At 45.7% G+C, this 144179-nt stretch overlaps 3 protein-coding genes across 3 annotated transcripts; 2 read left to right on the forward strand and 1 right to left on the reverse strand.

The window, feature by feature from the left end:
* Positions 1-263: 263 nt before the first annotated feature.
* kbtbd4 (kelch repeat and BTB (POZ) domain containing 4) lies at positions 264-24560 on the reverse strand. Its single transcript, XM_070899652.1, has 4 exons — positions 24450-24560; positions 13611-14237; positions 4115-4221; positions 264-1756 (listed from the first exon to the last, which is right to left on the reverse strand). The coding sequence occupies exons 2-4, from the start codon at positions 14212-14214 to the stop codon at positions 899-901; spliced, it is 1569 nt and encodes a 522-aa protein (XP_070755753.1). The 5' UTR covers positions 14215-14237; positions 24450-24560; the 3' UTR covers positions 264-898.
* Positions 24561-24580: 20 nt separating this feature from the next.
* On the forward strand, positions 24581-48337 carry ndufs3 (NADH:ubiquinone oxidoreductase core subunit S3). The gene is made up of 7 exons (XM_070899653.1): positions 24581-24673; positions 34619-34681; positions 37297-37394; positions 39659-39808; positions 40456-40581; positions 47677-47796; positions 48043-48337. The coding sequence occupies exons 1-7, from the start codon at positions 24613-24615 to the stop codon at positions 48208-48210; spliced, it is 786 nt and encodes a 261-aa protein (XP_070755754.1). The 5' UTR covers positions 24581-24612; the 3' UTR covers positions 48211-48337.
* Positions 48338-68350: 20013 nt separating this feature from the next.
* Positions 68351-111592, forward strand: ehf (ets homologous factor). The gene is made up of 8 exons (XM_070898750.1): positions 68351-68542; positions 70709-70890; positions 96755-96873; positions 97293-97526; positions 99869-99919; positions 101510-101587; positions 110514-110709; positions 111508-111592. Exons 1-8 carry the CDS (start codon positions 68351-68353, stop codon positions 111590-111592), a joined length of 1137 nt encoding a protein of 378 aa, XP_070754851.1.
* The last annotated feature ends 32587 nt before the right edge of the window (positions 111593-144179 follow it).

Below are 144179 nucleotides of genomic sequence, written 5' to 3' on the forward strand. Positions count from 1 at the left end.
CCCAACTCTTGCAATGGTGGTGATAAATAGATTAACAACTCATCTACTGAGAGAGAGTAATTCATTTACTTAAGTCCCTGGTAGAAATTGGAAACATGCCGTGTGGGTCTTATGGATGCAAACCAGCAGACAGTTACTCAAATGTCACAGTGTACTAATACCCCGTTGCACTGTTCCACAAGGCCACTTTCTGCAACATATGTCAATGAAATCATATTGTAGACAATTTCCTCTGTATATTGTGTAATAAAATCAGAAACCTATTTACAAAGAATGAGTTTATTATACATATAAGGGGGCACAGAGGAAACCTTCCCTGATTCGGTTTAAAACAATAATGCATTTGTTAAAGCACATGTTGTGGAAGAAATACATTATTTCTTTGTGGTTAATCTCTTTTCATAAAAGGAACTGACAATGTTATGATAAAAGTAATGTTGCCGCCTATGTTGAAAAATATTTTGAACATAATACTGTCACCCTTTTTGTAGAATTACGTAGCTTTTCTTTACTTGTCCTTCCTAGTTCTGTCTCAGTTTCAAATAAAGTTGGGCTAAAATAGTTTGAGAGGCAGTATTTATTAAATTAGGTTTAGGTCAGTTAATGCCACATCAAATCAAAACACAAGTACCCTGTACTGAAGTTTTCTATCAACTGCAGTAGTTTAAAAAAATAATAATTCTGCTGTGGCCGATGAACTAAATACTGCAGTTAAATCTTTTATTGGTCTGTTATATGCAGTAAATGTTTGATCACTGTCAGCTTTTGGAAAAATAGATGATACAATTATGGGTTGACAGTGAATTAAATTGTGACATTGAACCACTACAAACTTTCACAATGCAAAACTGTCCTGCAATCATTTTACTGCAAGTTTAATTTCAGTATTCAGTTTGAATCATGCCAAAATAAACTGCCAATTAGTCAGCAGTATCTCAATTCCACTGATCACTGAGACCACAGATGTGGCTGGGTTCAGTTTTAATGTATTGGCATCACCCTTTTTACACTTGTCTCTGAAAACATAGATACACCCATTGCAACTAGCAATCTTCCAGAAGGAGGGTACACGACTCCAAACCTCTGGGAAGCGCAGTCTGGTAAAGCTGTCAAGCAGTGGATTGTAACATACCAAAGAGTCCCCCTCGGCTACAATAAAAATCAGGTCCTTGTGAATAGCGGCATGCATACGGCCTGCAAAGGGGAGGAGGTACGACTTTAATTGGCATGTTCTGGAGTGTGTGTCAAAACACTGGATGAGACGAGATGGTTTGGTAAAGAAGTCCAGGTCATTCTCCTCCCCACCCAGAAGATAGATAGTTCCATTAAGGTTAACACCAGCAGCACAAGATACTGCAGTGTCCAGCTGATTGGTTTCAACCCACACATTATCACAGACTACATAATAAATGATAGCGCTGGATAGCGTATCCTGTAGTGTTTTCCCACCCAGTGAATAAATGGCATCCTCACTTGGGACAGATACCAGCGTGTGCTGAAGGCGATCTCTTGGCAGCGATGCACACTGTTCCCAGTCCATTGTTTCCATGTTACACTTCCACATCCGGCGTGGGATGGGGCCACCGACAACATACAGGTCACTGCCATGCTTGCATGCAGCCGTGATCTGCTGGCGCAATCTATTTTGCCCACTGACACTGATGGCATCATCATCACAGTGCAAAGAAACTGCCAGGGAGTGCGTCCGCGTGTCTTCCTTTCCAATCAGATAAATATGAACAATCTCACCAATTTCCTGTTTGAGACATAAAAAATTACAATACTGATAAACTGGCAGGATTTCTTTACATGCCAATCTTAAATATCAATACAATTACTTGCATAGCTGTGTTATTATTGGGCTGACGACAATAGCCTTTCTTTAGACAGGATGACTTGAGTGCTTAGTATGACTTGTTAAATCATTTCTCTCTTTCTCACTAGAAGCACTTTTTATTCAGAGGTGAGTGGAAACAAAAAATGTCTCCTACCTTTGGTCACCTTGTGTACAAGAAAGACCAGCAAACCCACTATATCAGTAATCGATGCAGCAAAACAATTGTCCCATCTCTTCTACACAATAAAGTCAAATGCAGTGTCCTCCAAAAACCCGAGTTAATTATTTTCAATTTCTGACAATAGCAGTTTTGGTTTGTTAATAAAATACATTTGAAACATTCAAATTTAACCGCAGAAGGGATGAATAGTAGGCAAAAATTATTTGTATTTTCAAACTGTTGGAGGATTATCATTTGTTGGTCCCGATCATGAAAATAATACAAGGATTTTGATGTGTTAAATTTGGAACAATTGGCCTAATGCATTTAGTAGTAATTGTGGTAATGCAATGCAGTAGCCTCTCACTAAATCATTGGTGTCAAAGTACAAGTTACATTTGATCATGATCAAACCCTAAGTTTTAGGGTACCAGCAGTTTATGTTTTCGGAATTGACAGCTATGCTGGTATCATCACTTACCCAAGCCATACACCTCACTCAATGTAGCTCTATTGCAGTAGATGCTTTGCACCTCCTCCAGCCTAGATTTTACAGTGCATATGGTAAATCATGCTTCAGTGCTCTATTTGTTTCTATGATTTACCTAGGTGATGATTCCGAATAATCCTTCAACAACTGAACCTGATAAATACATTTTTGCAGAGGGGGAAAAAAATCCAAATTCAATGTTTCTACCTGCAAACGTTAAAAAAACTGTCATTTTTAAAACGTGTTCTCAGGATGTAGGTGGCATTGGCATGGTTGAATTTACTGCCCATCCCTAGTTACCATGAGGTGGTGAGCCTTGTCCTTATGGTGATGGTGCTCCCAAAATGGTGTGAATAGGGAATTCCAGAATATTGACCCAACAATAATGAAAGAACAAAATAAGTGTCCAAATCATGGTGTATGACTTGGAGGGAAATCTGGAGGTGATGGTGTTCTTACAACATTGCTGCTCCTGTCCTCAATGGTAGAGCTGACTGGGGAGGGAAATGTTGTCAAAGTAACCTTAGTGAGTTACTGTAATGCATTGTAAAGATTATATAAACTGCAGATATAGTGCACTGGTAATGGGAGTGGCAGGATCACCGATCAGTAAACTGCTCTAATCTGGATGGTGTTTGGCTTTGAGTATTGTTGCAGTTGCAGCTGCACCCATCTAAGAAAGTAGTGAGTATTCCATCATACTCCCGATTTGAACCTTATAGATAGCGGAGAGACTTTGGGGGTCAGGAGGTGAACCACTCATCGTTGAGTAACCAATCTCTGACCTGCTCTTATAGCCATTGTGTTGACACGGCTGGACCAATTAGGCTTCTGGTCAATGGTGATTCCCCCCTTCCTAAGATAGAGGGGATTTGGCGATGGTTGTGACAGTGAAGGAAGATGGTTGGGCTTTCTGTTGTTCAAGATTCTTATGCAAGATAGTCATCACCCGGCCACAACATTCATACATGGATAAATCATATTTTGGGCTTCAGGGCATCAATGCAGGAGTTCGTCAGGGAAGCGTCCTCAGCCCAACCATTGACAACCTTCCCTCCATCATAAAGGTCAGGAGTAGGGCTATTCACTAATGATTCCGCAGTGTTCAGCCCTCCATTTACAACTCTTCTGTGCCACTTGTCTGCCCAAGCCTGAATACTATCCAGGTCTTACTATAGACTGGCATGGACAGTTCCATTATCGGAAGAGTTGTAAATGGAGGGCTGAACACTGGAATTATTAGTGAACAGTCCTACTCCTGACTTTATGATGGAGGAAGGTCACCAATGAAGCAGTTGCAGATGGTTGGGCTGAGGACGCTTCCCTGACGAACTCTTGCAGTGATGCCCTGAAGCCCAAAATATGATTTATCGATATATGAATGTTGTATTAAGAACTCTGCAAATCTACTGACCCAACATTCATCCCTATAATTTAAGTCATCTGACCAATGCATCTCATTGTGCAACAGTTTGGATTAATGCATTTCCATTAAGGGGACAAGCTAAACTTTGCAAATAGCAATATTCTATAGGGATCCTTCTTCTGTTTCACACTAGTGGGAAACTTTAGTTTCAGAGAATGTATTGGTTTACCATTTACACTGGCTAGTTTTGAGGTACAGTACCTTTAGACTGGATGTCAGGTTCTCAGAGTATTGTGCTCGCTCTTCCTTGTTATGGTCTATCCAAGTTTCTATGGCTTTGGCGGGCTTCTGAGAACTGGGAACACCATCTACAGTATCATGAAAAAAAAAGGTTCTTGTTTTAGTTTCCTAGCATTGTATGGCAAGAATCCAGACTGGGGCTGATTTTTGGCTCGCTATCGCCCCGTTTATGCCTGTGAAAAGTCGCACCAACTTATACTGGAGGTCTTCATGTTCCAATTTTTGGGTGGACCTTGATTTAGGCTTAATTCAAATATTGAAATAGGAGTCAGATGATGCAGTTAAGACCTCAGAGATTTTCATGTCAATCAGCGTCCCATTGCTGCCTCTTTAACCCACCAACAAATCATGGGCAGCATAGGCCAGCAGGCGACCATTTCCAGCACTACTTAAAGGGATCATTAGCTGCAGTAGGTGAACGCTGGAAGAAATTCTGGTATCATTATTCCTTGATTATTTTAAAGAGTTTTGAACATTAAGTGCACTGACCCTCCTGATCTTTCCAGCTCTCTTTTAAGATGCTGCTGCAGGCGTATGATCCGTGTCTGCCTCGGGGGATTTCCTGCCCTCCTAAAGGGGAAGCTACCTAGAAGCAGAGAGATTAGCGCTGGCAGCCCGCCTATTCAATGCTAACTAGGGCTGAGTACAAAGATCGGTTGGGTCTACCGCCGACATCATCGCTTGCCTAATTACACTGGAGAAAAAAATCATCCCCACTGTCTCTCTTATACACCCGTCTGGGAAATAGGTCCATGGAAGAAAGTTATGGATCTTACCTCAATGTGAATGACCAGTGGTTCCTTTAACTGACATTTTGAACTGATGGTTATTTCATTACACTAATGTTGATTACTCTCAACAATTTAGTATATTTTCTTGGTGAGAACTAAATTTAAGATAGTGCAAATAATCACCAGTTCAAAGTACCAGTTATAGTAAGGATTATTCACACTGTAAGGTCCATTACATTCTTTCATGGAATCCATGGTGAGTCCATTTCTCTGATGGAGGTATGAGGGAGACAGTGTCTGGATTCTTAAAAGATAATTGCTCTCAATTTAGTAACAATAGTTATAATTACCATTGCTATCGAGAGAAGTTGAGTTCTGAATTCAACCTTAAAATTCTCTTAACAGGTATTTATGGGTTACAAACATTTATAATAGAAATATTACTCCGCATTAAGAATCCCAAAGGGCTTTGCTTTGTTTCTAAAAGAATGTATTTGTAGGAATAGAGTGTTTCTTTTCAACTCACTATATGAACTAAATTGGTTAGATTTTCCCCTGTCTAATTGAAGCAAAATCCTACTTGAAACTACCTTAACTGGTTTTGTTTACTGGGCTTCACCCTGGTTTATCTCCACATCATATCATGGTGATTAACCATCTGGCTTTACTGTACTGAAGTTTAGCTGTGCATAGATGGAAATTAAAAACCTATGGGGTGAAATTTCTTCAACAAAAAAAAAATGCTAATTTTTTCCATAATAAGTGACCCACTACTAAAATGATATTCTCAAGATATTCCACTTTTCAAAGTTAAGTGCTCATGTTAGCAGACCATTAATTGCAGACAAAAAAAGAAATGTTCCCATTTTTATTATTTTATCAAAAACTCTCTTGTAATCTTCGAGATGCGGATTGTGAGCATATTTTATATAAATGAAAGACTTCCCAACAAAACATTCATTGTTTTCTACATATGATAATGTTAAATTATTTACACAGTATATAGATGCTATGATGGTATATCAGGGGACCATACTGATCCATTCAAAGTTTAACTAGTTCACAGAATGAGTTTAAGGCCTTAAAGAGGGGACAGAGTAGATTTACCAGAATGATACCAGGGATGAGGGACTATAGTTATGTGGAGAGCCTAGTAAAGCTGGGAATGTTCTCCTTCGAGCAGAAAGGGTTAAGGGAAGATTTAATAGAGGTGTTCAAAATTATCAATGGTTTTGATAGAGTAAATAAAGAGAAACTGTTTCCATTGGGAGGAGTGGTTGGTAACCAGAGGACACAGATTTAAGATAATTGGCAAAAGAACCAGAGATGACATGAGGAGAATTTTTTAAAAGTAGCAAGTTGTTATTGGTGGGAGTAGTTTCTTGACCCCCAAACAGTAGTTGTAATGTAGGGCAGAGTATAAATCAGGAAATTAGTGCATGTAACAAGGGTACTATGGTAATCATAGGGGACTTTAATTTACATATAGACTGGACAAAACAAATTTGCAGTAATAATGTGGAGGACTAATTCATGGAATGTATACAAGATAGTTTTCTAGATCAGTATGTTGTGAAACCAACAAGGGAGCATGCTATTTTAGATGTAGTATTGTGCAATGAGAAAGGGTTAATTAATAACCTTGTAGTAAAGGGGCCCTTAGGGAAGAGTGACCATAATATGATAGAATTTTATATTGAAAGTGATTTAATTAAATCCGAAACTAGGGTCTTAAATCTAAACAAAGCTAACTACGTAGGTATGAGGGGGCGAGTTGGCTATGGTAGATTGGGAAACTACATTAAAAGGTATGATGGTAGGCGAGCAATGGCTAGCATTTAAAGAATTAATACATAATTTAAAACAAATATACATTCCTTTAAGGCACAAAAACCCCCACAGGTAAAGTGGTCCAACTGTGGCTTACAAGAGAAGTTAAAGGTAGTATTAGATCAAAGGATGAGGCTTATAATGTTGCCAAAAAGAGAAGTAAGCCTGAGGATTAGGAGGATTTTAGAATTCAGCAAAGGAGGACCAAGAAATTGATAAAGAAAGGAGAAATAGAATGAGAGTTAACTGGCAGGAGACATAAAAACAGACTGTAAAAGCTTCTATAAGTATGTAAAAAGGAAAAGATTAGTGAAAGTAAATGTGGGTCCTTTTACAAGCTGAGACAGGAGCAATTATAATGCAGAATAAGGAAATGGCAGAGAAATTAAACAAATACTTTGTGTAAGTCTTCATGGAAGAAGACACAAAATACCTCCTGGAAATAGTGGAGAACCAAGGGTCTAGCGAGAATGAGGAACTGAAAGAAATAAGTATTAGTAAAAAAAATAGTACTGGAGAAATTATTGGGACTGAAATCTGATAAATCCCCTGGACCTCATGGCCTACATCTTAAGAGTTTTGAAAGAGGTGGCTATAGAGATAGTGGATGCATTAGTTGTCATCTTCCAAAATTCCATAGATTCTAGAAAGGTTCCCATGGATTGAAAGGTAGCTAATTTAACCCTGCTGTTTAAGAAGAGGGCGAGAGAAAACGGGGAACTACAGACCAATTAGCCTGACATCAGTAGTAGAGAAAATGCTAGAATCTATTATTAAGGATGTGTTAAGAGAACACTTAGAAAATTATAATAGGATTGGGCAGAGTCAACATGGATTTATGAAAGGGAAATCAAGATTGACAAATCTGTTGGGGTTTTTTGAGTTTGTAACTAGCACAATAGATAAGGGAGAACCAGAGGATATGGTGTATTTTGATTTTCAGAAGGCATTCTATAAGGTGCCACAAAGAGGTTATTAAACAAAATTAGGGTTGATGAGTTTGGGGGCAATATACTCTTCTTCTTAGGCAGTCCCCCGGAGTCGAGGATGACTTGCTTCCACATTAAAGTAAGTTCTAAGGTGATTGATGAGGCCAATGTAAGATCTACAGACTCTGTGGGGCAGATGGTGGTTGGAGGGACGGGTGGGTGGGGTGCTTGATTTGTCGTACGCTCCTTCCGTTGTTTGTACTTGGCTTCCGCGTGCTCCCGGCAAAGACACTCGAAGTGTTCGGAGTCTTCCCGAATGCTTCTCCTCCACTTTGAGCGGTCTTGGGTCAGGGATTCCCAAGAGTCCATTGGGATGTTACATTTTTTTCAAGGAAGCTTTGAGGGTGTCCTTGAAGCGTTTTCTCCGCCCTCCTTGGACTCGGAGTAGAGTGCTTGTTTCGGGAGTCTAGTATCGGGCATGCAGACAATGTGGCCTGTCCATCGGAGCTGACTGAGCGTGGTCAATGCCTCGATGCTGGGGATGTTGGCCTGAGAGAGAACACAGACGTTGGTGCACTTATCCTACCAGTGAATTTGCAGGATTTTGCGGAGGCAGCATTGGTGGTACTTCTCCAGTGTTTTGAGGTGCCTACTGTACATAGTCCATATCTGTGAAGTGGTATCACTACTGCTCTGTAGACCATGAGCTTGGTGCCGGGTTTGAGATGCTGGTCTTCGAACACTCTTCTCCTCAGGCGACCGAAGGCTGCACTGGCACACTGAAGGCGGTATTGGACTTCGTCATTTATGTCTATCCTTGCTGATAGTCGGCTCCCAAGATAAGGGAAGTGGTCCATATTGTCCAAGGACTCGTCATGGATCTTGATAATTGGGGAGCAGTACTGTGTAGTGGGAGCAGGTTGGTAGAGAACCTTTGTCTTACGAATGTTTAATGTAAGGCCCAAACTCTCGTACGCAATTGTGAAGGTGTCGACTATGGTTTGGAGTTCGGCCTCCGAGTGTGCACAAACACAAGCATCGTCTGCATACTGTAATTCAATGACAGAGATGGAACAATTTCCCGCATGACCTGTAGATTAACTCCACTCCAGCAGGGAGCTTGTTTCAAGGTGAAATGAAGCATTGCAGCGAGGAAGATTGAGAAGAGCGTTGGTGCAATGACGCAGCCCTGCATGACCCTGGTCTGCACTTGTATTCGGTCTGTGGTTGATCCGTTGGTAAGAATCACAGCTTGCGTGTCATCATGAAGCAGGCGGAGGATAGTGACAAATTTTTGAGGACAGCCGAGTTTGAGGACACTCTATAATCCCTTACAGATGACAGAGTCGAAGGCCTTTGTGAGGTTAAAGAAAGCCATATACAGAGATTGATGCTGCTCCCTACACTTTTCTTGGATTTGTCACGTGGTGAAGTTCATGTCCACTGTGTTCCTTAGTGGGCGCAATCTGCATTGCGACTCGGAATATACAATCATGAATTGAGGATTGGTTAACAGATAGAAAACAGAGAGTAGGAATAAACGGGTCATTTTCGGGTTGGCAGACTGTAACTGGTGGGGTTCCGCAAAGATCAGTGCTTGGGCCTCAGCTATTGACAATCTATATCAATGATTTGGATGAGGGGACCAAATGTAATATATCCAAGTTTGCTGATGATACAAAGCTAGGTGGGAATTTAAGTTGTGAGGAGGAGGCAAAGAGACTTCAAGGGGATATAGACAGGCTAAGTGAGTGGGCAAGAACACAGCAAAGAAACAGTAGCAACTCTGTTAGTCGGAGCAGAAACCAGGAAATAGTGGGGGCTTGTAAAAAGGGAACAGCAATAATCATGGGTGATTTTAACCTCCATATTGATTGGACAAATCAAATTGGTCAGGGTAGCCTTGAGGAGGAGTTCATAGAGTGCATAAGGGACGGGTTCCTTGAGCAGTATGTAACGGAACTAACCAGGCGGCAGGCTATCCTAGATCTGGTCCTGTGTAATGAGACAGGATTAATAAACAATCTCTTAGTAAAGGCTCCTCTTGGAATGAGTGATCATAGCATAAGTGAGTTTCAAATTCAGATGGAGGGTGAGAAAGTTGGATCTCTAATCAGCATACTAAACTTAAATAAAGGAGACCATGAAGATATGAAGGCAGAGTTGGCTAAAGTAGACTGGGAAAACAGATTGAAGTGTGGGACGGTTGATGAACAGTGGTGTACATTTAAAAAGAGATAATCCACAACTCTCAAGAAAAATATATTCTAGTAAGGAGGAAAGAGTGCAAGAGAAAAGAAAGCCATCCATGGCTAACTAAAGAAATAAAGGACGGTATCTGATTAAAAACAAGGGCATACAAAGTGGCCAAAACTAGTGGGAGGACAGAAGATTGGGAAGCTTTTAAAAGCCAGCAAAGAATGACTAAAAAAATGATTAAGAAAGGGAAGATAGACTATGAAAGTAAACTAGCACAAAATATAAAAACAGATAGTAAAAGTTTCTATAGGTATATAAGAAGAAAGAGTGGCTAAAGTAAATGTTGGACTCTTAGAGGACGAGACCGGGGAATTAGTAATGGGGAACATGGAGATGGCAGAAACTCTAAACAAGTATTTTGTATCAGTTTTTATGGTAGAGGACACTAACAATATTCCAACAGTGGATAGTCAAAGGGCTGTAGTGGGGGAGGAACTTAACATAATCACAATCACTAAGGAGGCGGTGCTTAGTAAGATAATGGGACTAAAGGAAGATAAATCCCCTGGACCTGATGGCTTGCATTCTAGGGTCTTAAAAGAAGTAGCGGCAGGGATTGTGGATGCATTGGTTGTAATTTACCAAAATTCCCTGGATTCTGGGGAGGTCCCAGCAGATTGAAAAACTGAAAATGTAACGCCCCTATTCAAAAAAGGAGGCAGACAAAAAGCAGGTAACTATAGACCAGTTAGCCTAACATCTGTGGTTGGGAAAATGTTGGAGTCCATTATTAAAGAAGCAGTAACAGGACATTTAGAAAAGCAAAATTTGGTCAGGCAAAGTCAGCATGGATTTATGATGGGGAAGTCACATTTGACAAATTTGCTGGAATTCTTTGAGGATGTAACGAACAGGGTGGATAAAGGGGAACCAATGGATGTGGTGTATTTGGATTTCCAGAAGGCATTTGACAAGGTGCCACACAAAAGGTTACTGCACACGATAAAAGTTCATGCTGTTGGGGGTAATATATTAGCAAGGATAGAAGATTGGCTGACAAACAGAGAGTCGGGATAAATGGTTCATTCTCGGGTTGGCAATCGGTAACGAGTGGGATGCCACAGGGATTAGTGCTGGGACCCCAACAATTTACAATCTATATTAACGACTTGGAAGAGGGGACTGAGTGTAACGTAGCCAAGTTTGCTGACGATACAAAGATGGGAGGAAGGGTAAAGTGTGAGAAGGACATAGATAGGCTAAGTGAATGGACAAGAATTTGGCAGATGGAGTATAATGTTGGAAAATGCCACCATGCACTTTACTGAGGTCATGCACTTTGGCAGAAAAAAAATCAAAGAACAAGTTATTATTTAAATGGAGAAAGATTGCAAAGTGCAGGGTATTAGTGAAGCCACACCTGGAATACTGCGTGCAGTTTTGGTTTCCATATTTACGAAAGGATATACTTGCTTTGGAGGCAGTTCAGAGAAGGTTCACTAGGTTGATTCCAGAGATGAGGGGGTTGACTTATGAGGAAAGGTTGAGTAGGTTGGGGCTCTACTCATTGGAATTCAGAAGAATGAGAGGTGATCTTGTAGAAACGTGTAAGATTACAAGGGGGCTGGACAAGGTGGATGCAGAGAGGATGTTTCACTGATGGGGGAGACTAGAACTAGAGGGCATGATCTTGGGATAGGGGGCCGCCCATTTAGAACTGAGAAGAGGAGAAATTTCTTCTCTGAGGGTTATGAATCTGTGGAATTCGCTGTCTCAGAAAGCTGTGGAGGCTGGGACATTAAATAAATTTGATAGAAATAGACAGTTTCTTAAACAATAAGAGGATAAGGGGTTATGGGGAGCGGGCAGGGAAGTGGAACTGAGTCCATGATCAGATCAGCCATGATCTTATTGAATGGCGGAGCAGGCTCGAGGGGCTTTATGGCTTACCCCTGCTCCTATTTCTTACGTTCTTATGTTCAAATGGAATATAATGTAGAGAAATGTGAAGTTATCCACTTTGGTAGGAAAAATAGAAAAGCAGAGTATGTTTTAAAAAGGTGAGGACTTGGGAAATACTGGTGTTCAGAGGGACTTGGGTGTTCTTGTACACGAATCACAAAGTTAACATGCAGGTACAGCAATCAATTAAGAAAGCAAAAGCCTTTGTTACAAGAGGATTTGAGTACAAGAGTAATGTCTTACAGCAATTATATAGGGCCCTGGTGAGACCACACTTGGAGTATTGTGTACAGTTTTGGTCTCCTTACCTAAGGAAGGATATACTTGCTATAGAGGGAGTGCAACGAATGCTCACCAGACTGATTCCTGGGATGGGGGGATTGTCCTATGAGGAGAGATTGCGTAGACTAGGCCGATATTCTCTAGAGTTTAGAAGAATGAGTGGTGATCTCATTGAAACATACAAAATTCTTACAGGGCTTGACAGGGGAGATGCAGGGAGGATATTTCCTCTGGCTGAGGAATTTAGAACCAGGGGTCACAGTCTTAGAATAAAGGATCGGCCATTTAGGACTGAGATGAGGAGAAATGTTTTCACTCAGAGGGTGATGAATCTTTGGAATTCTCTATCCCAGAGGACCGTGGATGCTCAGTCATTGAGTCTATTCAAGAGATTGATAGATGTTTGAATATTAAGAGAATCAAGACATAGTGCAGGAAAGTGGAGTTGAGGTAGAAGATGAGCCATAATCTTAATGAATGGCGGAGCAGGCTCAAGGGGCCGAATGGCCTACTCCTGCGTCTATTTCTTATATTGTGTCATGATCTGGAATGTAATGCCTGAAAGAATGGTGGAAGCAGATTCAATAGTGACTTTTAAAAGGGAATGGGATATATACTTGAAACGTAAACAGTTGCACGGCCAAGGAGAAAGAGTGGGGAAGCGGGACTAATTTGATAGCTCTTTCAAAGAGCCAGCCCAGGCATGATGGGCTGAATGACTACCTTCTGCGCTGTCTGATTCTATTAACAATTTATTGGAATATATAAAATGTGTCTTACTTTCTTTTGATGCGCTTTCTTCTTCTACTATGTGTGTCTCTTCTTTCCCAAAAAGGCGTATTATTGTTTTATAGTTAACGTCATCCAATCAGTCAAAACAGCGGTGGGCGCTAAGTTTTAGCGCCGCTGCAAAATCATTGGCGAAAATTCTGCCTGGGCGCAAAATCTTATGTGCCTCATTTCATGCCCCCCAAAAAAATCATTTTTGCGTCCCGCCGAGGTGCTAAATGGGACGCAAATGAGCCGAAAATCCAGCCCAAAGGATCCATTAAAGTTATAATATTCCTTTTTGAGGAGTTGATCCTCTCAGAGAGATATGAGTTATAAGTACAGCTCTAGCACTAGAGTTCCCACTTGAATGGGAATTTTGTAACAGACATCAAAGGGAGTACGCCTTTGCATTTTTGCAGCTGCCCTTCAATTTAAAATGGGACACTTTTGATTTGCACTTTCTCCATGACCAATACTGCCAGGAAGGGGTGGATATAACGTTTAACCGCTACAGGAGAAAGAGGAATAAATATTTTTTGAAGTATCAGAGGTCATTAATTCTTTTAGAAATTCTACAGGATTATCTCCTACATTAAGCAGTTCCTTCCAACGGTAAATCTGTCTTAGATACCACAAGGACCCTTGTACAGTTCACTTACAAGTAATCTCATTCCAGAAGTTCCCTTATTGGATAGAATTAAAAATGTGTTTTGTCCCCTCCATCAAAAAAAATCAAGAAAGATAAACACGTACCTTTAATGATGTCTGTGAATAATCTTACAGGTAGTTTCACAAAATCTTCAGTCTTGTGAAGCTGTGATAGGTGTGTTTTTGCACATTGTTTTGCTGCCGTGTACAGTTTCTGGTCACTGTGCTGATCCGCTAACCACATGACCTGTAAACAGTTCCTGATGTCAACTGTCCGAGCCAGAAACCGAGAGCACTCTTCAAAAAGTGAGGTCAACTGGTACATATCCGCCACCTCATATGTCTCCTGCAGATCCTCCACTCTCAATTTTACAGTCCCCCGGTAGATATATTCCACAAGGAGCTGGAAAACACTTGCATTCACATCTTTGAGTTCTATAACATCATTATGAGCTTCCTTTAAATTAGAGGTGAACATGGAACGAAAGAAGCAGCTCTGAGCAGAAAGCACTAGCCGGTGAAGCTGGAATTCTTTACCTTCCACGGAGATGGTAACGTCTGCAAACAGCCTGTCTTCAAGGCACAGATCCATAATGCTCTGAGCAACACGTACAGAGTGTAACCTGTCCGTGAAGGTGTAGCTCATGAAGTAACTCTCTTCTGTTGGACCTGCAATGGTTGCACCTCCAGCACCGCCACTTGGCTCCATATCGCAACTGATCAAATCAGAACCTATGAGAACAATTTCATTTAAAAAATGTCACTTACAATTTTTGATGTATTTTTGTTATTATATATTGAGAAACATCACTGTTACTAGATCAGTAGAAATATAAAGTTAGTAGTCCCTTTTGCTAATGTGTAGCTATCCAACAAAAAACACAAAATCATGAACCTTCATTGGCAGGACAGGCACACCAACGTCTGTGTTCTCTCTCAGGCCAACATCCCCAGCATTGACCACGCTGGATCAGCTCCGATGGATGGGCCACATCCGCATGCCTGACACTGGACTCCTGAAACAAGCACTCTACTCCGAGTTACGTCACGGCCCTCAGGAGGGCAGAGAAAACGCTTCAAGGACACCCTCAAAGCCTCCTTGAAAAATTTTAACATCCCCACCGACTCTTGGGAATCCCTGGCCCACCCACCTGTCCCTCTAACCACCATCTGCTCCACCTGCGACAGAGATTGTAGGTCCTGCATTGGTCTCATCAGTCACCTTATAACTCATTTTAGTGTGGAAGCAAGTCATCCTCGATTCCGAGGGATTGCCCAAGAAGAAGACATTACACCAATTATACAAAGCTAAAATGCCTTGCTGAATGTAAATACCTTCAATGTGGATCAAGTCTGTGCACAAAAATTTGAGCTAAGCATAGTGGAATTAAACACAAGGGACACATGTAATGATGGTACACATGCTGTAAATGTCAAGAGTCTAGCATATACCGTGGTGGTACAAAACCATTAATTTTATTTAACAGAAGTCTCAAATATAATTAATATACAGCAAATTAGATGGATTCAAATCACAATTTGATGACCAGATAAGTTGAGATTTTAAGAGTAAAGGATAATTTGAGTAATAGGATGAAATTCAAGTAAATCTACAGAGACTGAGTAAAAGTACATTAAATCGAATGGCAGATAATGTGTAATACTGTGATGCAGAATGGTGGTAAAATAGCAATATAAAATGAATGAAATATTGACTATCATGACCCATGAAGATATTAAGAACACAATAAATTTTGCATTTCATTGTGAGTGATGATGTTAAAAGGTCAGTCTCTTCAATGTATAGTTTTGGTGTGATATCTATGATATAACACATGAATATGACCCTCCAATGAACAATGAGTTCATTTATTTTAGACTGATTTCTAATTTGTTGAATTGGGCAGACTGTCAACCCCACAAAACCGACAACAACAAACATGGCTCAGTACATCTTTTGCATTAAGAGATTAGTTAATTAGTATTTTTTATGGCTAAAAGATAGTGTATTTAAAATACATTTGTTTTAAATGATATTATACGAATGTAATCAGTATTATCAGAATTTTTAAAATATATATTCCGTAATTGTCCGAACAATTCCAGCAAATAGTAAAAACTACATTACTGGAAATTACATAGGATTACATCGAATATATGGCACAGAAACAGGCCATTTGGCCCAACTAGTCCAAGCCGGCATTTATGATCCACTTGAAACTCCTCCCGTCTTTCTTCAGCCATCGCTATCAGCCTAACCCTCTATTCTCTTCTCACTCATATGCTTGGCTAGCCTCCCTTTAAATGTACCAAAATATTCGCTTCAATCACTCCCTGTGGTAGCGAGTTCCACATTCTCACCACTCTGGGTAAAGTTCCTTCGGAATTCCCTATTTGATTTCTTGGTAACTATCTTATGTTGATGGCCTCTAGTTTTGCTCTTCCCCACAAATGGAAACACTCTCTCTGTATCTATTCCATCAGTGCCATTCGCAACTCCTCAGATAATGGACCAGTCCATGCCCACATGCAGCAAGACCTGGATAACATTCAGGCTTGGGCTGATAAGTGGCAAGTAACATTCGCGTCACACAAGTGCCAGACAATGACTATCTCCAACAAGTGAGAGTCCAACCACCGCACCTTGACATTTAACGGCATTAACATCGTTGAATCCCTCACCATCAACATCCTGGGGGTTCACCATTGACCAGAAACTTAATTGGACCAGTCACATAAATATTGTGGCAACAAGAGCAGGTCAGACACTGGGTAGTCTGTGACAGGTGTCTCACTTCTTGACTCCCCAAAGCCTTTCCACCATCTACAAGGAACAAGTCAGGAGTGTGATGGAATACTCTCCAACACTCAAGAAGCTCGACACCATCCAGGGCAAAGCAGCCCACTTGATTTGCAACCATCCATCACCATAAACATTCACTCCTTCCATCACCGACGTACCGTGGCTAGAGTGTGTACCATCTACAAGATGCACTGCAGCAACTCGCCAAGGCTTCTTCGGCAGCACCTCCAAAACCTGCGACCTCTACCACCTAGAAGGACAAGGGCAGCAGGAGCATGGGAATACCACCACCTCCACGTTCTCCAAATCACACACCATCCTGACTTGGAAGTATATTGCCATTCCTTCATCATCGCTTGGTCAAAATCCTGGAACTCCCTCCCTAACAGCACTGTGGTAGAACCTTCACCACAAGGACTGCAGCGGTTCAAGAAGGCAGCTCACCACCATCTTCTCAAGGGCAATAAATGCTGGCCTTGCCAGTGATGCCCACAGTGATGGAACAAATTAAAATAAAACCTGTTATAATTTTAAAGACCTATTTGGCCATCCCTCAGCCTTCTTTTTTCAAAAGAAACCCAGCCTGTTCACCCTTGTATATTGATCAAGCAAGACTTTCCCTTTTGAAATCCATGCTGACTATTAATTATTATATTTTTGGTTTCTAGATGTTCTTCTATTTTGTCCTTTAGAAGGGATTGCATTATGTTTTCTACCACCGATCTTAAGCTGACTGGTCTTTAGTTTCCTGCACACATTCTATTTCCCTTCTTAAATATAGGTACTGTGTTAGCTATCTGCCAGTCCTCTGGCACTACACCTTGTTCTAATGATTTTATTAATTATGTGTATCTTGCCTCTGCTATCTCTTCCCTAGGTTCTTTTAAAATGCGCGGATGTAATTGTCCATTTCAGGGGTTTTATGCTCTTTGAGTCTGATCAGTTTATTTAATATTCTCTTTTTAATTTAAATACAGTTATCTCATTTCTAATTTCATCATTCTATGTCATGTCCACCTGTTCTGTCTCCCTGGTAAATACTGAAGCAAAATAATTATTTAATATCTGCCATCTCTCTATCACTGTGATATTATCCTGTCCATCCCTAAGTGGCCCTATTCCCATCCCCACTTTACTTTTTAAAATTTATGTGCCTGTAAAATATTTTGATTATTTAGTTTTATGTTCCTTGATAATTTATTTTCATAGGTCCTTTTTGCCTTTCTAATTGGTTTTTTGACTGATGTCCTAATCTCTTTGTATTCTCTTATGATGCTCTTCCCTGCTGTTCATGTACTTAGTCTATGCCTCTTTTCTTACCCTCAATTTTTCCCTAATGTATTTTCATTCATGCATTGTGTCTCATTAGTGTTTAGCTTGTTCTTGTTTTTTAGCGGAATATATTTTTCCCAGACTCTGTTGAATATCATTTTAAATGTTTCCCACTGCTGTTCTACATCATTGTTTGCCAGTATTGTCATCCATCTTATTTTCCCAGGTTCTATTCTCAGTCTCGCAAAATCGGCTTTTCTCCAATCTATTACCCTGGTCTTCGTCATACTTATGTCCTTCTCAATTATTATCTTGTAGTGTATTATATGATAAAGAAAGAAAGACTTGGATTTATACAGCGATTTCACGACCACTGGATGTCTCAAAGTGCTTTAGAGCCAATGAAGTTCTTTTGGAGTGTAGTCACTGTTCACGATTGCCTAGATGTTCCCCTACTTTTACTTATTTTATCTGTTCTGGTTCATTCCCCATTACTAGATCCAAAAGTGAATCTTTCCTTGTTGGACTTCTTACACATTTGGGTTAGAAAGGAGTCCTGTACACATGAAAGGAACTCCATGTCCTTATCCCCTTTATCTACTTCTTCTGTCCAATTGATATCAGAGTACCTGTAGTTGAAATGCCCCATGATGATTATTCTATTTTTTTTACTCATTTCCCTAATTTGTCTGCATATTTCTTCCTCCACCTCCCTTCACTATTAGGTGGTCTGTAGACTACACCTAGAAGTGTGATTGGTAATTTATCTTTTATCTCTATCCACATGGATTCTATTTTTGACTTACTGATAACAGAGACACGTTTTTCTACTGCCATCATGTTACCCCTAATAAAGTACAGCTACTCCACCTCCCCCTTTTCCCTCTCTAGTTTTTCTAAATGTTACACCCTGTAATGTTTAATTCCCAGTCCTAACTCTTTTGTAGCCATGTCTCAATAATCCCTATTATATCTGGTTCCTCGCAATGTAATATTGCCTCCAGTTCCCCTGTTTTATTACGGACACTATGTGCATTGCTGTACAGACAGTTTAACTCATTTTTAATAGCAGTTCCTCTCAGTTTGTTAACCATCTTTTTACACTCCTGTTCTATAACTCTATTTATTCCCTGGCCATCAATGTCCTCCCTTACAATTTCCTACATTACAACAGTGACTACACTCTAAAAGACTTCATTGACAGTAAAGTGCTTTGAGATGTCTGGTGGTCGTGAAAGGCGCTATATAAATGCAAGTCTTTCTTCCTTTTCTTTATTGTTTCCTTTGCTCGTTTCCTGTTTTGTTTATATTTAGGCTGGTTTCATTTCTTGTAGATCCTCCCCCCCATCTTACTAGTTTAAAGCCTTTGCCACCTTTCTATTTACCCTTTCTGTTATGTATGTAAACACTACCAATGTGTAAAACTTGCCACCAGGGGGCGCACCTGTGGGAGACCCAAGGGTCACCTGCACACCCTGGGCAAGCAGGTATATAAGGCAGACTACCATGCTGCCTCCTCACTCTGGAGTTACAATAAAGAGACCAAGGTCACAACAGTTTGAGCTGAAGATGTACAGTCTTGTGGAGTTATTCTAAATGTAACAATTGGCGACGAGTAACAGATCACGAATTTTCATGCAATTATGGCTGCCGTTGGTATTCTTGAGAGATTTGTTGAGGGTGGTGATTGGGAAGCTTTCCCTTGAGTGTCTTGACCAGTATTTCGTTGAGCGTCTTGACCGTGGGCAACGAGCTGGAAAAGGAAGAAACCGCGGTCAAGTGCAGGGCGATTCTCCTCACCGTTTGCGGGTCCACAATTTATGGCCTTATCAAAAATCTGCTAGCATCGACGAAACCAACGGAGAAGACATATGAAGAGCTGTGCATGCTGGTTCGGGAACACCTCAAGCCGAAGGAGAGCATCTTGATGGCCAGGTATCGCTTTTATACGCACCACCGCTTCGAGGGCCAGGACGTGGCAAGCTATGTCGCTGACCTAAGATGCCTTGTGGGACCGTGCGTATTTGCTGGATTTTTGGGGGAAGTGTTGCGGGACATTTTCGTGCTTGGAATCGGCCACAAGGCCATTCTTTGCAAACTGCTGTCTGCTGAATCCCTAGATCTGAGCAAGGCTATCACGATATCCCAGGCTTTCATGTCCACGAACGATAACACTAAACAGATATCACTGCAGCATCGGAACTCACCGGCAAGTACTGTGGATAAAATAACGCCTTCAGCAGGCAGAACTGTACATGGCAGGGCCTAGGATGACACAGAGTCTGCTGTGGGGCGTGAATGCGAGTCCATTAGCACCATGTTGGCACTGCAGAGGTAATCATTGAGCTCATCAATGTCGATTCAAGCACTACGTGTGCAAGGGCTGTGGAACAATGAGGCACCTCCAGCGAATGTGCAGATGTGCTGCGACTCACCACATGGCAGAGTCGGCAGAAGGTGACCGATCCGGCACGGATCATGCTGAACGAATAAGAGAGGCAACTCAACCCGAGGCTGAAGAGGAAGTGTATGGGGTACACACCTTCACCACCAAAAGCTCTCCAATAATGTTAAAAGTCAAATTAAATGGCATTCCAGTTTCAATGGAATTGGACACGGGGGCGAGTCAGTCAATTATGAGCCAGAAGGCTTTGAGAAACTGTGGGGCAACAAGGTACAAAGGCCAAAACTAAGCTCGATCCACACCAAGCTGCGCACTTACACCAAAGAGCTCATACCAGTCATTGGCAGTGCGGCAGTGTAGGTATCGTGCGATGGAGCTGTGCATGATTTACCACTATGGATTGTACCAGGCGATGGCCCAATGCTATTCGGCAGAAGCTGGCTAGGAAAGATTCGATGGAAATGGGACGACATCAAAGCACTGTCTTCGGAGGATGACACCTCATGCGCCCAAGTGCTAAACAAATTCCCATCGTTATTCGAGCCAGGCATCGGCAACTTCACAGGCGCCAAAGTGCAGATCCATCTAGTCCCTGATGCACGACCCATTCATCACAAGGCCCGAGCGGTTCCATACATGATGCGAGAAAAAGTAGAGATAGAGCTGGACAGACTTCAACTAGAGGGGATCGTATCGCCAGTCGAGTTCAACAAGTGGGCCAGTCCAATCGTGCTGGTGTTGAAGAGCGATGGGACGGTCAGAATCTGCGGGCACTACAAGGCAACGATCAACCGAGTCTCGTTGCAGGACCAGTACCCACTACCCAAAGTAGATGACCTGTTTGCAACACTAGCCGGGGGGGGTGGGGGAGTCGTTCACCAAGCTGGATCTAACCTCTGCTTACATGACACAGGAGCTGGCTGAACCTTGAAAAAAATTGACGTGCAACAACACGCACAAAGGACTGTTCATATACCACAGATGCCCCTTTGGGATTCGCTCAGCGGCGGCCATCTTCCAGAGAAACATGGAGAGTCTGCTGAAATCGGTTCCGTGCACCGTGGTGTTCCAAGATGACATCTTGATCACTGGCCGCAACACCACCGAACACTTGCACAACCTAGAAGAGGTTCTCAAGCGACTGGACAGAGTGGGACTCAGGCTGAAATGCTCCAAGTGTGTTTTCCTGTCGCCAGAGGTCGAATTTCTGGGGAGAAAGATTGCGGCGGACGACATCAGACCCACGGACTCCAAGACGGAGGCCATCAAGAATGCACCCAGACCACAGAATGTGACAGAGCTGCATTCGTTCCTGGGACTCAACTATTTTGGTAACTTTCTACTGGGGTTGAGCACTTTGCTGGAACCATTGCATTTATTGCTATGTAAGGATGATGACTGGGTTTGGGGTAAATCTCAAGAGACAGCCTTTAACAAGGCCAGAAACCTGCTATGTTCTAACAAGTTACTTGTATTGTATGACCCATGTAAACGTTTAGTACTAGTTTGTGATGCATCTTCGTACGGGGTCGGTTGTATGTTACAACAAGCCAATGGGTCAGGCAAACTGCAACCGGTTGCATGTGCGTCCAGAAGCTTATATAAGGCTGAAAGAGCCGACAGTATGGTTGAGAAAGAAGCATTAGCATGCGTTTACAGGGTTAAGAACATGCACCAATATCTATTTGGGCTCCGATTCGAGCTTGAAACCGACCACAAGCCGCTCATTTCGTTGTTCTCAGAAAACAAAGATATTAACACCAATGCTTCATCCCGCATCCAAAGATGGGCACTAAAGTTATTTGCGTATGATTATGTAATCCGCCACAGACCTGGCACTGAGAACTGTGCTGAAACCCTCAGTCGGCTACCATTGCCCACCACCGGGGTGGAAATGGCGCAACCCGCAGATTTGCTTCTTGTAATGGATGCTTTTGAGAGCGAGGGGTCACCCGTCACGGCTCGCTAGATGAGGACCTGGACTGCCAGGACCCGATGCAATCACTAGTAAAAAGCTGCGTCCTCAATGGGAGCTGGTCGGCGGGACCAGGGGAATGCAAGACGAAATTAAGCCGTTCCACCGACGCAAGGACGAAATGTCCATCCATTCGGACTGCCTCCTATGGGGGAATTGTGTAATTTTGCCAAAAAAAGGCAGGGAAACATTTATACGCGACCTTAATAGTACCCACCCAGGCATAGTCATGATGAAGGCTATTGCCAGGTCGCACATTTGATGGCCCGGCATTGACTCGGAATTGGAGTTGTGTGCACACCAATGTAATAATTTCTCACAGTTGAGCAACGCACCAAGGGAGGCCCCACTGAGTCTGTGGTCATGGCCCTCCAAACCGTGGTCAAGGGTCCACGTAGATTTCGCAGGCCCCTTTCTAGGAAAGATGTTCCTAGTAGCAGTGGACGCTTACTCTAAATGGATTGAATGTATAATAATGTCGTCATGTACGTCCACTGCCACCATTGAAAGCCTCCGGGTCATGTTTGCCACCCATGATTTGCCTGATGTCCTTGTTAGTGACAATGGACCATGCTTCACCATCTCGGAATTTAACGAGTTCATGACCCGCAATAGCATCAAACAGGTCAGGTCTGCGTCGTTTAAGCCCGCATCCAATGGTCAAGCGGAACGGGCAGTCCAAATCATCAAGCAGAGCTTGAAACGCGTGACGGACGGTTCCCTGCAGACCCGGTTATCTCAGATTCTGCTCAGCTACCGGACGCGACCCCACTCACTTACCGGGGATCCCCCTGCAGAACTGCTAATGAAGAGAGCGCTCAAAACCAGGCTCTCCTTAGTCCACCCGGATCTCAATGATCATGTAGAAACCCGGTGTCACCGGCATAATATGTACCATGATTGCGCGGCTGTATCACGTGACATTAAGGTCAATGACCCTGTGTTTGTTCTTAATTATGGTCATGGTCCCAAACGGGTTGCTGGCACTGTGTTAGCCAAAGAGGGGAATAGAGCTGTCAAACTTTTGAATGGACAAACGTGCAGAAAGCACTTGGATCAGACCAAACTGCGGTTCACTGAAAACCAAGAACAGTTTGAAGAGGACTTTACCATCATTGATCCACCCACACACACCCAACCAGCAATCAACCTTGCAGTCAACCACGAGGATGAACCCACCATGCCCAACAATCCAATCAGACCAGCCCCACCGCAGTGCAGCAATGATCCGACCGACTCACCCATGCCAGGACTTCAACTCAGGCGATCGACCCGGGAACGCAGAGCCCCGGATCGCCTCAACTTGTAAATAACTTGTACATAAGACTTTTGGGGGGGGGGGGGGGGGGGGGAATGCTGTTATGTATGTAAACACTACCAATGTGTAAGACTTTCCACCAGGGGGCACACCTGTGGGAGACCCAAGGGTCATCTGCACACCCTGGGCAAGCAGGTATAAAAGGCAGACTACCATGCTGCCTTCTCACTCTGGCGTTACAATAAAGAGACCACGGTCACAACAGTGTGAGCTGAAGATGCACCGTCTTGTGGAGTTATTCTAAACGTAACACTTTGCACTGGGACACAGGTCTTATCCTGGTTCAGGTGGAGCCCATCCCATTGGTGCAGCTCCTTTCAGTCCCAGTACTGGTGCCAGTGTCGTATGAAAAGGAACCCCTCTTTCCCACACCAGCCCTTTAACCACGTGTTAATTCTCCTGATTTGCTTCTATGCCAATTTGCATAAGGCTCGGACAATAATCCAGAGATTATTAACCTCGAGGTCCTGCTTTTTAATTTCGCCCCCAACAGCTCCTCCTCCCTGTTCCTACCGATGTCGTTTGTTCCGACATGGCCGACAACTGGATTTACCGCCTCCCTTTCCAAATTTCTCTCCAGCCGCCTGGAAATATCCCATACTCTGGCACCGAGTAGGCACAGTACCGAGAGAGATCCCCCGTTCAACTATCTTTCCCCTTTTCAATGCAATACAATCTGCTGCATATTTCCAGCAGTTTCTCTTTTTACTTCAAATTGTCAGCATTGGGAGGCTCTTCCCCTCCCCTTTTTGAACACTAGATTTTAACTTTGGCTCATTTCAAGCTAACGGCGTGGTTGTAACAATAAATCCATGCGAGTGAATGAATAAACGAGAAAAAAAAGGTGAAATATTGCGAAAGAAGGCAGCGCACGGAGAACGAGGGTTGGCTGGAGCGGAGTGGACCGCTGGCAAACCGGCTGCATTTGATCCCGTCTTCTGCCTGAGCCCGGCCGGGCCGGTGCCCAACATCGGCGGCAGAGGGATTGGGGAGAAAGCGCAACAATAAGTCGGACTGGTAGCGATTACAGAGTGGGGGAGTGGAAATCCCCAACCCGGGGCCCGAGATACTCTCAGTAGAACAGGCGGAGGCAGCGCCCCTCACACTCGGTGCTGGAATTTATCGAAGGTGAATCTAAAACACTCCCCCGTCACTAAAATGTCAGCCTTTACCTTTAACAATCTGCCTGGAACGGCGGTGGCCAATTCCGCGTCCGTTGGAGGGAACAGAGAGAAAAGGGGCGGCGGGGGGGAAGAATTAGGCCGAGGCACGCTGCTGGGGCTGCAGGGAGGGATGAGCGAGCGGACACACCGGGCTGTTTCCGCTTCCGTTGCCATGGCGGCCAGGCTCGTGAGTTTGGCCCGCGCCAGCTTTCAGGGATGTTTCCGGAATCGGGGTGAGGAGCTGCGGCCGGGGCGGCAGCAGGAGGGGGGGCAGGGAGAGCGCCGGCTGGGGCGGCGGGTCCTGGAGCGTGTCGGCGCGGGAGGGGAGCGTGCCACCGCGCCGCTGTTTGACCTTCTCACGGTGACAGCGCTGACTCCCACCACCGGCACACCGCTGAGGGCTAGCAGGATTACATACACAGGGTATATAGGGCAGAAACCGGCCATTCCGACCAACCGGTCCTCGGCGGCGTTTATGCTCCACTCGAGCCTGCCCCTGCCTTTCCTCATCTGAACTTAAGGAAAGGTAACTTCGACGGTATGAGGCGTGAATTGGCTAGAATAGACTGGCAAACGATACTTAAAGGGTTGACGGTGGATAAGCAATGGCAAACATTTAAAGATCGCATGGATGAACTTCAGCAATTGTACATCCCTGTCTGGAGTGAAAATAAAACAGGGAAGGTGGCTCAACCGTGGCTAACAAGGGAAATTAAGGATAGTGTTAAAGCCAAGGAAGAGACATATAATTCGACTAGAAAAAGCAACAAACCTGAGGACGAGGAGAAATTTAGAATTCAACAGAGGAAGATTAAGGGTTTAATTAAGAGGGGAAAAATAGAGTACGTAAGGAAGCTTGCAGGGAACATAAAAACTGACTGCAAAAGCTTCTATAAATATGTGAAAAGAAAAAGATTAGTGAAGACAAACATAGGTCCCTTGCAGTTGGACTCAGGTGAATTTATAATGGGGAACAAAGAAATGGCAGACCAATTGAACAAATACTTCGGTTCTGTCTTCACGAAGGAAGACACAAATAACCTTCCGAATGTACTAGGGGACAGTGGGTCTAGTGAGAAGGAGGAACTAAAGGATATCCTTATATGGTGGGAAATTGTGTTAGGGAAATTGATGGGATTGAAGGCCAATAAATCCCCGGGGCCTGATGGTCTGCATCCCAGAGTACTCAAGGAAGTGGCCCTAGAAATAGTGGATGCATTGGTGATCATTTTCCAACAGTCTATTGACTCTGGATCAGATCCTATGGACTGGAGGGTAGCTAATGTAACACCACTTTTTAAAAAAGGAGGGAGAGAGAAAACGGGTAATTATAGACCAGTTATCCTGACATCAGTGGTGGGGAAAATGTTGGAATCAATCATTAAGGATGAAATAGCAGCACATTTGGAAAGCAGTGACAGGATTGGACCAAGCCAGCATGGATTTATGAAAGGGAAATCATGCTTGATGAATCTTCTGGAATTTTTTGAGGATGTAACTAGCAGAGTGGACAAGGGAGAACCAGTGGATATGGTGTATTTGGACTTTCAAAAGGCTTTTGACAAGGTCCCACACAAGAGATTGGTGTGCAAAATCAAAGCGCATGGTGTTGGGGGTAATGTACTGACGTGGATAGAGAACTGGTTGGCAGACAGGAAGCAGAGAGTCGGGATAAACGGGTCCTTTTCAGAATGGCAGGCAGTGACTAGTGGAGTGCCGCAGGGCTCAGTGCTGGGACCTCAGCTCTTTACAATATATGTTAACGATTTAGATGAAGGAATTGAGTGTAACAGCTCCAAGTTTGCAGATGACACTAAACTAGGTGGCGTTGTGAGGAGGACGCTAAGAGGCTGCAGGGTGACTTGGACAGGTTAGGTGAGTGGGCAATTGCATGGCAGATGCAGTATAATGTGGATAAATGTGAGGTTATCCATTTTGGGGGCAAAAACACGAAGGCAGAATATTATCTGGATGGCGGCAGATTAGGAAAAGGGGAGGTGCAACGAGACCTGGGTGTCATGGTTCATCACTCATTAAAAGTTGGCATACAGGTAGAGCAGGCGGTGAAGAAGGCAACTGGCATGTTGGCCTTTATAGCTAGGGGATTTGAATATCGGAGCAGGGAGGTCTTACTGCAGTTGTATAGGGCCTTAGTGAGGCCTCACCTGGAATATTGTGTTCAGTTTTGGTCTCCTAATCTGAGGAAGGACGTTCTTGCTATTGAGGGAGTGCAGCGAAGGTTCACCAGATTGATTCCAGGGATGGCTGGGCTATCATATGAGGAGAGACTGGATCAACTGGGCCTTTATTCACTGGAGTTTAGAAGGATGAGAGGGGATCTCATAGAAACGTATAAGATTCTGACGGGACTGGACAGGTTAGATGCGGGAAGAATGTTTCCGATGTTGGGGAAGTCCAGAACCAGGGGACATAGTCTTAGGATAAGGGGTAGGCCATTTAGGACTGAGATGAGGAGAAACTTCTTCACTCAGAGAGTTGTTAACCTGCCGCAGAAAGTTGTTGATCCCAGTTCATTGGATCTATTCAAGAGGGAGTTAGATATGGCCCTTACGGCTAAGGGGATCAAGGGGTATGGAGAGAAAGCAGGAAAGGGGTACTGAGGGAATGATCAGCCATGATCTTATTGAATGGCGGTGCAGGCTCGAAGGGCCGAATGGCCTACTCCTGCACCTATTTTCTATGTAAATCTATCAGCATAACTCTCTATTCCCCTCTCCCTCAAATGCGTGTCTAGCCTCCTCTTAAATCACCTATACCATTGTGGTTTTATGACTGGAGGGCTGTTTCCAGTGGGGTTCCGCAGGGCTCAGTACTAGGTCCCTTGCTTTTTGTGGTGTGTGTATATATATCAATGATTTCGACTTGAATGTAGGGAGTATGATTAAGAAGTTTGCAGATGATACTAAAATTGGCCTTGTGGTTGATAATAAAGAAGAATGGTGGTGTTCCCATGCGTCTGCTGCCCATGTCCTTCTAGGTGGTAGAGATCATGGGTTTGGGAAGTGCTGCCGAAGAAACCTTAGCGAGTTGCTGCAGTGCATCTTGTAGATGGTACTCACTGAAGCCACGGTGCGCTGATGGTGGGGGAAATTAATGTTTAAGGTGGTGCATGGGGTGCCAATCAAGCGGGCTGCTTTGATCTGGATGGTGTTGAGCTTCTTGAGTGTTGTCGGCATCCTTTACCTGGATGGCGACAACACTCAAGAAGCTCGACACCATTTAGCACAATTAAAAAGTTTGCAGATGATACAAAAATTGGCCATATGGTTAACAATGAAGAAGAAAGTTGTAGACTGCAGGAAGATATCAATGAACTGGTCAGGTGGGCGGAACAGTGGCAAATGGAATTCAATCCTGAGAAATGTGAGGTAATGCATTTGGGGAGGGCTAACAAGGCAAGGGAATACACATTAAATGATAGGACACTGAGAAGTGTAGAGGAACAGCGGGACCTTGGACTGCATGTCCACAGATCCCTGAAGGCATATCAGGTAGATAAGGTGGTTAAGAAGGCATGCGGGATATAAGAGCATAGAATATAAGAGCAGGGAGGTTATGCTTGAATTGTATAAAACACTCGTTAGGGCCTAGCTTAGAGTACTGCGTGTAGTTCTGATCACCACATTACAGGAAAGATATGATTGCACTAGAGAGGGTATTGAGGATATTTATGAGGAAGTCGCCTGGACTGGAGAATTTTAGCTAAGAGGAAAGATTGGATAGGCTGGGGTTGCTTTCTTTGGAACAGAGGAGGCTGAGGGGGGACCAAATTGAGGTGTATAAAATTATGAGAGGCCTAGATAGAATGGATAGGAAGGACCTATTTCCCTTAGCAGTGAGGTCAACAACCAGGGGACATAGATTTAAAGTAATTAGTAGGAAATTTAGAGGGGATTTGAGGGGAAATGTTTTCACCCAGAGGGTGGTGGGGATCTGGAGTGCACTGTCTGAAAGGGTGGTAGAGACATAAACCCTCACCACATTTAAAAAGTACTTGGATCGGCACATGAAGTGCCGTAACCTACAAGGCTACAGACCAAGAGCTGGAAAGTGGGATTAGGCTGGATTGTTCTTTGTCGGTCGGAGCGGACACGATGGGCCGAAATGGCCTCCTTCCGTAAATTTCTACGATTGTTTCGCTTCAACCACTCCCTGTGGCAGCAAGTTCCACAATCTCACCACTCTGCATACAGAAGTTTCTTCTGAATTCCCTGTTTGATCTCTTGGGGACTGTCTTATAATGTTGATGGCCTCTAGTTTTGCTAGAGGAGCGAATTCCAGAGTTTAGGGTCTGGACAGCTTAAGGCACGGGGGACAATGGTGGGGCGAGGGAAGTCCAGGCTGCACAAGAGCGGGCAGGGGTGGAGGAAAGCAGAGTCCTCGCGGGGCTGCAGGAGGATTGAGTTATAGGGTGAAAGTGATCAAGAGTCTGGATTACTCTCCAACAACCTCTGGTAGAAACATGTCTTTGTTGAGGACAGGATATGACTTGGCTTTGATGCCTCCATGGTCAAATAGCCAGTTGACAGTGCCAAGGCTTTAGGCATAATGGCCAGCTAGAGTACTGCGTACAGTTTTGGTCTCCGTATTTAAGGAAGTATATACTTGCATTGGAGGCTGTTCAGAGAAGGTTCACTAGGTTGATTCTGGAGATGAGGGGATTGACTTATGAAGAGAGGTTGGGCCTATACACATTGGAGTTCAGAAGCATGAGAGGTGATTTTATCGAAACATAAGATAATGAGGGGGCTCGACAAGGTGGATGCAGAAAGGATATTTCCACTCATAGGGGAAACTAAAACTAGGGGATATAGTCTCAGAATAAGGGGCCGTCCATTTAAAACTGAGATGAGAAATTTCTTCTCTTGGAGGGTTGTAAATCTATGAAATTCTTTGCCCTAGAGAGCTGTGGATGGGTCTTTGAATATATTTAAGGCGCATAAGGACAGATTTTTGAGCGACAAGGGAGTAAAGGGTTATGGGGAGCGGGTAGGGAAGTGGAACTGAGTCTATGATCAGATCAGCCATGATCTTAGTGAATGGCGGAGCAAGCTCGATGGGCTGAATGACCGAATCCTGCTCCTATTTCTTACATTCTTATCTTGTGTTGAAGAGATACTGGAGAGGACCAGCAGATTGTATCCCAGCAAGGAATCAATACCTTCATGAGAAAAGAGAGGCATAATGTTGTTGTAGGAAAATCGGTAATGTTAAGTTAAGCTCATTTTAAAAATGAATAAATCTATTGGTGGGGGCTCCTCCAAAGAGTGATAGAGCTTCTGTCCATTATTGATTTATGAACACTCTTTCCCCAATTTGAGCTTTCAAGACTGTGATAGATTTTTGTTAGGGAATCAATGGGTATGGAGCAAAGGCTGATAAACAGAGTTGAGGTTGCAGATCAGCCATGATCTAATTGAATGACTGAGCAGGCCCCAGGAGCTGAATGGCTTACTGCTGTTCCTAATGTTCCCATGATTCTTGTTGTTTGGCTATTAGTGTTTTGCTCTACATTACAATATGGGGATTTTTGGCTGTGTATGAGCAAGAATGATGTTCAGGAAATTTGTAAAAAGCAGAATTATTTATCATTCAATCAACATCACTAAAATAGAGTATCTGATTATTAATCTCATTGCTGTTTGTGAGACTACTGTGCACAAATTGGCTTCTGCGTTTGCATATATGACAACAGTGACTATACTGCAAAAGTAATTAATTGACTGTGAAATGTTTTGGGTCATGAGGTTGCTATATAAATGTAAGTATTTTTTAATTTTATTTAATGTATTACAGTAGTTGAACTACAAAATAGCTGTTATACAGATGTGACAATTCATGTGGCTTTAGCGATGTCTCCTGCTGTGTCCTTGTCTGGCTGAGCCTGGTAAATTGCAGCCTCGGTGTTTTGTTTGACTGCATTTTGTTTCATGGCATAACTAAGAGCGTCTATTTCCACCTCTAACATTGTCAGTCCCCGCCCTTGCCTTAGCTCATCCACTGCTGAAACACTCTTCCTTGCCTTTGTTATCTCTAGACATGACTATTCCAACGCACTCCTGGTTGACCTTCCTCGTTCTAACCTACATAAACCTGAAGTCATCCAAAACTCGGCTGTCCGTGTCTTAACTCGCACCAAATCCCATTCACCCATCACCCCTGTGCTCGCTGACCTACATTGGCTCCCAGTTAAGCAACACATTAATTTCAAAATTCTCATCCTTGTTTTCAAATCCCTCCATGGCCTCCCCACTCCTCCCCCCGCCCCCCCTTCCTATCTCTGTAATCACCTCCAGCTCCAGAACCCTCCCTGAGATATCTGCGTTCCTTTAATTCTGCCCTCTGAGTAGCCATGATTAGAATCGCTTCACCATTGGTGACCATGCCTTCTGTTGCCTAGGCCCTAAGCTCTGGAATTCCCTGCCTAAACCTCTCTTTCCTCTTTTTAGACGCTCCTTAAAACCTACCTCTTTGCCTGCCCTAATTTCCTGTGTGGCTCAGTGTTAAATTTTTTGTCTTGTACTACTTCTGTGAAGCACCATGGGACATTTTACTATGTTAAAGGTGCTATATAAATCTAAGTTGTTGTTGCATCTGATTTGTTAAGACTGCTGTGTGCTAGCACTGGACCCTATGGCCATACCCATTTCATTGCTGTATGTGAGAATGTTAATACGGATTCTTTTTCCCTCAATCTGTTTCAGCGAATACACTGAAATGCGAACACCTCTTGCCTTTTCTGTAAAGGACCTTTATTGAAGATTCCCCGGCCGGGACTTGTCAAGACAAAGGGACCCTCTCAATCAGAGCCTGTTTACCTTCCCCTGGACAAGTCCCTTTTCAGTGCGAAAAGCACAGTAGATATACATTTTCAAAACAGAACACATTTGATTAGCACTTGGTCTATCCAATCTCTTTCTGCCTCCCCCCCCCCCCCCGCGAGTATGTCCAATGGCAGGCAAGAAAGTCTCCCAATTAGGGCTGGTGTCAGGTAGGTTAGTTATAGCTTTGCTACACTGTCTTCCCTTATCAGTAAAGAACCCAATTAGTTTCTCTTCCTCCTTATCAGTAGAAGCTATTACTTTTCCCTTCCTATCTAGGATTGCTTTCTTTCTTTGTACTGCCTTGGGCTTTCTCATGACCCGTGTCTAACCTCAACTTCAACTCTTGGTAACCCCTTTTTTTTCTGTTGATTCTGCAGTTGTCTGCATCTTGACCATTTCTTTAGCTATTTTCCCATGATTCCCTATCTCCATCCTTTTGCCACCTTCTCTAGCCATCTACCACTTTCGCAACCCTTTTACACATTCTCAAGACCTTGCTGTATTGAAATTAGGAAGATGAGTCGTGCCTGTTCTGCCATTTGGTTTGTTCATTGCTGATCTGTATCTTAACTCCATTTACCCACCTTGGTTCCATATCCTTTAATACCATACTATAAGAAAATAAGAATTTGGAGCAGGAGTAGATCATTTGGCCCCTCGAATCTGCTCCGCCATTTAATAAGATCATGGCTGATCTGATCTTGGGCTCAACTCCACTTTCCTGCCCGCTCCCCATAACCCTTCACTCCCTCATTGCTCAAAAATCTGTCTATCCCCACCTTAAATATATTCAATGACCCAGCCTCCACAGCCCTCTGGGACAAAGAGTTCCACAGATTTACAACCCTCTGAGAGAAGAAATTCCTCCTCATCTCAGTTCTAAATGGGTGACCCCTTATTCTTAAACTATGCCCCCTAATTCTGGATTCCCCACGAGTGGAAACATCCTCTCTGCATCTACCTTGTTGAGTCCCCTCAGTATCTTGTATGTTTCAATAAGATCACCTCTCATTCTTCTGAACTCCAATGAGTAGAACCCCGACCGGCTCATCCTTTCTTCATAAGTCAACCCTCTCATCTTCGGAATCAACCTCGTGAACATTCTCTGATCTGCCTCCAATGCAAGTATATCCCTCCTTAAATATGGAGACTAAAACTGTACGCAGTACTCCTGGTGTGGCCTCACCAATACCCTGTACAGTTATTTAACAAAAATCTATCAATCTCAGTTTTGAGATTTTCAATTGACCTAGACTCAACAGCTTTTTGGGTGAGTTTGAGATTTCCACTCCCCTTTTGTGTGAAGTACTTCCTGATATCACTCCTGAACAGCTCAGTTCTAATCTTAACGTTATTCTCCCTTGGTATGCACTTCCCCCACTAGAGGAAATAGAATAGATTGAGAGAAACTATCAAATCCTTTAATCATAAATACCTCAGTTAGATCACCCTCTTATCAAAGCTTTATATAACTATAACATAACTTCCATCCCTTTTAATTCCAACTCCCTTGAGATAAAAGTTAACATTCCATCAGCCTTTTAAATTAATTTTTTGAACCTGTCCACTAGTTTTTAGTGATTTCTGTACATGGTCCTCTAAATCTCTCTGCTCCTCCACAGTTCTTTCCTTCTCACCATTTAGAAAATATTCTGCTCCAAAGTTGATGACCTCACACTTCCCACATTCAACTCCATCTGCCCCAGTTTTTCTCACTCAAACTATTAATGTATCTTTGCAATCTCCATTGTAGCTCCCATCTACATTATTTACTGTGCCACCAAACTTCGTCATCAAACTTGATATATAGCTCTCTATTTCTTCATAAATATAGTGAAAAGCTGAGGCCCCAGTACAGATCCCTGGTGACTCCATGAATGACATTCTGCCAATTGGAGTACATACCTATTATTCGTACTCTTTGTCTCCTACCTTCCTCCCAACCAGTTCCCTACCCATGTCAATAGGTTGCCATGAGCTTTCATTTTTGCGAACAATCTGTATTATCTCGTGGGATAAATGTTGGCCAGGATACTGGGACAACTCTCCTTCTTGATATAATGCTATGGAATTGATTACACCCAGCTGTGCAGCAAAATGGGGCCATGGTTTAACGTCTAATCTGACAGTGCTGCACTGTAGTGTCAGCCTAGATTATGCACAACATTCCTGGAGTGGAGCTTGAACCGATGACCTTTTGTCTCGGGTGAGCCAAGGCTGACGACCTTATTAAGGAGCTCTTTCATTTTTCACTTCTGACAAAAGGTACAGGCTCAAAATGTTAACCTGTCTGTTTTCTGATGGCTCTTGCTATTTATTTACATTTTCAATTTGTAATTCAGATTCCACTAACGATAACTTTTTAACCCTTTTAGAATTATTTTAGTTTTACTTTATCAAACCAGTTTCTGATTCATGTCGCAATCTTCCCATAATTCCTTGAAACTTAACCTACAGTGTTTAGGGTTATGTAAAACACATGGGCTCACTATCTTGAATTTTTTTTGTTTTATTTCTACATAGAATCATAGAAATTTACGGCACATAAGGAGGCCATTTGTATCTGTGCCGGCCGCAAAAGAGTTATCCAGCTAACTCATTTTCCAGCTCTTGGTCCATAGCCTTGTAGGTTACAGCACTTCAAGTGCATTTCCAAGTATTTTTAAATGCGCTTGAGGGTTTCTGCCTCTACCACCCTTTCAGGCAATGAGTTCCAGACCCCCACTACCTGCTGGGTGAAGAAAGTTCATCTCAATTCCCCTCTAATTTCTACCAATTATTTGCAATCTATGCCCCGTTATTGAACTCACTGCTAAGGGAAATAGGTAATTCCTATCCACTATATCTAGGCCCCTCGTGATTTTATACACTTCAATTAGGTCTCCCCTCAGCCTCCTATGTTCCAAAGAAAACAATTCCAGCCTATCCAATCTTTCCTCATAGCTAAAATTCTCCAATCCTGGCAACATCCTCGTAAATCTCCACTGTGCCCTTTCTAGTGCAATCACATCTTTCCTGTAATATAGTGACCAGAACTGTACACAGTACTCTAGCTGTGGTCTAACTAGTGTTTTATACTGTTCAAATATAACCTCCCTGCTCTTGCCTTTATTAGCCAAGGCATAGAATACAAGTATTTTGTATGCCGCCTTAACCACCTTATCTACCTGTCCTGGTACTTTCAGGGATCTTTGGACATGCACTCCAAGGTCCTTCTATTTCTCTACACTTCTCTGTGTCATTTATTGTGTATTCCTTTGCCTTGTTAGCCTTCCTCATATGCATTATCTCATATTTGAAGTGTAAAGTCTTGCTCTTGTGTTTACATTATAGCTCCTGGCCATCGTGTTTTAGTGTCGCAGACCAGGTTTGAGGGATCCGTTTCTGAGACCCGACGTAAGTAAATACCAACCAGTATTTTAATTATATGTTCAATTTAATATTATGCTATCCATGTATGACACTGGGCTAGAAATTCGGTTCTCAGCGATAACGGTATTTTTTCACCAAAATTACCGTTATCGATTCGCAATCGCTATCGAGCCGGAAATTCAAGCTTTAATTTGCGCAGCGGTAAAAATCAGTGTGGAACGCAAACCGCGATCTTAACCAACTTTAGTCCAAGGCCGGATACCGCTGCAAGTTGGGTCTTGGGAGGGCGGAACAACACCTAAAAATAAATTGGAATTTTTTTTTTTTAAATTCACACATTTATAAGACACTTATCTATCGAATCACTGCAAAAAAATAAAAAATGGATGCGTTTATTTGTACTAACCAAATTGCAGCCGTTTCTCTGGCTCTCCATTATCACGTGATCTATTGCTGATTGGTCCCCTTTGAGGATAAGACACACCCTGAAGTTTCTCTGGAGTGTGTAAATGGAACCGCCCAGCCTCACTTTGCACATTGTAACATGATGCATTTGGACTTCAGAAGTCCGAAAGGGCCCATCCCTCCCCCAGCCGAAGTCTCCCCTTACTCCAGCACAAGTGCATCCCTCCCCAAGCCAAAGTCCATTACCCCAGCGCAAGTGACCTTACCCCCCCCCCCCCCCCCCCCCCACAGCCATAGTAAGAGCGTTGTGTGCAGATTAAGAGGTTTATTGGGTATGAAGTGAATAGCGACAGTGTTGTTACTATTTCATCCAAAAAAGAAACGATGTCCCTGGCGCGCTGAGCTTTCCGAGAAATCGGGTGTGGGTGTAAAGGGGGTTGGAAGAACGGGATCTGCCTTGCCTGAGTTCCCTCTCTTTCCCCCTGCCACCCCCCACCCTGTCTCTTCTCTCCCACCAGGCCCCCCCCCGCCCTGCCAATAATCAGGCTCTCCCTCTCTCTTTCCCTTCCCTCCCAACACCCGGGCTCTCTCTCTCTCTCTCTCTCTCTCCCCCATCCCCCCCATCCCCCCCCAAACAACCAGGCTCTTCACCTTCCCCATCCCCCCCAAACAACCAGGCTCTTCACCTCCCCCATCCCCCCCAAACAACCAAGCTCTCATCTCCCCCCCAAACCAGACTCTCTCTCTTCAGCGCTCTCTTCCCCTTCACGGCTCAGCGGGGGCAGGAGGCGGGGTTTAAGGCTTGTCGGCTCAGTGGGGGGCTCCACGGGGGAATCGGCGGCCGGTGGGGCAACGTGGTCAGAATCAGCGTGGCCAATTGCGGGGCCCCACTTCCGGGCGGAGTCCAGAGGACCAAAGCGCAAAAGGACGAGAAAATCGTTAGTACAAATAGTCACATCACTAAAAAATAAAAACTTTAACTGACCTTTTTCCAAGGGCTGCAACACAGCTTTTTATATGTCGGTATTTTTCGTGCAAAATACGGGTGTGCACAAAGCCAAATTTTGGTGAAAATGCTATTTCGGCTCTTGCACGGCAGCGCTCCTCTCTCCAATGGTATTTGAAAACTGCCGCTGCAAAATGTCACCGGATTTTCCGCCGACCAGGTTTTTGCCAAAAAAGGTGAAATAGCACCAAAAACCTGGTCGCAAAATCGCCGAATTTCTAGCCCTAAGCTTTCTACATAAATTAGCACCTTTTATAGGGAAGGATGTGGTTATGGTTCTTTATTGGAGAAAGAAATAGGAAAGTTATCAGTCTTTAAAGAAGCCATGACTATAGCTGATGTGGAGAGTAATAAGGGATACTTTGTGAAATTATAGTTAATAAGCATGTTATTGGTGCAGAATTAATGGACATTAGCTTATCTAACCTGTGAAATACCTGACTTGGGAAATTTTCGGGATGAGGGTATCGCTGGCATGGCTGGCATTTATTGTCAATCATTAGTTGCCTTTGAGAAGGTGGTGTTGGGACTATTTCTTGATCTGCTGCTGCCCATGTGGTGAAGGTACTCCCAATATGCTGTTGGGTAGAAAGTTTCAGGATTTTCACCCTGCGACAATAAAGAAACGGCAATATATGTCCAAGTCAGGATGGTGTGTGTCTTTGAGGGGAGCTTGGAGGTGATGGTGCTCCCATAAACCTGCTGTCCTAGTCCACTTCGGTGGTGGAGGTCACGGGTTTGGGAGGTGCTACTGGTTGAGCCTTGGCGAGTTGCTGCTGTACATTCTATAGATAGTACACACTGCAGCCATGGTACACCGGTGATGGCAGATGGGGGTGTTTAAGCCAGTGGATGGGGTGCCAATCAAGCAGACTACTTTGTCTCAGATGGTGTTGAACTCCTTGAGTGGTGTTGCAGCTACACCCATCCAGATGTGGAGAACATTCCATTAGACTCCTGATTTGTGCCTTGTAGTTGATGGAAAGGCTTTGGGGAGTCGGGAGGTGAGCCACTCGCCACAGAATACCCAGCCTCTGACCTCCAGTAGCCACACCATTTTCTGATGCTGAGATCATTTGTAAAAAATTCCAATCTGTTGCATTGATGTTCACCTCACCGCAAAATACACCAAGAAGTGTGTGCTTTCTTAATTGGGGGGTGGGGGGAGAGGTATGATAGAACTTGGATAAATGAAGTTTACTTAGCAATGATTCACCTTATCTTGCAGCTACTGTCCGACCACAGAATGAACTACAGCATAACCAGCTGTCTGTCTTTGGTGAATATGTTGCTGAAATGCTTCCCAAATATATCCAACAGGCGCAGGTAAGACTTGTTGGCAGTTTGACTGGTACATTGACATAAATTGGGCTACTGAGTTTTATAAATCAGTTATGTATCTGTGTATTGTATGGTCAAGTATTGGAATGTGAAATTAGGCGTTTCCTAGGAAATCTCTACCATTGTGTTATTTGGTCTAATAAATAGTTTTCTGATACCTGCATTAGAATATAGCACTGTGTCATTACTAAAATGGTTATTAAGTAGGAGGCAAACATCTTCTAAAATAACAAGTAAAATGTCTCGTCCAAGGAATTTTTTAATAAGATATCTCACCGTAGCAATTTTACACAAACACCAGTTGGGTAATGCTGTACAAACTTTTCTTCTTCCCAATTCCTTCAATTTGGCATATTTGGCCTCCATGTGCTGCCAGCATAACTGATGGTGAAAGTAACAGTGATAAAATGAAATGGAAAATAAATTTCGGCCATTAAATTGTTTTGCTTGCCCAGTAGTATATCCTGTAATGCTATTATTTTTCAGATCACCTGGTAATGGACACTAACAATATTCCAACAGTGGATAGTCATGGGGCTATAGGTGGGAGGAGGAACTTAACACAATCACAATCACTAAGGAGGTGGTACTCAGTAAGATAATGGGGCTAAAGGCAGATAAATCCCCTGGAATCCTAGGGTCTTAAGAGAAGTAGCGGCAGTGATTGTGGATGCATTGGTTGTAATTTACCAAAATTCCCTGGATTCTGGGGAGGTCCCAGCAGATTGGAAAACTACAAATGTAACGCCCCCATTTAAAAAAGAAGGCAGACAAAATGCAGGAAACTATAGACCAGTTAGCCTAACATCTGTGGTTGGGAAAATGTTGGAGTCCATTATTAAAGAAGCAGTAGCAGGACATTTGGAAAAGCAAAATTCCGTTGGACAGAGTCAGCATGGATTTATGAAGGGGAAGTCATGTTTGACGAATTTGCTGGAATTCTTTGAGGATGTAATGAACAGGGTGGATAAAGAGGAACCAGTGGATGTGGTGTATTTGGACTTCCAGAAGGCATTTGACAAGGTGCCACATAAAAGGTTACTGCGCAAGATAAAAGTTCACGGGGTTGGGGGTAATATATTAGCATGGATAGAGGATTGGCCTACTAACAGAAAAAAAGAGTCGGGATAAATGGTTCATTCTCTGGTTGGCAACCAGTAACTAGTGGGGTGCCGCAGGGATCAGTGCTGGGACCCCAACTATTTACAATCTATATTAACGACTTGGAAGAAGGGACTGAGTGTAACGTAGCCAAGTTTGCTGACGATACAAAGATGGGAGGAAAAGCAATGTGTGAGGAGGACACCACAAATCTGCAAAAGGACATACAGGCTAAGTGAGTGGACAAAGATTTGGCAGATGGAGTATAATGTTGGAAAGTGTGAGATCATGTACATTGGCAGAAAAAAATCAAAGAGCAAGTTATTATTTAAATGGAGACAGATTGCAAAGTGCTGCAATACAGCGGGACCTGGGGGTGCTTGTGCATGAAACACAAAAGGATAGTATGCAGATACAGCAAGTGATCAGGAAGGCCAATAGAATCTTGGCCTTTATTGCAAAGGGGATGGAGTATAAAAGCAGTGAAGTCTTGCTACAGCTATACAGGTATTGGTGAGGCCACACCTGGAATACTGCGTGCAGTTTTTGTTTCCATATTTACGAAAGGATATACTTGCTTTGGAGGCTGTTCAGAGAAGGTTCACTAGGTTGATTCTGGAGATGAGGGGGTTGACTTATAAGGAAAGGTTGAGTAGGTTGGGCCTCTATTCATTGGAATTCAGAAGAATGGGAGGTGATCTTATCGCAAAGTATAAGATTATGAGGGGACTTGACAAGGTGGATGCAGAGAGGATGTTTCCACTGATGGGGGAGACTAGAACTAGAGGGCATGATCTTAGAATAAGGGGCCGCCCATTTAAAACTGAGATGAGGAGAAACTTTTTCTCTGAGAGTTGTAAATCTGTGGAATTTGCTGCCTCAGAGAACTGTGGAAGCTGGGACATTGAATAAATTTAAGACAGAAATCGACAGTTTCTTAAATGATAGGGGTTATGGGGAGTCGGGAGGGAGGTGGAGCTGAGTCCATGATCAGATCAGCCATGATCTTATTGAATGGCGGAGCAGGCTCGAGGGGCCATATGGCCTATTCCTATTTCTATTTCTTAGGTTCTAACCCCATATGTCAATACATCATGGGTGTTGGATCGTACACAAGTTAATATCTTTGCCTTGTCTTTATTAAACAGGTGACATGTTTCAATGAGTTGGAGATTTTTATCCATCCAGAAGGCATAATACCAGTGCTGACATTCCTGCGGGATCACACCAATGCCCAGTTCAAATCACTTGCTGACGAGACTGCAGTGGATGTCCCTTCTCGCCCGTTTAGATTTGAGGTAATAGGGGAGGGGTCAGGGGAGAGGAAATAGTAAAATTGTGCTTTAAAAATATTACATTTATAGCAGCTTTCAAAATGTGCACATTTGTAGTAGCAATTTAAAATTACTTTGCAAATATTAAATGTTAGATTTTATATGGAGGACTATTTCTTGGTTTGTTGAGCTATTTTAGTGCAGCAATAATGTATTGTTTCCTCAAAGATGATAATGATGGCATAAATACTAAGCTTCTAAGTCTTAGACTCCCATTTGCTAACAATGGTGGTGTGAGAGTAGAGAACTGATGTACCTTTTCATGGCATAATGATTTTTTCACATAGTCTCACTGTGCTGGAAAACTAACTATAGAGTTAATTAGTCAAAAAAAAACTCCTGAAAACAATAGCTTACAAAATGCCAAATCACTTGCTTAATTTCATGTGTTACAATAAATGTGTTGTAAAATATATGCGTTGACCAGCATAGTTTTGGAAACATCGACAAATTGTGGAAGAGCCTCACATTGTTTGCTGAGTTTTATAAATCTGTTATATATCTGCGTATTGTGTGGTCAAGTATTGGAATGTGAAATTAAGCTTTTCATAATGTACTGATACTGTAGTCAAGATTTAATTTTAAAATATTTTCTGTTACCTTTCCAACAGATTGTATATAACTTGCTTTCACTGCAATTTAACTCTCGTATCCGCGTGAAGACTTACACTGATGAGTTGACGCCACTGGATTCCTTAGTACCTGTATTCCAGGCTGCAAACTGGTATGAGAGAGAGGTAAGCTGAAGCAAATGGAGGAAATGTTCTGGCCAGTTCTTTTTTATCTCCAAAAAAGCCAAGTTCAAGTGCAGTCTTCAAAGTGAAGTGAGGTTAGAGAGTGGAAGATAATTGAACCAAGGGCAAGGGAGTATTAAACATTAGAGGCCTGAGGGTGCAGATAGAGTGGGTGGACTGGGGGAGAAGACACAGTGACATGAATATGTGCAGCAAATTCTTAGCAAAAGCAGTTTATGCTATGTAAATCTAAATTTGAAAAAAGGCATGAAGTATCTAGTTGTGAGCAGGATTAGAGATAGAAGGAAAAACTGCAAATAACTACTGAGGCTCAACATCTGAAAGGCAAAGGTAGGCTGCGTTGCATTTGAGACTCTTCATTTGTTCTGACAAAGGGTTGTACCCAAAATATTATCTTTCCTTTTCAGATGCTCACTGAGCTACTATGTATTTCCTGTGTTTCTATTGAAGATTGTATACACAGAGACCAGGATGATTGTTATGCTTATGCTGGTTGGGTTGTGGGGGAAAGAGTTGTCTGTGGATGCTAACAGGCCAGAGCTGAATCGTTGAGATGGATAAATGTTTTGTGGTTTGACTTGAGGTTTGGGGATAGCTGGGGTTGAGTCCAAGATTGAGTGAATGTATGTTGTATGTGGAAGGAGCAGAATTGATGAGCCAAATGACATTTTATCCATTCATGTTTTATGTCCTTGATTTCAATAGAGAAAGATCATGAGGCTTTCACAGAGTAGTCAAAACACTGATTATTGTGTGCTATATTATAAGGGGCTAAATTCCCCCAAATTGTCATGTGATTAACAGTATTGCGATTTGAAACTATTGTACTGTGCTTATGGCCATTCAAATTGCATAAAATATAGGACATTACATGAAACTGAGATATAATTTATTATTTTGCAAGTTACATAATTTTGCTCTTGGTACTTTTACGAAAAAACTAGTATAACCATCTTACAAATACACTCAATACTGTATTTGTATGTAAAATTTAACACAAGATTGTAATATTTTCCCAAAATACAAGCACCTGCTGGATGAATGGTGTAATATTTCTAAATCTTTGGCATTAAATTGACGGCAAGACCAATTCTTTTAAAACAAATTGGAATAAGTTTATTAAATACACACACACATGTAGCCTATCTAACACATCATCATCATCATAGGCAGTCCCTTGAACGAGGAAGACTTGCTTCCACATGGGTTCACAGATGTTTCAACGAAGGACCCGATATTCCAGTCCTGAACTCCAATTGAAGGGGTGGACGATGTCTGTGCGTGGATTTTTTTAATGTGAGGTGACCGTTGCACACCTGCCACCGCACGGGCTCAACAGAGCTAGGTCTTTATCCGGTGGCAAGGATTAACCAGGATGACTGGAGACCTGCTCTGCTGCATGGACCTAGTGTGCACACATGTCTTTTTTTTTTAAAGCTATGTTGATAGATCTGTTGAAGGGGGATTACTTTTGTTTGCGGCGATGATTTCAGTTGAAAGAGGCTCGTGCTCGGAACTTGCCGGTTGGGTTTAAATATTTATTGTTTTACGGGCATAAATCTTTGCCCCTGTGAGCGGGCGCAGGGGTTTGCTGCTGTGATTGGCGGGGGTCAATAGGTCAGTATATGAGGAATATGAGGTGCAGCGAGAGATCGTGGCGGAGGTGCAGCAAATGAGGGTACGGGGCCCAGAAGAGCCGAGGGCCCAGAGGCAGCACGGGCCAGCGCACACTAGGTCTGTGCAGCATCTAACACAACAGCATTCTATTAGTATCCTATGGACTCTACTTAATTACAACAGGTAAGGTAATGAGTTACAGATTTACAGAGACATATACTTCCCTCTGAGTCAACTAAAGCACGCGGCCACCTTCCTTGCTTCTTGGTCTGGTCTGTGAAGAGGGAGGTCACCTGCTTTGTCGCATGGTCCGAAAAGAGAAAAGAGAGCGAGCAGGCTTTGCGCTTGCATTTTTATTCTCATAAAGTCCATTGTTTCTCAACATAAGTTGCTAAAGCCCCAGGATTGGGTCTTGGTTCCAAGGTAGTTCCTTATTGGCTTTCCTCACACATGCGACTGTCTGCAGGAATTGGAGCCGCTCCTTGATTAGGTTAATCGCTTTCCCATTAACACCTTTTCTAGTTTGGTGAGTTTCAACACCATGTTCCTTTTGTTAATCTTCGCCCAACCAGAGAAGACATGGGGCTAGACTTTCCACCTCACATTGCCCATATATCGCCTAAAACTGACGTCTATCGCCCATTTTGAGCAAAAAAATGGAAACTCAGGCCTCAACATCGCCGGAAAATTAAGCCCCCAAATTTCAGCTCACTTTGCCGAGCTGATCGCCTGCACATCGCCGATTTGAACTTCTGGCACATTGCCGGGCTGATCGCTCGCCGAGAACATCGCTGGACAATAGTTGCTTTTCCCGGGCTTTCCTGACCGAACTGGGCACTACATTTTGAATTTCGGAGGAAGGGAGGAGGCAGCTAAAAAACTCGAGCTAAGATATTTGAGAGTTATTTAAGGGTCTTTTATAGATCCGCTCAGATTTATACATATTTAATTGCACTAATAATAGCTTAGTAGATTAGGCATTTTTTACTGAAAAGTGCATTTATAACAAGTAAAAATAAATATTGATAGTGATGGGGCCTATGCTTTCTGTGCCATTACTTGTAACTGCTCACACGCTGGTTTCTGAAAGGATCAATCGAAGAGGTGGCAGAGTCATCATCATAGGCGGTCCCTCGAACGAGGATGACTTGCTTCCACGAGTTCGCAGGTGTTTCGATGACGGACCCGATGTTCCAGTCCTGAACTCCAATTGAGGGGGTGGAAGACGCCTGTGTGAGAGAGCAGCTCCACGGGTCGGGCTATAAAAGAGCTGGAGCGGTGGGCCCTGGGATGTCGTGGCCCCCCTGACCTGCGAGAGAACAGCTCCGTGGGTCGGGCTATCAAAGAGCTGGAGCGGTGGGCCAGGGACGTCGTGGTGGCAGAGTAATGTGTAGACAGAGACAGAGGAGGCGAAGGTACAAAGAAACACAATCTTACCTCAACTTGTCTGAAAACGCATGTCTTAGGAGGCTGCGCTTCTGGAAGGAGATCATTGATGAGATTTGTCATCTTAAGGGGGACCTGCAGCTTTCCAGCACCATCAGAACCGCACTGCCCATTGAGGTCAGGATCCTTTCAGGCTTCAGCTGGCGATATCTAGTATCTCTCAGCACGCCACGCACTGCTGCATTCGTCGGGTGACTGAAGCCCTTTATGCTCGCAGGAAGGCTTTGGGTTTCTCGAGAGTAGCAAACTTCCCCAAGGTGCAGGGAGCAATAGACTGCACGCACATTGTCCTGAAAGCACCTTTACAGAATGCAGAGGTGTTTTGTAACAGAAAGGGATTCCCACTCCCTGAATGTGAAGCTTGTCGACCACAACCAAATAATCATGACAGTAAATGCTACATTTCCTGGCAGCATCCATGATGTGCACATCCTACGTGAGAGTGTTACCCCTGACCTGATTGTCAATCAGCCAGAAGGTCACGGGTTGGATGTTGGGGGATAAGGGATATGGCCTTGCCAGCTGGCTGATGACCCCACTGTGTAATTCCGTCACCGAAGCAGAGAAACGTTACAACGAAAGCCACATAGTGACACGCAACATCGTCGAAAAGACAATTGGAGTCCTAAAGCAGCGCTTCAGATGCCTGGACCACCCTGGTGGCAGTCTACAGTACCACCCTGACCAGGTCGCTGAGTTTATTGTGGTGTGTTGCATGCTGCATTACCTAGCTATAAGGAGAGGACAACTAATGCCAGAAGGGGCTGCATGTCCACCTCCAGAAAGAGGGAAGCAATAGGAGGAGGAAGCTGGTGAGGACCTCTGGGAGGTCAATCAGCCTGGTGATCTAGCCATGGTCCCACTGACCACCGACCGCCCTCCCCCGAAGACCAGTACCCCGTGCGAGTTACGCGGCTGCAAAGCTGTTGCGTCAGTAGCTCATTTATGAATGGTTTGCATGAAATTACATTGGGAATCGTCACATTTACATTTACAGTTACGGTTAAACAAAAGTTGCATTTGCATTGAGTTACGTTTTAGCCTTGCCTGCACTGGCCTGGCCTTTGTTGTACAACATTTGCATTAATGCTTAACTTAAGTAAACTTATGTTATTATAAGAGAATGCACAACAAATGCAAAACAATTGTTAAAATGGTAAATTTAAAAAATGCTCAACTGTAAGAGAATGCATAATTGTTAAATTCAGTAAAAAAAATTATTGTAAACAACGCATTTTTACATTTTTTTAATTAACATCCTCTCTTTCCCCACATCCTCTCTTTCCCCACCCACAACTATGAACGCACATTAGCAGCAACAAATTAACTAAATAATTTAACATCAACATGAACTATAAAAAATTTAACATGAACATTGCAAAAATAACCCTTCTCCCTACCAGCGCCACATTTCCCTCCAGGTCCTTTACCCTCTTTGCCCCCCCCCTCCCACCCCGTGTTTTAGCACCACCCGCCCGCTTTGGTCCCCACAGACCAAGACGACGCTGGCGTGCAGCGGGCGACGGCAAGACTTCCTGCTATGGTGGAGGTATTGCAGTGGAAGACGAAGCTGGCTGTTCGTCTTCTGAGTCAAGAGGAAGTGTATCCTCCGTACTCGCTTGAGTGCTCGGGGTTGTATATTCAAAAAGGAGTTAGATGAGGTCCTTACTGCTAGGGGGATCAAGGGGTATGGCGAGAAAGCAGGAATGGGGTACTGAAGTTGAATGTTCAGCCATGAACTCATTGAATGGCGGTGCAGGCTAGAAGGGCCGAATGGCCTACTCCTGCACCTATTTTCTATGTTTCTATGTTTCTATGTACTCAGACCCAACACAACACTTTGGGGTGCAGGGTCGTGTTCAACCAGCAACTCGTGCTGAAGGGCATTGGTTGCGGCGGTCTGCTCACGCATCTCTTCTAGTGTCTGCCGTGCTACCTCCAATGCATAGCCGACATCTGGGGAAAGTCAGACACGAACTGAACGAACCCCTGGAGAAGCTCACGACCTATCGCGACCATCTCGAGCACAGGGAGATCAAGCCCTCCAAGTGACTGTCCGAGGGAGGCGATTTCTGACCTCGCTGACCCGGCCTCCGTGGGGTCGGTGTGTGCAATATGATGTGCCTTAGTGTTGCCAGCTGCACACTGCTTGGTCCCGGTACCTCTTCAATCTCAAGTGAGATGACCGCAGGTTCACCGCCCCCCACCCCGCTGCTGTTGATGATCCTCCTCCTCCTCTTCCTCCTCTAGCTCAGTGGTGGTGATGGTGTTGTCGAGCTCCTCCTCCTGCTCTTGAACAGGTGCTGGTTGCACCTCGACCAGCGTCTCAGGATGACCTTAAAAACACATTACCTTATTACAGAGCTTATTAGAACATAACGGTGCACATTAACGAGAGACGTTACATATCAATACATTTCACTACACCAGAAAGCTGTAGTGGCTGCATGCCCTGTTTCTTATGCACAAAGTCTGCATGCATGACATGACATTCATATATTGCATTATAATTACAGGACATTACATTACTCACGAGACGCATAGCTGGGCTCCGCCAGACCACGGGTGGTGGCCGAACTGATTTCATGGCCCACGAGCGCAGTTTCACACTCCTCGAGGTCCGTCAGTGGTTGCAGCTGAGCAGAGCCCCCCCCCCCCCCCAGGTGCGCCTCTGCTCAGCCCGATTGATTGATATCATCTTCTGCAAGCGTATTAGCATATGCTAATTGACTAGGTAGTATGATGGAGTCACAACAGTTTAAAGTTACATGCTACATATATACATCTCTCTATAACTGCAGCAGCAAGAGTAAAGCTCCCTCCACACTCACAGGGCAGCTGCAGCATGGGGTTATTGACAGAGTAAAGCTCCCTCCACACTGTCCCATCAAACACTCCCAGGGCAGCTGCAGCAAGGGGTTATTTACAGAGTAAAGCTCCCTCCACACTGTCCCATACATAGTCCCAGGTTCTTAACATGGAGTTTAATGTAAAACATTTATGAGTAAAAAAACTTAAATTCAATACAGGAGATTCATTATTATAAATAAAATTTGCATCAGTACAATATAAAATGCAACTTACTCTTGCTCCAGCTACCAAGCTGTTCCAGCGTTTCCAGCACTGTTCCGACCCCCACATCTCATGGGATGCGGAGGACACCACTGCAGCGATCTCTGCCCAAATTTTTCTGTAAACTTGGGGTGGGGGTTTCCTGTGTGCACCCCAAGTCAGTTTTCCCCACCGGGAATGCACCTCATTTACCAGGGCCTCATTCGCCTCGTCACTAAAGAGCTTTTCCCTCTTCCTCTCCCCTTCAGCATCATGATGCATTTCTGACATAGTTTAAATTATGAATTCAAGCCTGCTCTGTTGTCTTTTCTGCTTCTCTGCTTCACTACCTTCTCGGTGTGTGTGTGTATATATATATATGTATCTCTCTCGCGCTCGCTCTCGCACTCTCTCTTCCCCACACACACACACACACACACACACACCCCCGTGCCTTCTGCGTATATGTGGATGACCCCTGACCTCCCGAAACGCTGGAAAAGCAGTCAAGAAAACAAAGAAAAAAAAATCGCATGCATAGTAGGCCGTTGCTAGGGAAGCTTTGGCCTCCAACATCAATGGGCGAACGTCGCATCGCTGGCCTACCGCCGAGTGGAAAATCGATATCCAAAAAATGGGCTATGTCCCAGCAATCAGTAAGGCTGAGACATCGTACATCGCTGGTCCATCGCCCATTTTTTGGGGGCCAAAGACAGCAAAGTGAAAGTCTAGCCCATGAACTTTGATGTATCCATTTTGTCTTTTCAAACCGCAGCCTGTCTAATCTGCACTTTTAACATTGATTCAGTGTGTATGTATAAATGTCATCATTAATATACACTTTTATTCTTACAATGGACAAACATTTTGATGCTTTTTGTTTAAATCTTACAACTGTCAATTTTTTAATTTCAAGTTCTTAATGAAGCCTAAGAAATTACACTTTGTACTCATTTGTTCCAGATTTGGGATATGTATGGTGTATTCTTTGCTGACCACCCAGACCTAAGACGAATCCTCACGGACTATGGATTTGAAGGCCATCCTTTTCGCAAAGATTTCCCACTCTCTGGTTATGTGGAGGTATAAAATAATCTGGTTTCTTTAATGATGTATATCTATTGAGTTTTTTGTTTCTCTTCCTCCTTTCTCCCTCCCCAAGTCATCTCCGTAAGTATTGGAGTGAAAATCTCTTGTGACAATTGCTAATGTGCTTTTATTACATTAGTCTGAAATAATTGCAAATCAAATCCCGGTGTTCAATGTCCTATCCCATCAAGTATTATAACCACTGACATGTCTTTGTCTAACTATTGCTCTTCTTTCTAGGTACGCTATGACGATGAGGTAAAGCGTGTTGTTGCTGAGCCTGTTGAACTTGCCCAGGAATTCCGCAAATTTGACCTCAACAGCCCATGGGAAGTGTTCCCAGCACACCGTGAGCCAACTGAACTGTCAAAAATTGAGGCGGGAGAGAAAAAATCTGAGACAAAATGAACAGGGACAGCTGAATCTTTGGGAAAATCTTGACTGATGTCACTTTTAATGTGGACCTAAATTGCTGTTTTCTGTAATACCTAATGGTTTGTGAGATTTATGTAAATAAATTATATGTATACGGTTATTTTTTGTTGCAGTTTTAATTATATTACAACTCTTAATGTATGTGTGTCCAGAAAGAACAGTTTTAAATTGGGCCTTTAAACAATAGTGAGGCAGAGATGCAGATCTTTTGACTCAGCCCACGAAGCTCCCACTGGTTCCTTTCTTTGTATTCTTTAACGTTCCTGTGGACTGGATAAAGCTGCTCCCTGATTGATGGATTGTGACCAATCCGGAATCAGCCTTTACTAGTGTTTCAAGCATGGGAATTTTAAAATTGCTGGAGCTTCCAAATTTTCAGGCTTTATAGAGAAGAGGGGGATTGGGGTGGGTGGGGGAAAGCTTATTTTATGGTGGGATCTTGCCTTTTTGTTTGTATGGGGAGTCTTGCATTTTTGTGTGTATGGGGGAGGTTAATTTTGTCCATGGGGATTTAAATCGCTACGTAAACATATGCGGCCCACTCATTGGTTTTGACGCATGTTTCTGACTCTAGCTCTAAAAAGTTAGCTATCCCTGTAGCAAGTCACAGAGTATAAACTTGTTAGTCATTTGCTTTTTGGGTTTTAATATTGGATTTGGTGGCCAGTGTATTGGGTTATTTAATGCTTTGGTAGGATGGGTAAAATTGGTACAATAACACGACAAGTAATCGACATCCAGTTGAAAACTTTGTAGGCCTAATTTTGCAGGTTCAGCATATTGTATCTGAACAAATTATTTTATAATTTAAGATAAAAGGAAAAAAACTCCAAATCTGAACTATGCTCGAAGTAGGAGATCAATCATCTTGGAAAAGATACATTAATGGTTAAAGTATAGACCATTTGTCAGAACTGAAGTGAAAAATAAATGCGCTGCTTTTATAGGCCTTGAACAATTGGTGGAGCTGTGGAGCACAACAGAAAAGCCAAGAGTTGGGTGTTCTAACTACAACCACAAAGGGTTTTTTTTAAAGAGAGAGAGAAAGAGGTTGAAAGAGGTTGGATGGTATACAAAGATCAACTCAGGCAGTGCATGGAGGTTAGAAAAGCAAGAGTTCAACAACTCCAAAATAGAAAATGATGTCATCACTGGATGGAGGAAACAAGTAGGAAAATGGAGTCAGACAGCTAAGGTCTGAACTTGCCCAAGTCAATATTCAAACTTCAGTACTGTATAGTGCCAAGGAGGGAGATGAAACCATGTTCCTGAAGTTATATGTTATACAAATACAATTTTAGAAGAGACTGTGCTAAATGGAATGTAGAATATATCATACATGGTATGAAATTAGGCTTTGATTAATTCAGTGAAGAAAAACGATTTTGCTGCCAAAATAATGCCGCGTTTAATGCGCACACCATTATTGTGTAAATCGTTCAACTAGTAGCATGGAAGAGATATTAAGAGGTAAAGTCAATCTCTTAAGATTATCTAAGCCATATGCTAATCATCAAACATGCTTCTGTCAGTTTAGCTCACTTGGTAGTACTTTTGCCTCTGAGTCACTGGTTGTGGCATTTAACCCTATTTCAGGATTCGAGCACACAATCCAGGCTGACTGCACTAAAGTGAGGAGTGCTGCGGTATTTGAGGTGCTGTTTCTTGGATGTGGCATTAAACCATTCAAGTGGATCTAAAGGATTCCATGGCACTATTTGAACAAGCACAGGGGGTTCTCTCCATGTACTGGCTCAGCTATCACCACTAACAGATTAGGCATTTGTCTCATTTGCTGTTTGCTTTAACGTGTATAAATTGTCTGCTGTGTTTGCACTTGTAACAGTGACTTCATAATCAATAAATTATTTTTGTAGTGCTATGGAACATCCTAAGGATATGATAAGGGACTATATAAATAAAAAATTGTGTTGTGGTCCTACATACTAGTGCTCAAATACACTTGTTTTCCTGTTGATTTTCATGTTTCTCATTTCAGTCGACTGCTGAAGTGTCCTCTTTTTTAATTTTAAATGAAATATATAGAGTGAATAAGATGATGTTGGTGTGCATGTTTACAGAGATGTGCATTAATTTTAAGTTTGTTTACCTTTTGAGACACTTGAAAATGGTTGCTTCTGCATTAACAGACTGACTACTATTTTAATATTGGCTTTGGTTTGGTCAAGCTTTGGGTGTGAGAAATAAAAAACATAAAATAACCAGCATACTCCAGGTCAGGCAGCATCTGTGGAGAGAGAAACAGAGTCAATTAGGCCCAAGTTTCCCCAGGAGTTGCTCTGTTGTTTTTGGAGTAACTTAAAAATCACAATTCTCCCCATTTAAGTTGCTCCAGTGTAAGTGAGTTAGTTAGGTTTTTTTTTAGTTCAATTTATTTTTCAGAAGGGGGCGTTACCAGCCACTTACGCCTATTTTGGCCATTTAAGCAAGTTTAGCCAGCTAAAACTTACTCCAAACTAAATTAGGCCAGAGTAAGTGGCCACTTTTGTGCGTTCTGAAAAACCCTGTGGTGAATTAAGAGATCAGCGTAGGTAACTTTCAAATGACAGTGTTATGATAGGAATGCTAGTTTTTTTTTAAATCCCAAGCTGTGAGACTGGACAGAGTGTAGGTGCTATCAGCCTCATTAAACTGAGTATATTTTTAGTAAAGATAGCTAGATATTAAAGTCCTGGAAAATCTTTAAAGATTATTTTCTCGTTCCCCTCTTTTTCCCCCCCCCCCCCCCCAACCTGTCTTTTGTAGCCCTCTGCGCGGGAAGGCAGAGGCTGGCCTGTGCGACAGGCCACTCTGCCCGGGATAGGGACGGCAAGCATCAGCCCCTCCCACACAGCCTGCATCACACACACTCAGATTGTGGGGGCTAGGACTGTTTTCAGTGCCAGGATCTGGCTTCGCCCCCGAATTCAGTTGCCATGCTATGCCGCCATGGAGGAGAGGCTGGGGAGTGGCCAAACTCGGCCCGAAGATTTTTGTCGCTCTTGGCGTTCTACAAGACTGAGTGCGCCAGAAATCTGTTCTGGCCAAATTTGGGCCCAATGTTTCAGGTCGTTGACCTTTCATCTGAACTTGCAAAAGTTAGAGACGTAACAGATTTTAAGCAAGTACAGAGGCAGGGAAAGGGGGTGTGGGAGGGGTAGAAAGAACAAAAGGGAAAGTCGATGACAGGGTGGTAGACAGCAGTGATTAAATAACACGAGATGATGGCACTTTACAGCTTTCTGGACTCAACATCGATTTCAACAATTTCTGTCATAACCACTGCTCCCATTTTCTTCGAACAGCAGCTACTGGTAATGGTTCAGCTGTTGCCATTTAGTTTCTCTTGACCCATCTTTTTAATTCTTGCTCCAAACCACTTCCTTTTGCCTTGCACCATCATCCCTTTTGTCAGTTAAAATTAGAGAAATCCAATTCACAAAATTCTGATTTTGAGTAAAATTAATACATTGTATATATTAATTCCAACGAATACCTGTGCTTGTAGTTATAGAAATAGAACCCATGTCCCAAAATCAATAGATACAGTTCAATTATTGGAATGTAAAATTAAACAACATTTTCCCTTTGTGTCCAGGATGCTAATGTTGTAAGATCAGAGCGAGAAACATGTTCTTTTTATATCTCTATCTTCCTGGGTGTCTCACCTGATCATTTATCAAATTTCACTGCTGGCAAGAGGTACTGGTTACATCTGATTTTGTTGCTTTCCATTAACCTGTATGAACTCATTCCTTCCTTCAGTACCTATCTCCTTTGAGAGAGGAGAGAGAAAATTGAGAAACTTGCTATATAACTGGTTTGCATTTCTATTTCCAATAAAAATAATAGAAAATATGTAGTTTGTGAAATTAGTTTTACCAGTGACACTAGCCTTGTATATTTGCCATTGATGGTCGTCTATATATCTTTGATTACATATATATACACCTGTTTAATATATAGGGGTATGATGCAAGTAATGAATGAAGGGAGCCACAGAACATTCTCAAAGATGACTCCTACAATTTTGATTATTTTGCTTGGGAATGAACTGCAGGGCTACACATTTAATTGTTATGTGAGACACACAATATTCATGGCACAATTAATGCTGGGAGCTCCCTCCTTTTGCTTACCCTGCCCCTGCTCCTCAAAGGAATTGGAGCGAGTGGGAATTAAGTTGGTCTATTTGCTCTAATCACAGTTGCAATGTAAAAATAGTTAAATCTGAGAAATTGTAATTTTGCACATGCATTTTAAATTAAATTGATTGCATTTTATCTGATTTAGAATTATGATGTCATTCTATGGGCCCAATTTTGGCCATGACTTGTGTCAATTTTTTTGGAGTAAGTTTTTTCTGGCGTAAATTTTAAAAATGTCATTTTCCCCAAAAAATTTGCTCCAGAGTAAGTCAGTTAGGTAAGATTTTTTTTCAAAAGTGGATGTTCCCAGACACTTACGCCAGTTTTAGCCATTTACGCCACTTTGGCCAGCTAAAACTTACTCCAAATCGACTTGGGTCAGCTCTGAAAAACCTTGCGAGCAGTTAAGAAATTTGTGCAGGTTAGTACATTTAAAGCACCAAGACTTACAAAGCACTAAACAAACCACAAAGGAATAAGCAATCAATCAATAACAAATAAAAAAAAATAGAAGTCCTACCTTTATGCCAGAATCAAGTTTTTTTTAAAGTCCCCCACTCACCCATCAAAACACTCTTTCTCCTCTCTTTCCCCCCCCCCCACCCCCGCATCAAAACACTTTCTCTCTCTCTCTCTCTCTCTCTTTCCCCCCCCCCCCCAATCAAAACACAGTTTATTTTCTCCCCCACCCACCAAAAAAAAACTCCTCTTTCTCACCCCCCCCACCCCCAATCAAAACTCTCAAGCGCAGTCATCAATGAAGAAAAAATAAAACTGAAGTCCTACCTCGGCCTGGAACTCAGCCAGCCGGACAGGTTAGGTGAGTGGGCAAATGCATGGCAGATGCAGTATAATGTGGATAAATATGAGGTTATTCACTTTGGGGGCAAAACCACAAAGGCAGAATATTATCTGAATGGTGGCAGATTAGGAAAAGGGGAGGTGCAACGAGGCCTGGGTGTCATGGTTCATCAGTCATTGAAATTTGGCATGCAGGTACAGCAGGCGGTGAAGAAGGCAAATGGTATGTTGGCCTTCATAGCTAGGGGATTTGAGTATAGGAGCAGGGAGGTCTTACTGTAGTTGTACAGGACCTTGGTGAGGCCTCACCTAGAATATTGTGTTCAGTTTTGGTCTCCTAATCTGAGGAAGGACATTCTTGCTATTGAGGGAGTGCAGCGAAGGTTCACCAGACTGATTCCCGGGATGGCGGGACTGACCTATGAGGAGAGACTGGATCAACTGGGCTTTTATACACTGGATTTTAGAAGGATGAGAGGGGATCTCATAGAAACTTCTAAGATTCTGACGGGACTGGACAGGTTAGATGCGGGACGAATGTTCCCGATGATGGGGAAGTCCAGAACCAGGGGACACAGTCTTAGGATAAGGGGTAGGCCATTTAAGACTGAGATGAGGAGAAACTTCTTCACTCAGAGAGTTGTTAACCTGTGGAATTTCCTACCGCAGAGAGTTGTTGATGCCAGTTCATTGGATATATTCAAGAGGGAGTTAGATATGGCCCTTAGGGCTAAAGGGATCAAGGCGTATGGAGAGAAAGCAGGAAAGGGGTACTGAGGGAATGATCAGCCATGATCTTATTGAATGGTGGTGCAGGTTCGAGGGGCCAAATGGCCTACTCCTGCACCTATTTTCTATGTTTCTATCCAGTACGCTCAGCCGTTTCTTGATATCACATGGAGTGAATTGAATTGGCTGATGACTGTAATGGTGGAAGCCTCAGGAGGACACCGAGATGTAACATTCACTCAGCCCTTTTGGCTGAAGATGGTTGCAAACCGTTCAACCTTGTCTTTTACACTCATGTGCTGTGCTCTGCATCATTGGGGATGTTCGTGGAGCCTCCTCCTCCCGTTAGTTGTTTAATTGACAACCACCATTCACGACTGGAGCTTTGATCTGATACAAATAAAGCAATGATACATAAGAAATGAAAATGCTTTATTTTTGTTCGTGATTCCTAGTGGATGTGAGCACGCAGTTACATAGGAACTTGCACTACATTTGGTAGCACACTCAGGCCACAAAGATGTTTGTGTGAAAATGGAATAATTCCCTCTGGTAAGCTCTTCTACCTTTACGCTTTGGGTGGCTACAATATGCATAGTCTTGAAGACTCGCCCTCCTGTATGGCTCAGAGACATGGACCATGTACAGTAGACACCTCAAGTCGCTGGAGAAATACCACCAACGATGCCTCCGCAAGATCCTGAAAATCCCCTGGGAGGACAGACGCACCAACATCAGTGTCCTCGTCCAGGCAAACATCCCCAGCATTGAAGCACTGACCACACTTGATCAGCTCCGCTGGGCAGGCCACAAAGTCTGCATGCCAGACACGAGACTCCCAAAACAAGTGCTCTACTTGGAACTCCTTCATGGCAAACGAGCCAAAGGTGGACAGAGAAAACATTACAAGGATACCCTCAAAACCTCCCTGATAAAGTGCAACATCCCCACTGACACCTGGGAGTCCCTGGCCAAAGAGCGCCTTAAGTGGAGGAAGTGCATCCGGGTGGGCACTGAGCGCCTCAAGTCTCATCACCGAGTGCATGCAGAAGACAAGCGCAGGTAGTGGAAAGAACGTGCAGCAAACCTGTCCCACCCTCCCTTCCCCTGAACGACTATCTGTCTCACCTGTGGCAGGGACTGTGGCTCTCATATTGGACTGTTCAACCACCTAAGGACTCATTCTAAGAGTGGAAGCAAGTCTTCCTCGATTCTGAGGGACTGCCAATGATGATGTCTTGAAGTACTCTGACACTTGGAACACCTTACTACTTTTGCCATTTCCCAAAGCCTACTTGAATAGACACAAAACTGTATAATTAAAATATAAATTTTAATCACCAGAGGGCACCCTTGGGCTAGTTCTACTTAAGGTGTGAGTGAATGCTGGAGTGAGTCTGGTGAGGGTTTAATGTTGCAGTTTTTATTCAGCAATGTTCTTGTTGAGAGGTTAACTAGCCCTGTTGAGGGCTTAAACTAATTTGGCAGGCAGAGAGGAACCAGAAAATATCAGAAATGAGGACAGAGAGATATAAACAGCAGTAAAATTAGAATTATCCCAAAAATTGCAGGGAACAGATTGAGGAAAATAACAAAACTGATAAAGGAGGTATTCAATTGAATGTATGTCAATGTCAGTAGTGTAACTAATAAGGTTTGTGAGCTGCAGGCACAAATTGCCACATGAGTTTATGATGTTGCATTAACAGACATGGCTTAAACAAGGCCATGAATGGATTCTTAATATTCCTGGTTACCAAGTATTCAGGAATGATAGAGAATTGATAAGAGGAGGGGGCGTGGCAGTATTGATTAAGGGCTATGTTACAGTTCTAAATAGAAAAGATTTAATCGATGATTCTGTGACTGAATCTATTTGTCTTGAGTTGAGGAACTGGGGGGGGTGGGGGGAGCTGTTAAATTGTTGGGAGGTTTTTTTTATAGAGCTCCCAACAGTGAGAAGGAGATAGATGGGCAAATTTGTCAACAAATTTCAAAGGCATGCAACAAAAATAGTCATAATATAAGGAAACTTTAATTACCCTAATATTAACTGGAAAAAACATAGGTAGGGAAGGAGAAGAATTTCTGATATGTGCGCAGGAGAACTTTCTCGATCAATATGTCTCCAGTCCAACAAGGATGGAAGCAGTGTTGGATCTGGTTCTGGTAAATGAAGTAGGGCAAGTGGAGTGTGTTACAGTCAGAGATCATCTAACAGTGATCACAGCATAATTTGGTTTAATGTAATTATGGAAAGAGATCAGAAAATATCAAAGGTAAAAATTCTCAACTGGAGAAGAGCTAATTTCAGTGATTTAAGAAGGGACCTAACACAGGTAGATTGGAAAAGGCGATTGCAGGTTAATGCAATAATGGAGCAATGGAGGGAATTCTGGGAAGATAGTTCAGGTACAAACTAGGCATATTCCTCTGAAGGGAAACGGTGGAGCATCCAAAGCTAAAGCACCCTAGATGACAAAGGAAATAAAAGTTAAAATAAAACAGAAAAAGGAAGCTTATGATAAATGTTAGGAGCAAGATTCAGTTAATAACTAGGAAGATTATGGAAAGTACAAGAGGGAACTGAAAACGTTAATACAGGAGCCAGAGAGAGGTTACGAGAAAAGATTAGCTGGCAACATTAAATTGAACCCTAAAACATTTTATAAACATATAAAGTGTAAGTGGTTAGGGAAAAAGTTGGGCCTATTAAGGACCCAAAGGGAAATCTTCATCTAGAGACAGAGGACATGGCAAAAGTATTAAATGAGTACTTTGCATTAGTCTTCACAAAGGAAGTGGTAGATGTGAAGGTTGCACTAAAAGCGGAGAGGGAAGTTATGGACAGGATAGTAATAGAGAAGACATACTAAAAAGATTAGCATTACTGAAAGTTGGTAAGTCACAATGTCCAGATGGAATGCACCCGAGATTGCTGAAAGAAGCAAAGACAGAAATAGCAGAGGCATTGGTCACAATCTTTCGATCCTCATTGGGTTCATGTAATGCTGGAGGACTGGAGGGTTGCTAATGTTGCACCACTATTCAACAAAGGGGAGAGGGAAAAACAGGAAACTCCAGGCAGCCAGCCTTACATCAGTGGTGGGGAACTTATTGGATGCCATTATCAGGGACAAAATAAACTTTTGTTTGGAAAGGCGTGGATTAATCAAGGAGAGCCAGCATGGATTTATTTAAAGGCAAATTGTGTCTGACTAACTTGATTGAATTATTTAATGCAACGGAGAAGGTTGATCAAAGTAGTGCGGTAGATGTTGTGGATATATGGACTTTCAGAAGACATTTGACCGTGCCACACAGGAGATTTATTAAGATGATGCAAGCCCATAGAATTAAGGGGAAAGTGGCAGTATGGATACAAAATTGGCTCAGTGACAGGAAGCAAAGTGTGTGGTGGATGGATGTTTTTCAGACTGGGAGGCAGTGTTCCCCACAGGTCAGCTCTGGGTCTGTCAATTTTCAATTTTTATGAATGACTTGACTTGGGTGTAGGGAGCAGCATTATAATGTTTGCAGTTGATACGGAAATTGGCAAAGTAGTACATTGTGATGAGGATAGTTATAGGCTTCAGGATGACATAGACAGGATGGTGAAATGGGCAGAAGCATAGCAGATGCGGAGAAGTGTGAAGTGATGCAGTTTGGGAAAACTAATATGGAAAGACAGCGGGGCTGAATTTGCTGTTGGAGGCTTCCCTTGGGCAGATGCCTCCGACCTGCAAAATATCTATGCGAGTACCCCTGGGATCACGCGGGCCAGCCCAACCAATCAAAGAAGGGAATCCCCATTCATACTTATGGGGATTCCATATGCATGGAACTCCGATAAGTATGAATGGGGATCACACAAAAAGTACCTCTACACATTAAATACATTTAAAAAAAACATTATATATTTAAAATTAATTAAAATGGCATTTAATTAATTATTTAAAGCAAAAATGTAATTTTTTGAAAAATAAATTTCCATGTTTTAACAGGGCTCAAAATAAACTTAACTTATTGCACAGGGTTTTGAACGTATAAATGAATGAAAAAAATTTATGTTTATGTTTTTTAAAACTCTTAGGCTGGCAGCGTAAGAATTTCACGGGCATTTGCTGGGCAGGCCCTTCTCCCGGGGATTTGTATGATCTGTCAAGAGAATTCTTATCAGATTGCAAGTTACTTGTTTTAGCGCATGTGCAGCGCATGCCTAAACCCGGAACTTGCATGGCCCCTACGGGCGTGTGCGCACCTTGCACACCACGTTTAGGGTTAGGGGCCACAAATTCGGCCCTCGTATGCTATAAATGGCACAATTTTGAAAAGTGTAGATAAACAGAGTGACCTTAGTGTCCATATACACAAATCCTTAAAGGTGGGCAAGTTGGTGGTTAAAAAAGCACATGGGTTACTTAGGTTTATGAATAGAGGAATAGAATATAAAAGCAAAGAGATAATGCTTGAACTTTATAAATCACTGGTTACGCCTCAGCTGGAGTATTGTGGGCAATTTTGGGCACCATACCATGAAAGATGTAAAGGCCTTAAAAAGAGTACAGAGGAAGTTTACTAGCATGTTACCAGGGATGGGGGACTTCACTTATGAATCGAGGTTAGAAAAGTTAGGACTGTTCTCCTTGGAACTGAGGTGACCTAATAGAGGTTTTCAAGATGATGAGAGGATTTGATACAGTAGGTAGAGAAAAGCTCTTCCCTCTGGCGAGTCGGTCAATAACCAGACATCATAGATTCAAAATCATTGGCAGAAGATCTAGAGAAGAGTTGAGGAGAATTCTTTTCACTCAGAGAGTTGTCGGGATCTGGAATGCTCTACCTGAAAAGGTGGTGGAAGCTGATTTCATAAGTGATTTTAAAAGGGAGTTGGAAAGGTACTTGAAGATGGGGAAACATATAGGTTTAAAGTTAGGGTGTGGGATTAAGCATGACTGGTCTTTCAAAGAGCCAGCACAGACACAACAGACTGAATGGCCTCCTTCTGTGCTGTACATTTCTATGATTTTAACCCTGTCTCGTGCAACTGTTCACATCAAAAAGTGGGGGAAAGTTTAAATAATAATAAACTGCTGATGTGTGCTTAATTGCCATGCACTACTTCACTAACAACAATAATATGACATAAATGTATTAAACTGTCTCATGTCATACAATAGTTTGTTATTTTCTGATACATTAAAAAAATATATTTCTTGGGACATCAGCGTTGCTGACATTTATTGCCTAGTTGCCCTTGAGAAGTTGGTGGTGGACCTCCTTCTTAAACTGCTGCAGTCCATGTGTTGCAGGTACTCCCACAATGCTGTTGGGTAGGGAGTTCCAGAATTTTAACCCAGCGCCGATGAAGGAACGGTGATATAGATCCAAGTTGGGATGGAGGAGAACTTGGAGGTGATAGTGTTCCCATGCATCTGCTGCCTATGTCCTTCTAGGTGGTGGAGGTTACATGTTTAGGAGGTGCTGCTGAAGAAATCTAGCTGATTTGTTGCAGTGCATCCTGTAGATGATTCACACTGCAGCCCGTGGTGGAGGGAGTGGATTAGATGCGTTTCTAGCGGTGTCCTGAATCAAGTCGAACATTTTGAATGTTGTTGCAGTTGCTGCTGTCCAGGCAAGTAGAGAGTTTTTCATCACACTCCTGACTTGTGCCTTGTAAGTGGTGGAGAAGCTTTGGGGTGTCAGGAGGCAACTCAGCCTCTGACCTGGTCTTGAAGCCACAGCATTTATGTTGCTGTCCAGTTGAGTTTCTGGTCAATGGTGATTCCCCAGCATGTTGATGCCAGGGAATTATCGATGGTCATGCCATTGAAGGCCCAAGGGAGGTGGTTAGGGTTCTCTTGTTGGAGAAGCAAAAGTCAGAAAGAAGATGAGTAAAAGTGGAGGGCAGAGAAACCCAGGGCAAAAAACAAAAAGGGCCACTGTACAGCAAAATTCTAAAGGGTCAAAGTGTAATAAAAAGGCAAGCCTGAAAGCTCGGTGCCTCAAGACAAGGAGTATTCGGAACCCAGGAGAGGGCTCTGAGCTAGTTAGAATGGGTGAGAGCGCAGATGAACAAGACCCCAAGAAAGAATGCAAAAGGCAGGAGGCAACAGAGCAGAGTAGCACTGGGGTAAATGTAAACCACAAGGTGATAGGAAAGGACAATATGTATTTATATAAAGGGGCTGCAGGAGGGTCAAAACTAAAAATCATGGTTTAAAAACTAGTATTAAAACACTCTACCTAAATGCACGCAGCATTCGAAATAAAGTAAATGAGTTGATGGCACAAATCATTACAAATGGGTATGATTTGGTGGCCATTACAGAAACGTGGTTGCAGGGTGGCCAAGACTGGGAATTAAAAATACAGGGGTATCTGACAATTCGGAAGGATAGACAAGAAGGGAAAGGAGGTGGGATTGCTCTGTTAATAAAGAATGATATCAGGGCAGTTGTGAGAGATGATATTGGCTCTAATGAACAAAATGTTGAATCATTGTGGGTGGAGATTAGAGATAGTAAGGGGAAAAAGTCACTGGTGGGCGTAGTTTATAGGCCCCCAAATAATAACTTCACGGTGGGGCGGACAATAATCAAGGGAATAATGGAGGCGTGTGAAAAATGAATGGCAGTAATCATGGGGGATTTTAACCTACATATCGACTGGTCAAATCAAATCGCACGGGGTAGCCTTGAGGAGGAATTCATAGAATGCATATGGGATTGTTTCTTAGAACAGTATGTTACAGAACCTACAAGGGAGCAAGCTATCTTAGAACTGGTTCTGTGTAATGAGACAGGAATAATAAACGATCTCCTAGTAAAAGATCCTCTCGGAATGAGTGATCACAGTATGGTTGAATTTGTAATACAGATTGAGGGTGAGGAAGTAGTGTCTCAAACGAGCGTACTATGCTTAAACAAAGGGGACTACAGTGGGATGAGGGCAGAGTTGTCTAAAGTAGACTGGGAACACAGACTAAACGGTGGCACAATTGAGGAACAGTGGAGGACTTTTAAGGAGCTCTTTCATAGTGCTCAACAAAAATATATTCCAATGAAAAAGAAGGGCGGTAAGAGAAGGGATAACCAGCTGTGGATAACCAAGGAAATAAAGGAGAGTATCAAATTAAAAACCAATGCGTATAAGGTGGCCAAGGTTAGTGGGAAACTAGAAGCTTGGGAAAATGATAAACGACAGCAAAGAATGACTAAAAAAGGAATAAAGAAAGGAAAGATAAATTACGAAAGTAAACTTGCGCAAAACATAAAAACAGAAAGTAAAAGCTTTTACCGATATGTAAAACGGAAGAGAGTGACTAAAGTAAATGTTGGTCCCTTAGAAAATGAGAAGGGGGATTTAATAATGAGAAATGTGGAAATGGCTGAGACCTTAAACAATTATTTTGCTTCCGTCTTCATAGTGGAAGACACAAAAACCATGCCAAAAATTGCTGGTCACGGGAATGTGGGAAGGGAGGACCTTGAGACAATCACTATCACTAGGGAGGTAGTGCTGGACAGGCTAATAGGACTCAAGGTAGACAAGTCCCCTGGTCCTGATGAAATGCATCGCAGGGTATTAAAAGAGATGGCGGAAGTTATAGCAGATGCATTCGTTATAATCTACCAAAATTCTCTGGACTCTGGGGAGGTACCAGCGGATTGGAAAGCAGCTAATGTAACGCCTCTGTTCAAAAAAGGGGGCAGACAAAAGGCAGGTAACTATAGGCCGGTTAGTTTAACATCTGTAGTGGGGAAAATGCTTGAAGCTATCATTAAGGTAGAAATAGCGGGACATCTAGATAAGAATAGTGCAATCAAGCAGAGGCAACATGGATTCATGAAGGGGAAATCATGTTTAACTAATTTACTGGAATTCTTTGAGGATATAATGAGCATGGTGGATAGAGGTGTACCGATGGATGTGGTGTATTTAGATTTCCAAAAGGCATTCGATAAGGTGCCACACAAAAGGTTACTGCAGAAGATAAAGGTACGCGGAGTCAGAGGAAATGTATTAGCATGGATCGAGAATTGGCTGGCTAACAGAAAGCAGAGAGTCAGGATAAATGGGTCCTTTTCGGGTTGGAAATCGGAGGTTAGTGGTGTGCTACAGGGATCGGTGCTGGGACCACAACTGTCTACAATATACATATGTGACCTGGAAGAAGGGACAGAGTGTAGTGTAACAAAATTTGAAGATGACACAAAGATTAGTGGGAAAGCGGGTTGTGTAGAGGACACAAAGAGGCTGCAAAGAGATTTAGATAGGTTAAGCGAATGGGCTAAAGTTTGGCAGATGGAATACAATGTTGGAAAATGTGAGGTCATCCACCTTGGGGAAAAAAAAACAGTAAAAGGGAATATTATTTGAATGGGGAGAAATTACAACATGCTGCGGTGCAGAGGGACCTGGGGGTCATTGTGCATGAATCCCAAAAAGTTAGTTTGCAGGTGCAGCAGGTAATCAGGAAGGCGAATGGAATGTTGGCCTTCATTGCAAGAGGGATGGAGTACAACAGCAGGGAGGTCCTTCTGCAACTGTACAGGGTATTGGTGAGGCCGCACCTGGAGTACTGCATGCAGTTTTGGTCACCTTAGTTAAGGAAGGATATACTAGCTTTGGAGGGGGTACAGAGACGATTCACTAAGCTAATTCCGGAGATGAGGGGGTTACCTTATGATGATAGATTGAGTAGACTGTGTCTTTACTCGTTGGAGTTCAGAAGGATGAGGGGTGATCTTATAGAAACATTCAAAATTATGAAAGGGATAGACAAGATAGAGGCAGAGAGGTTGTTTCCACTGGTCGGGGAGACTAGAACTAGGGGGCACAGCCTCAAAATACGCGGGAGCCAATTTAAAACCGAGTTGAGAAGGAATTTCTTCTCCCAGAGGGTTGTGAATCTGTGGAATTCTCTGCCCAGGGAAGCAGTTGAGGCTAGCTCATTGAATGTATTCAAATCACAGATAGATAGATTTTTAACCAATAAGGGAATTAAGGGTTACGGGGAGCGGGCAGGTAAGTGGAGCTGAGTCCATGGCCAGATCAGCCATGATCTTTTTGAATGGCGGAGCAGGCTCGAGGGGCTAGATGGCCTATTCCTGTTCCTAATTCTTATGTTGTTATGTTCTTATATTCTTATGTTCTTATGTTCTTATGTTCATATGGCTATTGCCTGGCACTTGTGTGGCACAAATGTTATTTGCCACTTATCAGTCCCAGCCTGGATGTTCTCCAGATCTTGCAGCATGCTGGCATTGACTGCTTCATTATCTTGGGAATTGTGAATGGACAAATTGAAAATAGATACAGATCATTCCAACTCAACGGTTTTAAAATAGGAAAAACTGGCGACTATATCGTAGAACGTCGGTTGGACCTCAAAGATATTTAATTACGGAATGCTAGGACACAGGTTCATGTCTGAGATCACCCACATGGTCAGTCCCAGTTCTCAGATAATGACATCGGTGAGATGTCAACTGGAGACTTCCTCCCCATAGCAATGGAGGGAATTGAGCTGTAGAGTCACTTGGGACAGCTGAGACACAGCTCCCAGTGCCCCATCACACAGACGCATTGACAGTCACCTGTAAAAGGTTGCTTGCTGGTCCCTTAGCCATAGTATAGTGTGAGGCTAATTGAGAACCAAGAGAAAAATAAATAGAAAACAGGAGAAAATTACAAGACATGAGCAAATATTGTGGATCAGCAAAAGTCTCAGGTCAATCTAATATCTGAAGACATTCTACAGCTTTCAGAAACATGTATTCTGGAATAGAAATCAAAGGCTGGAAATGCACAGCATTGTCAGCATCTGAAATGGGGGAACAATGGAGACCCTTCCGAATAAGTGGGATGAATCACTATTTATTCTAACAGAAAATGCTGGAAATACTCCATAGGCCAGGCAGCAATCTGTGGAGAAAGAAGCAGAGTTAACGTTGCAGGTCAATGACCCTTCATCAGAACTGGAAGAAGTTAGAGATTTAACAGTTTATAAGCAAGCAGCGAAAGAAAGGGATGAAGGAGAAGGGGTGGAAAGAACAAAAGGGAAGGTGTTTGAAAATGTGGAGGGCAGCACTCAGTAAATGACAAAAGAGGGCGGTAATGGGACTACAGCAGATCAGGTCTCCAGTTGTCTTGGGTAATCTTGCCACTGGACCAAGACCTAGCTCTGTCAAGCCCGTGTGGTGGCTGGTGTGCAACGGCCACCACACGATAAAAAAATCCACGCACAGGCGTCTTCCACTCTTGAGGATGTAGCTCGGGTTCTTCATTCGAAATACCTGTGAACTCATCCTTTTTTTTGGTGTGGAAGCACGTCATCCTTGTTTTGAGGGACCGACTATGATGATGATGAATAAAGAAACAAAAGCTGGGTCTAGAGGAGCTGTAAATGGCAACAGCGAAATAATTCCAGCACCTGCTGTCTGAAAAAATGGGAGCAATAGTTATGATCTGAAGTTGTTGAAATCAATGGAAGGAAGTAAAGTGCCTAAGTGTAAGCAGAGGTGCGATTCCTTGAGCTTCCAAGAGCTTCATTAGAACAGTGTAGGAGGATGAGGTCAGAGTGGGAGTGGCATGGAGAATTAAAATGGCAAGCGACCGGAAGCTCAGGGTCACGCTTGCGGATTGAATGGAGATGTTCAGTAAAATGATCAACCAATCTGCATTTAGTCTCCACAATGTAGAGAAGACCACATCGTGAGGAGTGAATACAGTATACTAATTTAAAAGAAGTACAAGTAAATCGCTGTGTTACCTCCAAGGAGTGTTTTGGGGCCCTGAACAGTGGGCAGTGAGATGGTAAAAAGCCAAGCATTGCATCTTCTGCACTTGCATAGCATGGTGCTGTGGGAAGGGGAGCGGGCATTGGGGGCTAATGGAAGAGCAGACCAGGGTGTCATGGAGGAAATGGTCCATTTAGAATGCTGAAAGGAGAGGGGAAGATGTGTTTGGTAGCGGCATCATGCAGACAGTGATGGAAATGGTGGTGGATGATACGTTGACTGTAGAGGCTGGTGTAGGGGAAGGTGAGGACAAGGGAGGAGAAGGCGTGAGGGCAGAAGTCTGGGAAATGGGACGGACATGGTCAGGAGCCCTGTCGACCACTGTGGAGAGGAATCCTCGGTTGAAGAAAAAGGAAGATATAGCAGAAGCACTGGTGTGGAAGGTGCATTGTTGGAACAGATGTGATGGAGACGGAGAAACTAGGAAAATAGAATAGAGTCTTACTGGAAGCATTGTGGGAGGAAGTGTACTCAAGGTAGCTGTGGAACTCAGTAGGCGTATAATAGATATTGGGGAATAGCCTATCCCCAGAAGCCCCGAGTCTCATTGCCGAGAGCATGCAGAAATCAAGTGCAGGCAGCGGAAAGAGCATGTGGCAAACCAGTCCCACCCACCCCTTCCCTCAACGACTATCTGTCCCACCTGTGACAGGTACTGTGGTTCTCGTATTGGACTGTTCAGTCACTTAAGGACTCAGTTTTTAGAGTGGAAGCAAGTCTTCCTCGATTCCGAGGGACTGCCGATGATGATGATGATGATGATCCCCAGAAATGAAGAGAAAGAATTTGGGGAAGGGAAGGTAAGAGTTGGAGATGGACCATCTGAAGGCGAGGGAGGGATGACAATTGGAGGCAAAGTTGATATTTTCCAGTTCGGGGCGAGAGCAGGAAGCGATCATCGACCTGAAACATTAACTCTGTTTCTCTCTCCACAGATGCTGTCTGACCCGCTGAGCATTTCCAGCATTTTCCGTTTTTATTTTAGATTTTCAGCATCCGCAGTAGTTTGCTTTTGTACTATTTATTCTAACTGGATTGACATAAGAACATAGGAATATACAGAACTTGAAAAGTCTACTGCAGGTCAGGCAGAATCTGTGAAAGATCAGAAGTCAGTCAGTCGATGTTTCAGATATTTAATCAAAAAGTAGAGGGGTGATCTTATAGAAACATTCAAAATAATGAAAGGGATAGACAAGATAGAGGCAGAGAGGTTGTTCCCACTGGTCGGGGAGACTAGAACTAGGGGGCACAACCTCAAAATACGGGGGAGCCAATTTAAAACCGAGTTGAGAAGGAATTTCTTCTCCCAGAGGGTTGTGAATCTGTGGAATTCTCTGCCCAAGGAAGCAGTTGAGGCTAGCTCATTGAATGTATTCAAATTACAGATAGATAGATTTTTAACCAATAAGGGAATTAAGGGTTATGGGTGTAAAGTCCTGTCCCCTCAGTACAGATTCACACGAGGCATGTAGTGAAGTCAAGGTCACTCTGGACCTGCACCTTTTATTTCACAGCTCTGGAATGCTGCACTTGCCTGAGACCTGTCCTTGTATATCTCTCTCTCTTGCAAGTACACCCCCAGTGGTAAGGTATGCTGGTGGTTACAGGTCATATCTTATTACAGTCATGAATAGCATGTTGGGATACAGTTATATAGAATAATGTAAGATACATGACAATGGGGAGCGGGCGGGTAAGTGGAGCTGAGTCCACGGCCAGATCAGCCATGATCTTTTTGAATGGCGGAGCAGGCTCGAGGAGCTCGATGGCCTACTCCTGTTCCTAATTCTTATGTTCTTATGTTCATATGGCTATTGCCTGGCACTTGTGTGGCACAAATGTTATTTGCCACTTATCAGTCCCAGCCTGGATGTTCTCCAGATCTTGCAGCATGCTGGCATTGACTGCTTCATTATCTTGGGAATTGTGAATGGACAAATTGAAAATAGATACAGATCATTCCAACTCAACAGTTTTAAAATAGGAAAAACTGGCGACTGTATCGTAGAACGTCGGTTGGACCTCAAAGATATTTAATTACGGAATGCTAGGACACAGGTTCATGTCTGAGATCACCCACATGGTCAGTCCCAGTTCTCAGATAATGACATCGGTGAGATGTCAACTGGAGACTTCCTCCCCATAGCAATGGAGGGAATTGAGCTGTGGAGTCACTCGGGACAGCTGAGACACAGCTCCCAGTGCCCCATCACACAGACGCATTGACAGACACCTGTAAAAGGTTGCTTGCTGGTCCCTTAGCCATAGTATAGTGTGAGGCTAATTGAGAACCAAGAGAAAAATAAACAGAAAACAGGAGAAAATTACAAGACATGAGCAAATATTGTGGATCAGCAAAAGTCTCAGGTCAATCTAATATCTGAAGACATTCTACAGCTTTCAGAAACATGTATTCTGGAATAGAAATCAAAGGCTGGAAATGCACAGCATTGTCAGCATCTGAAATGGGGGAACAATGGAGACCCTTCCGAATAAGTGGGATGAATCACTATTTATTCTAACAGAAAATGCTGGAAATACTCCATAGGCCAGGCAGCAATCTGTGGAGAAAGAAGCAGAGTTAACGTTGCAGGTCAATGACCCTTCATCAGAACTGGAAGAAGTTAGAGATTTAACAGTTTATAAGCAAGCAGCGAAAGAAAGGGATGAAGGAGAAGGGGTGGAAAGAACAAAAGGGAAGGTGTTTGAAAATGTGGAGGGCAGCGCTCAGTAAATGACAAAAGAGGGCGGTAATGGGACTACAGCAGATCAGGTCTCCAGTTGTCTTGGGTAATCTTGCCACTGGACCAAGACCTAGCTCTGTCAAGCCCGTGTGGTGGCTGGTGTGCAACGGCCACCACACGATAAAAAAATCCACGCACAGGCGTCTTCCACTCTTGAGGATGTAGCTCGGGTTCTTCATTCGAAATACCTGTGAACTCATCCTTTTTTTTGGTGTGGAAGCACGTCATCCTTGTTTTGAGGGACCGACTATGATGATGATGAATAAAGAAACGAAAGCTGGGTCTAGAGGAGCTGTAAATGGCAACAGCGAAATAATTCCAGCACCTGCTGTCTGAAAAAATGGGAGCAATAGTTATGATCTGAAGTTGTTGAAATCAATGGAAGGAAGTAAAGTGCCGAAGTGAAAGTGGATGTGCGATTCCTTGAGCTTCCAAGAGCTTCATTAGAACAGTGTAGGAGGATGAGGTCAGAGTGGGAGTGGCATGGAGAATTAAAATGGCAAGCGACCGGAAGCTCAGGGTCACGCTTGCGGATTGAGTGGAGATGTTCAGTAAAATGATCAACCAATCTGCATTTAGTCTCCACAATGTAGAGAAGACCACATCGTGAGGAGTGAATACAGTATACTAATTTAAAAGAAGTACAAGTAAATCGCTGTGTTACCTGCAAGGAGTGTTTTGGGGCCCTGAACAGTGGGCAGTGAGATGGTAAAAAGCCAAGCATTGCATCTTCTGCACTTGCATAGGATGGTGCTGTGGGAAGGGGAGCGGGCATTGGGGGCTGATGGAAGAGCAGACCAGGGTGTCATGGAGGAAATGGTCCATTTAGAATGCTGAAAGGAGAGGGGAAGATGTGTTTGATAGCAGCATCATGCAGACAGTGATGGAAGTGGTGGTGGATGATACGTTGACTGTAGAGGCTGGTGTAGGGGAAGGTGAGGACAAGGGAGGAGAAGGCGTGAGGGCAGAAGTCTGGAAAATGGGACGGACATGGTCGAGAGCTCTGTCGACCACTGTGGAGAGGAATCCTCGGTTGAAGAAAAAGGAAGATAAAGCAGAAGCACTGGTGTGGAAGGTGCATCATCGGAACAGATGCGACGGAGATGGAGAAACTAGGAAAATAGAATAGAGTCCTTACTGGAAGCATTGTGGGAGGAAGTGTAATCAAGGTAGCTGTGGAACTCAGTAGGCGTATAATAGATATTGGGGGATAGCCTATCCCCAGAAGCCCCGAGTCTCATTGCCGAGAGCATGCAGAAATCAAGCGCAGGCAGCGGAAAGAGCATGTGGCAAACCAGTCCCACCCACCCCTTCCCTCAACGACTATCTGTCCCACCTGTGACAGGTACTGTGGTTCTCATATTGGACTGTTCAGTCACTTAAGGACTCAGTTTTTAGAGTGGAAGCAAGTCTTCCTCGATTCCGAGGGACTGCTGCTGATGATGATGATGATCCCCAGAAATGAAGAGAAAGAATTTGGGGAAGGGAAAGTAAGAGTTGGAGATGGACCATCTGAAGGCGAGGGAGGGATGACAATTGGAGGCAAAGTTGATATTTTCCAGTTCGGGGCGAGAGCAGGAAGCGATCATCGACCTGAAACATTAACTCTGTTTCTCTCTCCACAGATGCTGCCTGACCCGCTGAGCATTTCCAGCATTTTCCGTTTTTATTTTAGATTTTCAGCATCCGCAGTAGTTTGCTTTTGTACTATTTATTCTAACTGGATTGACATAAGAACATAGGAATATACAAAACTTGAAAAGTCTACTGCAGGTCAGGCAGAATCTGTGAAAGATCAGAAGTCAGTCAGTCGATGTTTCAGATATTTAATCAAAAAGTAGAGGGGTGATCTTATAGAAACATTCAAAATAATGAAAGGGATAGACAAGATAGAGGCAGAGAGGTTGTTCCCACTGGTCGGGGAGACTAGAACTAGGGGGCACAACCTCAAAATACGGGGGAGCCAATTTAAAACCGAGTTGAGAAGGAATTTCTTCTCCCAGAGGGTTGTGAATCTGTGGAATTCTCTGCCCAAGGAAGCAGTTGAGGCTAGCTCATTGAATGTATTCAAATTACAGATAGATAGATTTTTAACCAATAAGGGAATTAAGGGTTATGGGTGTAAAGTCCTGTCCCCTCAGTACAGATTCACACGAGGCATGTAGTGAAGTCAAGGTCACTCTGGACCTGCACCTTTTATTTCACAGCTCTGGAATGCTGCACTTGCCTGAGACCTGTCCTTGTATATCTCTCTCTCTTGCAAGTACACCCCCAGTGGTAAGGTATGCTGGTGGTTACAGGTCATATCTTATTACAGTCATGAATAGCATGTTGGGATACAGTTATATAGAATAATGTAAGATACATGACAATGGGGAGCGGGCGGGTAAGTGGAGCTGAGTCCACGGCCAGATCAGCCATGATCTTTTTGAATGGCGGAGCAGGCTCGAGGAGCTCGATGGCCTACTCCTGTTCCTAATTCTTATGTTCTTATGTTCATATGGCTATTGCCTGGCACTTGTGTGGCACAAATGTTATTTGCCACTTATCAGTCCCAGCCTGGATGTTCTCCAGATCTTGCAGCATGCTGGCATTGACTGCTTCATTATCTTGGGAATTGTGAATGGACAAATTGAAAATAGATACAGATCATTCCAACTCAACAGTTTTAAAATAGGAAAAACTGGCGACTGTATCGTAGAACGTCGGTTGGACCTCAAAGATATTTAATTACGGAATGCTAGGACACAGGTTCATGTCTGAGATCACCCACATGGTCAGTCCCAGTTCTCAGATAATGACATCGGTGAGATGTCAACTGGAGACTTCCTCCCCATAGCAATGGAGGGAATTGAGCTGTGGAGTCACTCGGGACAGCTGAGACACAGCTCCCAGTGCCCCATCACACAGACGCATTGACAGACACCTGTAAAAGGTTGCTTGCTGGTCCCTTAGCCATAGTATAGTGTGAGGCTAATTGAGAACCAAGAGAAAAATAAACAGAAAACAGGAGAAAATTACAAGACATGAGCAAATATTGTGGATCAGCAAAAGTCTCAGGTCAATCTAATATCTGAAGACATTCTACAGCTTTCAGAAACATGTATTCTGGAATAGAAATCAAAGGCTGGAAATGCACAGCATTGTCAGCATCTGAAATGGGGGAACAATGGAGACCCTTCCGAATAAGTGGGATGAATCACTATTTATTCTAACAGAAAATGCTGGAAATACTCCATAGGCCAGGCAGCAATCTGTGGAGAAAGAAGCAGAGTTAACGTTGCAGGTCAATGACCCTTCATCAGAACTGGAAGAAGTTAGAGATTTAACAGTTTATAAGCAAGCAGCGAAAGAAAGGGATGAAGGAGAAGGGGTGGAAAGAACAAAAGGGAAGGTGTTTGAAAATGTGGAGGGCAGCGCTCAGTAAATGACAAAAGAGGGCGGTAATGGGACTACAGCAGATCAGGTCTCCAGTTGTCTTGGGTAATCTTGCCACTGGACCAAGACCTAGCTCTGTCAAGCCCGTGTGGTGGCTGGTGTGCAACGGCCACCACACGATAAAAAAATCCACGCACAGGCGTCTTCCACTCTTGAGGATGTAGCTCGGGTTCTTCATTCGAAATACCTGTGAACTCATCCTTTTTTTTGGTGTGGAAGCACGTCATCCTTGTTTTGAGGGACCGACTATGATGATGATGAATAAAGAAACAAAAGCTGGGTCTAGAGGAGCTGTAAATGGCAACAGCGAAATAATTCCAGCACCTGCTGTCTGAAAAAATGGGAGCAATAGTTATGATCTGAAGTTGTTGAAATCAATGGAAGGAAGTAAAGTGCCGAAGTGAAAGTGGATGTGCGATTCCTTGAGCTTCCAAGAGCTTCATTAGAACAGTGTAGGAGGATGAGGTCAGAGTGGGAGTGGCATGGAGAATTAAAATGGCAAGCGACCGGAAGCTCAGGGTCACGCTTGCGGATTGAGTGGAGATGTTCAGTAAAATGATCAACCAATCTGCATTTAGTCTCCACAATGTAGAGAAGACCACATCGTGAGGAGTGAATACAGTATACTAATTTAAAAGAAGTACAAGTAAATCGCTGTGTTACCTGCAAGGAGTGTTTTGGGGCCCTGAACAGTGGGCAGTGAGATGGTAAAAAGCCAAGCATTGCATCTTCTGCACTTGCATAGGATGGTGCTGTGGGAAGGGGAGCGGGCATTGGGGGCTGATGGAAGAGCAGACCAGGGTGTCATGGAGGAAATGGTCCATTTAGAATGCTGAAAGGAGAGGGGAAGATGTGTTTGATAGCAGCATCATGCAGACAGTGATGGAAGTGGTGGTGGATGATACGTTGACTGTAGAGGCTGGTGTAGGGGAAGGTGAGGACAAGGGAGGAGAAGGCGTGAGGGCAGAAGTCTGGAAAATGGGACGGACATGGTCGAGAGCTCTGTCGACCACTGTGGAGAGGAATCCTCGGTTGAAGAAAAAGGAAGATAAAGCAGAAGCACTGGTGTGGAAGGTGCATCATCGGAACAGATGCAACGGAGATGGAGAAACTAGGAAAATAGAATAGAGTCCTTACTGGAAGCATTGTGGGAGGAAGTGTAATCAAGGTAGCTGTGGAACTCAGTAGGCGTATAATAGATATTGGGGGATAGCCTATCCCCAGAAGCCCCGAGTCTCATTGCCGAGAGCATGCAGAAATCAAGTGCAGGCAGCGGAAGGAGCATGTGGCAAACCAGTCCCACCCACCCCTTCCCTCAACGACTATCTGTCCCACCTGTGACAGGTACTGTGGTTCTCATATTGGACTGTTCAGTCACCTAAGGACTCAGTTTTTAGAGTGGAAGCAAGTCTTCCTCGATTCCGAGGGACTGCTGCTGATGATGATGATGATCCCCAGAAATGAAGAGAAAGAATTTGGGGAAGGGAAGGTAAGAGTTGGAGATGGACCATCTGAAGGCGAGGGAGGGATGACCATTGGAGGCAAAGTTGATATTTTCCAGTTCGGGGCGAGAGCAGGAAGCGATCATCGACCTGAAACATTAACTCTGTTTCTCTCTCCACAGATGCTGCCTGACCTACTGAGCATTTCCAGCATTTTCCGTTTTTATTTTAGATTTTCAGCATCCGCAGTAGTTTGCTTTTGTACTATTTATTCTAACTGGATTGACATAAGAACATAGGAATATACAGAACTTGAAAAGTCTACTGCAGGTCAGGCAGAATCTGTGAAAGATCAGAAGTTAGTCAGTCGATGTTTCAGATATTTAATCAAAAAGTAGAAGTTTATTTCAATGTTTGAAATTGCTTATCTAGACTAGTTTAATGCGAGACTTTTTAATTGAAAACTTTGTAAATCAGGTTTCTTTGAGCAGTGCTGACCTGCTGAGAGTTTCCAACATTTTCTGTGTAAAAGAAAGCTTTTGGATTCAATAGTTGCTTTGTTCTGTTGTCTTTATCAGAAAACTGCCCATTCAATCCTCTGGCAGTGATGTGAAAACAGTTAACAGATTGAAAAGACTGCTTATTTGTTCCATTCTGCACACATACTGTTTCTTTCATGCTGAAGGAGCTGTGAAATTAATCATACAGGAATCTGCTAGAATTGTGCCATTTATCAGATTTCAGATAATCAACTGTCTGGGAACAGAACAATGAAACAGTGAGAAGATCATCGGGCAGTTCTTCCAGTGCCCTGTTCAACATTTATCCCTCAATCAACGGACTAACTGGACATTAATATTGTGGATGTAATGATTTGCACTCCCCAAAATCCTGCAAATTCATTGGCAGGATAGGGACAACAATGTCAGCGTTCTCTCTCTCTCTCACCAACATCCCGAGCATCGAGGCATTGACCATGCTCAATCAGTTCCGGTGGGTGGGCTACATTGTCTGCATGCTCGATGCTAGACTCCTGAAACAAGCACTCTACTCCGAGCTCTGTCATGGCAGGCGCGTCCCAGGAGGACAGAGAAAATACTTCAACAGCACTCTGAAAACCTCCTTGAAAAAAATGCAACCTCCCCACAACTCTTGGAAATCCCTGGCCCCGCTCAAAGTGGAGGAGGAGCATCCGAAGAGACACCGAACACTTCGTGTCACTTCGCCGGGAGCACCCGGAAGCCAAGTACAAAAAGCGGAAGGAGCGTACGACAAATCAAACACTCCAACCAGCATCCGCCCCACCTGTGACAGAGACTGTAGTTCCTGCATTGGTCTCATCAGTAACCTTAGAACTCATCTTAGTGTGGAATCTAGTCATCCTCGACTCCGGGAGACTGCCTAAGAAGGAGGAGAAGGGATGTAGCTATTTGCACTGGAAAATGCTCTGACAGGCTCTCCATGATCACACGACTTGATTACTGATTGATCCCCTTGAAGAATAAGCCACACCCAGAAGTTTTTCTGGAATTGGAACTGCCCAGCCGAAGTTCTGAGTGACTTTGCAAAGTGCAATTCGACCCATTCTGATTTCAGACCGCAGACAGGATAGAGTTCTCCCAGCACAAGTTCCTGACAACCCTAGCCCAAGTTCCTGACCCACACCAGCCCAAGTTCCTGACTTCCAAGCTGAAATTCCTTATCCCCACAGGCCAAGTTCATGCCCCCCACCTCCCAGCCTAAATTCGTGCTTCCACCAGCCGAAGTTCCTTATCCCCCAACCCATGTTCCTTGCCCCCACTGCCCCGCCATAGATGAGGCATTGTGTGTAAGTCAAGGATTGTTAACAGGTTTATTGGATATGAGGTGAATAGTGACAGTGTTGTGACTTTCGGATTTCATCCACTCCAATGATGTCCCTTGTCACACATGCACTGAGCTTTCCGAGAAATCGGGTGTGGGTGTAATAGGGGTTGGAAGAATGTGATCCGCCTTCCCTGAGTTACCTCTCTTTCCTCTGATCCCCTCTCCTGCTTCCTCTCTCGTTCCCCCAGTCCTGGCTCGCTCCCCTAGTCCGTGGCTCGCTCCCCCAGTCCGTGGCTCGCTCCCCCAGTCCGTGGCTCGTTCCCCGAGTCCGTGGCTCGTTCCCCCAGTCCGTGGCTCGTTCCCCCAGTCCGTGGCTCGCTCCCCCAGTCTGTGGCTCGTTCCCCCAGTCCGTGGCTCGCTCCCCCAGTCCGTGGCTCGCTCCCCCAGTCCGTGGCTCGCTCCCCCAGTCCGTGGCTCGCTCCCCCAGTCCGTGGCTCGCTCCCCCAGTCCGTGGCTCGTTCCCCCAGTCCGTGGCTCGTTCCCCCAGTCCGTGGCTCACTCCCCCAGTCCGTGGCTCGCTCCCCCAGTCCGTGGCTCGTTCCCCCAGTCCGTGGCTCGCTCCCCCAGTCCGTGGCTCGTTCCCCCAGTCCGTGGCTCGTTCCCCCAGTCCGTGGCTCGCTCCCCCAGTCCGTGGCTCGTTCCGCCAGTCCGTGGCTTGCTCCCCCAGTCCGTGGCTCGCTCCCCCAGTCCGTGGCTCGTTCCCCCAGTCCGTGGCTCGCTCCCCCAGTCCGTGGCTCGTTCCCCCAGTCCGTGGCTCGTTCCCCCAGTCTGTGGCTTGCTCCCCCAGTCCGTGGCTCATTCCCCCAGTCCCCGGCTCGCTCCCCCAGTCCGTGGCTCCTTCCCCCAGTCCGTGGCTCGCTCCCCCAGTCCGTGGCTCGTTCCCCCAGTCCGTGGCTTGCTCCCCCAGTCCGTGGCTCGCTCCCCCAGTCCGTGGCTCGTTCCCCCAGTCCGTGGCTCGCTCCCCCAGTCCGCGGCTCGTTCCGCAGTCCCCGGCTCGCTCCCCCAGTCCGTGGCTCGCTCCCCCAGTCCGTGGCTCGCTCCCCCAGTCCGTGGCTCATTCCCCCAGTCTGTGGCTCGCTCCCCCAGTCCGTGGCTCGTTCCCCCAGTCCGTGGCTCGTTCCCCCAGTCCGTGGCTCGCTCCCCCAGTCCTTGGCTCGCTCCCCCAGTCCCCGGCTCGCTCCCCCAGTCCGTGGCTCGTTCCCCCAGTCCCCGGCTCGCTCCCCCAGTCCGTGGCTCGCTCCCCCAGTCCGTGGCTCGCTCCCCCAGTCCGTGGCTCGCTCCCCCAGTCCGTGGCTCGTTCCCCCAGTCCGTGGCTCGCTCCCCCAGTCCGTGGCTCGCTCCCCCAGTCCTTGGCTCGTTCCCCCAGTCCCCGGCTCGCTCCCCCAGTCCGTGGCTCGCTCCCCCAGTCCGTGGCTCGTTCCCCCAGTCCGTGGCTCGCTCCCCCAGTCCGTGGCTCGCTCCCCCAGTCCGTGGCTCGCTCCCCCAGTCCGTGGCTCGCTCCCCCAGTCCGTGGCTCGCTCCCCCAGTCCGTGGCTCGCTCCCCCAGTCCGTGGCTCGCTCCCCCAGACAGCGGCTCGTTCCCCCAGTCCGCGGCTCGCTCCCCCAGTCCGCGGCTCGCTCCCCCAGTCCGCGGCTCGCTCCCCCAGTCCGCGGCTCGTTCCCCAGTCCCCGGCTCGCTCCCCCAGTCCGTGGCTCGCTCCCCCAGTCCGTGGCTCGCTCCCCCAGTCCGTGGCTCGCTCCCCCCGTCCGTGGCTCGCTCCCCCAGTCCGTGGCTCCTTCCCCCAGTCCGTGGCTCGCTCCCCCAGTCCCCGGCTCGCTCCCCCAGTCCGTGGCTCGCTCCCCCAGACAGCGGCTCGTTCCCCCAGTCCGCGGCTCGCTCCCCCAGTCCGCGGCTCGCTCCCCCAGTCCGTGGCTCGCTCCCCCAGTCCGCGGCTCGTTCCCCAGTCCCCGGCTCGCACCCCCAGTCCGTGGCTCGCTCCCCCAGTCCGTGGCTCGCTCCCCCAGTCCGTGGCTCGCTCCCCCAGTCCGTGGCTCGTTTCCCCAGTCCGTGGCTCGTTCCCCCAGTCCGTGGCTCGCTCCCCCAGTCCGTGGCTCGTTCCCCCAGTCCGTGGCTCGTTCCCCCAGTCCGTGGCTCGCTCCCCCAGTCCGTGGCTCGTTCCCCCAGTCCGTGGCTCGCTCCCCCAGTCCGTGGCTCGCTCCCCCAGTCCGTGGCTCGCTCCCCCAGTCCGTGGCTCGTTCCCCCAGTCTGTGGCTCGCTCCCCCAGTCCGTGGCTCGCTCCCCCAGTCCGTGGCTCGTTCCCCCAGTCTGTGGCTCGCTCCCCCAGTCCGTGGCTCATTCCCCCAGTCCCCGGCTCGCTCCCCCAGTCCGTGGCTCCTTCCCCCAGTCCGTGGCTCGCTCCCCCAGTCCGTGGCTCGTTCCCCCAGTCCGTGGCTCGCTCCCCCAGTCCGTGGCTCGTTCCCCCAGTCCGTGGCTCGCTCCCCCAGTCCGCGGCTCGTTCCCCAGTCCCCGGCTCGCTCCCCCAGTCCGTGGCTCGCTCCCCCAGTCCGTGGCTCGCTCCCCCAGTCCGTGGCTCGTTCCCCCAGTCTGTGGCTCGCTCCCCCAGTCCGTGGCTCGCTCCCCCAGTCCGTGGCTCGTTCCCCCAGTCCGTGGCTCGCTCCCCCAGTCCTTGGCTCGCTCCCCCAGTCCCCGGCTCGCTCCCCCAGTCCGTGGCTCGTTCCCCCAGTCCCCAGCTCGCTCCCCCAGTCCGTGGCTCGCTCCCCCAGTCCGTGGCTCGCTCCCCCAGTCCGTGGCTCGCTCCCCCAGTCCGTGGCTCGTTCCCCCAGTCCGTGGCTCGTTCCCCCAGTCCGTGGCTCGCTCCCCCAGTCCGTGGCTCGCTCCCCCAGTCCGTGGCTCGCTCCCCCAGTCCGTGGCTCGTTTCCCCAGTCCGTGGCTCGTTCCCCCAGTCTGTGGCTCGCTCCCCCAGTCCGTGGCTCGCTCCCCCAGTCCGTGGCTCGTTCCCTCAGTCTGTGGCTCGCTCCCCCAGTCCGTGGCTCATTCCCCCAGTCCCCGGCTCGCTCCCCCAGTCCGTGGCTCCTTCCCCCAGTCCGTGGCTCGCTCCCCCAGTCCGTGGCTCGTTCCCCCAGTCCGTGGCTTGCTCCCCCAGTCCGTGGCTCGCTCCCCCAGTCCGTGGCTCGTTCCCCCAGTCCGTGGCTCGCTCCCCCAGTCCGCGGCTCGTTCCCCAGTCCCCGGCTCGCTCCCCCAGTCCATGGCTCGCTCCCCCAGTCCGTGGCTCGCTCCCCCAGTCCGTGGCTCGTTCCCCCAGTCCGTGGCTCGTTCCCCCAGTCCGTGGCTCGTTCCCCCAGTCCGTGGCTCGCTCCCCCAGTCCGTGGCTCGCTCCCCCAGTCCGTGGCTGGTTCCCCCAGTCCCCGGCTCGCTCCCCCAGTCCGTGGCTCCTTCCCCCAGTCCGTGGCTCGCTCCCCCAGTCCGTGGCTCGCTCTCCCAGTCCGTGGCTCATTCCCCCAGTCCGTGGCTCGTTCCCCCAGTCCGTGGCTCGTTCCCCCAGTCCGTGGCTCGCTCCCCCAGTCCGTGGCTCGTTCCCCCAGTCCGTGGCTCGCTCCCCCAGTCCGTGGCTCGCTCCCCCAGTCCGTGGCTCATTCCCCCAGTCCGTGGCTCGTTCCCCCAGTCCGTGGCTCGCTCCCCCAGTCCGTGGCTCGCTCCCCCAGTCCGTGGCTCGTTCCCCCTGTCCCCAGCTCGCTCCCCCAGTCCGTGGCTCGCTCCCCCAGTCCGTGGCTCATTCCCCCAGTCCGTGGCTCGTTCCCCCAGTCCGTGGCTCGCTCCCCCAGTCCCCGGCTCGCTCCCCCAGTCCGTGGCTCGCTCCCCCAGTCCGTGGCTCGTTCCCCCAGTCCGTGGCTCGTTCCCCCAGTCCCCGGCTCGCTCCCCCAGTCCCCGGCTCGCTCCCCCAGTCCGTGGCTCATTCCCCCAGTCCGTGGCTCATTCCCCCAGTCCGTGGCTCGCTCCCCCAGTCCGTGGCTCGCTCCCCCCCTCCCCCAGTCCGTGGCTCGCTCCCCAGTCCGTGGCTCGCTCCCCCAGTCCGTGGCTCGCTCCCCCAGTCCGTGGCTCGTTCCCCCAGTCCGTGGCTCGCTCCCCCAGTCCGTGGCTCGCTCCCCCAGTCCGTGGCTCGCTCCCCCAGTCCGTGGCTCGCTCCCCCAGTCCGTGGCTCGCTCCCCCAGTCCGTGGCTCGCTCCCCCAGTCCGTGGCTCGTTCCCCCAGTCCCCGGCTCGCTCCCCCAGTCCGTGGCTCGTTCCCCCAGTCCGTGGCTCGTTCCCCCAGTCCGTGGCTCGCTCCCCCAGTCCGTGGCTCGCTCCCCCAGTCCGTGGCTCGCTCCTCCAGTCCGTGGCTCGTTCCCCCAGTCCGTGGCTCGTTCCCCCAGTCCGTGGCTCGTTCCCCCAGTCCGTGGCTCGTTCCCCCAGTCCGCGGCTCGCTCCCCCAGTCCCCGGCTCGCTCCCCCTGTCCGTGGCTCGCTCCCCCAGTCCGTGGCTCGCTCCCCCAGTCCGTGGCTCGCTCCCCCAGTCCTTGGCTCGCTCCCCCAGTCCCCGGCTCGCTCCCCCTGTCCGTGGCTCGCTCCCCCAGTCCGTGGCTCGTTCCCCCAGTCCGTGGCTCGCTCCCCCAGTCCGTGGCTCGCTCCCCCAGTCCGTGGCTCGCTCCCCCAGTCCGTGGCTCGCTCCCCCAGTCCGTGGCTCGCTCCCCCAGTCCGTGGCTCGCTCCCCCAGTCCGTGGCTCGCTCCCCCAGACAGCGGCTCGTTCCCCCAGTCCGCGGCTCGCTCCCCCAGTCCGCGGCTCGCTCCCCCAGTCCGCGGCTCGCTCCCCCAGTCCGCGGCTCGTTCCCCAGTCCCCGGCTCGCTCCCCCAGTCCGTGGCTCGCTCCCCCAGTCCGTGGCTCGCTCCCCCAGTCCGTGGCTCGCTCCCCCAGTCCGTGGCTCGCTCCCCCAGTCCGTGGCTCCTTCCCCCAGTCCGTGGCTCGCTCCCCCAGTCCCCGGCTCGCTCCCCCAGTCCGTGGCTCGCTCCCCCAGACAGCGGCTCGTTCCCCCAGTCCGCGGCTCGCTCCCCCAGTCCGCGGCTCGCTCCCCCAGTCCGTGGCTCGCTCCCCCAGTCCGCGGCTCGTTCCCCAGTCCCCGGCTCGCACCCCCAGTCCGTGGCTCGCTCCCCCAGTCCGTGGCTCGCTCCCCCAGTCCGTGGCTCGCTCCCCCAGTCCGTGGCTCGTTTCCCCAGTCCGTGGCTCGTTCCCCCAGTCCGTGGCTCGCTCCCCCAGTCTGTGGCTCGTTCCCCCAGTCCGTGGCTCGTTCCCCCAGTCTGTGGCTCGCTCCCCCAGTCCGTGGCTCGTTCCCCCAGTCCGTGGCTCGCTCCCCCAGTCCGTGGCTCGCTCCCCCAGTCCGTGGCTCGCTCCCCCAGTCCGTGGCTCGTTCCCCCAGTCTGTGGCTCGCTCCCCCAGTCCGTGGCTCGCTCCCCCAGTCCGTGGCTCGTTCCCCCAGTCTGTGGCTCGCTCCCCCAGTCCGTGGCTCATTCCCCCAGTCCCCGGCTCGCTCCCCCAGTCCGTGGCTCCTTCCCCCAGTCCGTGGCTCGCTCCCCCAGTCCGTGGCTCGTTCCCCCAGTCCGTGGCTCGCTCCCCCAGTCCGTGGCTCGTTCCCCCAGTCCGTGGCTCGCTCCCCCAGTCCGCGGCTCGTTCCCCAGTCCCCGGCTCGCTCCCCCAGTCCGTGGCTCGCTCCCCCAGTCCGTGGCTCGCTCCCCCAGTCCGTGGCTCGTTCCCCCAGTCTGTGGCTCGCTCCCCCAGTCCGTGGCTCGCTCCCCCAGTCCGTGGCTCGTTCCCCCAGTCCGTGGCTCGCTCCCCCAGTCCTTGGCTCGCTCCCCCAGTCCCCGGCTCGCTCCCCCAGTCCGTGGCTCGTTCCCCCAGTCCCCAGCTCGCTCCCCCAGTCCGTGGCTCGCTCCCCCAGTCCGTGGCTCGCTCCCCCAGTCCGTGGCTCGCTCCCCCAGTCCGTGGCTCGTTCCCCCAGTCCGTGGCTCGTTCCCCCAGTCCGTGGCTCGCTCCCCCAGTCCGTGGCTCGCTCCCCCAGTCCGTGGCTCGCTCCCCCAGTCCGTGGCTCGTTCCCCCAGTCCGTGGCTCGTTCCCCCAGTCTGTGGCTCGCTCCCCCAGTCCGTGGCTCGCTCCCCCAGTCCGTGGCTCGTTCCCTCAGTCTGTGGCTCGCTCCCCCAGTCCGTGGCTCATTCCCCCAGTCCCCGGCTCGCTCCCCCAGTCCGTGGCTCCTTCCCCCAGTCCGTGGCTCGCTCCCCCAGTCCGTGGCTCGTTCCCCCAGTCCGTGGCTTGCTCCCCCAGTCCGTGGCTCGCTCCCCCAGTCCGTGGCTCGTTCCCCCAGTCCGTGGCTCGCTCCCCCAGTCCGCGGCTCGTTCCCCAGTCCCCGGCTCGCTCCCCCAGTCCATGGCTCGCTCCCCCAGTCCGTGGCTCGCTCCCCCAGTCCGTGGCTCGTTCCCCCAGTCCGTGGCTCGTTCCCCCAGTCCGTGGCTCGTTCCCCCAGTCCGTGGCTCGCTCCCCCAGTCCGTGGCTCGCTCCCCCAGTCCGTGGCTGGTTCCCCCAGTCCCCGGCTCGCTCCCCCAGTCCGTGGCTCCTTCCCCCAGTCCGTGGCTCGCTCCCCCAGTCCGTGGCTCGCTCTCCCAGTCCGTGGCTCATTCCCCCAGTCCGTGGCTCGTTCCCCCAGTCCGTGGCTCGTTCCCCCAGTCCGTGGCTCGCTCCCCCAGTCCGTGGCTCGTTCCCCCAGTCCGTGGCTCGCTCCCCCAGTCCGTGGCTCGCTCCCCCAGTCCGTGGCTCATTCCCCCAGTCCGTGGCTCGTTCCCCCAGTCCGTGGCTCGCTCCCCCAGTCCGTGGCTCGCTCCCCCAGTCCGTGGCTCGTTCCCCCTGTCCCCAGCTCGCTCCCCCAGTCCGTGGCTCGCTCCCCCAGTCCGTGGCTCATTCCCCCAGTCCGTGGCTCGTTCCCCCAGTCCGTGGCTCGCTCCCCCAGTCCCCGGCTCGCTCCCCCAGTCCGTGGCTCGCTCCCCCAGTCCGTGGCTCGTTCCCCCAGTCCGTGGCTCGTTCCCCCAGTCCCCGGCTCGCTCCCCCAGTCCCCGGCTCGCTCCCCCAGTCCGTGGCTCATTCCCCCAGTCCGTGGCTCATTCCCCCAGTCCGTGGCTCGCTCCCCCAGTCCGTGGCTCGCTCCCCCCCTCCCCCAGTCCGTGGCTCGCTCCCCAGTCCGTGGCTCGCTCCCCCAGTCCGTGGCTCGCTCCCCCAGTCCGTGGCTCGTTCCCCCAGTCCGTGGCTCGCTCCCCCAGTCCGTGGCTCGCTCCCCCAGTCCGTGGCTCGCTCCCCCAGTCCGTGGCTCGCTCCCCCAGTCCGTGGCTCGCTCCCCCAGTCCGTGGCTCGCTCCCCCAGTCCGTGGCTCGTTCCCCCAGTCCCCGGCTCGCTCCCCCAGTCCGTGGCTCGTTCCCCCAGTCCGTGGCTCGTTCCCCCAGTCCGTGGCTCGCTCCCCCAGTCCGTGGCTCGCTCCCCCAGTCCGTGGCTCGCTCCTCCAGTCCGTGGCTCGTTCCCCCAGTCCGTGGCTCGTTCCCCCAGTCCGTGGCTCGTTCCCCCAGTCCGTGGCTCGTTCCCCCAGTCCGCGGCTCGCTCCCCCAGTCCCCGGCTCGCTCCCCCTGTCCGTGGCTCGCTCCCCCAGTCCGTGGCTCGCTCCCCCAGTCCGTGGCTCGCTCCCCCAGTCCGTGGCTCGCTCCCCCAGTCCCCGGCTCGCTCCCCCTGTCCGTGGCTCGCTCCCCCAGTCCGTGGCTCATTCCCCCAGTCCATGGCTCGCTCCCCCAGTCCGTGGCTCATTCCCCCAGTCCCCGGCTCGCTCCCCCAGTCCGTGGCTCGCTCCCCCTGTCCGTGGCTCGCTCCCCCAGTCCGTGGCTCGCTCCCCCAGTCCGTGGCTCGCTCCCCCGGCTCGCTCCCCCCTCCCCCAGTCCCCGGCTCGCTCCCCCCCTCCCCCAGTCCCCGGCTCGCTCCCCCAGTCCCCGGCTCACTCCCCCCCACCCCACCCCGTCTCTCACATTTGCAATCGAAAAATGCGCTGTTTCGATCCCATTGATCACATGACCTGATTGGTCCCCTTGGAGGATAAGACACACCCAGCAGTTTCTCTGGAATGTGTCATTAGAACCACACAGCCCAAGTTCTTAGTGACTTTACATCGTGCAATTCGAGCCATTCTGACTGTCGACTTCAGACAGGAGAGAGCTCCCCATCCCAGCCCAAGTTCCTGACAATCCCCCCAGCCCAAGTTCCTGACACCCGCCTCCCCCCCCAGACCAAGTTCCTGAAGCACCCCCCCAGCCTAAGTTCATGTCCCCCCCAGTCAAATTTCCTAAATTCCTCCCACACCACAAGTTCCTGCCAAATCCCAGCCCAAGTTCCTGACCGCCCCCCCACCCCGCCGCGTAAGTTCATGCCCCATCCCAGTCCAAGTTTGTTGCTTTTCGAACGCTAACCCAAAAACCCTAGTAGCTGACAATAGATACTGACCCAAATAATGCAGGATGAATCAAACACATGGCAGAAATAATGTAAAAAATGTAATGACATTTATTGTCGCGGTCGGCAGCAGCTCTGGGGTCGGACTTGCAACGCTCCGGGGTCAGACTAGCAAAGCTCTGGGGTCGGACTGGCAACGCTCCGGGGTCGGACTGGCAACGCTCCGGGGTCAGACTAGAAAAGCTCTAGGGTCGGACTGGCAACGCTCCGGGGTCGGACTGGCAAAGCTCTGGGGTCGGACTGGCAAAGCTCTGGAGTCGGACTGGCAACGCTCCGGGATCGGACTAGCAACGCTCCGGGGTCGGACTAGCAAAGTTCTGGGGTCGGACTGGCAAAGCTCTGGGGTCGGACTAGCAAAGCTCTGGGGTTGGACTGGCAAAGCTCTGGGGTCGGACTAGCAAAGCTCTGGGGTCGGACTGGCAACGCTCCGGGATCGGACTAGCAAAGCTCCGGGATCGGACTAGCAAAGCTCCGGGATCGGACTAGCAAAGTTCTGGGGTCGGACTGGCAAAGCTCTGGGGTCGGACTAGCAAAGCTCTGGGGTTGGACTGGCAAAGCTCTGGGGTCGGACTAGCAAAGCTCCGGGGTCGGACTGGCAAAGCTCTGGGGTTGGACTGGCAAAGCTCTGGGGTCGGACTAGCAAAGCTCTGGGGTCGGACTGGCAAAGCTCTGGGGTCGGACTAGCAAAGCTCTGGGGTCGGACTGGCAACGCTCCGGGATCGGACTAGCAAAGCTCCGGGATCGGACTAGCAAAGCTCCGGGGTCGGACTGGCAAAGCTCTGGGGTCGGACTGGCAAAGCTCCGGGATTGGACTAGCAAAGCTCCGGGATCGGACTAGCAAAGCTCCGGGGTCGGACTGGCAAAGCTCTGGGGTCGGACTGGCAAAGCTCCGGGATCGGACTGGCAAAGCTCTGGGGTCGGACTGGCAAAGCTCTGGGGTCGGACTAGCAAAGCTCTGGGATCGGACTGGCAACGCTCCGGGATCGGACTAGCAAAGCTCCGGGATCAGACTAGCAAAGCTCTGGGGTCGGACTGGCAAAGTTCTGGGGTCGGACTGGCAAAGCTCTGGGGTCGGACTGGCAAAGCTCCGGGATCGGACTAGCAAAGCTCCGGGGTCGGACTGGCAAAGCTCTGGGGTCGGACTGGCAAAGCTCCGGGATCGGACTGGCAAAGCTCTGGGGTCGGACTGGCAACGCTCCGGGGTCGGACTGGCAACGCTCCGGGGTCAGACTAACAAAGCAATGCAGTCGGCAGCAGCACAGCTCCTCATGATGCAGGCCCCACTTCTGTTTTCGGATTCGAGGAGTCTGCGCATACACGGGATAGAGGGGGGCGGAGTCCAGAGCGGTCGTGCGCATGCGTAGCACGTCGGGGGTGGAGTCCTGGGCGCACATGCGTTGAAGGACATAAGAATATAAGAAATAGGAGCAGGAGTTGAAATTGCAGCAGCAGTAGGCAATTTGGCCCTTCGAGTCTGCTCCGTCATTCAATAAGATCATGGCTGATCTAATCATAGACTCAGCTCCATTTTTCCCTGCCTGCTCCCCATAACCCTTTACTCCCTTATCGCTCAAAAATCTGTCTATCTCTGCGTTAAATATATTCAATGACCCAGCCTCCACAGCTCTCTGAAGCACAGAATTCCATAGATTTACAACCCTCTGAGAGAAGAAATTTCTCTTCATCTCAATTTTTAATGGGCGGCCCCTTATTCTGAGACTATGCCCCTAGTTTTAGTTTCCCCTATGAGTGGAAATATCCTCTCTGCATCCACCTTGTCGAACCCCCTCATTACCTTATGTTTTAATAAGATTACACCTCATTCTTCTGAACTCCAAAGTGCATACTCAACCTATCTTCATAAGTCAACCCCTCATTTTCAGAATCAACCGAGTGAACCTTCTCTGAACAGCCTCCAATGCATGTATATCCTTCCTTAAATACGGAGGCCAAAACTATATGCAGTACTCCAGGTGTGGCCTTACCAATGCACTGTACAGTTGTAGCAAGACTTCTCTGCTCTAACCCCCTTGCAATAAAGGCCAACATTCCATTTGCCTTCCTGATTACTTACTGTACCTGCATCCTAACCTTTTGTGTTTCATGCACAAGGACCCCCAGGTCCCTCTGTACTACAGCACTTTGCAATTTTTCTCCATTTAAATTATAATTTGCTTTTCTATGTTTTCTGTCAAAGTGGATAACCTCACATTTTCCCACCTTATACTCCATCTGCCAAATTTTTGCCCACTCACTTAGCCTGTCTATATCCCTTTGCAGATTTTTTTGTGTCCTCCTCACAATTTGCTTTCCCACCCATCTTTGTATCATCAGCAAACTTGGCTACATTACACTCGGTCCCTTCATCCAAATCATTAATATAGATTGTAATAGTTGAGGACCCAGCACCGATCCCTGCGGCACCCACTAGTCACTGTTTGCCAACCGGAAAATGACCCATTTATCCCGACTCTCTGTTTTCTGTTAGTTAGCCAATCCTCTATCCATGCTAATAGATTACTCCCAACCCTGTGAACTTTTATCTTGTGCAGTAACCTTTTACGTGCCACCTTATCGAATACCTTCTGGACATCCAAATACACCACATCCACTGGTTCCCCCTTATCCACCCTTCTTGTTACATCCTCAAAGAATTCCAGCAAATTTTTCAAACATGATTTTCCGTTTCATAAAACCATGCTGACTTTGCTTGACGGTACTATGATTTTCTAAATATCCCATTACTGCTTCCTTAATAATGGACTCCAGCATTTTCCCGACGACAGATGTTAGGCGAACAAAAAAAAAACAATTTTATCAGTCTTTCTGTGGAATTGGTTTGAAATTAAACACAAACTGGTCTATAGTTTCTTGCTTTCTGTCTGCCTCCTTTTTAAAATAAGGACACACAAAAAACTGTTGCAAATAATCACTGATAATACAGAAAAAGACATTTTACTAATTTTATGACAATTTTTCTTAACCCATTTTTAGAGCAATAAAGAATCTAAATGCTATTCAACAGTTTGTTAGCACTTTCCACCAGGATGGCAGGACTGACAAATGAAGAAAGACTGGATCGACTAGGCTTATATTGACTGGAATTTAGAAGAATGAGAGGGGATCTCATAGAAACATATAACATTCTGACGGGACTGGACAGGTTAGATGCAGGAAGAATGTTCCTGATGTTGGGGAAGTCCAGAAGCAGGGGTCACAGTCTAAGGATAAGGGGTAAACCATTTAGGACCGAGATGAGGAGGAACTTCTTCACTCAGAGTTGTGAGCATGTGGAATTCTCCACCACAGAAAGTTATTGAGGCCAGTTCGTTAGATATATTCAAAAGGGAGTTAGATGTGGCCCTTAAGGCTAAGGGGATCAAGAGGTATGGAGAGAAAGCAGGAATGGGGTACTGAAGTTGCATGGTCAGCCATGATCATATTGAATGGTGAAGCAGGCTCGAAGGGCCGAATGGCCTACTCCTGCATCTACTTTCTATGTTTCTATGTTTCTGTATTACATATGCTTTTTACTTGTGTTCTGTTTGATTCAGGCTTTCTCCCAACAATGAACTCAGATTGACAACCAAAATACAATTGCCATAAACACCCTGCTTCTGGTTGTTTTGTGTCTGCTGAAGAATGAGATGTTAAAGAGCTATTAAAGAAAGAAAGACTTACATTTCTATAGCGCCATTCACGACCACCGGATGTCTCAAAGCGCTTTACAGCCAATGAAATACTTTTGGAGTGTCGTCACTGTTGTAATAGGGGAGTTACAGCAGCCAATATGCGCACAGCAAGCTCCCACAAACAGCAGTGTGATAATGACCAGATAATCTTTTAGTAATGTTGATTGAGGGATAAATATTGGCCAGGACACTGGGGATAAATCCTCTGCTCTTCTTCAAAATAGTGCCATGGGATCTTTTACATCCACCTGAGAGAGCAGATAGGGCCTCGGTTTAACATCTCATCTGAAAGACATCACCTCCAACAGTGCAGTACTCCCTCAGCACTGCACTGGAGTGTCAGCCTAGATTTATGTGCTCAAGTCCCACTCCAGGGGACTTGAGCCGTCAACTGAACCCGCAACTTTCTGACTCCAAGGCGAGTGTGCTACACACTGAGCTATAGCTCCCATTCCATATTGCACATTCTCACAGCGAACACATTCTGATAAAAGGTCAACGACCTGAAATGTTACAAAAGCAAAATACTGCGGATGCTGGAAATCTGAAATAAAAACTGAAAATGCTGGAAATCAGGCAGCATCTGTTCTGATGAAAGCTCATCGACCTGAAACATTAACTCCATTTCTCTCTCCACAGATGCTGCCTGCCCTGCTGAGTATTTCCAGCATTTTCTGTTTTTATTTCAGATTTCCAGTATTCGCAGTAGTTTGCTTTTGTTTTAGTGATGAATTATTTGTGTAGAACCAGGATTTGTACACACTCAAATTGCAAACAAGATGCAGGTAGAAAGATATAGATCAGACACATTGAGGAGGTGGAGATCATCACTCAAGACAAATTCATCCGATTAGGAATGCAACTAGTTTGACTGGTTCAATTTATAGTGGAGAACAATGGCACAGTTAAAAGCAAAACCACAGCTAAGATTCCAGCAAAGAAGTCAGAAAGCAAAGGAAAACCTGCTAAATTACCTGGGTATTCTGCGACGAGTGTCTCACTACCTGACTCCTCAAAGTCTTTCCACCATCTACAAGGCACAAGTCAGGAGTGCGATGGAATACTGTCATAGAATCATAGACTCATAGAAATTTACAATACGGAAGGAGGCCATTTTGGCCCATTGTGTCTGTGCCGGCTGATAAAGAGATATCCAGCCTAATCCCACTTTCCAACTCTTGGTCTGTAGCCTTGTAGGTTAGGGCACTTCAAGTGCATATCCAGGTACTTTTTAAATGTGGTGAGGCTTTCTGCCTCTACCATCCTTTCAGGCAGTGCGTTCCAGATCCCCACCATCCTCTGGGTGAAAAGAATTTCCCCTCAAATCCCCTCTAAACCACCTACCAATTACTTTAAATCTACACCCCTTGGTTGTTGACCCCTCTGCTAAGGGAAATAGGTCTTTCCTATCCACCCTATCTAGGCCCCTCATAATTTTATACACCTCAATAAGTTCTCCCCTCAGCCTCCTCTGTTCCAAAGAAAACAACCCCAGCCTATCCAATCTTTCCTCTTAGCTAAAATTCTGCAGTCCAGGCTGTCATGTATCTTACATTATTATATATAACTGTATCCTAACATGCTTTACATGACTGTAATAAGATATGACCTGTAACCACCAGCATACCTTACCACCAGGGGTGCACTTGCAAGAGACAGGTATATAAGGACAGGTCCCAGGCAAGTGCAGCATTCCAGAGCTGTGAAATAAAGGTGCAGGTCCAGAGTGACCTTGACTTCACTACATGCCTCGTGTGAATCTGTACTGAGGGGACAGGACTTTACCCAGGCAATTTCCTCGTAAATCTCCTCTGTGCCATCTCTAATGCAATCACATCTTCCCTGTAATGTGGTGACCAGAACTGCACGCAGTACTCTAGCTATGGCCTAACAAGTGTTTCGTACAGTTCAAGCATAACCTCCCTGCTCTTGCATTCTATGCCTCGGCTAATAAAGGCAAGTATTCCGTATGCCTTCTTAACCACCTTATCTACCTGGCCAGCTACCTTCAGGGATCTGTGGACATGCACTCCAAGGTCCTTCTGTTCCTCTACACTTCTCAGTGCCCTACCATTTAATGTGTATTCCCTTGCCTTGTTAGCCCTCCCCAAATGCATTACCTCACTTCTCAGGATTGAATTCCATTTGCCACTGTTCTGCCCACCTGACCAGTCCATTGATATCTTCCTGCAGTCTACAGCTTTCTTCTTCATTATTAACCACATGGCCAATTTTTGTATCATCTGCAAACTTTTTAATTGTGCTAGATGTTGTCGAGCTTCTTGAGTGTTGTCGCCATCCAGGTAAAGGATGCCGACAACACTCAAGAAGCTCAACACCATCCAGGACAAAGCAGCCCGCTTGATTGGCACCACCTTAAACATCCACTCCCTCCACTACCAGCGCACCATGGCTGCAGTGCATGCCATCTACAAGATGCACTGCAGCAACTCGCTAAGGTTTCTTCGGCAGCACCTCCCAAACCCATGATCTCTACCACCTAGAAGGACAAGGGCATGAAATATTTATAGATGAGGAAAACTATTCAACCAATCTTAATTCATTCATCCAGTACAACCCTACACCCCCTCCCACCACGCCGCCTCCAACCATTGCTGCATTTAGTTATTACTGAAGAGACCTGACTGTTGCCAACGAGTTGGAAGTAGCTGCACGTGCACAGTTCCAGTCTTTATTTTTTAGGCACATGGGAACACCACCATCTGCAAGTTCCCCACCAAGCCACACACCATCCTGATTTGGAAATATATTGTCGTTCCTTCATCGTTATTGGGTCACAATCCTGGAATTCCCTCCCTAACAGCACTGTGGGAGTACCTTCACCACATGGACTTCAGCAATTCAAGAAGGCGGCTCACCTTCTCAAGGGCAATTAGGAATGGGCAATAAATGCTGGCCTTGTCAATGACAGCCACATCGCGTGAATTAATATATATTTTTTAAAGTACGGGGAAAACTGGTGCCAAAAGGACTGAGCCGATGACTGGAAACTAGCAACTACTTGCCAAGGCTTCTAGCAGAGATTATAACCCCTGTCATTATTGAGGGATTTGACTCACAAGAGCATGAAATACTTATAGATGAGGAAAACTATTCAACCAATCTTAATTCATTCATCCAGTACAACCCTACACCCCTCCCACCACCCCGCCCCCAACCATTGCTGCATTTAGTTGTTACTGAAATGACCTGACTGCTGCCAACGAGCTGGAAGTAGCTGCACGTGCACAGTTCCAGTCTTTATTTTTGTTTGTTGCTGTCGGATTTCCCAAAATGAGAAGTAAAGAGGCAGATTAAAAAAATCATATTCCGTTGTAGTTTCATTTATCCTGCACAACTTCTAGTAGTTTCCGATTCGTTGGCAGCAGTCACTCCGTCCGTTGCCGAAATGACTGTGGTTTTTGCTTTCACCACTCTGGCTCGAAGTCCTTTCCAAGTGTCCAAGTGTGAATCATTTCTGTGAAGAGAATAACCTACAAATATATGTCCCAACGTTACCTTTTACTACTTGCACCTGTGCCCAGACTTGTCCTATTCCCACTGTTTATTTTAAAGTAGTATTTTGCATACCATTTACTATCTTATTTTCCTCTATAATATCACACCTCCAACTCAAACTACCGGCTGAAAAGCCCTAGGGCCTGAAACTGGTGGACATATCGCCCAAAATCGCCAAATTGATCGAAAAACACCTACATACCACCCGGTGAAAAATTCATCAGCGACATACCGCCGGGTGGTATGCATACCTACCGCCCATGCACACCGCCGACATACTGCCCAAAATTGCCAAATTGATCACTTACCACCGACATACCGCCAACCCTGCAGACTGCCCTGGAAAAGGTGGTTTTAAGTCGATCTTCAGTCGGCCGTATGCATCTTCACCTATAATTTTTTTTTTAATCTCTCACCCCCCCTTGTCTCTCCCACAGTGATCTCCCCCCAAGTAGCGATCTCCCCCCTCCCCCCCAAGCAGTGATCTCCCCCCACAGCAGCGATTTCCGCCGCACCCCCATCCCACATACTTGCACATCGCTCTCAGGCCAGTAGTCTCTGTCGATTCTGGTCGGTGTCTCTCGGGGGGCGGAGCTTCGTAGCAGCATGCGCGTGCGCACAACCCGGGACCCAAAGATTCCCGAGTGAAAATGACTTACTGCCTGCACACCGTTGGCTCCGCTCGCTGCACTCCGCTCGGCATACCGCCGAGAAAAAAGTAACGAAAATCGCGCACACTCCACCCTAGCGGTACCCGCCGGTATGAAACAACATACCACCGAGAAATGGGTGGACGACCGATTTCACCCCCCAGGTCTGTTCAGTCTTTCCTCATAACTCAGACTACTAATACTAGGGATTAACTGCATGGCTCCTCTCTACATTGCCGCCAGACTTCCTTGTTTCTTGGTGACCATTATTGGATACAGGTGTGGCTTGACCAGAATACTGTATTTGATTATGACTTCCTCTGACTTGTATTTTACTGCTTTGGCTATGAAGTTCAACATTCTATAGGCTTTGTTGATTCCAGCTCTGCATTGGTTGGACATGGTGAGCATTGAGCCTACTGGGACTCCTAGTTCTCTACAATTTCATCCTGACCTATTTCATAACTATTCATGAAGTATGTATGTTGACAATGTGCCTGTGTGCAGTACTTTACTCGGCTCCATTAAATTTCTTCTGCCATTGTTTTGGCCGCTCTCATTCTGTTCCGCTCATTCTATAGTTTTTCGTTGCCTCCTTCAATTCCGTTTGGTATCATCTGCAAATTTAACCCATTATACCCACTGGTCTGTATGGTTCAATAATATAGTGTATTTACTTATTGGTCTGTATGACTCAGTACTGCATCATGCAGCGTATCAGCAACCACTTGGCAAAATGTAACCTTTGCTCCACACTAACCGATATCTCTGACTGACGCAGTAAACCTATCATTTAAACACATAGACTTTATTATTTTTGAGTTCACTAAACCACTATGAAGAATATACCAATATCCACAAACCACCAACCGTAAAAAACATACTGTTACCACTCCTACATGACAGAGTTATAATCCAATCATAATTGGATAAAAGGATTGAACTTTAGAGCCATTTTTAAAATGATTATTTCTTTAAATATATGAGTTAACTCATTAGAGATAACAACTTCACTCATTTGCTTCATGGTCTATTGACCTAGGCATAATTTTAAATTGAAAGAGCAAAGAAGAGGAAGCATTAGATCAAAAATTCAACGTGAATTTACTTCCTAGTTTAAGGTCCTAACCAGTGAATGGGAACTAATTACGGAGAGAGTGAATGATGGTGATAGTCCGGGTTAGATTTCCCCCACAGAAGGGTGGGGGAGCAGGTTGACTACTGGTGTTACAGATAGAACATCCATTCACTGCGTTGACCATAATCATTACATTTAAACACCCAAATTCATGTATTCACTGTCACTCCGTAGCGCCGTGAAATGGCAATAAAATGGCGGCGGCCTCGCTTTCCCCAACTGGTGGTGGGTTCTGCGACGATCGCCATATTGCTCTCCCCCTTTGCGCTGTCGATAACTGGCAACGCCCTGCAAAAACAAATGGTGGCGTGGTGACGGCAATGGACGTGCAATGGCGACTTAACGTTACCAATGCGAACTTCCACCCTAGCGCTGAATTCAGCACTGGGTCCAAAGCAGGCTGACAGTGGCGATATCTGCAGCTCTTAAAGGGACACACACATCATTTAAGTGTTTGGACACTTTTTTTCAAAATGTTATTGAAGGGATGGCTTGCTGCAATAGATGTGAAAAGTTTTTTAAATGTGTAGGGAGTGCTGCTGGATGCATGCAAGGTCTCGGATGATAAATGAAAGCATATGAGAAGACAGAACATGCTGCGAATACTTGGCAGGTCACGCAACATACGTGGAAAGAAAAACAGAGTTCACGTCTCAGGTCGACATGCTGTCTGACCAACTGAGTATTTCCAGCATTTTATGCTGCCATTCACATTTACAGCTTCCGCTTGTAGCGGGAAGAGGAAGACGTAGAAGATTGTAGGAAGCCAAAGAGGAGAAATCAGATGGAAGGAAGCATTCCAGACAGCCCCTTTGTAGTAGGGATATCTGGGATGAAATTATCCACCTACAGGCCTACTAGTTGGGCAGACTGCCTCTTCTTGTTGACCCACTGGCTGGGCAGGCTGCCTCTTCTTGTTGAGCCATTAGTTGGGCAGGCTGCATTTCTTGGGGTTTGTGAAATGAGGAAGGCACATGGATGGAGTTGTGCTGATGGGAGGGGGGTAAAGCAAGAGGTGGATGCCAAAAGGTGGATAACGTACCAGGGTACCCATATCTTGTATTCTTTCATCATCATCGTCATAGGCAGTCCCTCGAAATTGTGGAAGACTTGCTTCCACTCTAAAAATGAGTTCTCAGGTGACTGTACAGTCCAATACAGGAATTACAGTCTCTGTCACAGGTGGGACAGACAGTTGTTGAAGGATGGGGTGGGTGGGGAGTCTTGTTTACCGCATGCTCCTTCCGCTGCCTGCGCTTGGTTTCTGCATGCTCTTGGTGACGAGACTCGAGATGCTCAGCGCCCTCCCGGATGCTCTTCCTCCACTTAGGGTGGTCTTGAGCCAGGGATTCCTTTTAGCCCCACTGCTGGCCAAGGGCTCAGCCATGCCCCCTGCCAAGAATGGCCTGCACCATCTCCTCCAAGGGAGTGGAGTGAAGTGAGGCTAGGAATGGGAGATGTGCCTCATCATTGTTGCAGATTGTTGGTAGGTGAGTGATTGGGAGTTGTGCATTGAGCAGTGCGTGAGGCCAATGGTGCAGTTGGTAGGAGACACCTTTTGAAGATGCATCAGTAACCTTGACCAGTGGTCTGAGGTCATGATGTTTCTTTGGGCACTGGAGCTAGGTGGTGGAGTGACACTGCTGGCAGTGACAGCCTCAGCGATGTGTTCCCACATTGTTCTTTCTGGAGGGTCTACTGGCTCCTTTGCACAATGCTGGAGTGCTGCGGTGGGTGGGGTGATTTGACCCATCCACCTCCATGGCACGAACCTGGTATTGCAGTACTTCCAGGAACGGTGCAGTGGCTCTAGGCCTTTTGGCTATGAGCATTGGCGCAGAGTGATCCTTGATGTGTGCAAGGTGACCTCTGGCGTTTGTGATTTGACAAAGAATTGGAAAGATTGGCTACGAAAAATAAAATTAAAAAAAATGCTGGAGTGCTGCATGTGAGACCCTCGGTGGACCTTCCCTGGCTTGCTGAACCTTTGTGTTAGTGCCAAGACAGTTTTCCCATTTGTTGAGGTTAGAAAGATAGATCAGTTTTAACAGCTGAATATTCACATTTGGAACTTCTTTTAAATATTGAATATTTCTTAAATGGCAGAAAGGGCTGAAAAATGTATTGATTCACCACATTTTATTTTGTATTGCTTCAATGTGCATGGCCCCTTTAAATCTCAGACCTCTTCATTGCCCACAATTCCTTGCGAGCTCCACAGCTTCGCTCACAGAGGCTGTGGGAAGTTGCAACGCCGCACTCCATCCCGGATCCCCACAGCAACACCACCAGGACGGCATTGCACACAAGGTGAGCACTGCGCCACCTTTCTCCATGCCCCCCAGACCAATTTCACTCGGTTAGCGTTGTGGCCATTTCCAGCGGTGTTAACTGCAGTTGCCAGTGACACTGACAACTTTGTTGGCGAACATGAAATTTTCCCCCTTAGAAACATATGAGGTGAAACTCTGGATGGGTTTTCCTCATCGTCCACTGCAATTTCAGCAGAAGAGCCGCGAAATCGACGGAAACATGGTGTTTGCTGTTTTTCCAAGATTCCCATGGATTCTTCTACTGGAAGATGGCAGATGGCCTGGAGAATCCCTCGGAAATTAACTCCAATAAAATCATCGAACATTACGGCATAGGAGGAGGTAATTTAGCTAAGTGTGTTAGGTTCTGACTATTTGCCAGAGCAATCCAAAATTACCCCTTTACCCCACTCTCTTCCCATAGTTCTATATATATTCATCAATCTCAAGCAGGGCTGGAGGGGATGGGAGATGGGGGCGGGGAGGCCTCGTGGGGGGTTTGGAGACCTGAGGCGGAGGGAGGTCTCGTGCGGGAATTGGAGGCTTGGGGAGGATGGGCTCGTGGGAGGGATCGGAAACTTGGGGGTTGGGGAGTTTAGTGGGGGGATCAGAAGCCTGTGTGGGGGGGACTGGGGATTGATTGTGCGGGGTTTTCCGATCATGTGGTGTGGGTCAGCCAGGGATGTTGGATCCAGGAGGTAGGTGTAAAGGCACTTACCTCCTGGATGCAGGAGTCCTCCTTGCTGTAGGTGGTGAGCTATTGAGGTGTACAAAACCTGACCAGCTACACTTAAAGACAAAATGGAGGTTAAAAAAGAGGCCTCCGGCTTCATTATAATATTCAAATAGACTGCCCGCCTCCTGGCAGCGGATTGGCCGTCTCCCATCCAATCTCTATTAAAATCGGAATGGGTGGCTTGGAGGCGGGTTGGGGGTTGGGATTCTGATTCTTAACACTTTAACTACCCCACACTCCCAACCCACCCGTTTGTATTAGGTTAAAATTCCCCGTGTTAACTCTATTTCTGTCTCCACAGATGCTGCCTGACCTGCTGAGTATTTCCAGCATTTTGTGTTTTTCTCGATTATAAGACTGACTGAAATTGTCACTTTGGTGATGTATGTCTCCAGTCAGCCCCAATTATGATCTCTCTCATGGCACTGTTAACCACCACTATTTAATGTATCTCTTACATTGGGGACAACTATAGTATAATTGGGATAGTGAATATTTAGGACAATGAACTTTTCAAATTATTGAAGTAATTAATGGAGTGCAATTTAGGATTTCTCTATACATTTGAATTCCACAGAAACAGATATTAAATTACACCTCTGAGGCGTTATAATAGCAGAACATAGGAGAGACTGTCACTCCAGTTCAGTGGAATTTTTCCATGAAGTAATTTACATAAAAACAGATTAGTCTGTGACCTCAAAGAGGGTGTGTTTGTTATCATATATATAGATGTTAAGTGATCAAAAATTCAACGACACACTTAACTTGCAGTGAGGCATTACTAGTCTATAAGTCTGTGTGGAGTTGCTATCTATTCTGGATGTATATTCGGTTATGAGTGAGTAAATTGTTTTTGTATAAATATATTGTTTCTAGTGTAGGAATGTAACAACTTTTATGTTAAAGAAGTTGCAAAACAAAAGCTGGCTAGACTCTGAGACTTGAGCCTAGACAGTGTGAGAGGAGTCCAGAACACAGCCTTTCCATCGGCACCATCAGAATTTGGGGCTTGCTCATGATTCCTTGGTCTGCTATTTTATCAGGTGGTTTAACGGATTTAAAGTAAGTGGATTAAGGCATGTATTAAAGCAGTGTCGAAAGTAATGTCATAGAACAGTGGTTCTCAAACCTTTTTGGTTGAAGGACCCTTTTTCAAATTAATTGGTAATCATGGATCCCCTATCTAAATCATAATATATAATACTCATAATATGAAAGTGCTGCATGTAAAGAGTATTTTAATAATGCCTTTAAGAAAACAGGTATTTACTTACAGCTATCAGTGAGATGGGTGTGCCTGCTTCTCACAGCCACTTAGTGCTGGACAATTTTTAAAACCGTCAGCAGGCTGGCCAAAGTGAATGACGGCCCGAGCACACGCTGGAATGCTGCTGGAAGCAGTGATCAGGAGGGGCGGGGAGGGAAGGGATTGGAGAGGGGAAACAGATTGGGGGGCGGCGGATGGTGTGATTAAGAGAGATGAGAAATGTTTGAGAGACTGAAAGCTGACATTACCAGATCAATGCTTAACATATTTGTGTGATATTTCACTATTATTTTAAAGCAGGCATGAAGCGATTTATCTTAAATGAGTTACCCCACTAAACTAGTGGACAATGAAATATAGACAAATGGGTTAAACATTGTCTGCCTCCATTGCCCACAATAATTTCTTGGCTTTTATATCTCTTTGGTAAAGGAAAGTTCATTGGATATACTCAAGAGGGAGTTCGATATGGCCCTTAAAGCTAAAGGGATCAAAGGGTATGGAGCGAAAGCAGGAAAGGGGCACTGAAGGAATGATCAGCCATGATCTTATTGAATGGTGGTGCAGGCTCGAAGGGCCGAATGGCCTACTCCTGCACCTATTTTCTATGTTTTCTAAAACGATTTGGAGTACAGAAAATAACCTGTTTAATTACATTTTACAGCATCATGCTGGACTATTTTGGTTATTACAGCTATTCAACAGACCTAGCTCTTGTCAGCCCTTTGACCTCACCATTTCAATGTGGACATTTGGAATTGTCCTACCAAGACGACCATGGAAGTAAGATCAATTTAGTCTTTTTTTAATGTTTAGACGATTGTCAGACCGACCTTTTCCAGATGTTACTTAAATGTGTAAAAGAGGATTATATTAAGGGAAAGTAGATTCCAGAGATTCTTCCAATCAGCCTGTCAGAGAGGACAAGCTCTGCAAAACTCTTCTTCATCTATCTATCTCATTTTAATTTTTACCCTAAGTCTAAACGATAATGGAATAGCAGATTGGGACAAAATTATATATATTATTATATTATTTCTTGATTTTTGTAGTTATGCTATTAACAGCAGGGGGAGAGCAAGTAAAACAAGTGTTTTTGCACTCCTGTGTAAATGATGATGGTTAAGATTGCCTCTAAGCAGGAATCTTGATAATTTGCATTTAAGTGATATGTGTTAACATAAAGCTGTGATTTGTTTCAGTTTCTGATGTATCCTGGACCTCAAGTGTTCCTGAACAGTGGAGTCAATGGCAGGTTTGGGAATGGGTACAATTCAGCTGTGATCAATATAAACTCAAGGCAAACTCCATTCCTGTCACTGCGTTCAATGTTAATGGCAGTCAGCTTTGCAGCATGACTCGACAGCAGTTTATCAGCGCAGCCGGCAATGCTGGAGAGATCCTTCACAATATTCTGAGCCAAATAAAAGGCAAAGGTTAGAGCTTCCACCTTTGATTTACATGAAGTTTAACAGTTAGACAAATTAAAATTGACAGCCGTTACAAAAGAAATGGGAATAAAGCTTGTTTTCTTGGCTCGGTCAATAACTCAGTGGGCAAATACACTGCCGGGTGTGATACTGAGCTATGCAGACCAGAATGTCACAGCTTCAATCCTTGGTCTATGCTACAATAGCTGATCATAGTCACGGTGATGGTGGGGAACTATAATTTGACCTTAATGATCCCAAATGCACGTCAGGATAAAAACTAGCTTAGGTTCCTGATTCTGGTCACTATACAGTGACCCTGCTGGAAAATGTGCTTGTGTGGATTTCAAGTGAGGACAGAAATGAGCTCAGATGCGATGCCCTACCCCCGTTCTAGCATTGTTGAGCAGTTGGCTAAGCCTCACTACCTATGGTGACACTTGAAGAAAGGCCACCAAGTTGAAGCACTGAAAGAATGCTGCCCCTTTGTATGCCAGCAATCTTTTAGCAGATCGGGGGAGAAAATTGGAGAAAAAAAGATTCCTCGATGTTTGACCCAGTCACCTGGAAGGTTACCACAGGACAACCACAGCATATATCAGGCCAAGCAACAGATATACACAGTGGCCCTGAATTTGCAGTCGGAGGCTTCCCTGCGGGGAAATGCCTCCGATTCACAAATAAAATGCCCACGTTCCTGGTGGTCCGGGAGGTACGGAGCTTCACGGTCCTGGGCCTCTCTGGGTACCACATATCTCAGGGATGCACACGGTTCGCAAGCGCCTCTGGGATCATATGGGCCGGCCCAATGAATGACAATAGGGAATCCCCATTCATACTTATGGGGATTCTATATGCACAGAATTCCCATAAGTATGAATGGGAATACCTCAAAAAATACCTCTACACTTCAAATACATTTTTAAAAATCACATCATTTAAAATGAATTAAAATGGCATTTAATTAAATATTTAAAACAGAAATGTAATTTTTTGAAAAATAAATTTACATGTTTTAAAAGGGATAAAAATAAACATACCTTAGTTCACAGATTTTTAAATGTATAAATTATTGATTAAAACTCTTACGCTGGTAAAAGTAGGCCTTATGCCTGCTTTTACGAGGTGTAATAATTTCACAGGCATTTGCTGGCCAGAAGTTGGGCAACTAGCACAACTCTCCGCCCGCGGAGGCCCTATTCCTGGAGATGCGTGCAATCTTTAAAGAGGATTCTTGACAGAGCGCAAGTTCCGGGTTTTAGCGCATGCGCAGCCCCTACAGGAGCGTGTGCACCTCTTACATGCCCATCAGGGCCACAAATTACAGCCCAATGTCTTTGCTCACATCAATACAACAGAAGGTTCTCCTCAACATCTGATATTCAAATTTCATATCTTAAACATTTTAGTACCATGCTGCCAATTTTTTTTAGGTCATGCTTCTCGGGAACATTTACTGATTTCTGTGCTTATTGCAATGCAAATGGCTGTCACTCTTCAAATCTTGTGTTTGCCACTTCAGCAGCAAGGGCAAACTGTTGTCAATACCATGTAATCTGTAGACAATGACTTTGATTGTATTTATGCAAGATGCATTCCTCTGGTCCCCATGTCATTGTAACATGACTCTGAGATCAGATTCTTGTGAAAACACTTCAAACTGACAGATTAATTACTTTGTTGAAAGCACTAAACTTTCACTGTGTTGTATTGCAGAGTGCGGGAAGGTGTCCAGTTTGTCCAATCGCCAATTTAAATAAAAATATATGATTAAACTATCAACGTAAAAGGTTATAATGTTACCATTTGTAATTTGTGATTGATCAAAAGTATTTGATTATGGGATACTGGAGCTATAAAGACATTTAATAAAGCCTGAATTAAAACACTGGTCTATTACCTCCGACACATGGTTTGTAATCCAACCCAGAATGTTGGGGTGATGGTCTCTGCTGGCTGTAAAGATACAACGTCGAACAAGTTCCTGGTAGGCATGGGCAACAAACCAAAAGTGCCCCAATTTTCCAGTAATTCGCATTAAATTGCCAATTACAGTCTGAGCACTGCAGGACAGCCATTGTGGGGAATGGTAAACACAATCCTGGTGCGCTTTGGTTTCTGTTGTGAAGTTGAGGCTGAGGCACATGGTTGGAGCCAAGCAGAGGGAGCTTTACTCTCATCGAGCCATAGACCTGATGTGGGAATGCTTGAAGCTAACACTGGATGCACAAAATAGAAACTATTCCAATCACCAGCACTAACGCCCCTAACCTCGATGAGCATAAAATGTACACAAAAAATAAATTAGAAAACACATATTACATTTGTTGCATTACTTCCTTTAACAGCGCTGTCTCCAGTGAATAATTCTGTGGACAGAGAGCTTCAGATTGAGGAAAGTAAGTAAAGCATGGTCTGTTTAACATTGCACAATTGTGATCTCTCTCTCTCTATATATATATATTATATATATATAATCCTTAGCTGATTGTTTTCTTTGTTTGATAAATTCTTTTGTAATTCCTCTCATCCTTTTTTTCATAACCCCCTGAACTGTACAGCATTATTCAGCTCCCACCTCTGGATTGAAAGGTTATTGAATGGAGTCACATATCAGAACTGAAAAGATCCCCTACCTCAGCACAGTCACCGCTAAATTTTCACATGCCTTTGTCACCTCCAGACTCAATTGCTCAGCATTCTGGCTGGCCTCGCATCTGCTAACCTCCATAAAGTTCAACCTATCCAAATCTCTGCTGCCAGTATCCTATCTTGCACCTAGTTCTGCTTGCGCATCACGCTTGCCCTCATTGACCTACATTGGCTTTTGGTTACTCAACACCTCAAATTTAAAATTCTTATTCTCATGATTCAATCACTACATGGCCTTGTCCCAACCTACTGTGTAACTTCCTCCAGCCTATAACCTCTCTCTCTCATACTCTGCATTCCTGACTGTCCTCTTGCATATCTCCCTGCTCCTTTTGTCCCAACATTGGCAGTTGCGCCTTTACCTGCCTAGTTTCTGGAATCTCCTCCCTGAACCCCTCCATCTCCCTCTCCTTCTTTAAATACTTCCTTAAAACCTACCTCTTTGACCAAGCTCTTGGACGCCCCTTTTAATTTATCCCTCTTTGTCTTGGTATCCATATATTTTCCTTATGTTTCTGTAAAGTGTTTTGGGATGTTTTCCTATGTTAAAGATGCTATATAAATGCAAGTTGTTCGTGTTGAATGCTAATCTAGGCTGTTATTCCAATGCGATGCTGTGCTTCAGATGAGATGATAGGCAGACTAAAAGAAACTCCCTTCATGGCTTCAGGATGTCCCAAAGCACTTCACAGATGAGAGTAAATGATCTTCCATATATTTACTATTACCTGGAAGCCCTGGTTACCCAGCTAAATATGGGGATAATGAAGAGTCAACGTCCTGCCTGACAGAGTGTTGAGAAATGGGGTACAGGACATACATGCTCCGACATTATTATTCAAATGAAACTGCTGCCGGAAATAGGCACTTCACTTGCCACCGGAAATGTTGGTGGGAAATTGAATGGGCACTAAAGTGATTGGAGCTCAGGCAGAATGAGGCTCTGGCCCATTTTCCAATTCAGCCTGCCCAATTTATACCAGTAAAACAAGCAGTGCTGATTGGAAAATTTGTCGCCAATATGTTGTAAGCTTTTTAAAACATCTGAGTAAACAAATTAAGTATTTGGTGGTATTCTCACCTGGGGAGAAACTGAGTGCCTGTCTGCAGTACCTGAGGACAGAAAGCAAGCACATACCCTGTTGGTTGGCCAATGGAATGCCATTGATGAGGCCAGGCACTCTCCTTCTCCTTGTCCACAGCTGTGGCTAGGGGGAGGCCAGTAACAGTTACTTGCAATGGGAGGAGTTGCATGGAAGAAGAAAAAATAAAAAGTGTAAATATATATATTTGTAAACTCAATAAATGTTTCACTAACCTGTGTATTCCATTTCAAGGCACTTCAAGCTCTGGCCAAAATTCCCAAGTTTACAAAAGAAGCCGAGGATGCCACAGTTCTGTTAAAACAAAAATTGGTGAGTTAGCATTCCAGGATCATTCTGGAGGTCAAGGACAAGCTCAGATTTGTTTTCTCAAGGCAAGCTGCCTTCTCTGACCCTACTCCCCTTGTCCTTCCACTCGTACCTCAAATACTAAGTGTGAGGAACTCATGGGCTGCCTTGCCTCCAAAATTGAGATCATCTACACAGCTGTTTCTGCCGTCACCTCCTTTTCTCCTCACCTCTAAGCGTAACCCAAGATCAAAGCCGCACTCATCCACCCCCAAAGCACGGTATTATCCGATACTTTTTCTTTCTTCTCCTTATCTGGCTTCTCCAAGATCATCTCTTCTAAGATTCGCCTCCCACTCAATTACCTTTCCTATTCTCAATGACATTGGAATTTTTTTTTGTTACTCAGGCACCTTCCTCCTCTCGTTCAAATCTGATGTCATCAGCTTCCTCCTCAGAATTCTTCAATTCCTCTGTCCGCTCCAATTATTATCTTATTTCCAACATCTGCTTCTTCTCCAAAGTCCTTGAATGTGTCATTGTCTCCAAATTTGCTGTTCATCTCTCTCACAGTTCTATTGGAATCACTTCATTGGCATTCTTCCCCATCCATAGCGCTGGTACAACCCTCACCAATGATACTCTCTGTGTCTGCAATGCATTATCCCTCTTTATTCTCCTTCACTTATTCGTGATCTCTCACACAGTCAATCATGTCAGCCTTCTCAATGGTTTACCTTCTTGGGACCCTTGGATATGGTGCCATTCCTACTTGTCCCAAAGCAGTCAGCACATTTCCAGCAGTGGTTTCTCCTCCTGCCCCTGCCCCTATCATCTCTGGTGTACCTCAAGATTTCACCTCAAACTTCTCCTTTCCTCATCTACAGGGTGTCCGGTAGTGACATTAATTGCAGGTGTCAGGTTGGTTTCTAGAGGAATGCTGATGACATCCTGCCCTACCTTTCCCCCGTCACCTTTTAGTCATTATTGTTTCTGTGCTGTTCGACTGCTTGTCCAACATCAAATCACAAATAAGCCTGAACTTCCTGCAATTAAACATGGGGAAGACTGATGCCAGCCTAAGAACTCTGTACAGTTGTTAGATGGTGCACCAACTCGCCTTTTGATACTAAGCTGGTCTGAAAATTTCTCAGCAAGACCATTTATTTTCACTTCACAAGATTGCCTTCTGCTACCCTTATCTCACCACCACCACTACTGATATCCTCATCCATAATTGTCTTACCTTCAGACTCAATTTCTCTAATGCCCTCCTCTCCAGTCTCCTGAGCTTGTATTCGCCCTCAATTCCAGACTAAATCTGTCCTGCTTGACTGCCTTTCTAACATTGAGGTGCAGTTGTGTCAGAATATTGTTCCCATTGAAAACTGGGAAGAGCAAAGCCATTGTACTTGCCTCATGCTAAAAACTCTGTATCCTCATCATTGACTTCATCTCTCTTCCCAACTGGCTGCACCAGACTGTGCCTAACCTGCATAACCCAAAGCTGAACCTCATACTCCAGCCACCATCAAGACTGCTTACTTACATCTCTGCAACATCTATTGCCTTCACTACTATATTGTACCTTGCAGCTGAAACCTTATCCGTGCTTTCATCACCTCCAGACACGATTTCTCAAATTCCCATGAGATTCAAATTCTCCATGGGACATCCCTTGTGTATTTCCACTCTTACTTGTCCCAATGCAGCCAGTACATTTCCAGCAATGGCTTCTCCTCCTACCATGTATGGTCATCTCTGGGGCACCAGTCCCCATCTGCCTTTTGAGCATCACACTACACAAACTCTAAATCATCTAAAACTCTGCCAGCTAAGTCTTGTCTAACACAAAATCCTGTTTGATGATCAATCTAATCCTTGCTGACCTACAATGGATTCAACCCCCAATGAATCAATTTCAAAATCCTCATCCTTGTATATAATCCTTTCACAGGCCTCCTCTATCCTTGCGTCCAGACAAAGCCCTTTGTTCCCTACCTTTGGCCTCCTGTGTATCCCGCTCCCTCAGTCGGTGGAAGCGTTGTCAGCTGTTTCAACCCCACACTTTGGAGCTCCCTCTCTATAGCCCTCTACCTAGCTTCCTCTTCCCTGCCTTTAAATGCCTTTACAAAACTTACCCATTTGACTTTGCCTTTGGTTACCTCTTCTAGTTTATAGCATTTATACTCTGTGTTTGTTCTTAGAAACATAGAAAATAGGTGCAGGAGCAGGCCATTCAGCCCTTCTAGCCTGCACCGCCATTCAATGAGTTCATGGCTGAACATGAAACTTCAGTACCCCCTTATAGAAACATAGAAAATGTTTTGTGTAACACTGTAGAAAATGTTCCTATGTTAAAGGCACTATATCACCATAAATTTGTTGTTGTAGTAAATGAATTGCATGAAGCAAATTCTGAGAGCAGTGTTTTATGAATGAGGATCCTTTTTGGAAACTAGTGGGTTCACAACATCAAATAAAAAATCAAATTACTAATATGCTTTGATACCTGTAACTGAAACCTAATAAAGAAATGCTCAGAGAGTGGGACCATTTCTGATATACCATTATTTAGACTTGCTCCCACTGAACTGAATAGGTTGGTGTAGATGTTGACATCGTTCCAACCCTTTTAGGTGACTTTGTGTGAGGAAAACCTGTTCGACAGGTTAGGCTACCACCTTCTCAAGATTAGTTCAAAAAAATTCCAGGAACTGTTTTTAACAGCAATTTATTATGTTAATTATAGTTGCTGGGTGGTAATTATTAAACTCTCTTTTGGTTACTGAGGTGATGATATTCTCATAATGATATGTTACCAAAACAATTGTATTTTGCTGCAAACAAGATCCTTCCTCCAACAAAATCCTATTGTTTTTATTAACATATAGATGACTGATCACACAGCTGTGATGAAATGAATCCAAAACACAAAAGAACTCGAAACCAAATTAGCTCTTTCCAGGACATAGTCGGCGCAAATTTGGGATTGTTAGCGCCCAGTTTTTGGACGCTACAAGTGCCTTTAGAGCTCAAAAATGGTGTCTGTAGTGCACAGGTACACTTGTGGGGCAAATTGCATTGGACACCATATTGGTGTTGTGTTAGCGGCGCGCAGTGAATGCCCACTGGAAATATGAAGAGTAGGGTGCAATGCTGATTGGACATCAATGTTGCCATTTTGGAGCTCAACACTCCAGCTAACCTTGCACAGATGAACATGTCTTCAGCAGCAGGAAGCATCCCACCAGTGCTATTTAAAGGGATCATCAACCATTTACAGGTTAGTTGATGGTTGATTTCTTTTGGGTGTCGGTACGATTCCACAAGTGTTTGGTGCTTTCTATGGTTGTTTCAAGTTGCAAAAGTCTACAGGGAATGGTGTGACAGATGCTGAAAGACGTTTTGCTGACTTCAAGGCTTCTGCAAAAATGACTTGCTGCCAGACATTGGTGCACTAGTAGAAATTCCCCTTGGGATACAGCTTGACTTAGGGAATGAACAGAGGCCACTCAGAGTGAGGCAAGCTGCTAGAAGAGGGATGAGGAGGTGAAGAAGAAGGGCCCTCAGCAGGAGATCATAACCTTCCAGGGTGCTCAGGGAGCAATTCTCCTACTTGAACCTCAACGAGCAACAATGTGTGAGATGTCTGCACTTTAGTAAGGACGTCCTCACTGAAATCTGCCACCTGCTGCAGCCACTACTGCAACCTCAGAGCAAGGACCACATTACTAGTGGCATAGAAGGTGACCGTGTTCCTGAACTTTTATGTGTCTGGCTCCTTCCAGGCTAGAGCTCGAGATGTCTGCAACACCTCACAGTCTGTCATCCACTGTTGTGTAAGAAAGGTCACTGAGGCTCTCATATTAAAGAGAGCTGACTACATTTCATTCTCCATAGCCAGAGACCGGCAGGTGGAGTGAGCACATGACTTTGCTAGGATTGCAGGCTTACCAATGATACAGGGTGCCATTAACTGCACGCACATCACTTTGCCGGCACCATACATCAACTCTGAGCAATACTGCAACCGAAAGGGATTCCACTCCTTCAACTTCCAGCTGGTGTGCCACCATAGGCTGTGTATCATGCAGGTCAATGCCCAGTATCTTGGCAGCAGTCGTGATGCCTTCATTCTGTGACCGTCCGTTGTACCATTTACATTTGAGCCACCAAGACAAACCAAAGGATGTCTACTGGATGACAAGGGCTATATGCCAATTACACAAGTCTTGACTCCACTGCGCAGCCTATGCACACATGCACAGCATGCATACAGTGAAAGCTATGCTTCATACGAAATGTGATAAAGCAGACCTTTGGCATGTTGAAACAACGCTTTTGCTGCCTGGAGGAGCCCTGCAGTACTTGGCAGAGCGGGTGTCAAAATTCGTGGTGGTCTGCTGCATGATGCACAACCTTGTCATCATGAGGGCACAGCTCTTGCTGCCAGCTATATGGTGAGCAGCTGAGGAGGAGGAGGAGGTGCAGGTCGGGGAGGAGGAGGAAGACGAGAGGGAGGAGGAGGAGGAAGAGAAGCGAGAAGGCAAACCCCTTTCTGCCCGGGATGTGTGTGAAGAACTCATCCTAGTGCGATACCAGTAACCCCGATTTCCCATTCACCAACAGTCCCACACCTTATCTTCCCTCTGTCACTGGCCTTCACAGCGTATGCTTGGCCACAATGCAAAAATAAAAGCCAACACAAATTAAACGTTCCAAACCAAATTTATACATCAAAGCATGTCATAGTGTATACAAATGTAAACTAATCACCCTGTGCATTCCCTTAGTGTCGTTCCTCTGTGTGCCACCACTGCCGATCTGCCTCTATGATATCTTGTAAATTACACGCAGTGTGAGTATCTGAGTGGGTGAAATCGAATGATGGTTTGTCTTCATCATCACTGTCTTCTTGCTCTTCCATCACTGCCTGGGCATGTTGCCATTTTTGGGTATCTGAAAGGAGAAAGGCACAAGGGTAAGGTTGTGGTGAGGGAAGGGGGGAAAGTAAGAGTTGCATTATTAGACCATCTGCAGCTTGTAAATCAGAAGAGATTGTTAGACAAGGGGCAAGTGGGATGTGAGAAGGAGTATTAGGTATTAGGTATGAGGATACCGTCATCTTCAATGGTTTCAGCCCGGCCACTGGCCATGTCCTTAGCAACGGCCATTCCAATAATGGCCAGCACCATCTCCTCCATGGGTGTTAGAACATGCAGGCATGTCTGTCCCCCGCCAGTTAGCTCCTTCTGCCTCCTGTACCACCTTGTCCTGCAAGAACGAGGGAAGTGTGTCAGTGAGTGTGGTGCAATGTGTTTGGGTGATGTGCCTGTCATGGTTGAATAGCTGGCAGTGTGTGAAAGGCTGTGAGATGTGGGTGTTAGGGTTGCAGCAGTGGTAAGTGCATGAGGGTGAGGTGAAGCATATGAATGTTACGTGTAAGGCCTGATTGATAGAGATTGTTGGGAAGTGAGACTGGGGGTGTGATGAATTGAGCAGTAGCTGAGGTTAGTAGTGCAGCTGGTAGGATATGGTATTTGAAGATGCATTCATTGACTTTGACCATTCATGTGAGGCCATTGAACTTCTGCGGCACTGGACTCCTGGCATTGACCTCCACGGCTACCTGGTCCCACTGCCTTCTGAGCATGTGTCTGGATGACCTCCTGGCACTCTCTCCCATGTTGTGCCAATCGTCACTGTTTCCCAGGTCAGTTTCACTTCCTGAACAACTGCCAGCACCTGCTCCCGTCACAATGCACCTCCCCCTTAAGAGGTGCAGGCTAGCTTTAAGCAGTGCAGGCTAGCTTTAAGTGGTGCTAGGAAGTTAGGATTTTGGGTCCACTACTGATGCGTGCAACTAATGAACAGTACAGTTAGTGCTGGCTGCACGCTGCAATCATTCAAATGAGCAGGCAGCATGAAGTTGGTGTGCAGCCATCACTCCAAAAGTAACCTACACAGTTTCAATAATTGTTGTGTTGGGGAGCCCCAACAAATACTGACATATTCACAATAACCCTCTGCAAATAATGTGATTCTCCCTGGAACCCTCTCAGATATTGAAACGCTGTCTACATTGCAATCAACGGCCGCGGGTTAATCACTCATCGCGATCCCCGCTTCTGGGGGCTAGCGAATTTAGACCCTAGTGGCTTTTATTTATTGGCTGCTTATAAAACATTACTTTATGTTTTTCTCTCTATCCCTCTACAATATTGGTTTCAAGGGGTCTGCAGCTACTAGGGGGTCTATAAGGGAATCCTAGGGCTTCATGAGATCATCAGATTTCAATCCATCAGGGGCTGAACACTCGTAGGCATAGTGTCCTGAGAATTCTGCACTCTATATTTTTGTGCGTTCGTTGGTTTGTTAGCCTGTTCTTTCTGCTGCTCTAAACTAATAACATACTTTTTCTTCAGTGACAGCACTGGTTTCCTTTGGATAGCTGGCACTGTCTTTTGGGTGGTAAGACACAAATTCCTTTGATATATGCCAATGTTTACATAGAAACATAGAAAATAGGTGCAGGAGTAGGCCATTCGGCCCTTCGAGCCTGCACCACCATTCAATAAGATCATGGCTGATCATTCCCTCAGTACCACTTTCCTGCTTTCTCTCCATACCCCTTGATCCCTTTAGCTGTAAGGGCCATATCCAACTCCCTGTGGGAATGTGACAATAGTTGAGGGGATTCATGAGAGTGTATTAATATTTGAGTCCTCCCAGGGAGCATCCCAATATTTTCCAGAGGTTCCTGGTAGAATGTCAATATTTGAGGGAGACACCAAGAGGTTGCTAAGAGTTATGTTGAACTGTGGCAGTGTTTCAATATCTTAGAGGGTCCCAGGGAACATCATTTTCTGAGGGTTCTTGTGAATGTGCCAGTATTTACAGGAATTCCCCACACAAAAATAATTGGAGTGATGATTGTTAGAATGGCTGATCATGCACTTCAGTACCCCATTCCTACTTTCTCTCCTTACCCCTTGATCCCTTTAGCCGTAAGGGCCACATCTAAGTCCCTTTTGAATATATCTAACGAACTGGCCTTAACAACTTTCTGTGGTAGAGAATTCCACATGCTCACAACTCTCTGAGTGAAGAAGTTTCTCCTCATCTCGGCCCTAAATGGCTTACCCCTTATGGCAGATGCAGTATAATGTGGATAAATGTGAGGTTATCCATTTTAGTGGCAAAAACATGAAGGCAGAATATTATCTGAATGGCGGCGGATTAAGAAAAGGGGAGGTGCAACGAGACCTGGGTGTCATGGTACATCAGTCATTGAAAGTTGGCATGCAGGTACAGCAGGCAGTGAAGAAGGCAAATGGTATGTTGGCCTTCATAGCTAGGGGATTTGAGTATAGGAGCAGGGAGGTCTTACTGCAGTTGTATAGGGCCTTGGTGAGGCCTCACCTGGAATATTGTGTTCAGTTTTGATCTCCTAATCTGAGGAAGGACATTCTTGCTATTGAGGGAGTGCAGCGAAGGTTCACCAGACTGATTCCCGGATGGCAGGACTGACATATGAGGAGAGACTGGATAGACTGGGCCTGTATTCACTGGAATTTAGAAGCAAGAGAGAGGATCTCATAGAAACATATAAAATTCTGATGGGACTGGACAGGTTAGATGCAGGAAACATAGAAACATAGAAACATAGAAAATAGGTGCAGGAGTAGGCCATTCGGCCCTTCTAGCCTGCACCACCATTCAATGAGTTCATGGCTGAACATTCAACTTCAGTACCCCATTCCTGCTTTCTCGCCATACCCCTTGATCCCCCTAGTAGTAAGGACCTCATCTAACTCCTTTTTGAATGTTGAATGATTTGATTGACAACTCAGTCAAGATAAAGTCCTGCTAAGATGTATGGGAGGCCTTCTTATTAAAACTGAAATTTATTAAGTGAATAATGGGATGAGGTAATACTTTGGAATATGCAGGTTTTCACGTAGCTAGAATGAAAGAAAAATATAAAAAGAGGAGTGTTAGAATAAAACTTTAGAATTCGAAAAGGATTGGCTAACCGATTACCTCCAGCTCGAGAACTGTAATGTGTGAATTATCCGGTAATTCCTATTATCGTAAGTGTAACCTTAAGTATATCTGTATTAATAATGGTTATCATTGTTTGCTTAATTCTTATGAAAGCCAATAAATGCCTTTGAAGCCTATTATCCTGTGAAATAACATAAAAATATAACTAAAAACATCCATTCCCTAATACTGTGTCATCTATTGGAGAAGTTCCATGTCAGTCATGCATTATATAAGAACGTAAGAAATAGGAACAGGAGTAGGGCATTTGGCCCCTCGAGCCTGCTCCGCCATTCAATAAGATCATGGCTGATCTGATCTTGACCTCAACTCCACTTCCCTGCCAGCTCCCCATAACTCTTGACTCCCTTTTCATTCAAAAATCTGTCTATCTTCACCTTAAATATATTCAATGACCCTATGCATTGCAGAGGAAATCCTATAGAATATTAATTGTGGAATAGTTGTAAAGGTAAGGGTGTTACTTGGGAAGACAGCTCTGAATCAGGGACAGTGAAGGAATTAGATCAGTCACAAGGACTGGTAAAGTGCTGAAATTATATTGTTTTATTGTTCCAGGACAATAAGTCACCATGCATTTCCTTTGGCTGTGTAATTTATTTGAACAATAGAGCCACATATTTTGAATACGATGAGTTAGAGGTGATTGGCATTTTACATTTTAAATAGTAAAAGTATTCTGCAAAACCCAAACTGAGATTGATTCAATTAAGTCTTTAGTTTCAGAACACAGTGCAACTAACCATTTAAGCATGAAACTGACATTACTGTTGGCCAACCTATTATCTAAATTGGATGTAGAATAGAGAATATTTATATTTTCCAAGACATAATACGATATCCTGCAAAACAAGATTCTTATTCCTGCTTTCTCTCTAAGGTTTGCAAAGTCAACATCTTTGGGAATTTGTTCGAGATCTTCTACTGACTCCTGAAGAAAACAATGGCGTTTTGGAATGGGAAGACAGAAATGAAGGAATTTTCAAAGTTGTAAAGTCTGATTCTCTGGCAAAACTGTGGGGTCAAAGAAAGAGGAATGAGCGTATGACCTATGAGAAACTTAGCAGGGCACTGAGGTAACAATGTGCTTCTCCAACAAGTAGTTCTGCCTGTTTAGCTGCACTTCAAAACAAACAAATGCCGATTGTCAGTTTGGCTTGGTTGGTAATATTCTTGCCTCAGAGTTAGATGGTTGTGAGTAGGTGCATTTTCGTTTTGATTGGGAGGGGGTTTGAGCGCTGTTCAGTTCACTTTGTTAGAGAGATGTTCCTGCACAAATCACAACTGAATTAACTTATAAAAATGGTAATATGCTCAAAGGAGGATTCTAAGCTCTCCTGAAACTATTTATTGGTGCAGTAGAACGAGGACAGTCAACAAAAGTGACATGTTTCATTCTCTAGTCCCAAAACAGCTCATCTTGATGAGTAGATAGAGACAATAAATGTAACAATATATTTGGTTGGGGAGGAGGTAGGAACTTCCCACCCAGGATTAATGAACATCAGCACGAGAGTCACCGCTAACCGTTTTAGCAGGTCAAGGGCTGGGTACAGAACGGCATTGGCAGCAGTGTGGCTGCGGATGGCACATGTTGCAGAGGCCGAATAGGGGAAAGGGAAGATAACTCAATACATTGCAAAAGAAAAGACAAATGTCCGGAATTTCCTCGGAGCTACTCTTGCTGCGGCCCCGTAACTACACTTGAAGTGTGATGGAAACCCCATTTACATGGGATGGCGGCACAAGAGCAGAAAATCTATATTAAGTTCTGGTAGCTAAATAATACCATTAATACTTGATTGTCATGTTTCAGAGAGGGAACTAAATGTTACAGTGGTCAAGAGGTCACTTCATTTTATTTTGCCTTTCAGACATTATTACAACAGTGGGATTCTGGAACGGGTGGATAGAAGGTTAATGTACAAGTTTGGAAGGAAAGCGTATGGCTGGAGATAAATGCCTTCATTTACCAGTCAACTTTAACCTGGATTGATTGAAGATAAGGGACTGTGCTAGCATGAGCTGGCACCATCCTCAGTCAGTAGTCAGCTCAACGAAGCTTTGTGATCACTTTTCTATTCAAAATTAAATCTTTGCCTTCACCTTGTTGGATTTTTTTTGTGTGAAAATATAGCATAATAAGACAAAAATACTCAACAAACTGCTAATAAATACGATTTCATATGTGCTGTTTTATGTTGTTAAAAATGCATTGTAAATGCTCTGCGGAGTCTATACACAGGAGTTCAAATTCTATAATATATTTCTACAGCTATTGGTTTGCCTTTATGTGTAATTATTTATCTATCTATGTATCTATAGTACATAGAATTAAATAGATTATACATTACAGAAACAGGCCTTTTGGCCCAACCAGCCCATGCCAGCGGTTATGCTTCACATGAGCCTCCTGCCCAGAGGTGGTCTGCACAGTGCAGCATTAAACAGGCTGCATTGAAACAGAGTGTCTTATTAGGGAATTTGGAAAGAGTGGGAATTTCTGGTAAGTATTGGGTAGGTAGAAGCTGTAAGTAGTGAAATTTAGTTTAACATTTTGATTTAAACTTAGAACTTTAAAAACTGTAGTTAACAGAAGCTGCCTACCAGTGGCAGTTAACTGTCAGTCAGCTTTAAGTGTTGGTCTTGAATAGGTGTTAATCACTGGGAGCAGGGACGCTGGCCCACCACTTGTAATTTGGGTGAGGCTCCTACAGTATAAAAGTAAACTGCTCTGAAGAGCACAGAGTGGTCTGCAAAAAATGTCATTAAATGGACTGCATTTAAACAGAGTTTTATTAGGGAATTTGGAAAAAGTGGGAATTCGGAGAAGAGCGGGAAGGATTTGCTGCGTTTTGCCTACACTACTTGTAGTGCTTTGTGTTATATGTAAATATTTAATTTCATTACCCCATAACTTGACTTAGCTCCATTAAGTAATCAAGACACTAAACTGTAAGCTATGTTGCTTAAATACAAATGTAATTAAATTTAATTATATAGAACAAGGTCATACAGGGATGTCAGTGAAGGTGGTGTGCCACGACTGCAGCATATGGGAGTTGGTGGAGAGCATTGTGATCCCAGACAAACATGTTTGCAGTAAGTGCCTGCATCTTGAAGAACTTTAGCTCAGAGTTGTTGAACTGGAGTCTGAGGTGCAGACATTGCGGGGCATCAGAGAGGGGGAGAGTTACCTGGACACTTTGATCCAGTAGGCAGTCACACCCCTTAGGTTAGATAGTGGTACAGGTTTGGTTAATGGTCAGGTAGTGAAGGGTGTGACTGCAACTCGGACAGGTAAGGGGACCCAGGTGTAGTACATAAGAACATAAGAATTAGGAACAGGAGTAGGCCATCTAGCCCCTCGAGCCTGCTCCGCCACTCAACAAGACCATGGCTGATCTGGCCGTGGACTCAGCTCCACTTACCCGCCTGCTCCCCGTAACCCTTAATTCCCCTATTGGTTAAAAATCTATCTATCTGTGATTTGAATACATTCAATGAGCTAGCCTCAACTGCTTCCTTGGGCAGAGAATTCCACAAATTCACAACCCTCTGGGAGAAGAAATTATTTCTCAACTCGGTTTTAAATTGGCTCCCCCATATTTTGAGGCTGTGCCCCCTAGTTCTAGTCTCCCCGACCAGTGGAAACAACCTCTCTGCCTCTATCTTGTCTATCCATTTCATTATTTTAAATGTTTCTACAAGATCACCCCTCATCATTCTGAACTCCAACGAGTAAAGACCCAGTCTACTCAATCTATCATCATAAGGTAACCCCCTCATCTCCGGAATCAACCTAGTGAATCGTCCCTGTACCCCCTCCAAAGCTAGTATATCCTTCCTTAAGTTAGGTGCACGCAGTACTCCAGGTGCAGCCTCACCAATATCCTGTACAGTTGCAGCAGGACCTCCCTGCTTTTGTACTCCATCCCTCTCGCAATGAAGGCCAACATTCCATTTGCCTTCCTGATTACCTGCTGCACCTGCAAACTAAGTGCTGGAGGAGCCTTGGCATTTGTCCTTATCCAACAGGTATAAGGTTCTTGCTGCCTGTGTGGATGAGAGAAAAGCCTGCAGGATGGATTAGTAGGCTGAACATGGCACCATGGTGCAGGAGGCCATTCAAGTTGGGGGAGTGAAAGGGAATGTAGATTGGTAGGGGACAGTATAGTCAGAGTGTTCACAGTATGTTCTCTGCAGCTGTGACTCTGAGTTCTGAAGGTTGTGTAGCCTGCCCGGTGGCAGGGTTAAAGACATTTCCTTGCAGCTGGAGAAGATCTTGGAGTGGGAAGGGGAGGATCCAGTTGTTGTGGTCCATGTAGGAACCAACAACATAGGTAGAACTCGGAATGAGGTTCTGCTGAGTTTGAGGAGTTGGGGTTCAAATTAAAAAGCAGAACCTCAACGGTAATAATCTCTGGATTGTTACCTGAGCTACACACCAATTGGCATAGGGATAAGCAGATTAGAAGGTTAAATGCATGGCTCAAAGAGTTCTTTGGGAGACAAGGGTTTTGCTTTGTAGGGCAGTGGCACCAGTACTGGGGAAAGAGGGAGCTGTTCCGTTGGATTGGCTCCACTTAAACCCTGCTGGAACCAGTGTCCTGGCAAATCAAATAACTAGGGCAATAGTCAGGGCTTTACACTAATGAAACACCAGGACTGGTTTGATGAGAATGATCAGGAGATTCAAGAGCGAATAGATTGTAAGCGCAGGGCATTTCTGAGCCTTCGACAACAACCCAACTCAGGAGCAGCAAAGCAGCATTACAGACGACTAAAGGCTAAGGTCCAAAAAAAACACAGGACCTAAAGAACAGGTGGTGGATGGAGAAAGCACAGGAGATACAGCAGCTGGCCGACAGCCATGATGTGCGAGGATTCTTCATCGCAGTCAAGGTCATCCATGGTCCAAACACACAAGGCCCCACCCCGCTGCTGTCCAAGAACGGGGAAACACTCATCAAGGACATCGAGGCAGTCGGGGCCCGCTGGAAGGAGCACTTTGAAGAACTCCTCAATCGAGACTCTGCCTTTGACTCGAGTGTTCTCGACTCCATTCCGCAGCATGCTACCCGTCACCACCTCAGTGAGATCCCAACACTGCACGAGGTGGAAAAAGCCATAAGACAGCTAAAAAATAACAAGACTACGGGAGCGGATGGAATCCCTGCTGAGGCACTGAAGTGTGACGGAGAGGCACTGCTGGCGCAAATACACAACCTCATCTCTCTCATCTGGAGGGAGGAGAGCATGCCGGGAGAGCTTAGAGTTGAAGTGATCGTGGTCTTTAAAAAAGGGGACAAGTCCGACTGCGGCAGCTACAGAGAAATCTCCCTGCTATCAGCCACTGGGAAAGTCGTCGCTAGAGTCCTCCTCAATCGCTTTCTCCCCATGGCTGAGGAGCTCCTCCTGGAGTTGCAGTGCAGATTTCAACCCCTTCGGGGCACAACAGATATGATTTTTGCAGCGCTACAGCTGCAGGAAAAATGCAGGGAACAGCGCCAGCCTTTATACATGGCCTTCTTACAAAGGCCTTTGACACTGTCAACTGCGAGGGTCTATAGAGCGTCCTCCTCCGTTTTGGATGCCCCCAAAAGTACGTCACCATCCTCCGCCTGCTCCACGACGACATGCAGGTCATGATCCTTACCAATGGATCCATCACAGACCCAATCCACATCCGGACCAGGGTCAAGCAGGGCTGCGTCATCGCCCCAACCCTCTTTTCAATCTTCCTCACTGCCATACTGTACCTCACAGTCAACAAGTTCCCCGCTGGAGTGGAACTAAACTACAGAACCAGTGGGCAGCTTATCAACCTTCGCTGTCTTCCAGGCCAGGTCCAAGACCACTCCAACCTCGGTCATCGAGCTACAGTATACGGACAATACCTGCATCAGCGCACGTACAGAGGCTGAATTCCAGGACATAGTCGCTGTATTTACTGAGGCGTATGAAAGCATGAGCCTTAAGCTAAACATCCGTAAGACAAAGGTCCTCCACCAGCCTGTCCTCACCGCACAACACTGCCCCCCAGACATCAAGATCCACGGTGCTGCCCTGGACAACGTGGACCACTTCCCTTATCTCAGGAGCCTCCTATCAACAAGAGCAGGCATTGATGACGAGATCCAACACCGCCTCCAGTGCGCCAGTGCAGCCTTCAGTGCACTCTTTGAGGAAAAGAGTGTTTGAAGACCAGGCCCTCAAAACTGTCACCAAGCTCATGGTCTACAGGGCCGTAGTAATACCCACCCTCCTGTATGGCTCAGAGACATGGACCATGTACAGGAGACACCTCAAGTCGCTGGAGAAATACCACCAGCGATGTCTCCGCAAGATCCTACAAATCCCCTAGAAGGACAGACGCACCAACATTAGCGTCCTTGTCCAGGCCAACATCCACAGCATTGAAGCACTGACCACACTTGATCAGCTCCACTGTGCAAGCCACATAGTTTGCATGCCAGACACAAGACTCCCAAAGCAAGCGTTCTACTCGGAACTTGTCCATGGCAAACGAACGAAAGGTGGGCAGAGGAAATGTTACAAGGACACCCTCAAAGCCTCCCTGATAAAATGCGACATCCCCACTGACACCTGGGAGTCCCTGGCCAAAGACCGCCCTAAGTGGAGGAAGTGCATCCGGGTCGGCGCTGAGCTCCTCGAGTATAGTCGCCGAGAGCATGCAGAAATCAAACGCAGGCAGCGGAAGGAGCATGTGGCAAACCAGGCTCCCTGCCCACCCTTCCCCTCAACCACTGTCTGTCCCACCTGTGACAGAGACTGTGGTTCTCATATTGGACTGTACAGCCACCTAAGAACTCATGCTAAGAGTGGAAGCGTCTTCCTCGATTCCGAGGAACTGCCTATGATGATGATGATGATGATTACACAAATGAAGGGGGGTGGGGGTAGTGGGTGAGGATTCAGGATTGAGTCCATTTAAAAACAGCAAGAAAAATGTCAAGGCTCTGGAACAGAGCAGTTTTGGGTAAAAATAAACAGAGTGGGTCAGGAAGGGTAACAAAGGTAATAGGGCATCAGTGACTAAGGAGACATCAGGGAAAAATAGAAAAAAGTCAAAGCCAACGGCACTATATCTGAATGTGTAAAGCATTTGCAACAAAATAGGTGAATTAATAGCACAGATAGAAATGACTAAGTTTGATCTAATAGTCATTCTGGAGATGTGGTTACAAAGTGACCAAGGTTGGGAACTAAATATTCCAGGATACTTAACTTTTAGAAGAGATAGGCAAAATGGAAAAGGAGAAGGGGTAGCTCTTAAAAAAAAGGATGGGATAAAGACAGGAGAGAGAAAGGATCTTCGCTCTGAAAATCAAGAAGTAGAATCAGTTTGGGTGGAGCTATGAAACAGCAAGGGGCTGAAAACATTGGTGGGAGTTATTTATAGGCCCCCAAACAGTAGTGGTAATGTAGGGCAGAATATAAATCGGGAAATTAGAGGCGCCTGTAACAAGGGTAATACAGTAATCATGGACTTTAATTACATATAGACTGGGCAAACCAAATTTGCTGTAATAGTGTAGAGGATGAATTCATGGAATGTATACAAGATAGTGTTCTAGATCAGTATGTTGAGGAACCAACTCGGGAACAGGCTATTTTAGGTCGACTATTGTGCAATGAGAAAGGTTAATTAATAATCTTGTAGTAAAGAGGCCCTTATGGAAGAGTAACCATAACATGATAGAATTTTATATTAAGTTTGAAAGTGATTTAATTACATCCTAACCTAGCGCCTTAAATTGAAACAAAGCTAACTACGTAGGTATGAGGGGGCAGGTTGGCTAAGATAGATTGGGAAACTGTATTAAAAGATATGATGGTAGACGAGCAATGGCTAGCATTTAAAGAATTAATACATAATTTACAACAAATATACATTCCTTTAAGACACAAAGGGCTCTATTGTCGCCACGATTGTGTGCCATTTGTTGGGGTCCAAACGTTTTTTGGGGTAAAATAGTCACTTTCCCCCTTTCGCCAATGTTTGGACACCTGCGCCAATCATGTGCGGCAGTTGAAAATTTTTGGCGCAGACACGAGTCAAAATGGGATGGGCGGTGTTTTTGCGGACTTAATCGATTTTGGCCGTCCACAATTTTTTCCAGCAGGGCATACACTGCACAAAAGCTCCTCAAAAAAAAAATGTACGTTAGCTTAAGGAATCTGCGCGCGCACAAGAGGACAGGAGCGAGGCAATAAGAATACACAATAAAATACCTTTTTCTTCCACAGGAAACTCATTTTGGAGCAAAGGAAGAAGATTTCCGGGCTTAAAGGACTGCTTCCCCCGCTGTAATCCTAGGCCAAAAGGACTGCCCCCCCCCAGCTGGACCCGCTGCAATCCCGGGCCGAATGGCGCCCCCCCCCCCCCAAGTCCATCCCACAGCCCCTGCGAGTTGAGGTTCTGGAGCGGGAGGGCCATTCGGCCGGGGATTGCAACGGGTCCAGTGGCGGGGAGAGGTTCTTCGGGGGCTTGGGATTGCAGCGGGTCCAGCGGATTTCACTTTTTAAATGCTGGATTGTATGGTATAGAAATGAGCACAGAATACAGCAGTGGTCAACTACTTGTCTTGGTAAAGTTGTCTTATGATCGCTAATCCCTCAGTGTGAATGTCATTATCAATCAAAGACAGGAGCTTGCTTCAGTGTCTCTGGTTGCCCTGACAACTTCAGCTTTTCGGGTATACCCAAGGAGTTTTTGGCGCATACTTGAAGCTCCGCCCCCCAAACTAACTTCGGAGAGCGTTGCACCAAATTCAACTAATTCTTTGGTGAAAGTCCCGATTTTTTTTTTCCGGCACAAACGGGCACAAAAAAAATCGACCGTACATCCTCCTGGGCGCCAAAAATGGGCAAAAAGGAAAATAGAGCCTATTAACCCCACAGGAAATGTGGTCCAACTGTGGCTAACAAGAGTTAATTAAAGATAGTATTAGATCAAAAGAAGAGGCTTACAATTTTGTTAAAAAGAGCATTAAGGCTGAGGATTGGGAGGAATTTAGAATTCATAAAAGGAGGACCAAGAAATTGATAAAGAAAGGGAAAGTAGAATATGAGAGTGAACTAGCGAGAGACATAAAAGCAGATTGGTATGTAAAAAGGAAAAGATTAGAAAAAGTAAATGTGGTCCCTCACAGACTGATACAGGAGAAATTATAATAGGGAATAAGGAAATGGCAGAGAAATTAAACAAATAGTACAGGAGCAAAATTTGGTAGCGTCCCATTTGGGGCATTAATTTTTTACTTTTTGAATAGTTAGCACTCGGCAAAATGGCTTGCAAAATTGGGCGTTTTTGTCCCAGGCATGAAGGAGAGCGGTAAATGAGGCGCTAATGGCCTCAGCAGGACACTGCAGGAGTGTTTTTTCCAGAGAGTTACCCAATTTCAACTGTCTTGCATTCAGTGATCACCCTTCAATCCTTGCTTCTTGCTCATTCCAGCTCTTAAAGAGGAGGTAATTTCAAACTGCTGCTGCTCATTTTCAGCATTGTTGCCTAGAGCTGGTCTAGTGCGTCCTGCAAGGTCATCTGTAGTCTTTGGCCCTGACACTCAGCAGCCTTCCACCAGCTTTCCATCAGCCGTGCTAGAGCCACAGAGGACACACCGTGGAGGAGCACTAGAATTGTTAAAACAAAGAGGGGATAAAAGGAAATGCACAAGAGTGATTCTTATATACATTATGATAGTTAATTGTTGTTACATACATTTTTATTGGAATGTTTCATCTTTGCTTTTGTCTCTCATTTTATTTTTGGGGTATGGTATGAAGGGCAAACTGATGGGGACATCCAGAGGAATTGGGAAGTGGGATGGAATTCACTGGAACCGAAGTCTGATGAGACGATCACGGACCGCCTTTGCAGAATCGTGATTGAGTGGCTGCCACCTCTGTCGCTGGTGTTGCTGCTCCTGCTCCTCCTCATGCTCCTCCTCCTGTTCCTTCTTCTCCTCCTCCTTATATTAGAGAGCCCTATCTAGTGGAATGCTTATGTACTACAACTACTGATTTATTAATAAAGGGTCATGTGACAAAGTCACATGATAACAGTTTCTGTGTAGAGCCAGCTTGTGTGTGTGCTTCTGTTAGTGATGTCGTAAGAAGATATCACATTGGCGACTGGGATAGAATTGCTGGATTCCCTAGCTGAAATTTTTGTTGGTGGATGTTCCTGCCAACCAACAGAGAGACTTTGAGAGGTTCTTTGTTTTGCAGAACAGCTGAAAATCCAAGGTAAATTACAAGAACACTTGACTGACCTATCGACAATGCCAGAGTCCAGATGGCTGTGCCTATGGGAATAATGGGGTGCTTGGCTGAGTTCCATCATGACCGAGAGACATCTGAGCATATGTGGAGCAGCTAGACATTTTTTTCACCGCGGATAGTATCATCAAAGTCCCCAATGATGAAAAGCATAACCGGGTGGTTTTAGAAAGAAAATGGGCTATTTTCCTGACTGAAGCAGGCCCCGACTTTTTGTGAAGCCCTGAAAAATGTGCTTGTTCCCATCAAGCCGAAGGACACACCACTGACAGAGATTCAGCACTTACAGTCCTGAGCCCCTGGAAATTGATAAAAGTTATCGTTTTGGAAAAGAAAATCAATTAACTGACGAGGGAATCAGTGGGTATATTGTAGCTTTAAAAAAGCTATCCATTCACTGTCATTTCGGAAACTTTCAGGATCGAGCATTGTGTGACCGCTTTGTTTGTGGGATGAAAAATGAAGCAATCAGAAGAAAATCGTTGACAATTCCCAACTTGACTTTTGATTTAGCTTGTCAGGTAGCTATGTCGATTGATATGGCCGACCTATACTCCTGAGAATTTTGTGCCACTTCCAGTGATCAGACAACTGAGGTGAATCGCCTGCAGGTTAAAAGTAAAAGGCAGTTGGGCCCAAGGCCTCAGCAACTGGCCAAGGTAACAGTGCATTGAAGTTGTGCTATTGGTGCCTCGGACAACACATTGTTCAAAGCTGTCCATATGTGAAGGCAGAGTGTTTCTTCTGCAAGAAAACTGGGCATCTTGCGAAGGCATGCCGACTGAAGAGTAAACTGAAGACTTTCAATGCTAGAAGTAGAAATCGCCATTCACTACATGGCATTGAAGAGAAGCAACAGGACGAGGAGGTTCTAACAGTGATTCACAAAGTATTGTCATCCAAGTAGGTGTTGCAGGGACCAGGATATCTATGAAAATCAACACTGGTGCATCTGTGAGTATAGTACCGGAATCGCTATATCTCGACAAGTTGAGTGATTTTCGACTGGAGAAATTGAAGATAGGGCAGCGAGGCTACTCAGGAGAGTAAATCCCTGTTGTAGGACATATCACCATACCAGTGAAATACAAGGATCAGTTTCACAGCTTGCGTCTCATAGTAGTGGCAGGAGACAAGCCTGCCTTGATAGGTAGAAATTGGTTGGGATCATTAAAGCTGGATTGGAATTCGATTTTTGTGTGGAAATGAAATTTGCATCAAAAGATGACATCATCAAGTAGTATCCGAAGTTGTTCCGTGAAACAGGCAATCCGATCCAAGACTTCAAGGCGAATGTCAGAGTGCAGAAGGACGCAAGGCCAGTTTACTGCAAGCCACGTCCCATACCATAAGCACTCGAGGAGAAAGTTGAGCAAGAACTCAAAAGACTAGAATCTGAGAACATTAACTCTAAGGTAGAAGAAGTGTTCTATTTTTCATACTTTGATGAACTGCCAGTCACAGCTGAAGAAATTGGTAGAGCAACCAAACGTAACCCAGTTATGTCAAAAGTGTATGATTACATAGCAAATGGCTTGCCAAACCAGGTATCAGAGAATGATATTCATCCATACTTCGTTCATAGGAATGAATTATCAGTGGATAAAGATTGTATCATGTGGGGTGCAAGAGTAGTTATCCCAAATTGTTAGGATATCTTCATGACCAACACCTGGAAATATGCTTGACCAAGAGTTTTGCACGCAGTTACTCATGGTGGCCAGGTTTTGATAAAGATATAGAGTACATCATCAGTCAGTGTACAACATGTCAATCAATGAACAAGAAACCACCATCAGTACCATTACAGCCATGGAAATAGCCTCCCAGGGTGTGGCAAAGGTTACATGTATATTTTGCTGAGCTAGAAGGACAACAATTGTTCATAGTGGTTGATAGTAATTCAAAGTGGCTAGAGGTGTTTCCGATGCAGAAAATAACAAGTAAAACAATAGACAATTTGTGAAGATTGTTTTGTTCATATGGCCTCCCAGAAGAAATTATGTCTGATAATGGGCTGCAATATTGTTCAGAAGAATTTGCACTATTCATGAGCAGAACTGGTGTGAAATATACCAAAGTTCCACCATACCGCCCTGCTTCAAATGGTGCAGCAGAGCGCACAGTACAAATTGTAAAACGTGCCCTCATCAAGCAAATGTTGGATCCAAATCCAAGAAAACAGCAGTTGTAGTTGGACCACAAATAAGCAAATTTTCTGATTACTTATCGTAATACTCCTCATAAAGCTACTGGTAGAACACTGGTAGCAGTAGTGTGTGTTTTACTAAAGGTTAGAATTCCGTGGCATTGGTGGAACTAAAAATAAAACGCCGTGAGCGTGAGTCCTGAAGGCTGTGTTGCCTGCCTGGTGCCAGGGATAAGGGCATCTCCTCAGGGCTGGAGAGGAGCTTGGAGTGGGAGGGGGTAGATCCAGTTGTCGTGGTCCACGTGGGTACCAACGACATAGACAGGACAGACAAAAAGGTTCTGCTAAGGGATTACAGGTGCAGCGTCCAGAATCCGGAGTTCCGGATTCCAGAATGTTCCAAAATCCAGACTCTGGAGCAATCGGTGGCAGGGTCATCCACAATCCGTAAAATGTTCCGGAATCCGGACCCGACGACCCTGCCGACTTCGGGGCCCCGCCACTGCCCGGCCTCTCGACTCACTGCCGCTCACCTCGTCCCCACCACCGCTGCCCTTACCTCGGGGCCTCCTCGCCTGCCTGCCTGAACACCACCTCGGCGGGCCCCACCCAACGACCTCCTCGGTCGGGCCCCGTCTGATGCTAACACCTCCTCAACTAGGCCTGCCCGCCTGAACACCTCCACTCCTAGGCGGGCCCTGGAGGCCCAAACAGCTACTCGGCAGGTACCTCCCCTCTGCACCCCGCCCCCTCCCCCCCCAAACCCCCCCGCCTTTCTGATGTTCCGAAATCTGAAAATATCCGAACCTGGGCTCGGGTGTTTCCGGATTCGTGACGTCAGAAAGATGACTGAAAGTCCGGAAAAGCCTGGAATCTGGAATGGCCTCGGGGCCTGAGGGTTCCGCATTTTAGGCGCTGCACCTGTATGAGCAGCTAGGGGCCAAATTAAAAAGCAGAACCACAAAGGTAATACTCTCTGGATTACTACCTGAGCCATGAGCAAATTTACATAGCTTAAATAAGATCAGAGAGCTAAACTCGTGGCTCAAAGACTGGTGTGCGAGAAATGGGTTTTGGTTCCTGAGGTACTGGGCTAAGAGGGAGCTGTTCCATCGGGACAGACTCTACTTGGAATGTGCTGGGGCTAAGGTCCTGGCGAACCGAATAACTAGGGCTGCAGAGAGAGCTTTAAACTAATTAGTAGGAGGGAGGGTTCAGTTGAGCAGAAACCTAAAAGCTCAAAGAACAAGGTGAAGGCAATAGAGCAGGGTAGCATTGGGAGAAACAAAAATCAGGGCATGACAGGAAGGGACAGAATCTATAAACATAAGAGTGTATCAGAAACTGGGGCCATAGCAGGTGAAAATGGTAAGAAAACACATTTAAAAGCTCTTTATCTGAATGCACGCAGCATTCGTAACAAATTAGCTGTCGGCACAAATTGTTACAAATGGGTATGATCTGTAGCCATAACAGAGACGTGGTTGCAAGGTGACCAAGACTGGGAACTAAACATTCAGGAGTACTTGACAATTCAGAAGGACAGACAGAAAGGAAAAGGAGGTGGGGCAGCTCTGTTGATAAAGGATAGAATCACTGCAATAGTGAGAAATGATACCGGCTCAAATGATCAGGATTTTGAAATAGTTTGGGTGGAGATAAGGAATAATAAGGGGAAAAAGTCACTGGTGGGCGTAGTCTATAGGCTCCCTAACAGTAGCAACTCTGTTGGTCGGAGTATAAACCAAGAAATAGTGGGGGCTTGTAAAAAGGGAACTGCAATAATCATGGGTGATTTAACCTCCATATTGATTGGACAAATCAAATTGGTCAGGGTAACCTTGAGGAAGAGTTCATAGAGTGCATAAGGGAGGGGTTCCTTGAGCAGTATGTAACGGAACCAACCAGGGGACAGACTATCTTATATCTGGTCCTGTGTAATGAGACAGGATTAATAAACAATCTCCTGGTAAAGGATCCCCTTGGAATGAGTGATCGTAGCATGGTTGAATTTCAAATTCAGATGGAGGGTGAGAAAGTTGGATCTCAAACCAGGGTACTAAGCCTAAATAAAGGAGACTACAAAGGTATGGGGGCAGAGTTGGCAAAAGTGGATTGGGAAAATAGATTAAAGTGTAGGACGGTTGATGAACAATGGCGTACATTTAAGGAGATATTTCATAACTCTCAAGAAAAATATATTCCAGTGAGAAGGAAAGGGTGTAAAAGAAAAGATAGCAATTCATGGCTAACTAAAGAAATATAGGATGGTATCCAATTAAAAACAAGGACATACAAAGTGGCCAAAACTAGTGGGAGGACAGAAGATTGGGAAGCTTTTAAAAGTCAGCAAAGAATGACTAAAAAAATGATTAAGAAAGGGAAGATAGACTATGAAAGTAAACTAGCACGAAATATAAAATCAGATATATAAAAAGGTATATAAAAAGGAAAAGAGTGGCTAAAGTAAACGTTGGTCCCTTAGAGGACGAAACTGGGGAACTAGTGATGGGGAACATGAATAAATATTTTGTATGAGTCTTTATGTTGGAGGACACTAAATATATTCCAACAGTGGATAGTCAAGGGGCTATAGGAAGGGAGGAACTTAACACAATCACAATCACTAAGGAGCTGGCACTCGGTAAGATATTGGGACTAAAAGCAGATAAATCCCTGGACCTGATGGCTTAGAAACATAGAAACATAGAAAATAGGTGCAGGAGTAGGCCATTCAGCCCTTCTAGCCTGCACCGCCATTCAATGAGTTCATGGCTGAACATGAAACTTCAGTACCCCCTTCCTGCTTTCTCGCCATACCCCTTGATCCCCCGAGTAGTAAGGACTTCATCTAACTCCCTTTTGAATATATTTAGTGAATTGGCCTCAACTACTTTCTGTGGTAGAGAATTCCACAGGTTCACCACTCTCTGGGTGAAGAAGTTTCTCCTCATCTCGGTCCTAAATGGCTTACCCCTTATCCTTAGACTGTGACCCCTGGTTCTGGACTTCCCCAACATTGGGAAAATTCTTCCTGCATCCAACCTGTCCAAACCCGTCAGAATTTTAAACGTTTCTATGAGGTCCCCTCTCACTCTTCTGAACTCCAGTGAATACAAGCCCAGTTGATCCAGTCTTTCTTGATAGGTCAGTCCCACCATTCCGGGAATCAGTCTGGTGAATCTTCGCTGCACTCCCTCAATAGCAAGAATGTCCTTCCTCAAGTTAGGAGACCAAAACTGTACACAATACTCCAGGTGTGGCCTCACCAAGGCCCTGTACAACTGTAGCAACACCTCCCTGCCCCTGTACTCAAATCCCCTCGCTATGAAGGCCAACATTCCATTTGATTTCTTAACCGCCTGCTGTACCTGCATGCCAACCTTCAGTGACTGATGTACCATGACACCCAGGTCTTGTTGCACCTCTCCTTTTCCTAATCTGTCACCATTCAGATAATAGTCTGTCTCTCTGTTTTTACCACCAAAGTGGATAACCTCACATTTATCCACATTATACTTCATTTGCCACGCATTTGCCCACTCACCTAACCTATCCAAGTCACTCTGCAACCTCATAGCATCCTCCTCGCAGCTCACACTGCCACCCAACTTAGTATCATCCACAAATTTGGAGATACTACATTTAATCCCCTCGTCTAAATCATTAATATACAATGTAAACAGCTGGGGCCCCAGCACAGAACCCTGAGGTACCCCACTAGTCACTGCCTGCCATTCTGAAAAGTACCCATTTACTCCTACTCTTTGCTTCCTGTCTGACAACCAGTTCTCAATCCACGTCAGCACACTACCCCCAATCCCATGTGCTCTAACTTTGCACATTAATCTCCTGTGTGGGACCTTGTTGAAAGCCTTCTGAAAGTCCAAATATACCACATCAACTGGTTCTCCTTTGTCCACTCTACTGGAAACATCCTCAAAAAATTCCAGAAGATTTGTCAAGCATGATTTCCCTTTCACAAATCCATGCTGACTTGGACCTATCATGTCACTATTTTCCAAATGCGCTGCTATGACATCCTTAATAATTGATTCCATCATTTTACCCACTACTGAGGTCAGGCTGACCGGTCTATAATTCCCTGCTTTCTCTCTCCCTCCATTTTTAAAAAGTGGGGTTACATTGGCTACCCTCCACTCGATAGGAACTGATCCAGAGTCAATGGAATGTTGGAAAATGACTGTCAATGCATCCGCTACTTCCAAGGCCACCTCCTTAAGTACTCTGGGATGCAGTCCATCAGGCCCTGGGGATTTATCGGCCTTCAATCCCATCAATTTCCCCAACACAATTTCCTGACTAATAAAGATTTCCCTCAGTTCCTCCTCCTTACTAGACCCTCTGACCCCTTTTATATCCGGAAGTTTGTTTGTGTCCTCCTTAGTGAATACTGAACCAAAGTACTTGTTCAATTGGTCTGCCATTTCTTTGTTCCCCGTTATGACTTCCCCTGATTCTGACTGCAGGGGACCTACGTTTGTCTTTACTAACCTTTTTCTCTTTACATACCTATAGAAACTTTTGCAATCCGTCTTAATGTTCCCTGCAAGCTTCTTCTCGTAATCCATTTTCCCTGCCCTAATCAAACCCTTTGTCCTCCTCTGCTGAGTTCTAAATTTCTCCCAGTCCCCAGGTTCGCTGCTATTTCTGGTCAATTTGTATGCCACTTCCTTGGCTTTAATACTATCCCTGATTTCCCTAGATAACCACGGTTGAGCCACCTTCCCTTTTTTATTTTTACGCCAGACAGGAATGTACAATTGTTGTAATTCATCCATGCGGTCTCTAAATGTCTGCCATTGCCCATCCACAGTCAACCCCTTAAGTATCATTCGCCAATCTATCTTAGCCAATTCACGCCTCATACCTTCAAAGTTACCCTTCTTTAAGTTCTGGACCATGGTCTCTGAATTAACTGTTTCATTCTCCATCCTAATGCAGAATTCCACCATATTATGGTCACTCTTCCCCAAGGGGCCTCGCACAATGAGATTCCTAATTAATCCTCTCTCATTACACAACACCCAGTCTAAGATGGCCTCCCCTCTAGTTGGTTCCTCGACATATTGGTCTAGAAAACCATCCCTTATGCACTCCAGGAAATCCTCCTCCACCGTATTGCTTCCAGTTTGGCTAGCCCAATCTATGTGCATATTAAAGTCACCCATTATAACTGCTGCACCTTTATTGCATGCACTCCTAATTTCCTGTTTGATGCCATCCCCAACATCACTACTACTGTTTGGAGATCTGTACACAACTCCCACTAATGTTTTTTGCCCTTTAGTGTTCTGCAGTTCTACCCATATAGATTCCACATCATCCAAGCTAATGTCTTTCCTAACTATTGCATTAATCTCCTCTTTAATCAGCAATGCTACCCCACCTCCTTTTCCTTTTATTCTATCCTTCCTGAATGTTGAATACCCCTAGGGTCCTAGGGTCTTAAGAAAAGTAGTGGCAGGGATAGTGGATGCATTGGTTGCAATTTACCAAAATTCCCTGGAATCTGGGGAGGTCCCAGCAGATTGGAAAACTGCAAATATAACACCCCTATTTAAAAAAGGAGGCAGACAAAAAGCAGGAAACTATGGACCAGTTAGCCTAACATCTGTGGTTGGGAAAATGTTGGAGTCCATTATTAAAAAAGCAGTAGCAGGACATTTGGAAAAGCATAATTCAGTCAGGCAGATTCTGCATGGATTTATGAAGAGGAAATCATGTTTGGTAACTTAGCTGGAATTCTTTGAGCATGCAACGAACTGGGTGGATAAAGGGGAACCAGTGGATGTGGTGTATTTGGACTTCCAGAAGGCATTTGACAAGGTGCCACATAAAAGATTACTGCACAAGATAAAAGTTCATGAGGTTGGAGGTAATATATTAGCATGGATAGAGGATTGGCTAACTAACAGAAAACAGAGAATCAGGATAAATGATTCATTCTCGGGTTGGCAATCAGTAACTAGTGGGGTGCTGTAGGGATCAGTGCTGGGAGGGACCCGAACTATTTACAATCTATATTAATGACTTGGATCAAGGGATCGAGTGTAACGTAGCCAAGTTTGCTGACGATACAAAGATGGGAGGAAAAGCAATGAGTGAAGAGGACACATAAAACCTACAAAAGGACATAGACAGGCTAAGTGAGTGGGCAAATATTTGGCAGATGGAGTATAATGTTGGAAAGTGTAAGATTATGCACTTTGGCAGAAAAACATCGAAGAGCAAGTTATTATTTAAAGGGAGAAAAATTGCAAAGTGCTGCAGTACAGAGGGACCTGGGGGTCCTGGTGCATGAAACACAAAAGGTTATTATGCAGATACAAGCAAGTGATCAGGAAGGCCAATGGAATCTTGCAAAGGGGACGGAATATAAAAACAGGGAAGTCTTGCTACAATTATATAGGGTATTGATGAGGCCACACCTGGAATACTGCATACAGTTTTGGTTTCCATATTTAAGAAAGGATATAATTGCTTTGGAGGCAGAGAAGGTTCACTAGGTTGATTCCAGAGATGAGGGGGTTGACTTATGAGGAAAGGTTGAGTAGGTTGGGCCTCTACTCATTGGAATTCAGAAGAATGAGAGGTGATCTATTTGAAACGTATAAGATTATGAGGGGGCTTGACAAGGTGGATACAGTGAGGATATTTCCACTGATAGGGGCGACTAGAACTAGGGGCCATAATGTTAGAAAAAGGGGCTGCCCATTTAAAACTGAGATGAGGAGCAATTTCTTCTCTCAGAGGGTTGTAAATCTGTGGAATTCGCTGCCTCAGAGAGCTGTGGAAGCCGGGTCATTGAATAAATTTAAGACAGAGATAGACAGTTTCTTAACCAATAAGGGAATGAGGAGTTACAGGGAATGGACAGGGAAGTGGACCTGAGTCCTTGATCGGATCAGCCATGATCTTATTAAATGGCGGAGCAGGCTCAAGGGGCCTTATGGCCTACTGCTGCTCCTATTCCTTATGTTCTTATGTTAACACCAGCAAAGTTGTTTCTCAAACGACAACCACAAACCAGGCTCTCATTGTTAAAGCCAAACTTGGCACAGTCAATAGAAGAGAAAAAATTAAGACAGAAAGAGAGTCATGATAGAGGTAGAGTCAGAGAGAGAAATGTGTAATTAAATCAGAAGGTTAGAGTGAAGAACCATCACCATAAATGGTTAAAGTGGTTACCAGGAAGTATAGTGAAGATATGTAGCCCTCGCACATATTTGGTCAAAATATTTAATCATGGAAAGGTTAGGTTTGTTTACTTTGATGATGTGGAAGGAGTTGAAAGTTGGAAAGATTCAATTATTGCTGATGAGTCAGCTAGTCTTGTTACAAGTAGAGTAGCAGTAGAAAATCTACAGCAGATGGACTATAAACTAGTCCAAGAGAAAATCAGAATTTAAGTCTGAGTCCGAGTCAGGCAGACAAACAGTCTGAAGTTGTAGAGAGACAAAAGGTAGATCAAGGGTTGCCCTTGGAGAAAAACTCTCCTCAGGCTCAGCTTAGAATGAGTCTAAGTCCTAAAACAAGATTGGAAAATTCTGTTCAAGAAAGAAGGTATCCTATTCAAAACAGAAAACCAGTGGTTAAGTTAGATTTGTAATTATCGAAAAATAAGCCCCTATCTTTTGTTGTATATAAATATGCAAGTTATGTATAATGATTATTTTGTTATGAATACTTATTCAAAAAGGAGGAAGAACTGTAATAGAAAGCTCCATCTAATGACTGCTGATGTACTGCAACTACTGATTTATTAATAAAGGGTCATGTGGAAAAATCACATGATGACAGTTTCTGTGTGTGTGCTTCTGTTAGTGATGTCATAAGAAGATATCACTATCCGAAGGTGGTGCGGTTATGCCTAGTGGCAATGGTTGTGCCCTCATGATGGCCAGGTTGTGCAGCATGGAGCAGACGATGACGAACAGTACCTGCTCAGGCGAGTACTGCAGGACCCCTCCCGAGCGGTCATGGCAGCAGAACCATTGCTTCAGCACTCCGATGGTCTGCTCAATGATTTTCCTGGTGGCAGCATAGCTCTCATTGTATGAGAGCTGAGCAGGAGTGTTGGAGTTGTACAGGGGAGTCCTGAGCCAAGTGGAGAGCAGATAGCCCTTGTTTCCCAGGAGCTAGCCAAAAGCTTGATGTGGTGGCTGGAAGAGATTTGACACACCAGTCTAGCACAGGATGAAGGCATTGTGTCTGCTGCCAGGACAGCGGGCATTGAGGATTCTGCGTGTGTGGTCACACACTAACTGCACATTCAGTGAGTGGTAGATTTTGCAGTTACAGAATACCTCAGGATTGTTATGCAGTGCAGTCAATGGCGCCCTGCACCATGGGAAAGCCCGCTATCCTGAAGAAGCCACATGCATGCTCACGCTGTTTCTCTCTGGTCATGAGGAAGGAAATGTAGTCCCTCCTCCTTCTGTACATTACATCTGTGACCTCGCAGATGGAGCGATGGATGGCAAACTGGGAGATGTTGGACATGTCTCCTGTCGCACCCCGGAAGGATCCATTAGCATAGAAATTGAGCCCATTGGTGACCTTGACTGCTACTGAGGCTTGTGATGTGGCTGCAGTAGGTGGCAGAGCTCAGTGACCACGTCCTTACTAAAGTGCAGCCTTGGAACACACTGTTCCTCAGTGAAATTAATGTAGGAGAACTGCTGCTAGAATACACTGAGAGGGTAATGTCTCTTGTTGCCAGCCCTGTTAGGCCTTCTCCCCATGGCCACATTTCTTTCTCCCTGTCTTTCTCCGTGTCTTTCTCCATCTCTTTCTCCCTGTCTTTCTCCCTTCCTTTTTCCCTGCCTTTCTTCCTTCCTTTTTCCCTGCCTAAGTTGCCTCCGATGATGGCGTCAGAGCAGGAGGTCGAGTGCCAACACAGCCCCCATGAAACAATATAAATGTTGTCATTTCAAATCTTCCCTCAATGAAACAAATGAATAATTAAGAGGCAGAACAGTCCTTAAAGTGAAAATTACTCAAATCTGTCCAACTGCCAACTGCCTATGTGGTAGCAAGCTGCAAAGATTAATGGCCAACAAAAATTGTTTGTAATGATGTCGCCTTAAATAGCGCTCCTCCAGCCAACTCCCAACTGCACTCGACAGCTGAAGCTGAAATTGTGAGCGGCAGGCGATAAGTGAGTGGGCACGGTCGAATTTCTCTTCTGGGGCGGTAACGGGGCGCTGCGCAGCCAATGATGTCATCATTGCCGGGCATAGACGAGTGGGGCGCTAATGGCAGAAGCGGCTTAGCACCTCCGCAAAACACATGCCCAATTTTGCGGGGGGTGATTCTCGCTGCGACCGGGCAAAAACCCATTTGTGCCCCTTTAGAGCCCCCGCGCGCTAAAGGCAGGCATACAAGAGCCCAATTTCGCCCCTTTGTGTCCGTCTTCATGGAAGAAGATGCAAAAAATCTCCAGCAAATAATTTAGAAGCAAGGGTCTAGCGAGAATGAGGAACTGAAAGAAATTAGTATTAGTAAAAAAAAGTACGGGAAAAATTAATGGGACTGAAAGCCGATAAATCCTCTGGACCTGATGGCCTTAAATATTTTCGGCCTTAAATCAGCCCACGCATGGCCCATTCCAACTTTTTGCACATTGTGATGGCAATGTGCAGAAAGTTGGAATGGGCCATGCGTGGGCAATCAGCTCGGTGATGAGTTCGGCAAAGTGAGCCAAAACTTGGGGGCTTATTTTTCCGGCGATATTTCTGGCCTACTTTCCACTTTTTCCTCAAAATGGGCGATAGAGGTTTGTTTTGGGTGATAAATGGGCCATAGATGGGCGATGTGAAGTAGAAAGTAGAATCGATTCTATGCTTTGGTCCCCTCATCCAGATCATTGATATAGATTGTGAATAGCTGTGGCCTAAGCACTGATCCTTGCAGTACCCCACTAGTTACATCCTGTCAACCCGAAAATGACCCATTTATTCCTACTCTCCGTTTTCTGCCCATTATCCAATCCTCAATCGATGCTAGTATATTACCCACAATACCATGAGCACTAATTTTGTTTAATAACCTCTTCTGTGGCACTTTATTGAATGCCTTCTGAAAATCCAAATACACCATATACACTGCTTCTCCCTTATACATTCTGTCGTCACAACCTCAGAAACGCTAACAGATTCGTCAAAGATGATTTCCCTTTCATAAATCCACGTAGACTGCCCAATCCGATTATTATTTTTTAAGTGCCCTGTCACGACATCCTTAATAATAGATTCTAGCATTTTCTGTACTACTGATGTCAGGCTAACTGGTCTGTAGTTCCCCATTTTCTCTCTCGTTCCTTTCTTAAATAGTGGGGTTACATTTGCTACCATCCAATCCGTGGGAACCATTTTAGAATCTATGGAATTTTGGAAGATGACAACTAATGCATCCACTATCTCTATAGCCACCTATTTCAAAATCCTGTGAAATAGTTGCTTTTCCCGGGCTTTACAGAAGTAAATGGGCACTATGGGCACCATTTTGAAGATCGGGGGAGACTGCCAAAAAATCATGCTTAGATGGTTGTGAGTGATTTATGGGTCCTGTATAGATAGATCTACTCAGATTTTTAATTATATTTAATTTTCTTAATAGTAGCCTAGTGGATTAAGCATTTTTTAGTAAAATGTTCATTTATACCTAGTGAAAATAATTATTTAAAGTGAAGGGGGCCTATGCTTTCTGCGCCATTACTCGTAACTACTCACAAGCTGGTTTCTGAAAGGATCAATCGAAGAAGTGGCAGAGAAATGCATAGACAGAGACAGAGGAGACAGCAGAGGTGAGCGTACAGCCAACGAAGGTACAAAGAAACGCAATCTTATCTCAACTTGTCTGAAAATGCATGTCTAAGGAGGCTGCGCTTCCGGAAGGAGGTCATCGATGAGATTTGCCAGCTCATCAAGGGGGATCTTTAGCCTTCCAGCACCATCAGAACTGCACTGTCCATTGAGTGAAGGTTACTGCAGCCTTAGCCTTCTATGCTTCGGGATCTTTTGAGGCTTCAGCTGGCGACATCTGTCATATCTCTCAGCACGCCACACACTGATGTATTTGGCAGGTGACTGAAGCCCTTTACGCTCGCAGGATGGACTTTATAAGCTTCCCTATGACCAGGAGGCACAGACCGGGAGGGCTTTGGGTTTCTCCAGAATAGAAAATTTCACAAGATGCAGGGAGCAATAGACTGCACGCACATCGCTCTGAAAGCCCCCTTAAAGAATGCGGAGGTGTTTCATAACAGAAAGGGATTCCACGCCCTAAATGTGCAGCTTGCTGTCGACCACAAACAAATAATCATGACAGTAAATGCTACATTTCCTGGCAGCATCCATGATACGCACATCCTACGTGAGAGTGCTATCCCTGATCTGTTTCTCAATCAGCCAGAAGGTCACGGTTGGATGCTGGGGGATAAGGGATGTGGCCTTGCCAGTTGGCTGATGACCCCACTGCGTAATCCTGTCACTGAAGCAGAGAAACATTACAATGAAAGTCACATAGCGACACGCAACATCGTCGAAAAGACAATTGGAGTCCTAAAGCAGCGCTTCAGATGCCTGGACCACTCTGGTGGCAGCCTACAGTACCACCCGGACCAAATCGCTGAGTTTATTGTGGTGTGTTGCATGCTGCATAACCTAGCTATAAGGAGAGGACAACTAATGCCAGATGGGGCTGTAGGTCCACCTCCAGAAAGAGGGGAGACGGAAGAGTCAGCCGGCGAGGAGCAAGAGGCGGAGGAGAGGAGGAGCAGGAGGAAGAGGAGGCTGATGAGGACCTCGGGGAGGACCAGCCTGGTGATGTAGCCATGGTCCTACCACCCCCCCCCCAGAAGGACAGTACCCTGTGGGAGTTACGCGGCTGCAAAGCTGTTGCGTCAGCATCTGATAAAGGAATGCTTTGCATGAACTTACATTGGGGATCGTCACATTTACATTTAGATTAACAATTACATTTATACAAAAGTTGCATTTGCGTTGAGTTACGTTGAGTTACATTTTAGCCTTGCCTGCACTGGCCTGTCCTTTGTAGCACAGTATTTGCATTAATGCTTAAGTAATGTTATTACAAGAGAATAAAGATGTTAACTTATTCAAAATGCCTAAGTTAACTAATCTTATCAGAGAATGCAGAACAATTATTAAATCATTAACAAAATTTATTGCAAACAGAATTATTTTCAAACACCCTCCTCCCCACACCACCCCCACCCCTCCAACTAGGAACGAACATTTTAAACAATCTAACATACAATGAACAATGCTCACTGCTCTCTCCTCTCTGTCTCTGCCTTCCTCCACGCTCCCTATCCTCTCTCTCTCGCTCTGCCCCTCCCTATGCCTTCTGCACATGTGTGGATGGCCCCTGACCTCCCCTGACATCCCACACATGCTCGGAAGCCCGTTGCTTGGGAAGCTTTCTGACTTCCTCTTTTGGTGGGCGAATGCGACTTTGCCGAAAATCATATCGCCCATTGCACATTGCCGGCCTAAGGCCGAGTGGAAAATCGCACAAAAAAAAAATGGGCCTTGTACCAGCGATCAGTAAGGTTGAGACGTCCTACATCGCTGGAACAAGGCCCATTTTTTGGGGCGATGGCTCCCTAGTGGAAAGTCTAGCCCAAAGAAATTTACAGCACGGAAGGAGGCCATTTCGGCCCATCTTGTTCTCACCGGCCAACAAAGAGCTATCCAGCCTAATCCCACTTTCCAGCTCTTGGTCCGTAGCCCTGTAGGTTACGGCACTTCAAGTGCACATCCAAGTACTTTCTAAACGTGGTGAGGGTTTCTGCCTCTACCACCCTTTCAGGCAGTGAGTTCCACAGCCTACCACTCTCTGGGTGAAGAAATTTCCCCTCACATCCCCTCTAAACCTCCTACCAATTACTTTAAATCTACATCCCCTGGTTGTTGACCACACTGCTAAGGGAAATAGGTCCTTCCTATCTACTCTATCTAGGCCCCTCATAATTTTATACGACTCAATAACGTTTCCCCTCAGTCTCCACTGTTCCAAAAAAAACAAACCCCATCCTATCCAATCTTTCCTCATAGCTAAAATTCTCCAGTCCAGGCAACATTCTCGTAAATCTCCTCTGTACCCTCTCTAGAGCAATCACATCTTTCCTATAATATGGTGACCAGAACTGCACGCAATGCTCCAGCTGTGGCCTAACTAGTATTTCATACATTTCAAGCATAACCTCCCTGCTCTTGTTTTCTTGCCCCGGCTAATAAAGGCAAGTATTCCGTATGCCTTCTTAACCACCTTATCTACCTGGCCTGCTACCTTCAGGGATCTGTGGACATGTACGTCAAGGTCCCATTGATCCTCTACACTTTTGAGTGTCCTACCATTTAATGTGTATTCTCTTGCCTTGTTAACCTTCCCCAAATGAATTACCTCACAATTCTCCTGATTGAATTCCATTTGCCACTGTTCTGTCCACCTGACCAGTTCATTGATATCTTCCTGCAGCCTACAGCTTTCTTCTTCATTATCAACCACACAGCCGATTTTAGTATCACCTGCAAACTTCTTAATCATACCCCCTACATTCAAGTCTAAATCGTTAATATATACCACAAAAAGCAAGGGACCTAATACCGAGCACTGTGGAACCCCACTGGAAACAGCCTTCCAGTCACAAAAATACCCATCAACCATTGCCCTTTGCTTCCTGCCTCTGAGCCAATTTTGTATTCAACTTGCCACTTATAATGTAATATATTCATGTTTGCTGATGATACAAAGCTAAATGGGAATGTAAGTTGTGAGGAGGATGCAAAGAGATTTCAAGGGGTTATAGACAAGCTAAGTGAATTGGCAAGAACATGACACATGGAATATAAGAACATAAGAAATAGGAGCAGGAGTAGGCCATTTGGCCCCTCGAGCCTGCACCGCCATTCAATACTGTGGAGAAATGTGAAGTTATCCACTATGGAAGGAAAATTAGAAAAGCAGAGTATTTTTTAAATGGTGAGAGATTGAGAAATGTTCAGAGGGACCTGGGTGTCTTGTACACGAATCACTGAAAGTTAACATGCAGGTACAGTAAGCAATTAAGAAAGCAAATGGTATGTTGGCCTTTATTACAAGAGGACTTGAGCATCCAGGATCCGAACCCTCGGGACCGAGGTCATTCCGGATTCTGCGTTTTTCTGGACTTTGGATCGTCTTTCTGACGTCACGAATCCTGAAACACCCGAGCCCACGTTCGGGTATTTCCAGATTTCGGAACATCAGAAAGGGGGGTCGCCACCGAGGAGCTGTTCGGGCCACTAGCCCCACCAAGGTGGAGATGTTTGGGCTGTAGGGTGTTCGTTTTACACTCTACCTTGATTCGTAGACCTCGGGAATTACAGGAAAGAACTACACGTACGCAAAATTTAGGCTTAACCCAACTGTTAGTTTTATTATGCAAGCTAAAAATTACAGAACAAGACTTCTGAGAGAATTGACCGAAGATATACAATCACCCGTTCAGTTAGTTGCTGTTATCGTCGATTGTAGGCTCGTGGTCGTTGGTTCCGTGACCGGTTGTTCCTCTCCGATGTTCCCTCTTTCTCATAGAAACATAGAAACATAGAAAATTGGTGCAGGAGTAGGCCATTCGACCCTTCAAGCCTGCACCACCATTCAATAAGATCATGGCTGATCATTCACCTCAGTACCACTTTCCTGCTTTTTCTCCATACCCCTTGATCCCTTTAGCTGTAAGGGCCATATCTAACTTCCTCCTGAATATATCTAACAAACTGGCATCAACAACTCTCTGTGGTAGAGAATTCCATAGGTTAATAACTCTCTGAGTGAAGAAGTTTCTCCTCATCTCAGTCCTAAATGGTTCACCCCTTATCCTTAGACTGTGACCCCTGTTTCTGGATTTCCCCAACATCGGGAACCTGTACAGTCCCGTCAGAATTTTATATGTTTCTATGAGATCCCCTCTCATTCTTCTAAACTCCAGTGAATACAGGCCCAGTCGATCCAGTCTCTCCTCGTATGTCAGTCCTGCCATCCCGGGAATCAGTCTGGTGAACCTTCGCTGCACTCCCTCAATAGCAAGAACGTCCTTCCTCAGATTAGGAGACCAAAACTGAACACAATATTCCAGGTGAGGCCTCACCAAGGCCCTGTACAACTGCAGTAAGACCTCCCTGCACCTATACTCAAATCCTCTAGCTATTTGAAGGCCAACATGCCATTTGCCTTCTTCACCGCCTGCTGTACCTGCATGCCAACTGTCAATGACTGATGTACCATGACACCCAGGTCTCGTTGCAGCTCTCCTTTTCCTAATCTGCCGCCATTCAGATAATATTCTGCCTTCATGTTTTTGCCCCCAAAGTGGATAACCTCACATTTATCTACATTATACTGCATCTGCCATGCATTTGCCCACTCACCTAACCTGTCCAAGTCACCCTGCAGCCTCTTAGCATCCTCCTCACAGCTCACACCGCCACCCAGCTTAGTGTCATCTGCAAACTTGGAGATATTACACTCAATTCCTTCATCTAAATCATTGATGTATATTGTAAATAGCTGGGGTCCCAACACTGAGCCCTGCGGCACCCCACTAGTCACTGCCTGCCATTCTGAAAAGGACCTGTTTATCCTGACTCTCTGCTTCCTGTCTCCTAACCAATTCTCTATCCACGTCAATACATTACCTCCAATACTTTTTTCACACCAATCTCTTGTGTGGGACCTTGTCAAAAGCCTTTTGAAAGTCCAAATACACTACATCCACTGGTTCTCCATTGTCCACTCTACTAGTTATATCCTCAAAAAATTCTAGAAGATTTTTCAAGCATGATTTCCCTTTCATAAATCGATGCTGACTTGGACCGATCCTGTCACTGCTTTCCAAATGCGCTGCTATTTCATCTTTAATAATTGATTCCAATATTTTCCCCACTACTGATGTCAGGCTAACCAGTCTATAATTCCCTGTTTTCTCTCTCCCTCCTTTTTTAAAAAGTAGTGTTACATTAGCTACCCTTTAGTCCATAGGAACTGATCCAGAGTCGATAGACTGTTGGAAAATGATCAGCAATGCATCCACTATTTCTAGGGCCACTTCCTTAAGTACTCTGGGATGCAGACTATCAAACCCTGGGGATTTATCAGACTTCAATCCCATCAATTTCCCTAACACAATTTCCTACTAATAAGGATTTCCTTCAGTTCCTCCTTTTCACTAGACCTTCGGTCCCCTAGTATTTCCGGAAGGTTATTTGTGTCTTCCTTCGGGAAGACAGAACCAAAATATTTGTTCAATTGGTCTGCCATTTCTTTGTTCCCCATTATAAATTCACCTGATTCTGACTGCAAGAGACCTATGTTTGTCTTCACTAATCTTTTTCTCTTCACATATCTATAGAATCATTTGCAGTCAGTTTTTATGTTGCCAGCAAGCTACCTCTCATACTCTGTTTTCCCCCTTCGAATTAAACCCTTTGTCCTCCTCTGCTGAATTCTAAATTTCTCCCAGTCCTCAGGTTTGCTGCATTTTTTGGCCAATTTAAATTAGGGATTTAACATTGTAGGGGGGGTTTGCTCTGCCCAGTTATGGGGGTCTTTGGTGGCTGTTGGTGTATTGGGCCTCTCTGTCCTTTCTAAGGGACGGTCCAGCAGCTTATGGCTCGCTGACCACTAAACTGGTGGTTTTGAAGCACCCTAGCACCCCTTTCTGGTTCTAACCTCAGAATTTTGGTGGATTATGAGCTTCCACAAGGGAAAACAAAACACTCAGAGACAAGTGGTACTTGGAACGAAAAAAATGGGTAAGTCCAATTTATTAACCACGGTAAGTTTCCAACAAGGTCAAACTTCATCAAAACACAGATCTGACACACACTTATAAACTATGAAAATCTATGGGAAGAAACGGACACAACGAAAACCTTACACAATTTTATCTTTACAAGACAGTTCCAACACCACCCCCACCCACCTTTTTACCTGACTGACCTAGGCTGACAGTTGGGAAAAGAAACCCCAGGATAATACTTACGATCCCTTTTGACAGTTATTTATTTAACCTTAGGATGGTTGGTTTACGGGTGTAGCTGGAGTGTCTCTCCCAGTTACTTCAGTCTCCGGTTCTTCAGCTGGTTGGCCTCGGAATGTTGTTCGGTGTGCGGCTCGGCTTCTTGAGATGATGTTGGGCCTCTCGGTAGTTGGGTTGTATATTCTGCACACAAGTCGAGTCCAGGGCCCGTTCGATGGTTGGTTTCTCAGCCGGTAACAGTCCGTCTCCGTTCTCTCTCGGTTTCTGTCTGTCTGTGACTGCTACTGCCCCTCGGCTCCTTCTCCTACTGCTCCAGCTGCTTCTCTCCGGTGGTTCCGTAGATCCTACATTTGTACCCAATTTAGTTCTGGCCTTTTTGCGCTCAAACTCAGTTGGTGGTTCATTGTGTAAGTTTGGGTGGGGAGATAGCTTTGAATATTTAATCAGAAGATGTCATAGGTACAGGTAGGTGTGAGGACAGGGTTATTGTTTCAGTGCACATTGGTGTCTCAAAGTCTGCTGGTCCATTGTAACAGTCCTGGGAGTCAATTGGTTTCGGCCTCCCCTTTGATGGGCCATCACCGCAGTGATCTCAGGACTATTGTCCACTGTCCATATTAATTAGGTAGATGATTGTCCACATTCATAATTTGATTAGGGGTGAGTCATATTTTCGAACTGGGCCGGGTAGTCCCCATTGGTTGAGGACTTCCCCGCTTCAGGCCCGACTCGACCCCTGATTGGCCTGCCAGAATGCACTTTTCCCCCATTGGCCAGTGCCTCTGTCTCGCTTGTGAGCCAGACTCCACAATGTCTGTATCCGTCCACACGTTTCCCAGCCTGCCTGGTCTGAGGATTTTACTTGACCAAAAATGTTCATTTAAAATGTATAGGACGATCCCATCTTAATTTTGTTGTCCTTAGGGTGTTCCAAAAGAAAATGCGGCCGTGGATTTTCGAACCTTACAATACTATCCCTAATTTTCCTTGTTAGCCACGGTTGAGCCACCTTCCCCGTTTTATTTTTACTCCAGACAGGGATGTACAATTGTTGAAGTTCATCCATGTGATCTTTAAATGTTTGCCATTGCCTAGCCACCGTCAACCCTTTAAGTATCATTTGCCAGTCTATTCTAGCCAATTCACTCTCATACCATCAAAGTTACCTTTCCTTAAGTTCAGGATCCAATCTCTGAATTAATTGTGTCACTCTCCATCTTAATAAAGAATTCTACCATATTATGGTCACTCTTCCCCAAGGGGCCTCGCACAACAAGATTGTTAATTAGTCCTTTCTCATTACACGTCACCCAGTCTAGGATGGCCAGCCCGCTAGTTGGTTCCTCGACATATTGGTCTACAGTCTCTCGCCACTCCTTCGCCCTGACCTCACCGCTCCTTCGCCCCAACCTCGCCGCTCCTTCGCCCCGACCTCGCCACTCCTGCAGTACCTGCCCACGCTCCAATCACCGACCTGGACCTTGATGACGTCACTCTTCACTGCCGTTGCTCTCCTGCTCCAGCACGTGCTGCTCCCTGGAGTGGTATGCTGCCACGCTGTTCTTTCCGCTCCCCGGCCTGCTCCGATGGTCTTTCGCAGGCCAGGGGCCACTTACTGCATACGTGCGGACCCAACGTGATTGGGGCCCAGGAGAGGCGCAAGTTCGGAGCCCAGAAGAGGCGAGGGCCCAGGGGCAGCACGGGCCAGCCAACACTGCGATATGTGTGCACACTAGGTCCGTGCAGCAGAGCAGGTCTCCAGTTGTCTTGGTTAATCCTTGCTAATGGACCAAGACCTAGCTCTGCCAAGCCCGTGTGGTGGCTGGTGTGCAACGGTCACCACACGTTAAAAAATCCAAGCACAGGCATCTTCCACCCTTCAAGATTTAGTTTGGACCTGGAATTTTAGGTCCATCATTGAAACGCCTGTGAACTTTTTGACGTGGAAGCAAGTCATCCTCGGTTCGAGGGACTGCCTATGATGATATTGGTCTAGAAAACCATCCCTAATACACTCCAAGAAATTCTCCTCCACCGTATTGCTACCAGTTTGGTTAGCACAATCTATATGTCCTTCTGGTCTGCTCCGTTCTGCTCATTCTGTTATTTTCTTCCTTCCGTTCCCTTCTTCCTTCTTTGGAGAAGATGGAACAGCTGGAGTGATCAGCCAGCCTGTTGTGATGGTGAAAAGTAGAAATCTTCACTCTGAATGAAGTTTGTATCCCAGCTGCCAATACTTAATCGTGCATAATGCTGGGCCAATTCAGGTAGGTACTTTAAAAATGGACGGTTGTGATTGGAGTGATAACGGGCGGTAGTGGGCCTTAAAAAATACTTTTTGGTGGAAATTAGTGTTGGGGAGCAATTTTGGGTGATTTCTGGGCAGCAAATGTGAGCGGGCGATTTGCAGCAACGACGGCGGTAATCGTAGGCCGAAATTACCGCCGACGATAATCGGGAGGTGAAACGGTGATACAGGGCGGTAATTTACATTTTTGACCAAAACAGGGGGTAACTGGGCAGTAACTAGGCGTTAAAAGAGCGATCCTAGGGGAAATTCTAGTCCTTAGTCTCCTTAGCAAAGGAAGGATATACTTGCAATCATCATAGGCTGTGGAAGAAAGAATCTATGAATCTATGGCTTATGGTAAAGGGAAGGGTTAAATTTTGTTTTTGCTATATTTGAAGAAATAATAGGACTAGAACAACACCCACACTTTTTAGCCTTGAAACTTAGAAATGTAATTAAATGACTATCCGGTATTAAAAGGGAGTCTCCTGATATTCTGCTTATCAGACTGTGAACAGGGAGAAACTATGCAAGGACAGATAGAGTGTGTGCTTCCCGAGATGACCTTTGTACTCACGGAACTAATGAATAAGATTCCTTTTCTATTTCTGTATTCTATTTCTGTATAAAGGTAGGGACAATTTGCTTGTTCAGGAGAGTTTTTCTGCCTTGGTACGGTCCAAGCAGACTCTCCGAGATATCTTGCTTTTTTAAATAAAATTCTCTCGAAGCACGACTCTGAAAGCCTCCGCCTGAGTTAATTTAACTTAGAAATTTCCTCGACAGATTCTGGCGTAGTCGGCAAGATCTCTAAAAACGAGATCCAAAAGAACTAAAATTAACTTCTAAGAGAAAAAGAGGAATTTTAAGGACCTTCCTAGCTGAAAGGAGGAAGGTGCCCAGGCCGTCCTAACTAATAGAAGGGGGACGAGCCGCCGAGATCCCCTGGAGGGTGAGGCATAATTTAAGGTAGCTACCGCAAAGAAGTTAAAATAACAAAAAGGCAAAAGGAGATCCCGAGCTGAGCGGAAAAGAGAACACCGGTGAGCGCTTTGTAAATTATTGTATATTTTGTAGGATTGTCCTAACTCTCATTTCAGAAAAGATCGCGAGACGTTGCACCCGGAAGAATGGGAAACGGCTCTAGTCGAGCAGGGCGCTCGCGCCCAGCTCCTAGAAAAGGAAAGAAAGGTGACCTCTCAACTGAAAGAATGAAAGTACATCCTAAGACTGAGAAAAGAATCAGTAAGGTAGCAAAGCAACGAGAGAAGGTAGGAGATCCTATTGTGCCGCCCGGCTCGCCGGCGGACACTGTAATTAAAGAAACAGGAGACGACAGATACGCGGTAACGTTTAGTAGCGATTTGTACGGTTGGTCTGATGGGGATTGGCCATATGGAGGAAGTTTTAAATTGTCCTTAATTGAGGAATGGAGACAGACCACCAAAGATGGGGCGGGGGACCCCACTTGGGATAAAGATTATATGGAGAATTGTTTTAAAAAATGGACAGAGGTGGCAAAGAGGCACCAGCCCCCTAAAAATAAAAAGAAAGAGGAGGAGGGTAAGGAGAAGCCCCCTCCCTCTTACAGCCCCCCGAGTGCCCGGGTTATGACCGCTTCCCCTGTCGGCTTATATCCCCGTCTTCCAACCACCAAACCGGATGATTGGCAGGAGATTATAGAAACAGTGGCCGCTCAGCTGGATCAGGCCTCTAGGCGACGAGTCCATCCACAAAACCCACTAGAAGGTGAAAATGGAGACGGGGTGGGGGGGGAGCGGGGGGAGGAGTCGAGGATGATGGCACAATCCCTGGCCCAGGAATGAATACCAGGGCAACTGTAAGACAGGCTGATTCCACCACTACCCCCACGGTGCAAGCCCCCCGTGTAATGATCGGAACAACGGCTGTCCTAAAGCCCTGGACACCGGGGGAAGCTCGGGATATGATATCAGCCGCTCCTAATTCTGTTAAGAAGCCAGTAGCCTTTCACAATTGGCTTGAGCAAACCTGTACCATTTATAACCCCCTCCCCGGAGATGTGAAATTATTACTGCAGGCAGCATATGGGTCCTCTTGGCCGGGGGTAAAAGATATGTTCCCTATACCCGCCGGCGAAAACGGAGATTGGCGGGAAGATAATGAGGAAGAAGGAAATGAGTCCCGGGAACATTGGTTGCAACACAGGGGCAAGGATGCCATACTAAAGGGAGCTAAAAAGCATGGAGATATAGGGGAAGTCACGCGCTGTCTGCAGAAAGCAGAAGAATCAATAATAGATTTTGCAGGCAGATGGAAAAATAGTTGGGACGAGCATGCAGGAATACCAATGGATTAAAATGAACCTTTGGCAGTGCAAACCTTGTTAAATTGTATGTTGCCGCAACTGGCAAGGAAAAAGTTGGAAGGAAACAATTACAGTCTTGGCCAACATGGATAGGGAGGGACTATTCACCTATAAGGAAAATAAGGCTAAAACAGCAGGTCAGTACTATCAGCAAAAGGGGAGAGGACAAGCACAGAATAATAGAGGAGGGTTTGGGGGACGAGGACGAGGAAGAGGGAGAGAACAGTGGCCCCAACGAGACCGCTCCCAAGATGAGTGTAGAAATTGCGGAAGGAAAGGGCATTGGGCTCGCGATTGCAGATGCCCCCCGAAACAGGGTGGAGGGTTACAAGGGGATTTCCCCGAACCTCCACCTTCATTGGCCCCTCAGTTTTCGTT

Source organism: Pristiophorus japonicus, chromosome 14, assembly GCF_044704955.1.
Source record: "Pristiophorus japonicus isolate sPriJap1 chromosome 14, sPriJap1.hap1, whole genome shotgun sequence".
NCBI classification, from domain to species: Eukaryota; Metazoa; Chordata; class Chondrichthyes; family Pristiophoridae; genus Pristiophorus; species Pristiophorus japonicus.

Bases quoted from the DNA above. Each gene is read 5' to 3' on its own strand.
- kbtbd4 (XM_070899652.1), bottom strand. From the start codon at position 14,214: ATGGAGCCAAGTGGCGGTGCTGGAGGTGCAACCATTGCAGGTCCAACA. The intron at 4,222-13,610 runs GTACGTGTTTAT...ATGATACTGTAG, and splicing joins ATTCACAGACATCATTAAAG to ATGGTGTTCCCAGTTCTCAG. The intron at 1,757-4,114 runs GTACTGTACCTC...TGTCTCAAACAG, and splicing joins ACCTGACATCCAGTCTAAAG to GAAATTGGTGAGATTGTTCA.
- ndufs3 (XM_070899653.1), top strand. From the start codon at position 24,613: ATGGCGGCCAGGCTCGTGAGTTTGGCCCGCGCCAGCTTTCAGGGATGT. The intron at 34,682-37,296 runs GTAAGTAAATAC...CTTATCTTGCAG, and splicing joins ATCCGTTTCTGAGACCCGAC to CTACTGTCCGACCACAGAAT. The intron at 40,582-47,676 runs GTAAGCTGAAGC...CATTTGTTCCAG, and splicing joins CAAACTGGTATGAGAGAGAG to ATTTGGGATATGTATGGTGT.
- ehf (XM_070898750.1), top strand. From the start codon at position 68,351: ATGGAAGTGGTGGTGGATGATACGTTGACTGTAGAGGCTGGTGTAGGG. The intron at 68,543-70,708 runs GTGCATCATCGG...AATACTCCATAG, and splicing joins CAGAAGCACTGGTGTGGAAG to GCCAGGCAGCAATCTGTGGA. The intron at 70,891-96,754 runs GTAAATGACAAA...TACATTTTACAG, and splicing joins AATGTGGAGGGCAGCGCTCA to CATCATGCTGGACTATTTTG.